Below are 144179 nucleotides of genomic sequence, written 5' to 3' on the forward strand. Positions count from 1 at the left end.
AATTAGTTGGGTATTGCCGATGCCTTATTAACAATCCAGTATATCCCAACCTTTAACCCTCCTAACCCAAAACGAACTGAGTTTATGACCGAGGGAAGAACAAGAGATGGCTTTTCAATTGATGAGACAGAAACTATATCAAACCCCTATGCTAAGTCTCCCAGAAGGGACTGATGAGCATGTAATCTATTGTGATATATCCCGAAGACATTTGGAACGCGTACTAATGCACAGAAACAAGGTTATAGCATATGCTTCCCAACAATCAAAAATATATACTTATTTGTCATCAAATGCAAAATTACATGAGTTACAAAATCCTAAGACCTGCAATTGATCTAACAAATATGGGGTAAGAAAGACGAGTAAAGTCGTGGAACAATTGCAATTGAGAAAACCGATGCCCTAAGATGAAGGGATAAAGTTAAACATTGGAAAGTACGCGTATTTGAAACGATTTGTTTAGACAAACCTTATCAGACATGTTCATATCACTCAAAAGAAAGCCCTAAGAGCATAACATTTAGGTAACAAAATTTTGTACGGGGACGAGAAGAACTTTGAAAAGGAAAACGATGAAATTCTATACCTCGAACAAACTGAGTTTGGATTCCAACTCTTGGTAACTTACAAGACTTGATCATGGACGAAGCGCGTAAATCTAAAGATTCTATTCATCTAGGTACCGATAAGATGCAAAAAGATTCAAATAAATATTATTGGTAATCCGAATGTCTGATTCGTGCTAGAATTAAAGCAGAGTATCAAAAACCCTCAGTAGTGTTATAACAACTGGAAACTCCCAGTAAATGTGGGAAAATATTATAATAAACCTCATAACACACCTTTGTAAATCATTCTGAGAATATACTATGGCCCGGGTACTAATTGGCCGGCTAACTTAAAATGCATACTCTCTCCCGATCAATAACAATTACACAACTGGAAGGCATGCCTACAATTATGTCGACAAAATCATACCTCGACTTGGTATGTCTATTTCGATTATTTTTGACTGAAAGAGTCATTTCGCCTCTTATGTTATGACAAATTTAAGAAACCAAATATGGTTTAACCACGACCTGTCGTTCTCATACAAACGATCGATTTGGACAAACTATTCAGACACTGAAAGAATTACCAAACCTTAGAGAAATTTAAGACCAACATTTCCACTGGTCTAATCCTCGAATACTAATAGTTATCATAATAATATTACGAGTGGCATTGTAACCGATACGATACGAACAAGAACATGAATTGATACTTTATTAGACTGAAAGTTGGCAACACTCAAAATGCGAAATTTGATTTGATTCCAGAAACTACAGATAAAGATCGTAAGATTCAAAAACAAACTGAAAGCCGACTGAAACTGACAAAAGAAATATACTGATGTATGTAGTAACTAGTAGAACTTGGAAGGTATTGCTTGAGATTAGGAAACCGAAAATTTAACTTCAATATACAAGGAACAGTACGATATTGCCTCGAAATTTAATCCCGTAGCATATCGACTAAAACCAGATTTAGTGTTGAGTTTTAGTCCTACAAATAATTTTCTATATACTAAACAAACAAGTGCTTTATTGACGAGGCGGAGATAATACCACTTAAAAACTTACTTATAACTAAACTTGGTAAAGAACCTGTGTGAATAAGGGACGAGAAATTCAAACAGTTACGACTTGTCAAAAATTTCATTGATCAAAGTTCGGTAAAATCCACAATGGGGAACCAACTATATTTGAAAACAAAAACATGTACTCCTGTTTATTCCTAAGAACGTATAATTGGCATATTGAACTTTGGAGACGAAATTTTCTTAATGGGGAGAGAATGTGACATTTGTGACAAAACTGGATACACCTCAGTTTTCACAAATCGAATAATTGTTTAACCGTTTATTGCGTAACGAGCGAACGGATAATCGAACGGGTCTGGACCCAGATATCTAGGGGGCATATATAAGTGATATAGGATTATTATAATCTAATATATTAGTATTATGACCTTAGTTCAATAGCAAACAAGTTAAACGAAGACATGCTCGTTTAACTACCCGCTATGGAATTAAACGCGAAAGATAGTCACAAACCAAGCATTGTATCATCCGTTAAGCCGAAAAAGACTTACCAAACACTTATTTGAAATTTTTTGAGTGATCCATGAAAATACTTTCGATTTTTACAAACGTATAGTATGTTTTTATAAATTTACACAAAAATAGTCGAAAAACACTCGTTTTCGCACTGTTTGACGCACCCGGTATATTTTTCGCGCCAAAAACCGAACCTGATATAAATTTGGACTTGGCATTTCACATCCGGGAACTCAACACAAGTAGTGGGCCAAAAATTGGGCAAAGGGGAGGGGGCAAGTAAACTTGCGGCAGCTGGAGATAAAGATTATGCGAATACTTGTTTTGATATAAATTCTAACTCTAAACAATAAAATGATGCGAATAGCTGGAGATAAAGATTATGGTAAGATAGGAATCATTTCGAAAATAAAAGCAAGTCAATGTTTGGGTAAAGGTTGCTTAGCATTCATGGCTTATGTAACCAAGGTGCCCGAGCCTAAGAAACTAGAAGAGGTCCCAATTGTCACTGAATTCAAGAATGTATTTCTTGACGAGTTGCCTAGAATTCCGCCAGATCGAGAAGTTGAGTTCAGAATCGACTTAGTACCGGGAACAGCTCCAATTGCTAAATCTCCTTATAGATTAGCACCAACTGAGATGAAGGAACTGAAAAAAGCAGTTGGATGAGTTATTGGAGAAAGGATTTATACGACCAAGTTCTTCACCCTGAGGAGCTCCAATATTGTTTGTTAAGAAGAAAGACGGATCAATGAGGATGTGTATTGACTATCGGGAATTGAATAAAGTCACGATCAAGAATTGATATCCGTTGCCAAGGAATGATGATCTTTTCGATTAATTAAAAGGTGCAAGTTGTTTTTCCAAAATTGATCTTAGATCCGGGTATCATCAATTGAAGGTTCAAGAAGAAGATATATCTAAGACTGCATTTAGAACCCAATACGGACATTATGAGTTCACTGTTATGCCTTTTGGACTCACTAATGCTCCAGCAGCTTTTATGGTTATGATGAATCGAATCTGCAAACCTTACTTGGATAAGTTTGTTATTGTCTTTATTGATGTCATTCTTATCTATTCCAAGACGAAAGAAGAACACCAAGCTCATTTGAAAACCATACTCGAAACATTAAGGAAAGAGAAGCTTTATGCCAAATTCTCAAAATGTGAATTCTGGTTATCTGAAGTACAATTTCTTGGGCATATGGTTAATGAGAAGGGTATTCAAGTTGATCCAGCAAAGATTGAAGCCATTACCAAATGGGAGAAACCCAAGACTCCGACTCAAGTAAGAAGTTTTCTGGGGTTAGCTGGCTACTATCGGAGATTTATACAAAATTTCTCACGAATAGCAGTTCCATTGACATCATTGACCCGCAAATCTGTTAAATTTGAATGGGGACCGAAGCAAGAAGAGACATTTGAAACTCTTAAACAGAAACTGACAAACCCACCTATCTTAGCCTTACCTGAGGGGCAAGATAATTTCATTGTATATTGTGATGCTTCGCATACAGGAATGGGATGTGTTTTGATGCAAGAAAAGAAGGTAATTGCTTATGCTTCACGACAATTAAAGGTTCACGAGAAGAATTACACCACTCATGATCTGGAGTTGGGAGCTATAATTTTTGCATTAAAGTTATGGCGACACTATTTATATGGTGTGAAGTTTACAATTTATACTAATCATAAAAGTCTGAAGCACATATTTGATCAGAAAGAATTGAACATGAGACAGAGGCGATGGATGGAAACGTTAAACAATTATCATTGTGAGATAGTTTACCATGAAGGTAAAGCTAATGTGGTAGTTGATGCTTTAAGTAGAAAAGAGCACGAAAAGCCAAAAAGAGCACGAAAAGCCAAAAATTGATTTATTAACTGAAATCAAGGAAGCTCAGAAAGTTGGCATTAGAAGAAAATAACATAAAGGCTGAAAAAGAAAATGGAACAATATATCAATTAATTAAGGGCGATGATGATATACTCAGATGAGGGAAAAGAATCTGGATACCAATGGTAAGGAGCTTGCGGGAGAAAATATTAGAAGAAGCTCACAAATCCAAGTATATGATGCATCCAGGTAGTGATAAGATGTATCATAATCTCAAGGATGATTATTGGTGGATTGGAATGAAGAAAGAAATTGCTCTGTATGTGGCAAAATGTTTGACATGTTCAAAGGTCAAAGCCGAGCATCAAAAGCCATTAGGTTTGTTACCACAACCTGAGATTCCGATTTGGAAATGGGATATGATAACCATGGACTTTATTAAGAAGATACCAAAAACCAATCACCAAAATGATGCAATTTGGGTTATTGTTGATCGATTGACAAAGTCGGCTCATTTCATTCCAATGCAGGAATCTTATAGCATGGATAAACTGGCACGATTATACGTTGAGAATATTATATCTTTACATGGTGTGCCGTTGTCTATCATTTCCGATAGAGATAATAGATTCACTTCAAAATTTTGGAGAAGTTTCCAAAAAGCAATGGGTACGCGGTTAAATTCGAGTACTGCTTATCATCCGCAAACAGATGGTCAAAGTGAACGTACTATCCAAACCTTGGAAGACATGGTTCGCGCTTGTGTTATAGATCTAGGTGGAAGCTGGGATACTCACCTAGCGTTGATGGAATTTTTGTATAATAATAGCTATCACACAAGTATACAAATGGCTCCATACGAAGCACTATACGGACGGAAATGTAGAACACCTGTATGTTGGTCTGAAATTGGTGTTAATCAGTTATCAGGTCCCGAGATTGTTCAAAAAACAACTGACCAAGTAATACAAATCCGAGAAAGATCGAAAGCAGCATGTGATAGATAGAAGAGTTATGCTGATGTAAGACAAAAACCGTTAGAATTTAAATAAGGAGACAAAGTGTTGCTCAAAGTATCACCTTGGAAAGGTGTGGTTCGTTTTGGAAAGAAAGGGAAGTTAAGTCTGCGTTTTGTTGGACCATTTAAAATTGTTGAAAGAATAGGTCCTGTAGCTTATCGACTTGAGTTACCCGAGGAAATGCAAGGTATTCATGATGTATTTAACGTATCGAATCTACGGAAATGTTTAGCTGATGAAACACTTGTTATGCCTCTAAAAGATGTACAAGTAAATGAAAAACTCACGTTTGTAGAGGAGCCGATACATATTGAAGATAATCAAATCAAGTTCTTAAAGCGCAAAAGGTTGAAATTGGTAAAAGTAAGATGGAATTCCCAACGTGGACCTGAATATACTTGGGAACTTGAATCCGAGATGAAACGAAAGTATCCACATCTCTTTACATAAATCTCGAGGACGAGATTTTTCTGAAGGTGGGGAGGATGTAACACCGTGAAAATACCCCATCTAGTTTTGGGCTAAATATGTCAAAATTCTAAGTTAAAGGACTTAAAGTGTAAATTCTGAAAGTTAAAGGACTGAAAATGAAAATTTTGAGTTTTGAGATCCATCGCGCTACGCGATGATCTCCTGATGAACTCCGTCGCGCTACGCGACAGAGAATCACACATTTCAAGAAAAAGGTATGCGTCGCGCTACGCGATGGAGAAACTCACTGGTCTCATATCTCTACGCGATGACCAGGTTAAGTAAGTCGGGACACGTGGCCAACCACGTGTCAACACATGGCAGCCTTTGGTAAATTGCGGCGTCGCGCTACGCGACGGCCTTGGGGAAAAGGCCATCGCGCTACGCGATGGTCTGCAAAACTCACCTATAAAAGGGCAGCTACGGGTTCAAGCCATTTCATCTCATTTTCACCTTAGTTTTTAGATAGTTAACCTTGGTAAGCGTGCAAGGGAGTTCCGAGGTGTTGAGGGCTGTTTTCGTGAAGAACCAGGGTGTCGTTACGCTGTTCAACGAGCTGCTGATCTTGTAACGAAGTACAAGCTGAATTGCTGCTGATTTCTTAGCTCTTACTTTCCATCAAGCCAATTAAGGTAGGATTAAGGTTAAGTTACTTTACTAGTTACTCTAAATACATAAGATATAGCTTAGTTAAGGGTATAATCATTAAACTATAATTATTTTCCAAGTAATGTTTTATAAAGCAAAGACGTTGCTTCCACGTGAAGTAATGTTATCAAAACTATTATTTTGACAGGCATGTAGTAACTGGAAGGAGGTATCATTAGTAGACTCTTCTTGCCTAAGGAAAGCAATTCGTACAAATCCCAATCAACCACGGGACCCGTTTGCTTACCTGGAGAAGTTTGCCAACGTGATATCCTTTATTAGGCCAAAGTGTGCTATTCCAAACGTCATATGTAAATTAAAAGTATTTTCATAAAACGACTATAACTATACTAAGGTTAGGTCAGACTTAATAGTCTGCTGATCAGACCTCGAGTCTGCTGAACTGAATCAGACTTCAAGTCTGCTGATCAGACCTCGAGTCTACTGAACTGAATCAGACTTCAAGTCTGCTGATCAGTGCTTGAGTCTGCTGAACTGAAACAGACTTAAAGTCTGCTGAATAGTATCAACTAGATAGTTATGCATGCCTATTATGATTATAGGTTGTTAAGAATACTGAGAAGAGGAGTTTGATATTATCCACTAATATACGAGGTGAACACGTTAACCTTTTACTGTCTGAACTGATTTTACTCTTGTAATAGACAGGTTGTTATTACAAAGAGTCTGATAAATGTTTGCATGAGATATAATCTCTAAAATCGTTGTAATACAAAATAGATAATAAAAAGCAACTCAGACCGAATACACATGTGTCTGGATCCAAACATAACTGATAATTGGCATTCAAAACCAAATTAGTCATAACCGGTTCTCCAACAGGGTTATATAGCCTAGGGGAAGGTTGTCTCCAAACAGGGGCTATATACTCGGGGAACCTTTGAATTGTGTGTGTAGGGCAGTGGTACAAATCCCGGGAATGGACAGGCATTCCTGCTGAGTTTGTGAAACAGAAAACTATGTTTGTATTTAACGACTGTTATAAATGTTTTATCGAGTCAACGTTTCACCAGCATATAGCTAACGTGTTTTTCCACCCTTGCAGGTAACTAGATGATAATAGATGATATACAAGGATTAGAGTCATAGAAGATCGCTTGAGATGGCTCGTTTTTGAAAATTACAAATCCTTGTATTATTAATATCACGGTTTTGTAAAACTGAAACTCGGTTGTTTAATTTCCGAGTAATTTTGATAATGTAAATTAATATTTTAATATTTAAAGACTTCCACTAAAATAAACCCGCTACTCTGATATATTTACAAAATAGGTACCAAATGATGGTCACACTCCTAGGCCCTGGATTGGGGTGTGACAGTTAAAGGTTGGGCTAAACTGGAAAATGTACAATGAAGTGCCAATAATACTCAGCTAATTCCAATATTTAGCGAATTTCTTTTGTTGACTCTGATGTTTATCAGTTTTGTTCAGGTGTATGTAATTTCCGTGTCAACTAATGTGTTCAAAAATCATATCCTTGTAGCTAAAATTCATACTTGGACAATTCCTCCTGCTTCAACGCCTGCAAGATTGTTCGTATATGTCGTTCGAGTTCCACCTTGGTTTTCAAAAATATTGAGATGTCATTGCTAAACACTACAATGAATTTATTGAGGTGCGGTTAGGGAGGTCCAAGCAGACTGCGGGTGTATTAGTTAGCTCAAGAGGCATAATTGAAAATTCATAGCGACTTTATTGAGTTCGAAACGCCATTTTAGAAATATCTTCCTCTTGGATTTTAACTTGAAGATAGCCGGATCGGAGGTCGATTTTCAAGAAATAATTCATTCCTTGGTTTTCGATGGCTATTTTGTGTATTTCCCGGTAATCAACGCACATCCTAAAGCTTCAATCCTTCTTCTTTACAAGCAACACCGGTGCTCCCCAATAAGGATAGCAAGGTCTTATGAAATCTTTTTCTAACAATTCTAGTAGCTGTGTAATTAGTTCTTACATTTCGGAGAATGCCAGGCGATAAGGAGCCTTGGTAATAGGAGTTGCCCCTACGGTTAGGTCAGTTCAGAGTTTAACTTGTCAGATAGTGGTATTCCAGGTAGTTCATTAGGAAGACATTAAAGTATTCGAATACTACGGGGACATCTCCTATATGTCTCGTTAAGGTTTTTATGGTTACATTTTCCAGAAATGCCATACACTCTTGGTGAAAGCGCAATACTTTAAGATGAGACACGAGAGGTGATATTGCACCAACCTCCTCTCCTTATACCATAATTGATTTATTATCCAAGAGGGGAATTTTATCTATTTAGTCAACACACATGGTTTCCGCCTTGTATTTAGCTAACCAGTCCATACTGACAATTACACCGATGCTTTTCTAACTAGACTGGGAGTAGGTCAATAAAACTGGTTGGCTGGTTAGGATAATAGAACAGCTTTGGAGTATTTGGTTAATAGTTATAGATTTTCTGTTAGCAATTTCTATAATATAGGGGTCTACTAGTTCATTAACCGATACATTTCTCGGGGTAACAAGTTAGTGGAAATAAGACCTCTATCGGTCCCTATATCAAATGAAATTGAAGCATATTAATAAGGAATTACAAATGTCTCTTCCTCACATTTAAGTCTTATCGTGTCTTTATCGCATCAGATCACAAATCGCGGCCTCTAGCGAAGTTAGACGTCGATGTTCGTTCTTGGTATAATTTGGTACATTTCTGTTTGGAGCGTTTCGTACTTCCACACTCGTAACAAGGAGAAGGGTTTGTCATAGGTTTTGAGCGAATTAGTTACGATTGGGTTAACTGTAAGTGGTGAATTTTGAATGGTCGGTTTACAGTGTCATAATAGTTTCACGGCTACAGGCATAGTATCCATTTTTCTAGTGTTTGTAATGTATCTTTATCCAACATTCCTTTATAATGATTACATAACCACACCATGGCGAAGGTTCATTGTATATTTTTCGTTCAGAACTAAAGTTAATCGACATATTGTTTTTGAGTTGTAGGCCACGCATGTTTAAGTTGTTGCAATTATTGTACCCCTGTTTCGTGATTACTTCGTTTTATACGGGATGATTTTCCCGGGTTTTCTCAATACACTATTTCTAACCAAATCAAAAGCTACCACACCAGCTTGTGTCATGGCATTTTTTTTAAAGATTTAATGGTAAACTCAATTAATTAAAGTTTCTACTTCTGGGGCTACTAACTATGGCACTAGTTGAGCCAGATCGTTAAAACGGTTCATGTATCCAATTACTCCGCACCTTTCGTTTTCATTTCCCGGTTTCGTGTTCTAATTTTCTAGATTTGATTTCTTGGACGAAAATGTTTTGATAGAGGGTTTTAAGTTTTGTCCAAGTCATACGGTTGGTTGCCTCTTGTTCCCGAATTTATACAATCGTTATCTATCACATATGTGATGATCATTTTCTTTTATTGATAATAGATTTTATCGATTCGATTCTTTTTTCTTTTTACTAACCCATTTACTCTTTTAGTACCACTAGAATTCATAGGTTTGCACAATGCAATTTGTTTAGACAAGTATTCCCATTGTGAAGGATCACGGTTGTTACGACCAGTATTCATGTTCGGTAAGAGATTTTTGTTACTGAAGGCATTTAATGGGGGAAATTATCGTTATCGGTAGTAGCTTAGTGCTCAGTAGGGGAGTATTATCCGTGACAATGTTCGTATTTATCAAGAAAATAACATTTGTAACTATATTAGTATTGGGCAGTGAAATAATATTCGCGACCGTATTAGTGTTTGGCATTTAATTTGTATTTATTGTCGTATTAATGCCGGCAGCGAATCGCGCTGCGATTATCAGAGTTACCAACTGCAGTTGCCGAACAATCATTTCGGCCGCAACTGCATCAAAGCACGTGTTTGTTTTCTTCGGGGCCATTCTATAATGATAAACAACTAAACTTCACATAACAGTAATTTTCCCTATGACTCATTACGCAGGGAATCACAGTAGCTAACATTTAGATAATTTAAATAGTAGATACGTATTACACACACCGAATCATATATCCATATACCCAGGATAGTACATAGATTTAGCCTGATAAGGCCATTGTTTGCATGTATATATCGAAAATTGTCATCACTAGAAATTTCAACCCGGTAAGGGTCAATGTTTGTACTTATAGATCCAAATCGTCTCCCATATCAGCATAGCACACTACCAAATGCTTACATGGAGTATCGAAACTATACACAACAGTGCCATACTATCCTTGTCTATCTGGACACATAGTATAATAATCACGAGTAGTTCACAACTTGTACAACAATTATGCAGATGTAACCCTACCATTGGGTAACTGTTTTATCCTGGCTATCCCGTAAATAGACATTTGCTCGTTATGAATTTAAACAATGTGTTGTAGTCGGGAGGCATTTGCATATTTTCCTTGACCTTTGGATGTTATTAAATTTAGCTATAGAATATTCTTTCATTAGGTCAGTCAGTACCCACAAGCATGCTGGGTCTACTAAAAATGATAATTTGTTAGTTGGGAGTAAGCATGGGATTTACCAGCCAAGATACATCATTGGTCCACGGGTGTGAGCGTTCTCTTTTATGATAAACTGGTCGGAGTAACAATAATATAGGAGTGGTTAGGGGTACTCATACACAGAGGATTTAATAATTTTATTAGTTAAGAAGGTTTATCAAGGTCGGTGGTACAGGTGAGGTATTGAGGAATTATTATTTTCATAACTGGTGTATGACATATGTAAGTGGTCATGGTTTGTTGTATTATTAAAAATTAATAGGATAGCTATTATAGTTATAGTTTAAATAACCGTACTCTTTCTTAAGTATTTTGTTGGAAGTAGTGTTTATTTTTAAACAATGGAAGTGGAGAGATGGCTAGAAACAGTTCAATTTGCTGTTAGAAACTGATATGTGAGATAAAGATTAGGCCCGAATCAAGAAGTGTCGTGTTCCCTTGAGATGGATGTACGTATATCATACCTTTCACAGTTCCTTTCTAGGCATTGAATTTACACTCGGTCTATGATTCAATCATACAGCAAGGTTTAGTTTGGACTCGCTAGAACGTCCTTGCATTTCCGTTTACAGGCAACATCAGTTCTTCATCCGATATGAGACTAGCGTTTTCAACATCTTTCGTTTTCACAATTTGTCATAAAATTAATATTTTTCAATATTAGGAATCAGAGTAGAGAATATTATTACTTAGGACCAAATAAAATATTTTATTTGTTATAGTCAGGTACAATATTAATTATGATAGAATATAATATTCGTTACACGGAGACTTAGTATTATCGATAGTGCAGTACGTACACGTATTCGTACACCTTGTTCCTGATAAGCACGTATGCATGTTATATATACATATATATATATATATAAATATATATATATGTGTGTGTGTGTGTATACATACTCAGTATTACCTTTTATACACATATCTTGTCATTTTTACCTACCTGTACGTCCTGCGACTTCTCCCCGAATTCCCTCGTACAAGCAAGTCTATTATTATGTTCCGGACCACAACAACTCACACGCTCTACAAGTTCATCCCAGCATCCATCAGTATATAATATTAAATTATTATTTATTTTCCCAGAGTTAATCGAACCTACGGTTATTCTTCTTGGTACTCTAAAGGAGAACCTAATCCTTATAACCAATGGCTCTGATACCAACTTCTGTCACACCCCGTTGAGTGATTTGCGGAAGTGTAAAACAAAAATGTAGTAGACACCTCTGGTATCCACCACATTGTTTATAAAGAACAATACAAACTAATTTACAATATTTTACATCAATCTAACTTTATTACTGTTGGAATTACGTATGCCCGAGACACATACTTATACTAATGTGGCTAACTGTGTTTGATCCAAGTCGGGTCATACCCAATAACAAGCTAGACGACACCAAATGTGTTCTTTTAGTGATTTGATCATTTAAACGAATACCGAACACTACTTGTTTAGAAAATTGGTTTTCTAAACAAACACACTTGAGGATTTAAATAAATTATGTGGATAATTTGTTTATATAAATTAATTATTTAATTGGTTAAATAATTATATAAATGTATGTGCATTTTATGAAATGAGTTTTATAAAATAAATTGGAGATGTTTTAATGGTTAAAACAAAAGCAAAAAAAAAAAAAAAAAAAAATAATAATAATAATATCAAAAAAAAAAACGGCCACCCCATGTGGGTGGAAGTTTTTGTCCTTTTATGCCTTGTCTCCATGTGATGGGAACCTTTTACATCCCCAATAAGATTACATGCATTTTGGTGTCTTGAGTGTGTAGATTATTATTCAAAATTTTGAATCAAGAAACTCCTCTAACTCTCTCTCAAGTTCACGGCCAAACCAAGGAGTTTTGGGAGAGCTTGTGAGCTTGTTTAAGTGTTCATAAATCCTAGCAATCAAGTTGGTGTTGTCACAAATAGCTTGGGGTATCACTATCTTGAGGTCTTCTTCTTTGGAGGCTTGCCATTCATCCACCATCATCTTCAATATCTTACTTATTCTTCTAAAGGTAGAAGAAGGTACATTTACATTTTGTGAGCATATTGTTCTTGTAATTTTGATCCTTGTTCATTGGGTTTTGATTATTAACATAATGGTATGTTCATAACTAGATTTAAAATCTAAGCTTCCGTTGCGTTTTTCTAGTTAAATATGGTTAACTTGACTTTGATAAACTTGTATAAAACCCAACAATGGCATCAAGAGCCGGTTACAAGGACTTATGCTTCTTACATGTTCATAGATTTCGGGTTTTTCATGGGTGAAAAAGGGGTCCGAAATTTTGGTGGATTTAACCCCCATGGTTTTGTAAGATCTTGACATGCATGGAAAGATCTTAGGAAACCATTATTAACATTTGCATGTTGAAAATTGTAAAATTTTGGGGGGGGGGGGGTTTGGGCCGTAGCCTCTTGGGGGGGGGGGGGGGGGGCCGATTCCTTTGATGTTTTTGGGCAATGGTTGCTTAGGTTGCATGCTTAGAACATTTGGTATGTTTGGATGTGTCATAACCGAAACCGAGACCTTGGATGTGTTGATTGTTGTTATGTGTATGTTGGTTATATTTATTATTCAATATGGTTGTAATAATTCATATTTTAGGCTTGTGTAATTTATTTATTCATAAGTTGGTATGTAATAAATAGATTAGTTGCATTTTCTTTGTTTTAGAAAAATATGTATTAGGATACATTTTGTAAAAATTGAAGATGCAAGAATTGGTGGATTTGGGCCTTGGACCAAATTTTGGGCTTGTTGGGCCTCACCGGCCCATCATGGGATTCAAGCCCATTAGGCCCATAAATTTCACTCTTGGGCCCAAGAAGACTTTTGGAAGTTTGGAGCCCATTAACAAGCCCAACAAGAACACAACAACTTGGAAAGGATACTTGAAGCATTTGGATGCAAGGTCAAGTGGGAGTCAACATTCCATCCTTGTGTCATGTTTTGTCCCTTAGGTGTGACTTATGACCTATACTTGTTTCGGCTAACAAGTATGGTCAAACTTAGCGGTTCTCGGTTATGACTATATTTTGCATGTGTTTGCTTGGTTGTTTGTTTTACTTATTGTAATGTGTGGTTGATAGATATTAGGATATCCAAACCGTCACATAGGAACGACAACAAGCATAAAACGGGTTCTAATATATATTTGGTAATATCGCGTCAATTAGTTTAATTAAATGGGTTTATTAAAACTAAGCGATTACTCACATATAATAAAATTGGTTTTATTATAACTTGAACCTTGAAAATTGGTTTTCAAAATCGCCATATTACTAAATGCATGTTAGGATATGGCATAATGCTTTTCAAACTAGAATATTGGAAAACTTAAAAATCCCTTTTTCATAATTACCAAGGAAACAAGTCTAACACCATCCTTTTGTATGACACTTAACGTATTAGGAAACTTTAAATGGGATAAAGGTCACCTAACCATTTTGAGCAAACTAATATACTTAGGGTAATATTAACATATTTGTGGGATAAAGGTCACCTAACCACTTGTATGTTAATCTTACATGTTTATACAAGTAGGACGACTTGAATTGGAAACCATGTGATAAAGGTCACCTAAGCATGGGGATCCAATGGTGTTGATGGGATAAACATGCCAACACGAAATAAGGATTTCGAATGGTCCCATACCTCTAGAAGTTGCAAAGGGTTGCAATTGTCAAGATTGACTACCTTGTTAAATCAAATAACGGGATAAAGGTCACCTAACCGAAATTTGATTTATCGTTGGATTCTAGAATTTAATTATTATTTTAAAAATTTGGAATAAAAGGGTATTAATAATTAAATTGTTTATAATACTAAAATAGAACTTTGTTAAATTTTGTAGATGGCCGCTAACAATGCAAACACCTCTACCCATAACACCCGTAACCTATCCTTAAGAACCATCCTTGAAAAGGATCGTCTAAACCATAATAACTTTATGGATTGGTATCGCAACTTGAGAATAGTTCTCAAGCAAGAAGAGATATCATATGTCTTAGACGATCCCATTCCCGACGAGCCTAACGTGGAAGATGAGGAGGCTTATAACGATTGGGTCAACTACACCAAAGATTCGGTGCAAGCCTCTTGCCTCATGTTAGCGACTATGATTCCCGAAATTCAAAAGGATTTCGAGCATCATGGGGCATACGACATGATAACTCAATTGAAGGAAATGTTCCTTCAACAAGCTAGAGCGGAACGTTTCGAAACGGTTCGAGCGTTTCATGCATGTCGTATGGAGGAAACCCAAAGCGTCTCATCTTATGTCCTAAAGATGAAAAGCTACATCGAAAAGCTTCGTAGGTTGAATTGTCCCGTGTCTAATGAGTTGGCTACGGATTTGATCCTCAACTCATTGACGAAAAGGTTTGAAACCTTTGTCATGAATTATAACATGAATGGATGGGACAAAAGCATTGGTGAGCTTCACGCAATGCTAAGAACGGCCGAAGCGGGAATGGGTAAAAAGGTTTTACCCGTTCTAACAATCGATGAAGGGAAAAGGGGACATAACTCCAAACCCAAAGCAAGTGTTGCTAAGGGCAAGGGCCACGTCCAAGGAAAGGGAAAGAGGAAAGCCATCACGCCCTACAAACCGAAGGAAAAGAAGCAAAAGGTTGCGACGCAAGATCCATGCTTTGAGTGTGGAGAGATAGGTCATTGGAAAAGAAATTGTCCGACCTATCTCAAAGCGTTAAAAGATAAGAGGGATGCGGAGCATACCTCAGGTATTATCTTTACTATATATGTTGAACTAAATGTTATTTCTTCAAATACATGGGTACTTGATACCGGATGTGGAACTCACATTTGCAATTTGTTGCAGGGGTTCAAAAGAAGTAAGCAACTCAACAAAGGGGACATTAGTCTCTTTATGGGCAATGGAGCAAGAGTTGAAGTCCAAGCTCAAGGAGACTACATGTTAAAGCTTCCAAGTGGTTTGGAAGTAATTTTGAAAAATGTTTTGTATGCTCCTAAGTTAAGGAGAAACATTATTTCCGTGTCCCTTTTAAAACAATGTGGCTTTGATTTTAAATTTATGGATTATGATATTCATGTTTTGATGAATGGCATATTTTATTTTAAAGCTATACCCATGAATGGTATATATGAAATAGATCAAAGTGGTATGTCACATAATAGTTCAATGTATAATGTCAACACCAAGAAACTCAAGAAGGACTTGGGTGATTCCTATCTTTGGCATTGTCGCCTTGGACATATAAGCAAGAATCGCATGCAAACTCTTCGCAAGAGTGGTATTCTAGAAACAAATGAGTATGATTCATTTGATGTATGTGAATCTTGTTTACAAGGCAAAATGACAAAGCAACCCTTTAATAAAACTTTTGAAAGGTCAAAAGAATTATTGGGTATCATACATTCGGATGTATGTGGTCCTTTTAGACCAATGACTAGGAATGGTGAAAGATACTTCATTACCTTTATTGACGATTATAGTCGATATGGTTATGTGTACTTAATGAAACACAAAGATGAAGCTTTTGAAATGTTCAAAGACTTCAAAACTGAAGTAGAAAGACAACTCAAGACCACAATCAAAGTACTTCGTAGTGATAGAGGAGGTGAATACCTAAGTGGTGTATTTCAAGATCATCTTAAGAGTTGTGGAATTATTTCACAACTTACTCCACCTGGAACACCACAACATAATGGTGTGTCTGAAAGGAGAAATCGTACCCTATTAGATATGGTTCGATCGATGATGGCTAGAAGCACTTTACCTCTATCATTTTGGGGCTATGCTTTACTTTCCGCTGTTCGCATATTGAATATGGCTCCAACCAAGAAAGTGGAGAAGACACCTTTTGAAGTATGGCATGGAAAGGCTCCATCGCTATCATTCTTAAGAGTTTGGGGTTGTGAAGCTTATGTAAAGCAATACACCCCAAACAAATTAGAAGTCCGATCCACTAAGTGTATCTTTATAGGTTATCCTAAAGATGATTTAGGATATTACTTTTACGATCCTAGTGAGCAAAATGTCATTATTGCTCGAAAGGGTAAGTTCTTGGAAACTAAGTTCCTTGAGGAAGGAACTAATAGTAGAACAGTGAAATTTGATGAGGATCAAGAATCACAAGATGATACACAATTGGTTGATACTAGCACTCAACAAGAGGTTGTTGAAAGTGATCAAGTGGTTGATCAAAACACACAAAACGTTCGCAAATCTGGTAGAGTTAGCAATCCACCCGAAAGATATGGATTTTTTGTAGAAGGTTGCTACGTGGTAGATTCGGATGAACCAACCACATACCGTGATGCAATGTCCAAGAATGATTGTGACAAATGGCTTGAAGCCATGAACGTTGAGATGCAATCCATGTATGACAACCAAGTTTGGGAATTGGTTGAACCACCACTTAACACCAAAGCTGTTGGAAGTAAGTGGGTTTTCAAAAGGAAAACTGATATGCATGGAAACTTGGATACTTATAAAGCAAGACTTGTAGCTAAAGGTTTCACTCAAACTCAAGGGGTTGATTATGATGAAACTTTTTCGCCTGTGGCAATGCTAAAGTCTATTAGGATATTATTTGCCATAGCTGCACATTATGATTATGAAATTTGGCAAATGGATGTCAAGACCGCTTTCCTAAATGGATATCTTGAGGAAGATGTCTATATGGTTCAGCCTGAAGGTTTTGTCGATCCAAAACATCCTAATAAAGTATGCAAGTTAAAGAAATCAATCTATGGATTGAAACAAGCATCTAGAACTTGGAATCATCGTTTTGATGAAGAAATCAAAAGTTTTGGGTTCATCAAAAACGCTGATGAGGCTTGTGTGTATAAAAAGGCTAGTGGGAGTATAATTACATTCTTAGTATTGTATGTCGATGACATTCTACTATTTGGAAATGACATTCCAACCATGGAAAGCGTTAAGGCTTGGCTTGGAAGTAGATTTTCCATCAAGGATCTAGGTGAAGCTGCCTATATTTTGGGAATAAAGATCTATAGGGATAGGTCAAGGCGCTTGATAGGTTTGAACCAAAGTACATACATTGATAAGATCTTGAAAAGGTTCAAGATGGAAAACTCCAAGAAAGGTTTTGTACCTATTCAAAGAGGGACCATATTGAGTTCAGCTCAATGTCCAAGCTCAAAGGGTGAGCAAGAGACGATGAAACAAATCCCATATGCTTCTGCTATAGGATCCATCATGTATGCGATGATATGTACTAGACCGGATGTGTCATGCGCTTTGAGCATGACAAGCAGATATCAACAGAATCCAGGAAACAGTCATTGGATGGCTGTTAAGAGCATATTGAAATACCTTAGGAGAACTAAGGATATGTTTCTGATATATGGATCTGGTGAGGAGGAACTCGCTATAAAAGGTTACACGGATGCGAGCTTCCAAACTGATCGAGATGATTCTCGATCACAGTCTGGGTATGTGTTCACTCTTAATGGAGGAGCTGTCTCTTGGAAGAGCTCAAAACAGGAAGTGGTAGCATTGTCCACTACAGAATCAGAATACATCGCCGCTTCATTGGCAGCTCAGGAAGCTGCATGGTTGAAGAAATTCATAACTGATCTAGGGGTGGTCTCTTCCATTCAAGACCCCCTAGAAATCTTTTGTGACAACGAGGGTGCGATTGCTCAAATCAAGGAACCTCGTTCGCACCAAAAGACAAGGCACATAGAGCGGAGATTCAACTACATAAGGGATGAAGTTGAAAAAGGAAAGATATGTATTCGCAAAGTTGGAACTGATCAAAATCTTGCGGATCCATTCACGAAGCTCCTAGAAAGACCGAAACATGAGCGTCATACGAGTGGCTTAGGACTTCGATATTCTAGTAATTGGATTTGATCTATTTTGTATTAAAGTTTAAAAGACTTTTGTAATTTAACTCTTTTATATGATTATGGAATCTTGAGTTAAATTCTAAATTTTGCATGTTTAATCCATGAATAAGTAATCTTATTCTAAAAGTCCGTAGTCGATCACATTTGTGGGAACAAATATGAAGCAAGACTATTATGAACTAGGATTGGTAGATATTCATAAGGAATGAATATGGAGCATAGGATTGCTGCCAAAGTTCATAGATATTTGTGGGATACAAATATTGGACTGACCCGCTCTCAATATTACTACATGGAGTCGATTGACTTGATCATTAGTAACCTTGAGTAAAGGAGAATTTCATATTATCCTAAGACCTGAGATGTATATTGGGTCTTGATTTTCACCGAGTATTACACTTTGACTCTCCCCTTCGCTATTCGTAAAAGATGGTACATAAGGATGAGCTCGGGTGGGGTATAAAGTGATAGTGAGAGGCGTATACAGTCAAGACGGAATTTGTTCCTCTTATGTGTTGAGAGTTTAGATGTCTAAGGCCTGATAAAGTTGAATTGTAAAGAGAATGATCACCTATGTCTCTTAGATCCAACATGACATCTAGTAACAAAGGGATATAATGATAGATTCACCTAAATCATATCAAGTAAGGGACTTGAAGGGATGATGTTATTGAATGGCACTTCGTCAAACACATTAGGGGTGGTGAACTGTTGTTAGGCGGTATTCACCACTTGCATTAATTTTCTATGTATCTCGTGCAAGTGGGAGATTGTTGGAATTACGTATGCCCGAGACACATACTTATACTAATGTGGCTAACTGTGTTTGATCCAAGTCGGGTCATACCCAATAACAAGCTAGACGACACCAAATGTGTTCTTTTAGTGATTTGATCATTTAAACGAATACCGAACACTACTTGTTTAGAAAATTGGTTTTCTAAACAAACACACTTGAGGATTTAAATAAATTATGTGGATAATTTGTTTATATAAATTAATTATTTAATTGGTTAAATAATTATATAAATGTATGTGCATTTTATGAAATGAGTTTTATAAAATAAATTGGAGATGTTTTAATGGTTAAAACAAAAGCAAAAAAAAAAAAAAAAAAAAAAATAATAATAATATCAAAAAAAAAAACGGCCACCCCATGTGGGTGGAAGTTTTTGTCCTTTTATGCCTTGTCTCCATGTGATGGGAACCTTTTACATCCCCAATAAGATTACATGCATTTTGGTGTCTTGAGTGTGTAGATTATTATTCAAAATTTTGAATCAAGAAACTCCTCTAACTCTCTCTCAAGTTCACGGCCAAACCAAGGAGTTTTGGGAGAGCTTGTGAGCTTGTTTAAGTGTTCATAAATCCTAGCAATCAAGTTGGTGTTGTCACAAATAGCTTGGGGTATCACTATCTTGAGGTCTTCTTCTTTGGAGGCTTGCCATTCATCCACCATCATCTTCAATATCTTACTTATTCTTCTAAAGGTAGAAGAAGGTACATTTACATTTTGTGAGCATATTGTTCTTGTAATTTTGATCCTTGTTCATTGGGTTTTGATTATTAACATAATGGTATGTTCATAACTAGATTTAAAATCTAAGCTTCCGTTGCGTTTTTCTAGTTAAATATGGTTAACTTGACTTTGATAAACTTGTATAAAACCCAACAATTACAACTAGATGATACAAACTAAATCCAGCCCGTTAAGCGGGGTTTACTTCATACTAGCACACTTGCATCAATTCACCCAACATTGATTAAAAGTCAAACACGTAGCACATTGACTTTCTAATCCAATCCAGTACCTGAAAAACATGTTAAAACGGGTCAACTACAAATAGTTGGTGAGTTTCACGGGTTTCAAGAAATCAGTTGCGCGTACAACAATCACAGATTGTAAATACGCAAGTATGTATGTACGTTCACAAGTACGTTTGTTTGTATTTTTATGATGTAATTATGCTAAGATACAGTGAAGCCTCGACTGTCTGTGCTGCGGAAGGCTCCCCTTCCGCCTACAACATGCCCCGGTAGCTATGTCTAACACTACATAGCCTGTTTGTATAAATATGATCATGTGCAAACGGCGCTATGTGACACGGCAACCATGCCGATTCCGTTTGGGTTTGTCAAACCAATAGTAGTATTCACAAGCCACCGGCTCGAAGTTAATCACTGTATTCGTGGGGACTTTCGTGTGTTAGCACTTAGATAATTCCCATCATCAAACAATTCATAGTATATAGATATGTATCAACATGTTTTTCACCCCAAAAGTTCATAAAACAATTTAAAGTGGGGTCATGAAACTCACGGTTTAATAGGGATTCAGTACAGCGTCAGCTTGTAGTTCAATTGACTCGTATCACTAACCCCTATAATCAATATTATAATAATATTAATATTTTAATATTATTATAATCATTATACTAAACTGGGCTATATAACTAATATGGGTATAGCTGGTACGCCCAGAAAGTGTCAATAGGCTTAGATTGTGATGTTGTTCAATGTTTAATACTTAAAACCGAACTTGGCTCAGTTTCCCCGTTATCCCAGCTGGCCCAAGTTGTTCGTTTATGCGTTCAGAAAACAGTTATGGGGAAGTAAGCTTGGGTAAATGTTTTGGTCGATAAAATGATTAAGTTATACCGAAAGATCACACATTGGGGTTCCGGATTCGCTACGGGGCCCGTTTCCATTTATTCAGTATGATTTGAGGAGAAACGCGCACAATCTATCCAGATTGTCCAGGTTTCTCGTAAAAAGGTTCGTTTTTACTTAATTAACCTAAAAATATGATTTTTGATCACTCTTGGTGTTCTGATATTCCCGCAGGTTCGTTAATCACGAACTTGCCGGTTTATATCAGAATTAAATTTGTTTAATTTTCAAATTAGCATAACTAATTAACAGTTAATCATTAAATTATAAAAATTTAGCCACTTATCAAATAAAATATGTATATTTTTATAAAAATATTTTTGGAATTATTTAGTGGTTTATTAATTTATAAAAATTCATTTTACCTACTATATTTAGCTTGAAAATCGTCTGTTTATTCCAAACGATTTCCAAAAATTCCTGGATACTCAAATTATATCAAAACACCATATGTATCAATTCCAGAATGTAACAACCTTGTTCAATATTGTTTTAGGGCAAAATTCGACTATAAAACTCATATAAACGCATATGCACAAAACTCACTTAGACTTTTCCAAATGATTCCAAATTTCATATGTGATCAAAATATACGAGTTCTGAGTTCCCCACAAAATTTCATAATTTTTCAAGCATTTAACTATTTTGTGGGACTCAATGATATTCGCCATCCGAAAATTTCATAATTTTTCAAGCATTTAACTATTTGGTAATTTTTCGACCATCCGAAAATAGTTAAATGCTTGAAAATTATGAAATTTTGTGGGGAACCCAGAACTCGTATATTTTGATCACATATGAAATTTGGAATCATTTGGAAAAGTCTAAGTGAGTTTTGTGCATATGCGTTTATATGTGATCAAAATATACTTGAAATTTGAACTCAAAACTCGTAGTCTCATATCGGATGGTCGAAAATATTCGCCAAATATTTTTGGATGGTCGAAAAATTACCAAATTTGGACAGGGACTCAATGATATCGTCCCTGATGTCCCTGCAAAATATCAAGACCTAACAATATGCACATCACAACCTTAACCTAAACAGCCCGTAAACAAGTGATTTGGCATTACCTTAACGGTTTTGGTTCGTTTTCGCCTTTTTAATCAAGTTTTCAAACTCTTGTGCTTCTATGCAAGCTAGATACAAGTTATATCACAAAACAAGCATTTTTCATCAACATGGCAGCCTCTCAACTTAGGTTTTCGGTTAGGGTTTTAAACCGAACCGTAAAAACATCGTTTAATCCCTATAATCCGTGTTTATGGCTAAAAAAGATATCAATTCAGATTCCTAACCATGTGTAGGATCAAAAATGTTTATGGAATATTTTTAGGAGTTTTACATGGCTAAGAATGATTTTTGGCAATTAAACCATGTTATTAAACATGATTAATTAAGCTAAAAATTGATAGAATTGATCAAGCTTACCTAATTTTTGGTTGCAAACCCTGAAGAACAGCAGAGGGTGAAGTTTTTTCTGAGTTGAGCAAAATATCTAGAATAAAATTATATATATTAAGTAGGTTAATAATAATAATAATAATAATAATATAAAGGATGTTGGGTCCAAGTTGGCGGGCTGGGCTTTTTCGGCTCCCTTTGGGCCCAATTTTGGCTCGTTAGTCTCATTTTACGTGCCCGAACATGAAATGCCGAGTCCAAATTTATTTCTGGTTTGGTTTTTGGCGCCAAAAACATATCAGGTACGTCAGACAGTGTGAAAACGAGTCTTTTTCAGCTAATTTCTTGTAAAATTAGAAAAAGATAATATTTGTTTGTAAAAATCGGAAATATTTTCACGGATCGATTAAAACATCCCCAAAAAGTATTTGGTAAATCTTTTTCGGCTTAACGGATGATACAATGCTTGTTTCGGAACTATCTTTCGCGTTTAAATCTATAGCGGGTAATTAAACGAGCATGTTTTCGTTTAACTTGTTAGCTATCAAACTAAGGCCATAATACTAGCATGCTAGATTATATTAAACGTATATCACTTATAGATGCCCCTCCGAGATATCTGCGTTATAATCAGACCCGTTCGGTTAAGCGTTCGTTCCGTTACGTAATAAGCGTTTATTTGCTTAATCGGTAAATACGTACTGAGGTGTACCTGGTTTTGTCTCAAATGTCACATTATTAGTATCAGGTATTACAACTCTACCCCTCTTAAAAACAAAATTTCGTCCTCAAAATTGGGAAATATAGAGACTAGTAAAATGTTTTTTAATGCAGGAGTCAGAACAAATCTTAAATTCATAAGTTTATACGAATAGTGTATACAAAATTTCGGAGTTTCTGAACTGATAATAAAAAGAAAATGAAACTTAAAATTCAAAATTCATACGAATGAAAATCAAATAAACTAGAAACAAAGTACTAGGATGTAAACAAACTCGGATATTGGGAACGGATTGTGTCTTCCATTTCCCAAGTAACCTCGCATTTAGAATGGTTCTTCCAAAGAACTTTGGCGAAAGGAAGTCTTTTTGCACATGATGCGTTCCTGATGATCAAGAATAGCTTCAGGTTCTTCTTCAAAAGACAAATCCTCACAAAATTTTTGGAGCGGATAGTTAACAACATGTAACGAATGGTAATTGTACCCCCGTAAGAAGAGATACATGAAAGACTTTGAACACATGTGATAACTGGGGAGGTAATGCCAAACGATATGAGACTTCACCAACTCTTTCTAAAATTTCAAAAGGACCAATGAATCTAGGGCTAAGTTTGCCTTTAATTCCAAAACGTTGAATGCCTCTACAAGGGGAAACTCACAAGAATACACGGTCACCAACACTAAACTCCATTGCCCGAAGATATCGGTCTGCATAGCTCTTCTATCGACTATGAGCCTCCTTTAATTTTTCACGAGCAATGGCAACCTTCTCACTAGTGATCTGTACTAACTTAGGTCCTTCAATAATTTTCTCACCAACCTCCTCTCAAAAAATAGGAGCCCTATATTTCCAACCATAGAAAAGCTTAAACGGTGCCATACCAATGTTGGCTTGCAAACTCGTCAAGAGATAGATAGTCATCCCAATTCCTGGTCCACTCTAAGGCACATGCTCAAAGCATATCCTCAAGTGTCTGGATGGTACGTTCAGACTGACTGTCAGTCTAAGGATGAAACATGGTGCTAAATCTCAATCTAGTACCCCATGCGGCTTGTAACCCCTTCTAAAAACATGATGTGAAACGTGGATCTCAATAGGAAACAATAGAGACTAGGGTACCATTGTCACACCCCCAACTAACAAATTGTGGAAGCGTAAGACAGTAATGTAATAGACACCTCCGGTATCAACCAAATTGTTTATAAAGAAGAAGTACAAACTAATTTACAATATTTTACATCGTTCTAACTTCTTTTACAAACTAGGTGATACAAACCAAATTCAGCCGATTAAGCTGCTTTACTCCTAACTCGAATACTTGCATCTATTTACCCGGCATTGATCACAAGTCAAACACGTAGCATAATAGCTTTCTAATCCAGTTTTGGTACACCTGAAAAGCATGTTAAAACGGTTCATCTACAACGATCATAGTTCGTGCGCACGCATGTATGTATGTATGTATGTATGTATGCATGCATGCATGCATGCATGCATGCATGCATGTATGTGTGTGTGTGTGTGTATATACGTTTCATGTACGTTGGTTTTTATGTTTATGATGTAATTATGCTAAGCTACAGGGAAGCCTTGACGGTTCGTTCGTGCTGCGTGCCTCCATTTCCCATGCACAATCGACCGAATACTACATAGTGTGTATGTATCAACAATATATATAATTATTCTAAGTTTTAGTGACGCCTACACTGTTTGTTTGTACCACGTGGCCTCCACTGCCCACGTCAATCTCGTGGCCTCCACTGCTCACGTTATTCTCATGGCCATCACGGCCCACATTTTCCCCATGGCTATTACGGACCACGTTTCCCATGGCTTTCGCATACTCCATTATTCTCTTGACCTTTGCAGGCTACGTTATCCATATGGCCTTTGCAGGCCACATTATTCCCCAATTTGCTATGCCTAACACTACATAGTGTGTTTGTATAAACATGTAGTCACGTGTATTTTCCTAATGTTTCGGCATTCGTACCATCTCAATCTAACTTATCAATCAACAATACTATTCACATTCCATCAGCTCGTAGTCAATCATTGTGTTTGTGGGGACTTCTCGTGCATTAGCGCATAGATAATTCACATCATGAATCATGTTCAGATAGATAGATGTATATAAACATGCTTTTCACCGCAAAAGTTCGTAAAACAGTTTAAAAGAGGGGTCATGAAACTCACTATTTAGTGGTGTATTGAGCACAATATCATTTCGTGGTTCGTTTCACCTTATGTCGCTTGATTCCTATGAACGGTATTATAATATTAATATTTTATTACTATTATAGTCTCCATACTAAACTGGGCTATATATCTAGTCTGGGTATATCTGTCATGCCCAGAACATGTCAGCAGTCTTAGATTGTAACGTTGTTCAATGTCTAATGTTGAAAATAGAACTTGGCTCGGTTGCACCGTTTCAAGTGCTGAGCCAAGTTGATCGTTTACCCATTTTGAAAACAGGTATGATCACATAAGCTCGGAAAAATGTGTCGGTGGACAAAATGATTAAATTTATAAAGAAAAATCATAGTTTAGACGTCTAGAGTCACTACATGGCTCATTTCCGTTTATTCAGTCTGGTTTAGAGAAAAACACGCACAATTCATCCGAATTGCCTGGATTTCTCACAAAAAGTTCGGTTTTATTCAATTAACCCAAAAATATGATATTTAATCACTCTTGATGTTCTAACATTCCAACAGGTTCGTTAATCTCAAAACTGTCGTTTTTTATCACAATCGAATTTGTCTAACTTTCAAATTAGCATAACTAATTATCCATTTATTATTAAATTATGAAAATTTAAACACTTTCTAATTAAAACATGTAAATTTTTATAAAAATATTTTTGGAAATTGTTACTGATTTATTAATTCATGAAAATTCATTTTATATGCTATTTGTAACCTGTAAATCTTCCGTTATACCAAATGACTTCCCAAAAATTCGATAATTTTTTTGGGTAATTTAAATGACTTCGAAAATAGCTTGTAAAATTTTCAGAACTTAACAATTTTATCAACATACCCTTTTTGAGCCAAAAACCACCATAACAACTCGAATAAACGCGAATCCATAAACCATAGCTAGGGTTCTCCAATTGACCCCAAATTTTATATGTTATTATAATATGCAATAACATAATAATAAATTTGTCAAATATTCTCGGATTATTGAAAAATTACCAAATTTGGATGGGGACTCATTCATATGGTCCCTGATTTCCCTGAAATGTTTGACAAGCTAACAACAAGCACGTAGCAATCTATCCTAAACAGGCTCTAAACAAGTGTTTCGGTAAAAGCTTTGCGGTTTTCGATTGTTTCGACCGTTTACTTGCTTATCCGGGTTCTAACTTGGTGTTCAAAGATTAAATCAATATTCATAACCACCACTATGGAATATAAGAAGTCAATGCAGAATAATGTGTTAGCAACCGTTATATCTGCCTATATTTCCATATGTGATTTATTCTCAGTATTTTGGGGAGTTCACGGTTCGGTTTTAAACAGTGAAACCGCCCAAACCGGTCGTCGATTTGGTTTCGCGGTTGGTTTTTGTTTGTTAATTTCGGTCGGTTCGGTTTGAAAATTTTCAAACCGTAATGAACGGCTTGGTTTACAGTTTATACAAAAAACCGTTCGAATAAAACCGGACCGGACCGTAAGATTGGATAATATATTTTAGCTTTTGTTATATATTTTATAATGCATATATTTAGTTATCTATATTTAATATTTGATTCGATTAATTAATATGAATATAGGCTAAATCTATTTTTAGCTTCAAAGTGTAGTAGCATACCACAATCTGTAGTTATAAATATAAGACTTGTGTTTTTAATTTATTTCATGAGATAGTTGTTTTTATACTTTATTTCTTTTATTTGAATGATGAGATTCATATAATTATAAACGGGTAGTATGCTCTTATAACAAGATTGTTATATGCATTTTGGATAATATTTTATTTTATCTTTTGTGGGTTTTTATTATAAAGACATAACAAGTTTAAAACTTTAAACCATGAAACCGAACCGGACCAAACCGTTAGTAACGGTTCAGTTTGGTTCGGTTTGGTTGTTGACGGTTCGGTTTCGGTTTTCAATTTCCAAAAACCGGTACTAACGGTTTGGTCACGGTTTAACCCAAAAACCGTTCAAACCGGACCGTGAACACCCTACTCAGTATGTTATTCTCACTATGTGATTTATTCTCTTTACATTTACATTTTTCATGTGTGCGTGTGTTATGAATACAACTCTTATGGGTTTCTTTATTTTATTTACCTACTAGGTTAGATCCCGTGTTACATATGGATGGAAAGTATATAAAACACACACACACACACACACACACACACATATATATATATATATATAAGCCTTGCTTGCGGTGTGTGCATATAATGCATATATGTGTAGGCCCTTGGGTGGGCAAAAGCGAAATTGCACTAATTTTGATGTTAGTATAGTAATTTCGTGAAAATTGTGTTCAAAATGACGGAAGGTTAATCAGGCATTATGTGGTGGGTTAATAGCCGAAAGACAATGGAACTTGCAACAATCGGTCTGGGTGTCGATGGTTGAATGTTATGTGCCTTATGTCCAAGGCTTGATGCAAAACCACTATCGAGCGGAAGGTCTCACTGGAAGCAGCCTCTCTATTTCTATGGGGTAGAGGTAAGATTGTCTACATCTTATCCTCCTCAGACCCTACCAACACCATAGCTTTGCTATTGGTGGGATTTACTAAGTACGATGATAATATATATATATATATATATATATATATATATAATTATGCGTGTGTGTGTGCGCGCGTGCATACACGTGTTATATACATTTTAATGAATTATAAACATCAGATAATCTAGCATTATTATTACTATCATAAGGTATCACCGTTTTATTTTAATTAAAAGAACCCAACATACAAAGACAAATAGAGAAAAATAACAATTTAAAACAAAATTATAAGTTATGTCACATATTTCTAACTTATACCATAAAACAAAAAAGACATATTTGTTAAAACTTCATCATTTACTGAAGTTATATGTTGTAAACTATGAAGCATAAACATGTGCATGTTGTAACATAAGCTGTGTGTTACAAAAATTATTTTTATTAAAATAATAAAATATTTATGTACACAACATAAAAAGTTCTAAAAATTTGAATATAAAAATGAGATATAATTATAATTTTTATTAAACCGTGTGTTTAATAAAGCGACATTGTAATCCAAAACTCGTGACTTAAACCACTATTTCAATCCAAACATCTATACATCCAGTCCAAACGTTCATAATAATTCCCCAAATCCAAAAAAAAGTAAAATAAAATAACAATGTCTCAAAATTTTAAAAAATAACAATGAAAACAATTAATTGTCTTTATTACTCAATAAATGATAATTGTAAAAATTTATTTTGAAACATTCTTCAACTTAGGAGTTACTGTTTAAATTAATATTCAAATTAACATGTGAAAATTATATAGATAGAAAATTGGTGAGTTGGAATATTATGTGGATATGCTAGCTGAATGTCATGTAAAAACCTTGTATTGCATTACTAAGATAGTAAGATAAGATGTAAAACATTTTAGGCTTAAGAGCTACAAGTTCAGATGAAAAACATATTAGGCTTAAGAGCTCCATCGTCTCAACAAGTAAACCTCCTCGACCTTCTGCTCTAGGTGTTGGGTTGTCATTTTCCAGGCTATAATTTTGTGGTTTATTATTTTAGTCCATTTGTTCGTGTGCTTTCTGTTTTGGTGTGCTGTGACTTTTTTTATTGAGGGGAACGCAGCCATCAAAGTGGTGGTGGCACTTATTTATACACGCAACCAAGAAAAGTAAATAACAGAGATTGAAGATAGGTTTAACGGTTTAAGAATAACATTTAGAGTCAAGCAAGCAACTGAAGGAAATGAATAGTTAAGGCTTCATTAGAGAAGAAGCAAAACGGAAAGAAAATTAGGGCACAAGAAAGCTTGGGTGGGTCAAAGATCGACGAATCAAGCAGGCTAAAGGCACATGAAATTAAAGATCATACATAACTAAGGAACAACGATCATTGGTGGGGATTATTGTGAAACTATGTAATTGTACTTATGTTTGATTGTATGTCAGCTCCTTGCTAAAACAACTTTGTACTTTGTTTTTTATGAATGAATTTGTGTTGCTTAAAAAAAAAAAACTAGTTCGCTAGTAATAGCCTAATAACCTGCACTAGTGCAAATAAAGAGAAACTGACTTCGCATATATGATTAAAGATATATGCATCTTATTTATTAAACAAGATGATTATATATGGGGAAGACTCGATCATGAAGATAAATGATTCCAGAGAGGAGATATATATCAGCAAGATGATTATTAGTTTTGATATGTTCGTCATAACAACGACTTGGTTTAGGTTTAAATTGAGGAGATATGTCATTAATGCTAGGGATGCCAGTAAAATCTGAACCCGATGAGAATATCTGAATCCCGACACAATTGGAACGGGTAAAGCCCGACCCATTAAGGTTGGGTTTTAGTTTTGAAATATTTCGTGGGTTTGGAACAGGTTCAGGATTTCTAATGTACCCAATTATCTGACCCATTTACCCGATAACTTTAACCCATTCGTCCGGTTATATACTCTATATACCCAACATAGTTATATATATATATATTAAAAACTTTTCATTTACCATGATTACATTATCACGACACCAGCAATTGAATAAATAACTGTGCCAAATATGTTTTACATGCATTCAAGTTGTTGTACAGGTATTTTGGAAAACCCATTATTAATTAATGTAATTAAAATATTTGGCACAATAATTTATTGTGACATAAGCGACAAAATCGAGTATGTCTTAGTATTCGTTTATCGAATAAGCCATTAACCTCTTATTTCTTATCAAACAAACGAATAACCGAACGGGTCTGATTATGACCCGGATACCCCGGGGGCCATCTATAAGTGATATACGATTAATATAAGATAATATATTAGTATTATAGCCTTAGTACGATAGCAAACCAGTTAAACGAAAACATGCTCGTTTAACTACCTGCTATGGATGTAAATCCAAAAGATAGTTACAAAACAAGCATTGTATCATCCGTTAAGCCGAAAAAGACTTACAAAACATTTATTTAAAATGTTTTAAGCGATCCGTGAAAATATTTTAGATTTTTACAAACAAATATATTGTTTTTATAAATTTACACAAAAATAGCTGAAAAACACTCGTTTTCGAACTGTTTGTCGTACCCAATATATTTTTCGCGCCAAAAACCGAATCTAAAATAAATTTGCACTCGGCATTTCACCTTTGAACACGTAAATCGAGAAAAGTGGGCCAAATGGGCCCAAAGGGGACCCAACGATCCCAGCACGCCAAAGTTGAAAAAAGAAACCTTTAATGTTATTATTATTAAGTTACTTAGTATATATAAAACTCTAGATATTTTCTTACCTATATTTCTCCATAGTAAACAAGTTATCTGCTTTTCTTGAACAAAGCCCATAAAAACCTAAGGACATGTACTTAACTTATGTAGAAGCACAAGAACCCGGAAATTGGATTAAGAGAGTGAAAACGGGCGAAAACCACAAAGGGAGTAGGTGATAGCAAGGGAAACGAACCCCGAGCTGACCTCGCACTGAGTGCCTACAAAACCGTGAGTTTCATGACCCCTCTTTTCCAACTGTTTACAAACTTTTTGGGGTGAAAAGCATATTTATATACGTTCTCTATCTGAAAACGGTTCAAGATATAAATTATCTAAACGTTTACATACAAAAAGTCCCTACAAACATAGTGATTGATTACGTGCGAATGAATGGTGAATAGTATTCTTGAATGACAAATTAAGTGGATATGGTACAAATACCAAAGCATAATGAAATTACACATAACGATACATTTATATAAACACGTTGTGTACTGTTAAACATGATAAGCTGGGTGAATAACGTGGTCTGTAACCGCCATGGGGAACAACGTGGTCTGTAATGGCCATGGGTGAACAACGTGGTCTGTAAAGGCCATGGGTGAATAACGTGGTCGGTAAAGGTCATTGGTAAATAAAGTGGTCTGTAACGGCCATGGGTGAACACCGTGGTCTGTAACGGCCATTGGGAATAACGTGGTCTGTAACGGCCATGGGGATACCGTGGTCTATAACGGCCATTGGGATAACGTGGGAAATGGAGGCCACGAGGATACTGTGGACAGAAGGGGGGCCACAGTGTTTGTTGATACGTGATAAATGCTATATATGTGCATAAATATATATTTTTATGTCTATATACATGCTATGTGAATAGGCGAAGGATATACTGTAGTGTAGGAAATGCTAATTATGTGTGTATACACTGTGTAATGTTTGATTTTACGTGGAACCGTTGTGGGTCGAAGGGGGGGCAGTGGTTGATATTACGCGGAACCGTTGTGGGTAGAAGGGAAGCCATAGTGATTGATTTTACGTAGAACCGTTGTGGGCGGAAGGGGGGCCAAAGTGGTTGATTAAACATAGAAATTGGAACACGTAGTACGAACAAACAGTCACGATTTAATCGTAAATTCGAATTTATATTATAAACTTACATACGCGCATATGTACACACAAAGATACGGTTGTACATATATACAAAAGTAATTACATATTTTATATACGAGCGTACATGCGAACTATGGCTGTGTGGTATGCAGAACTGATTTCTTTAAAACTTATGAAACTCACCAACTATTCGTAGTTGACCTGCCTTTAAACATGCTTTTCAGTTAATCATAAAAGTGAAGTAGATTGCTTATGTGTTACATGTTTGGATTGTGATTGATGCTGTGAGCATTTTAGTTAGAAGTAAAGTAGTTGAAGAGCTAGTTTTGATTTTATCACCTAGTTTGTAAAAGATATTAGAATGAGGTAATTTATTGTAAATTAGTTAGTAATGTTTCTTTATGAACAATGTATTTGATACCAGTTGTATCTGTTACATTTCCGTTTTACGCTTCCGCATATCGCTTAACGTGGTGTGACATTTATTTAAATTTAATTATGTTTGAAACTTTAGTTAAGTTGTTGTACTGGTCCTTCAGGCACCATTTTTGTAACGTACTCCAATTTTTCAAAACTAAATCTATTTATTAACAGTTTTAAATATTATCACAACTAAATTCTAAACTTGATAAGTACCCAATGGATTTTGGTCAGTTATACTCGATAGATAAACTAACGGGTATACCTGAAACCCAACGCTTTTGACCTATACAAGATGGGTAATTACCTAACAAAAACCCGACGTGTTTAGGACGGGCTTTTCTAACCGGGTATGGGTTTGGGAAAGCAAGCTCGTCCCATACCCGACTCATTAACGCTTACTAGAGATACCCAAGGTTTAGGAAAAACCCGACCTATTATTGGCGGAGAGGCCTATCCGTGACGGATGATGGGGTGTCTCCTAAAAAGTCCTTTTTTTTGTCGTTTTGCTGTCTTTTTTTAGTTTTTTTGTTTTTGTATTTTTGCTATCTTTTCTTATTATATTTCTTTGATTTTTTTTTTGGTTTTGTATTACAAATATTTTTTCAAGGGTGTAAAAAATTTTTTTTTTTTCTTTTTTTGTTTTCTAAAATCGTTATACTTATTTGGCTTGATTTTTACTATGGTAACAAAACAACATAAACAAAACTGATGTTTATATATACATAAAACATTACAACGAGTCCGAAAAAAAACACAAAAAACAAATCTAACTGCAGCACCATCCTCGTTGCCGTCGTCGTGCCGTCTACATGTGGCCGGTCTCTCTGTAACGCCCGGAAAATTCGTTAATCGGCTTGATCGTTTATAGAAGTTTGTTTAAAAGCCAGGGATTCATCTTTCTAATTTAGAGCCTTGTAATACGTTTTGAAAGTCCATTTATCCATCGCTTTGCTCAAAACATCTCCTCTTATAACTTAAAGTGTTAGATTATTAGGTAGCATCCGGCATTTTTGTTTAATCGGCATGAGACACTTGTAAAGTATGTATTACGTTAGAGAGTTGATCCGACATTCTTCGGCGACCACCTTGCCATTCCTGTAAGTTAAATTAACTAACTTCTCATCTAAGTTGTTGCATCTATAAAATTTGAATGGCTATAGTGTAACTTTTATATTATATCAAGAAACCCTAACTTCTTCTCCTCCTGGTCCGATCGCAGAACAGCAACAACTCAAGCTCCATCTTTTTTTCTTTTTCCAGCCAAACTCCAAGGTGTAAAACTCTAATTCAAATTCGGTCCTACCCTAATACAAGTCTTTTTCACCATTAAACCGTTTGTTGAACATGTTAGGGTTGAGTTTTGATTAAAACAGTTGCTGACAGATTCATACTCGTTTATTTAGGGTTGAGTTTTAATTTGGCCTGTAACTCGATGAAATTTAATTTTTTTGATCGATTGATGTTTCCATGATGTTCTACTTTGAGTCTAGTTTTCAGAAAGTTATAATTTATAAATTTTGGACAAGATTTGAATGGTTTTTATGATTTTATAAAAAACGTGTGTCAAAGCTGATGCGGGGTGACAGATTCTGGTCTGTCTTTCCGACATCATAACTCATTTTTGACAAGTACAAATTGGTTGATTCCACTTCTGAAAGTTCACATTTTGAGTTAGGATCCCAATCCAATTGGAATCGTTTAATTTGGTTTGTTATTGATTTTTAAATAAATAAAACACTTTTACTGCAGACTGAAATAGCTGCACGTATCTTTCTGTGTTAGAGAAATTTTTATGATTTTTTTGTGTAGTGGAAAAATATAATATAAATATTTTTAAACACCTAAGACATTTATGAAAATCTGGTAAACATTTTATAATTTATTCCTATGATTTTCCTATGTAATAAAATACATCTTTGCATGCTAAAATCTGCTCCTTATACTCGTTATTGAACAATTCATTCGTTTTAGGCTTAACCGGTGGCTGTCCAATTGAGTACCGTTCAGGGCTATTTTAAGTGAAGTGTTTGCTCCATCATCTTCCTAGGTATGTCATATATGTCATACTTTAGTATGATGAGCGTTGAAGCTCGTTTTATTAGTCAAATATCGTTAGATTGAAAACTAGAATATCGGTTGTCTTGTTTGTTGATTGTTGCGTTTAGCGCGTTGTTTGAGGGGATTAACAACCAATTCAGTTTGTGTAGCCTTGGTATATTATATGGGCTGTGAAAACTTAATTTTTATGTTAACGGGGCTGAATTGGTTGTCGGTTGCTCAAACGGGTCGGTACAACGCAAATTCACATTTAATTGATAGTTTATGCGTTGCACAAGTGAATTGCCGACCCATTCAACTCGTGTAGTGTTGTGTGGACTCTTTGGCTGTAATTATACTAAATTTGTTCCACGCAAGGCTGATTTGGTTGCTAAGTGCACAAAGAACTCGTTAACGCGCGTATTCGATAAAATTAACAACTTTCGGGTGTAGTTTGGAAATCCTTTGTCCCGGAATTAACTAAGGGTGGTTTTGGTAAATACATGGCCTTGGGGGCTGATTTTTTTGAATTTGGTAAGGTCGAGGCTTTAGGTCAATCAAATCATGTTAGAACGCCTCGTAGGATAAACGAGTCGGTTAGGTTTAGTTAGTAATCTTTGTGTGCAATCCGACAGGTTGTGAATTGTGGATTTGATTAGAGATTCTCTAGCTCGTTGTTGATTGTGTTCCTCGTGTCAGGTGAGTTCATGATGCCCCTTTTTTAACTCTTTTTACGTTTTGGGCTGGCATACACATCCTATTATGATTTTACCTGATTTTGCTCGTTTAAACTATTTGGATTATATTGTTATGTTTTACTGGTATCGTTTATTTCTAGAATTATGTATAAATTCTATCATATGTCTTAGGATATTTTTAAACCCGTTTATGATCATATATTCCTGAAAATTATATATATTATTTATAGTCTAGGCTTGATGATGTTATTAGGCCTTGTATTATTTCCTAGACTAGTCATTATTTATAGTTTACACGTGATGATGTTGTTCGGTTGATCGATTGGCTAAGATTTATATTATTGGTAGTCTATGCTTTGGGACATTATTGGACTAGTTTATAATTACATATTTCTGAGAACTATTTATTATTGACAGTCTATATTTGAGGACATTATCAGACTCGTTTAAAATTTCATATTCCTAGAAACCATATATAATATAGCCTATGTTTGAGGATAATAATAGACTCGTCTATAATTAAATGATTCCGATATTATATACTAAGGGCTATGCTTAATGACATTATTTAGTTGATTGATTGTAGTCTTATTTGTATTTGTATATTTATGAGACCATGTGTGAATTATATTCTATGTCTTAGGATATTTTAGACTCGTCTTAAATTCCTTAAGGTTATACATATTGTTTATGGACTAGGTTCATGGATGTTATTTGGTCTGGTACTAATTGAATACGAGTAGACCTAATTATATTAGTTCATATTTTGGACTGACTTATATACACATATTACCTGATGGCCTATGATTGTTGATATTAATTAGTTCATTACGACGAGAATTAGTTGCGTATGCCTATTGCTTACGGGTATACGGTGCATGGTGATATTGGCCGGGCCAAACTATACTACTCAAGTTCTTAAATCCTGTGGCGGGTTCTTAAATCCCGTGAGGGGGGGAGGCTCATGTGGCGTAATCATCATTATAATGGATTCTTTGTGTGCATGGTGATTTTGGTCGGGCCAAACTATACGACTCGGGTTCTTAAATCCCGTGGCGGGTTCTTAAATCCCGTGGGGGGAGGCTCGTGTGGCATTATCATCATCATAGCGGGTTCTTAAAATCCCGTATCATGTGCTTAGGTTGTACCGTGTGCGGGCCAACTAAACGACTCGGGTTCTTAAATCCCGTGGGGGGAGACTCGTACGCGTGTTCGACCGTGATTATATTATTTGGCTCTTATACATATATTTACTTATCATTTATCCATGTGCCTATTATTCCATACACTGTTTTATACTTATAATCTTGGAATGATTTATACCTGTTATTTATTAAAACTTGAACTCACTCAGCTCAAGCTGACTTTATGTATATGTTAGTTTATTTGCAGGGTATGGATTTAGGATTATCGCTTGGACGTGCTAGAGACTACTCGGATGGTTGAAGGCGTTCCAAGTCGAGACCTTATAATAAAAAGAACATTTTACCTTATATTTGGTCATTAGATTTTAATACTTAACTTTTTCCATTGATTATCATTTGGTATTTTTCTCGGTTTTGGGGAATTTTTGATACTTATGAATTTTCCGCTGTTTATTTACTCTGAACTTGTTTTAAGTAAAATAAATTGTTTTTGGTTTTAATTTTTTATGAAATCAAGGAAATGATTGGCAACTGTAGGATTCCTGGGATTCTGGGTCTTATACCCTCCTTAGCATCGTCGCCGTCTCATGGCGGTTCGATGCTCGACGTGCTGGCCTAGTGGCCTGACGTGGTGGACTCATGGTCGAAACGTGGCACCAGTGGTGTGTACACCTCACTACGCTGCTGGGCAGACATAAACCCAACCACCCAGACCATCCGACGTTGGAGCTATAGCATCCCCTGCTCTACTCTCTTTAGCCGGGGGTTTGTGGCCGCATCCAAACGCATAGAGCGATATGTACGTGGAAAATGTTGTTGGTCCTCATGGTGCAATGGCTATTTATCAACACGATAATTAACTTAATAATACGAATATAAATAGTAATTTAAACGATAATAGAAAGTACCTGATCACTGCCATCACAGCCGTCAACGTCCTCACTGGTCTACGACGTCCTGAATATGCACCTCCGGCTCCACGAATGGCGGAGGCTTGACTAGTGGGACCGAGACGTAAGGTCCTGCAGCGTCTCGAGAAGTGACTAGCCGATAATGGTTGTCAATCTTCCGGACGATATTCGTGCTCTGTGTCCGGCGACTGTCCAACTCGCGCGGCTGAATGGGTAGATCATCCCGGCGTGCCTCGTAGCCCAAATTGTACGCAATCCATGCCACCGAGCAACGACCCGCGGGACCGCGTATGCCAGTATAGGGCGAAGTAATCGTCGAACGTGCGAGCCAGGTTGTAGTGCCTGTGCGTTAGTAGGCATCGCAAGAAAAACTGATCGCGCAGGTTGCAGCGATCTCCCCCCCTAATGTCAACCCTGAATGGTCAAAGCGATCATCTTGTGCAGGTACCTGTACAGTACAATACAATACAGTACAGTACAATACATTATAATACAATACAGTACAGTACAGTATAATACAATACAGTACAGTAGAGTACAGTAGAGTACAGTACAATACAACACAATACAATACAATACAATACAATACAATAAATATAATATAATATACCTATGCAATGGGTCTCTAATAGATGAGGCCTTGACCTCGGTGGTGGTGTGCGGGAAATCACCGTCACCAATCGTCATCCACCAATGCTGCAACAAGTCACCCGTTGTCTCAAGGATGCTCTCCGTGAATATCAGCTGGTATACCTCCCACGGAGTGTACAAGCCAAGCGCCACCGCAAACTCCTCCATCGACCGGTAACAATTCTCTCCAAACATGCGGAAAGTAACCTCCCCTTGATCATGATCTGCGTCATTAGTCAACATCGGATGCTACGATCTCCTTCCAGACGTGGCCTAAAAATAGTAACTCATTAAGTAAATCGAGTTTACAAGTTAATTAAGGAGCAAAAAATACTTGAAAGTGAACGTAGATTAAAACTCTAGCTTGAGCGCTTGATACGCAGCCTTAGTGGCAGTATACAATCTGCGCCATAGCGAAGCCTCCCCCATAATCTCTACCAGCCTATCCCCCTCGCCACACTCAGCTATAAAGCTCCAGGAAAAATTCGTGGGAGCCTGTGGCGTCATATGCCAGAGCTTCTCGAAGTGGATACGACGTGTGCTATTCTCCCCAAACTGCAAATGCTCCTAGCCTTGTAGAAACTCATCCCTGGGAACGTATCTGGGGTTCACCATCTATATTTATTATAAATATATTAGTTTATTATAATTATACTATTAATCTATTATAATATATATATATATATAATAGTAATATTAAAACAAATAATAAATAAAACTAATCCGCCGCGAAGAGGTCATTCCATGGTAGAGAGGCTTTCTTCACAAACAAGACGGGTTTTAACCAGCACCCGTTTCACCCCAAATCCAAACTTGTTTCAATCCGGTTACAAAATAGCTATATCAAAGCACTAACCGTACCTCAATCTAACCTTCGAAGCCCTAACCGTAACCGTAAATGAAACCATAAATCAAATTCCATAAAAACTGAGTGGAACTACGAAAATTAAACGTACCTCGATGTGTAAAAACGAGAATCGATTATGTGGCCGGGTCGGATCTCGAATGGATGATGTGAACGGGTTGTTGTTGTTGTTTGTATGTAATTGATCTAGGACGGAGAGGGAATATTTGAGGTGCTCCGCACCACGGAGAGGCCTCTCCATCTCGGGTCCAAATATAATTGTAGATCATATCCGCCTTGGAGAGGTCTTCCCGCGGCAGATAAACCCCACGTTGTTATTAATTTTATTATATAATAATACTAGTTTATATGCCCACGTGACACAAGGGTTGAAAATGTTATTTTTAAAACATAGTAATAAATATAATCTATGAAATTTCAAAATCCAAATAAAAATGTAACCAAGCAACTTAAATATAAACTTTGGTGCCGATCCTGATTCTACAACCCATCAATAAAATTGAATTGGATTCCAATTCTTTATATTTACAAAGGATTTATTATGTTTTGATTCAAACTATATACTAATTGTGGTATGTTAATGATTCTTCATATATCCTAGTATAAAATTACAGATCTTCCATTTATTATAAAAAAATCTATAATAGCAGTAGTATGTCATTGCACATGTTTTTTTTTCAGCTTTATTTTTCAAATCTACGTATGTGTTGGAATCAACAATCTCATCTAATATCCATGTTGAAACTCCAATGCCGCTTTCCTCTATAGCATTACGTAATTTATGCACCAAATCATGGAGAAATAAGTATGAGAACTAAACTGAATAAAGGGTTAAGACATCAAATTAATTAAAAAAACAAACATGTTAACGTCGAATAGGGTGAAACGATATTAACTATTATTTGATAAGCCAATTATCATATGTTGAATTTGCATCTAATTCATAGAAATATCCCTAAATCAGAGATAAATTTAATACACAAATTAAACAATTAACAGCAGTTGGATATATAGATTGATTGAATTAAATAAGAGTTAAAAGTATCTAGGTCATATACTTCACCCCCATATATAAAACGGCTTTCGTCGTTGGTCCAAAATAGATGTACATAGAAATTGATACACAGTAGAAGATGAAGATAAAGAACCGGTAAATGAGACGGAAGAGTCAAGGAGCAGAAGAAAGCAAAATAGTAAATTAGGGTTTCAAAAATCAATCAAAGATATTATGTTGAGAAGAAAGAAAGGATGAAAGAATCATACCTAATTAGATTGATGGAGGAAACCCTATAATGAAATTGATTAGGAAAACAATCTTGAGATATAGGAAAGAGAAGGACTTTAATAACCATAAGACAAGAGCTTGTAGGCGTTTGAAATTTGAAATTGCTTAAACTTTCAGAAGAAGCTTTGTTAACCTCTCAGGGGAAGGGGAGGCGTGGACAGGTCTTCAGTGAACACGTCATCAAATTGAACGTGTTGCTTACACGATAGCAAATCAAAACTGGAGGTGACACATGGAGAACCCGTTCTTCATTTATCATCATCATTAATAGTATTGTGTAATATTATTAAAATTAATTTTAACATCATCATCATCATTAACATCATCATCGTCATCGTCATCATCATCGTCGTCATCATCATCATCATTAACAACAACATCATAATCATCATCATCATTAACATGATAATCATCATCATCATCATCAACATCATAATCATCATCATCATTAATATTCACTACTAGAAAAAAGGCTTTTAATGACATGCACCCAATGACACGCGGTGATTTATGAGGCGCAAATGTGCGTTTCATTAAAAAGGTGATATTTTTCAAAAATTAGAAGATTGATGACATTTATTTTTGTGTGTCATTGAAATAGTGTCATAAATTAAAAAAAATATATACTTGCATGACATATATGCGTGTCATCCTTGAATACCAAATCAAAAATTTAACCCCACCCAATAAATTTCTCTCAAACTAAAGCCTAATCAGTCCATATCCCCTAATTGAACGCTTCCATCGATCTGCTAGGGTTTCATCAATCCCACCACCACGCGTCACCACCACTGCACTAAACGACCATGACGCTAGGGTTTCAGTTGGCTATGGTTCAGTCGGCTATGGTTACACCACCTACATCACCACTTATCCAACCTACTCAAGAAACTTCTACCCTTACACCACCTATTTCACCTTTACATTAACCTATTCAATCTACACCTAGTCCCATCTCCCGACCCAATCAAGATACAACTACATCTTACATTTTGCCCTCGCCTGAATCATCTTCACCTGCACCATTTCTGAACCTGATTTTCAACCCACTCATGAAACACTAACTTCAAGCCCAAATGTCTATACACTCATCTCTGAGAATGCTAATTTGGAATTTGAAAATGTCATGTTAAAAGAGAAGAATGCATTTCTGGAACAGAAGAATATGTCCCTAGAGCATGCTATGTAACAAGCCTTACTCTTGATTCAAACCCTGGAGAAGGCTGAGGTTGAGAAGACCTCAGATGCACAAAAACAGGGGGAGAATATTATTGAAGAAGCAGATGCTCTAAAGCTTATTAATGAATATTATGACGAGGCCAGTGTGGAAGAGGCTGGAGTGGGAACATCAAATGGCCTACAGATGATAAATGAAGAATATGAAGAACAAGTTGGAGCAGGAGATGCAAGTGAAGAGGGGGAGACAGTTGATATAGAAGAGACCCAGAGCGAGAAGAGAAAACAAAGGGTAAAGGGGTTGCTCTTTCTGAAGAAGATTTACAACCAAAGCTGCTTATAGGATAATCTCTGAAGATGATATACTTGAAAGAAATGAGGTCAATGACCCTGATGTAGCTGAGGTTGAACCTGTCCAGACAGTGATAAGAATGAGAAATGAAGACATGTAGAGAATGACTGTTGTTGATGAAGAGGAAGAGATTGATCAGGAAGTGCTAGAGACCCTGATTGAAATGAAGAAGAAAGAAAAAGAGGATCAAGCATACCTGTTTAGTCTTGGCTTTGATCAGAGTCATTTTAATGCCATGACAAGACAGAGTATTGCTAAAGCTGCAGATGGTTGGAGGAGTAGAGAAACAAAAAGAACCTTCCTCTTGCAAGCTGGACATTCTGTTTCATACTTGAATCGCCAATCATTTGATATTTTTGATAAGAAGTACAAAAATTCACTAGTGGATGATACTCCAACTTTATGGTGAAAATGAAAAGGGAAACGGCAGAAAGAGAGAAAAAGGACTATGAAGTGATGAAGCAAAAACAAAAGGATGTGAGCTTCCTGCAACTACATGGCTTTGATTTCAACTCTATCATAGACCTAACTGTGGAGGAGATAAAAAGAAAAGTGAAAATGTTCAAGGACTCCCACAAAGATGCCAAGTCTATTGCAGATTGTATAAGGGAGAGGAAATTGAAGATGCAAATGCAAAAAGAAAGGGAAGAAGCTAAAAAGAGAAAGGCAGAAGTGGTAGAATGGTTTAATGATCCCGGAAGAGTGCAAACATTGAAAGACATTGTAATGGGAAAAGGGATGACTGAAGCAGAGTTTGATAGCATGCCTCATGATCAATTACTTGACGTATATCATAGAGATCAAAGGCTATTTCTGGAACAGAAAGAGAAGTATTAGCGGCGAAATCGTAACGCCCGTTAATTCTGGTTTCAAGAATTAAAGCTTGTAGAGTATGTATAATTCTCGAGGATTTATCCGACGTTTCTCGGAATCCTTTGCGTCATCGTGGTACGTTAAACCATTTAACTTTCCTTCCACTTTGCCTTCAATTTGGAGGGACTTGGATGTAACTATTTTATTTATATCATAAAACATTTAACCAAACCCTAGCCCCTCCCCCCCCCCTGCAGCAGCGATTGGCCGAGAAACCCCCCCCCCCTTGCTCGTTTTTCTTCTTCCCAGCCAAGTTTCGGCCGTGAAAAATTTGAAATCAAGGTCAGTTTTATGATTCCCCATGTCTTTTACACCTTAATTGATCATATTAACGCGCTTATTGGTCATTAAGGTTGAGTTTTGATGATAACAGTTTGCTGACAGATTCGTATACGTTTATTGTAGGGTCTGTAATGCGATGGTAATCCATTGTTTTTTATCGATTATTGATTCCATGATGTTCTACTTTGAGTCTAGTTTCCAGAAAGGTATAATACGTAATTTTTGGACGAGATTTGAATAGTTTTTATGAATTTATAAAATCGAGTGTCAAAGTTGATGCGGGATGACGGATTCTGGTCTGTCTTCCCGACGTCATAACCTTTTTTCGACATGTCCAAATTGGTTGGTTCCACTTTTGGAAGTTAGTATTTTGAGTTAGGAACCAAACCCAATTGGAATCGTTTAATTTGGTTTGGTAATGAATTTTATAAAAATAAAACCATTTTGTTGCGCACTGAAATAGCTGCACGTACCTTGCTGTGTTGGAGGAATATTTTTATAAACCTAAGACATTTATTAAGGTCTGGTAAAAATTTAATAATTTATTTCAAAGGTTATCTTATGTAATTAAATGCATCTTCGGACGCTAAAATCTACACATTTTATAAACCTAAGACATTTATTAATCGATAAGTTCGTTTTAGGCTTAATCGGTGGATTTGGTTAGTTGAAAGATTTTAGGGGCTGAGGTAAAGTAATTGGGTATGGGTTGGGCCTTGGGCCAAGTTGTTGGGCCTTGGGCCAAGTGTTGGGTCTTGGGCCAAGTTGTTGGGCCTTGGGCCAAAGTGTTGGGCCTTGGGCCAACGTGTTGGGCCTTAGGCCAAAGTGTTGGGCTCGAACGGCCCATTAGGCAAGAGTGTTCTTATGGTCTAGTTTAGTAACGCGTTGTGTACTATTTACAGGCCCTTACTTGTGAGTGTGCACTTAGGGATTTCCTAGCTCATTGCAGGTGTTCGATCGATTTCAGGTGAGTTCATGATGCCCTTTTTTACTCTTTTTAAATTTTGGGCTAGCATGCACACCGAAGTGTTTTCTTACTTGATGAAATGTTTTAAACGATTTTATATAGGCTTGCTAGTATATGGTAGGCCTTGGGATGTTAAAATATATATATATATATATATATATATATACATTATTGTTTGGCCTATATTTGGCGATGTTGTAGTCGTTTCGACTACTGATGTTGCGTATGCCTACTTTGTGTTTGCATGCGTTGATGTTACGTGTTTGGGTTGTACGTTTGCTCGACCCTGATGTTATTACTTGGATGATATATATGTAGGTATATAATTATAAGGATGCTTTCATATATAATTATAAGGATGTTTATATTTAATTATAAGGACGATTATATATAATTATAAGGATGTTTATATTTAATTATAAGGATGTTTATATATATATATATATATATATATATATAGGATGATTACTTATTGTTGATGATGGCCTAACTGTTTTATCCCGTTTATTTGGCCTAACTGTTATATCCCTTTTATTTTAAAACTCTTGGAATGACTATTATGATTATTATTATAGATGTTATTTATAAAAACTTGAACTCACTCAGCTGAAGCTAACTTTGTGTGTATGTTAGTGTGAGTTTCAGGTTAGGAGATGGATACATTACCACTTGGACGTGCACAAAGCTACTTGGACGGTGGAGAGCATACTTAGTCGGATGTTTCAATAATAATAAATGTTTTCTTTTTAACATTTATTTAAATTGGTTTTGGGAACTTATTTTATTATTTATGTTTTCCGCTGAATTATACTCTGAAATGGTTATTTTAATGAAGTGAATTGTTTTTAAGTTTAATTATTTTTACGAGTGTTTTGAATGATTACCAACTGTGGGGTACCCGGGGTTCGGGGCCTTACAAAAGTTGAGAAGACAAGAAAAAGAAAGAGCCAAAATGATATAATTCTGCACAAAAGAGGTGCAAACATGCTAAAATTAGTGGTGCAAACTGATGAAACAATTAAAGAATGGTTTGAAGAGTCTGAGAGGGAAAATGCAAAGAAAAATCCTCCTACAAGGTCTGGTGGACTTGTAGTCAGATCAGATATTGGGAGGGATGTTGCTCCACCAAGAAAATTAAATTTGCCCAGACATCTGTATTTTGATAAACAATCAAACTAAGGGTTGTGACTGAAGATGCTGAAGAGACACTCATCATATTTAGAGATGACTTCAGAAGCTTCTCTATGGAGCAATTGGTAAAGATGGCTCAGCTAGATTTACTTGACAATCAACAAAGAGATTCAATGGCAGGCCAACAAAGGAATGAACTTTCAAAATTCATAAAGGAACAATATGAAAAGGGATTTCCATTCCTCAAAAAAAAAACCCAAGAAATTATCATACAGAAGCTGAGAGAGAAAGAAGGAGAAAAAGGAAGAGTGAAGTACATTTAGCATAAATATCTCTCTGGGAAACAAAGAGGAAAGAAACACAAAAGGCAAGCAGTTCCAGCACTAAAAGAAGAACTTTAAAGGAATGCTTGGCTGTGAGAAGGGAAATGAATGAGCAAAACTCACAAGTTCAACAAAATGAAAAAATTGCCAATCTCACCTACAATAGAAAGAATGACTCTGTATCCTTGAGAAACTCATCAGGGGGAACTATTGCCGTGGTGGAGTATGATGGAGACTTACAATACATACACATCAAAGATCTAGAAGACATTATCAATGCAGAGTTTCCTCTTGATTCAGATGATGGCGTGGAGCTTAAAATGTTTAAACAAAGGGCTGCTACAGTCAAGCTGAGAAAGGAAAAAAGGATGAGAGAAGGCATGGAAGAAGATAGCAAAGATGGAAGCTAAAGGACTATTCATTCACATCTTGCTTATCTTTTATATTTGTTTTTACTGATTGTATTTTTGATATTTGACAGGTAATCTAAATTGATGTGTAATGCCCAAGTAGCAGAATTCTCTTATGTAATGTAGTGACTTTTGCTTAAATTGACTATTGGTGAAATTGATTCACTTATAACTATATGCAGGCATGTTTTGGTGTATTTAAGCTTGTTCCAATCTAAAGGGAGATTGTTGAGTCGGATATTTGCAAAGGAAGATTGGAATCTTCTCAACCACCTCTAGAAATCGGCTAAGTATGGACTATGAGCAAGCTTGTGTCATCGAGCATGGTTTACTACCTCGAGCATGGTCTTCCAGAAGCTATTTTAGTAAATTCTTCTAAGTGTTGAAGGATTCGAGCAAGCTACACTTCTCCGAGCAAGAGTGTTCTTCTATCGAGTACGGATTGCCAATCAAGCAAACGACTTGATCATTCAGGTTTTTGCCAAGTGATCAGAGCACAAGTGATCCGAGCACATTGGTGTCGATCATGGATGCAATAAGAAGATGTCATATGTTCTAAGTATAGACTTCAAGCATGGTTTAGTCCCGACAAGCTTTACATCCGAGCATGCTAAAGATTGTTCAATAAGTCATAAGAGAGGATTGAAGACATCAAGAAGAATATGCTTGCTCGATGGACAAATTTGAGCAACGCAAGGATTGGTCAAGAAGAATGAAGCGTGTTAGAGGAGAATATTTTCTATCAGAAAATATTCTAAGTAAAGTGTGCTTGAAGACTCTCATCGAGCATACAGTGCATATCGAGTCTGCTCGAGCAAGATATATAATGATTTTTTCATTTATTATATAATGATTAGGGGATTCTAGAAGGAATGTCAGGACCTATAAATAGGGTCTTAGGTTACCATTTAGGGTAAATGTGGCAAATAAGAGAGCAAAAAACATTCCAAGGAATATTCTCTTTGTCTCCTCGTACCGACGACGCCTTCACGAAACCCTAGACATTCGTTTCACTGTTACATTAAATGATATATTCAATGGAGTGAATCTTTGTCTTTGATATTGTTCTTACCGACTATATTTTACTGTTTCATTGTTATTATCTCATACCTTCGTTCCCATCATTTGGGTTAAATAGATCTGTGTGTTCTTGTCAACCTTTTGAAGGTTTGTGCCAGATTTACGATCCTGACAAAATTGTAAAGGAACACATGGCATATCTTGGATCAGTTTTAGAGTCATATAAGTGTTTCGTTGCTTGTCGTGTTGGCAATTATAACATGACAAAAAAGGACTACGACCAAATTGATCTAGAAGAAATGGAAATGATAGATATACGGTGGTGCATGGCAAGTGTGATTAGAAGGGCACAAAGGTTTAAGGAAATAACTGGAAGAAATGTGCTACATGGTTCGACATCAGAGTTGGGCTTTGATAAATCTAAGGTGAGATGCTTTCGGTGTAAAGAAAAAGGACACTTCAAACGGGAGTGTACTAGCAAGAATGTGGATGATAATGCAGCAAATCCCTTAGGGAGGGATTACTACAAACAAGCAGTATATCATCGTCCCGAGGCAGACTCATCAAAAGGCAAGAAACCAGCAGAGGCACCAACCTCACAACAAAAAGCTGCTACGGCTCAAATGGACGAAGTTTCAATTGGAACACGGTGTTCCAAGCGAATATGGCAAAAAGGGTTGATGAGGGTAAGAAAGAGGTTGTGGTTGAGGATAAGATTGAGGACAATGTGTTTGATAAGTTGGTTGAAACTGAAGTGATTGAAGATCAAGGTATGGACAAGGTTTTAAAAGTTAAGAATAAGCAAGGTGACAAGGATGTTTAAGTGGATGAACAAACTGGTTTAGATGACGAACTTCCACGAACATATGATAAGCTTCACGAGGTTCCTTCTAACTATCTTATTTCATAATTTCCACTTGATATCATAGAAATTTTTGCAGGTTAGTTTAGTGGAGAAGAAGTACCTCATGGAAAAATTGATTTTGGAGAAGAAGATGTGGTGATTCCAGAGGTCAAAAGTTCAAGTTATGAGGAGGAATCTGTTGAGGTTAAATAAGAGTTTGTTGAGGGATTGGTTGAAGATATAACCGATGGAGATTCAGAAAGGTCAAATGAAGAATGCTCTCCACCAGATTAGGCATTCATGACACATCAGGTAACTCTAAACTCGAATATATTTGAAAAGTGTGAACTGCCGTGTAATGAGTGTAATTTTAAAACTCTTGAAATTAAAGAGTTGAAAAAACATTATGATCAAGCTTTATTAGATCTTAAAAGGGTTAATGAAGCTTATATAAAACTGAAAAAATATGAAAAGAATTTGTGGGCAAATATCCAACAGAATCAAAAGACAATTTCAATGTTAAAACAAACTGTTGAGGATAAACAAATTGCAATTAACAGACATATTGATGAGAACGCATCTCTCAAACTTGAGTTGCAAACACTCAAGATTGAAACAAAAAGAGTAAACTTAAAGTTGGTGAGTTATGCTTCTTGGTCTTATGTTCTTGATCACATTATGCCTGGAACAACATCAAAATGTGGATTATGATGTCGTGCCTCTACCCATGTGGAATGCTTATATTCCTATGAAACCTAGGAGTTTCAAAAAGGCACTAAATGTGGAAGTTGAAACTCCACTGCATGATACCACTGAGTCTGGTGATGATGATTGTGTGGAATCTGCAAAAGTTGATAATGGCAGTTCTGGTTGTGACATATCAACCGGAATCAAAGTTGCAGAATTAGTATTAACAGAGGAAAAGGTTAGTAATCATGTTTTAGAAAAGGAAAATCATGCTGACACGAAGAGATTTACTAAGACAAGTTTTTATCATAAGCAATCTCATGTTAAAAAGATCGTTTTCGTTCACGGTGAGACCTCAGAATCTAAAAAAGAAGTCGTTTTTAGAAACCAATCAAACCGAGAGTTTTATCAACAAAAGGCCGAGCGTAAACCACTTGAAATAACATCTCAGGTTAACAAGTTTGTTGACCGGAGATGTTGTTTTAATTGTAATGAAATTGGGCATGTTTTCTATGCATGTCCTAATCGATTTTAGAATGATCAATCTCCGCCTCAAAAGTCGTTCAAAAAGAAACAAGGTTTAGGTTTTGTGAATAAACCAGTATATGTTCCCGAACCTGTAAAAATTCTGAAACGTGATGAATCAGTTAAAAGTGAAATTGTTAAGATAAATGTTTCAAAGACATCTCAAGGCTAATGAGGCTCAAGTTATGTATTTATAGAGATTATGTCAAAGAATTCCTAAGGCTAATGAGGCTCAAGTTGTCGCCCCGCCCCCTAGCAAGAGAGATAGATTTGCAGAATTTACCGGAATAAGAGAACCATGTAGTGCTACAATCAGAAATCCTGTTAGAACAAGAACAAAAGGTTGTGGGAGTCATAATCACTTTAAGTCAGATTGTGAGATAGCAAATAGTCATGCTGGGGACAAACAAAGGGGATTTAGTTTCTACAAAGGTGTTAGTCACAATATACACACTTGCAAGTTATACTTACAAAGCATTAAAGAGAAAGAAGCATCAACCAGTTCAGGAGTTTCTTGTTTTCAAGATTTAGAGTCTCAATAATTTCTATTTAGAGTCTCATAAACGCTTTAAGTCAGATCATGAGATAGCAAATAGTCATGCTGGGGACAAACAAAGGGGATGTAGTTTCTACAAAGGTGTTGGTCACAATATACGCACTAGCAAGTAATACTTACAAAGCATTAAAGAGAAAGAAGCATCAACCAGCTTAGGAGTTTCTTGTTTGCAAGATTTAGAGTCTCAATAATTTCTATTTTAGTAATACTTTATACTTTAGTTTATTGTGCCATAATGGTCATTGTGTCATACAAGAATATTTTGTCTAAATGGAGTGACTTACTTTTTGCTTTATACTTTGGTTTTTATTTGTGTCTAATGCTCATTGTGTCATACTGGAATATTATTTCTAAATGGAGTGTAAGACCCCGAATCCTGGGAATCCAACAATTGGTGATCATACAATAAACTTACAAAATTCTTAAACTCAAGACAGTTCATTCATTTCAAAAACCAATTCAGAGTGTAAATCAGCGGAAAAATCATAATTATTAAAACAAGTCCCCAAAAAACCAGGGAATTACGCCCAAAACCAAATTTAAATGTATTTAGCAAAAATTGAAAAGAACAATGTTCATTAACGAAACTTTCCGACTAGGTATGCCATCAACCGTCCAAGTACCCTCGAGCACGTCCAAGCGGTAAGCATCCTCCTCCTAACCTGAAACTCACACTAACAAACATACAAAGTCAGCTTGAGCTGAGTGAGTTCAAGTTTTAATAATAGACATTTATATAAATCATACCAAGAGTATAAAAATAAAGCGGGATATGAACACTTAGGCCGTCATAAACGATAAGTAGTCATACTTATATATATCTATATAATCACATCTCTACGAATAACATCCAAATATTAACATCAGGGTCGAGCACCACGTAAAACCTAAACACGTAATATTCCATCCAACGTATGCAAAAAGTAGGCATACGTAAACATCCTTAGTAGATAACGACTAAATAACATCGTCAATTGTTGGACATAAAATAATACTTGTATAATCATACATACAAACATACATAAATATCATCCGAAGGCATACTCTATACAAATAAGCCCATGCAAAATAATTTAAACGGTTCATCAAGCAACATCATTTAGGTGTGTATGCTAGACCAAAACTTGAAGACTAAAAAGGGGCATCATAAACTCACCTGACACAAGGCACGAAATCACCAAAAGCTAGAGAACCCCTAAGTATCCCCACCACTCAAACGCCTGTCGGTTTACATACCATCATTACTAACGAAACCGAATGAACTCGTTTATCCTACGAGGCGTTCTAACATGGTTCAAGTTAAATAAAGCCTCGACCTCACCACGTTCGATCAAAACAGCCCCCGGGGCCTTATATTTACCAAAACGTCCCATAGCCACTCCCGAGAACAAAGAATTCCCAATTTACCATCGGAAGCACTAGGTGAGACTAATACGCGCGTTTAAGAGTTGTTTAGGCAATTAACACACAACTCAGCCCCGTGTGGACCCAATATGATAAATTCACAGCCAACAAGTCCACACGACGCTACACGAGTCGAATGGGTCGGTAACTCGCAAGCACAACGCACCAACTATTCAATAAACGCGAATGCGCGTTGTACCGACCCGTTTGAGTAACCGACAACCAATTCAGCCCCAATACTTATAAAAATAATTTTTCAACTGCCCGTAGCCCGAACCAAGGTCACCTGAACTGAATTGGTCATAAATTACTCCAATACTCGCGTTAAACGAAACAATTCGCTATTCTAGACAACCGAATATCAACTTTCAATCTACAACTAGTTGACCAATCAAACGAACACCAATGTACACGATACTAAAGTATGTTACATTGGACATACCTAGGAAGATTATAGAGCAAAAACCTTAACCAAAACAATCCAGGAAATGCTTGAATGGACAGCCACCCGGTAAGCCTACAACACTCGATTTAACGATCAATAAGCGAGTTAATATGACCAATTAAGATGTAAAAGACTTGAGGGGACATGGGACTAACCTTCAATTGAAGTTTTACACCCTAATCTTGGCTACACAAAAGAAAAATGAGGGTGGGGCTTTGCTTGCTGCCAATCGAACACAAGAGAGGGAGGGGTTAGGGTTTGTTTATGATATAAAAATTTTACACTCTAGCCCCTCCAATTTTAAAGAAGTAACATCTTGGTTGAAAAGTTAAATAATTTAACGTACCGGAAGGATGAGAAGGTCATCGAGAAATGCCGGATAACTCCCGAGAATTGTACACACTTTACAAGTTTTAAATCATTAAACCTAAAGTGGCGAGCGTTACAAGTCCACCCCCCTTACAATGGGATTCGTCCCCGAATCCCTATGCAATAAGAACAACTACGGGTAGAGTTTCATCATCTTGTCTTCGGACTCCCAAGTAACCTCGGAACCCCTACGGTGCCTCCACTGCACCTTCACCTGTCTAACCCCCTTATTCCTCAAACGCCTTTCCTGACGGTCAAGTATAGAAATAGGTTCTTCAACGTAGTTCAGTTTACTATCGAGTTCAATATCACCCAGAGGCACATGGGCCTCCTTGTCTGCCAAACATCTCCTCAAATGAGACACATGGAAAGTAGGATGAATCCCCGCGATCTCATCGGGCAAATCCAGTTTATATGCTACCTCACCGACATGGGACAATATACGGAACGGACCAATGAACCTCGGACTAAGCTTCCCCCTCTTACAAAAACAAATGATGCCCTTCCAAGGAGAAACTTTTAACATAAATCGATCACCAGTCTCGAACACAATAGGCCTTCGCCTTTTGTCCGCATAGGACTTTTGACGATCCTGAGCGGCCTTCATAAAAGCCTTAATCTTATCAAGCTTCTAAGTCGTAGCCTCAACCACCTCCAAACTACCCAATTGTTTCTGACCAATTGAGCCCCAACAGACTGGAGTCCTACACCTACGCCCATATAACATCTCGAACAGCGGCATCCCAATAGTGACGTGGTAACTGTTATTATAAGAAAATTCGACCAACGGTAAATGACGATCCCAACTACCACCAAAATCGATAACACAAGCCCGCAAGATATCCTTGAGAGTCTGAATGGTCCTCTTGGATTGACCATCCGTCTGCGGGTGATAACCGGTACTGATGAGGAGTTTGGTACCCATCTCCTCATGAAATTTCTTCCAAAACCTGGAGGTAAAACGCATATCCCTATCCGAAACAATAGTTACCGGTACCCCGTGCCTAGAAACGATCTCACGAATAAATACATCGGCCAACTGCTTGGAATTATAAGTCTCTCGAATCGGCAAGAAGTGAGCGCTCTTAGTCAATCTATCTACGATTACCCAAATGGTGTCATAGCTACCCCTAGGAGTACGAGGCAACTTAGTCACAAAATCCATCGTAAGATGCTCCCCCTTCCACTTTGGTATTTCCAGGGGTAGAAGTTTCCCGAAAGGCTTCTGGTGCTCAAACTTAACTTGTAGACACGTCAAACACTTACTGACGTACTAAGCCACCTCATACTTTATCGCAGGCCACCAATAATTCTTCTTCAGGTCTTGGTACATCTTGGTCGCGCCTGGAAGAATGGAATAGCGTGACTTGTGTGCTTCATCCAATATCTTACTCCTGAATCCCCCATACCAGGGTACCCATAAACGACCGTCCTTATACTTCACCCTGTCACCAACGTCTTCCAAAAACTTTTCCTGACCCCAAATACGTTCTGACATAATCCATTCCACCTGTAAAGCTTCATTCTGAACATTGGCTATTTGTTTCAAGATATCGGGTTTAAGAATAAGCTGGTAAGATTTCACACGAATAGGTTTCGGTCTCTCCTTCCGGCTCAAGGCGTTGGCTACCACGTTAGCCTTACCGGGATGGTACATAATCTCCAAATCATAATCCTTAATCAATTCCAGCCACCGACACCTGACGCATATTCAGTTCCTTTTGTTCGAAGTAATACTTTAAGCTCTTATGATCGGTATAGATAACACAAGGGACACCGTACAAATAATGCCTCCACAACTTAAGCGCAAACACAACCACCGCCAGCTCCAAATCATGAGTAGGATAATTCGCCTCATGAGGCTTTAACTGTCGTGAGGCATAAGCTATGACTCGGCCTCGCTGCATCAGAACACACCCAAGCTCCTAATAAGAGGGGATGCTCGGATCCCTCGAACCATGGATCTGAAACCAACTTGTAAGACCCCAAATCCCGGGAATCCTACAGTTGGTGATCATACAATAAACTTACAAAATTATTAAACTCAAGACCGTTCATTTCATTTCAGAGTGTAAATCAGCGAAAAAATCATAATTATTAAAACAAGTCCCCAAAACCCGGGAATTACGCCCAAAACCAAATTTAAATGTATTTAGCAAAAATTGAAAAGAACAATGTTCATTAACGAAACTTTCCGACTAGGTATGCCATCAACTGTTCAAGTAGCCTCGAGCACGTCCAAGCGGTAAGCATCCTCCTCCTAACCTGAAACTCACACTAACATACACACAAAGTTATCTTGAGTTGAGTGAGTTCAAGTTTTAATAATAGACATTTATATAAATCATACCAAGAGTATAAAAATAAAGCGGGATATGAACAGTTAGGCCATCATAAACGATAAGTAGTCATACTTATATATATCTATATAATCACATCTCTACGAATAACATCCAAGTATTAACATCAGGGTCGAGCACACGTACAACCCAAACACGTAACATTCCATCCAACGTATGTAAACACAAAGTAGGCATACGTAAACATCCTTAGTCAATAACGACTAAATAACATCGCCAATTATTGGCCAGAAAATAATACATGTATAATCATACATACAAACATACATAAATATCATCCCAATGCATACTCTATACAAATAAGCCCATGCAAAATAATTTAACGGTTCATCAAGCAACATCATTTAGGTGTGTATGCTAGCCCAAAACATGAAAAGAGTAAAAAAGGAGCATCATGAACTCACCTGACACAAGGCACGAAATCACCACGAGCTAGAGAACCCCTAAGTATCCCCACAACTCAAACGCTTGTCGATTTACATACAATCATTACTAACGACACCGAATGGACTCGTTTATCCTACGAGGCGTTCTAACATGGTTCAAGTTACCTAAAGCCTCGACCTCACCACGTTCGATCAAAATAGCCCCCAGGGCCTTGTATTTACCAAAACATCCCATAGCCACTCCCGAGAACAAAGTATTCCCAATTTACCCTCGGAAGCTAGGTGAGACTAATACGCGCGTTTAAGAGTTATTTAGGCAATTAACATCCAATTCAGCCCCGTGTGGACCCAATATGATAAATTCACAGCAACAAGCCCACACGACGCTACACGAGTCGAATGGGTCGGTAACTCGCAAGCACAACGCACCAATTATTCAATAAACGCGAATGCACGTTGTACCGACCCGTTTGAGTAACCGACAACCAATTCAGCCCCAATACTTATAAAAATAATTTTTCAACAGCTCGTAACCCGAACCGAGGTCACCCGAACTGAATTGGTTGTTAATTACTCCAATACTTGCGTTTAACGCAACAATTCGCTATTCTAGACAACCAAATATCAACATTCAATCTACAACTAGTTGACCAATCAAACGAACACCAATGTATACGATATTAAAGTACGTTACATTGGACATACCTAGGAAGATTATAGACCAAAAACCTTAACCAAAACTGTCACAGCACGAATAGCACAATGCGGAAGCGTAAAACGGGAATGTAACAGACACCTCTGGTATCAACAACATTGTTTATAAAGAAACATTACAAACTAATTTACATTTTATTACATTGATATATCTTTGTGTTCAAACTAGGTGTTACAACAATATACGTTCGTTAAACTATTCTATTCGTACTAATATCCTTGCATCTATTCATATAGCATCGAGCATGTTCCACAATAGACAGCACGGCATCACTTTATTCCAACTTTGGTAATCCTGAAAAGCAGTTTAAAACGGGTCAACTACTGGAGTTGGTGAGTTTCACGAGTTTCTAGAAAACAGTTATGAATATTCACAAGTTAACACTTGTAATCATGATATAAGTATGTATGTATGTAAATGATGCAATTATGCAAAGCTACAGTAAACCCTTGACTGTATGTGCTGCGTGCATCCATTTCCCACGCTCAATCAACCACTGTGGCTCCCCTTCCGCCCACAACATGCCTCGGTAGCTATGTCTAACACTACATAGCCTGTATATATAAACATGGTCATGTGCAAACGGCGCTATGTGACACGGCAACCATGCCGATTCCGTTTGGGTTTGTCAAACCAATAGTACTATTCACAAGCCACCGGCTCGAAGTTAATCACTGTGATCGTGGGGACTTTCATGTGTTAGCACTTAGATAATTCACCTCATTACAATTTTCAGATATGTATACATAATCAAACATGGTTTTCACCCCAAAAGTTCGTAAAACTGTTTAAAGAGTGGGGTCATGAAACTCACGGTTTATTCAGTTTGCTATCACTAGTTCCTATAATCAATATTATAATAATATTAATAATTTAATATTATTATAATCTCAATACTAAACTGGGCTGTATAACTAATCTGGGTATAGCTGGAACGCCCAGAAAGTGGCAACAGGCTTAGGTTGTGATGTTGTTCAATGTCTAATACTTAAAACCGAATTTGGCTCAGTTTCCCGTTTTCCCAGCTGGGCCAAGTTGTTCGTTTACGCGTTCTGAAAACAGTTATGGAGTAAGAACTTGGGTAAATGTGTTATTTAATAAAATGATTAAGTTATAAAGAAAGATCAAATATTGGGGTCCCGGATTAGCTACGGGGCCCGTTTCCGTTTATTCAGTTTGATTTGAGAAGAAACGTTCACAATCTATCCAGATTGTCCAGGTTTCTCATAAAAAGGTTCGTTTTTACTTAATTAATCAAAAAATATGACTTTTGATCACTTTTGGTGTTTTGATATTCCCGTAGGTTCGTTAATCGTGAACTTGCCAGTTTTTATAAAAACTGAATTTGTTCAATCTTCAAATTAGCGTAATTAATTAACCGTTAATCACTAAATTATGAAAATTTAGCCACCTATCAATTAAAATATGTAGATTTTTATAAAAATATTTCTGGAATTATTTACTGATTTATTAATTTTTAAAAATTCATTTTTACTACTATATTTAGCCTGAAAATCGTCTGTTTATCCCAAACGATTTCCAAAAATTCCACAAAAATTCTTGAATACTCAAATTATGTCCCAAAAGAATTTGTATCAATTCCAGAATGCAATAAGCTTGTTCAATATTCTTTTCGGTCCAAATTCGTCTATAAAAATTCATACGAACACATATGCAACAAAACACCCTTAGACTTCTCCAAATGATCCCAAAATTCATATGTGATCAAAATACATTAAATCTGAGTTCCACAAAAAAATTCGGTAATAAATTCGCCAAATATTCTCGGATGGTCGAAAAATTACCAAATTTGAACTGGGACTCAATGATATGGTCCCTAATGTCCCTGCAAAATTTCAAGACCTAAAAATATGCACATCACAACCTTAACCTAAACAGCCCGTAAACGAGTATTTCGGCATTACCTTAGCGGTTTTGGGTCGTTTCCTCCTTTCTAATCAACTTTTCAAGCTCTTGTGCTCCTATGTAGGCCAGATAAAAGTCCTGTATCACAAACCAAGCAATTTTTCATCAACATAACAGCCCTTGAGTTAGGGTTTCGGCTAGTGCACAAAAACGAACTTTTAAAACCGTAAAAATGTCGTTTCAACCCTTTAATCCGTGTTTATGGCCAAAAAAGATCATGATTCTGATTTGAAACTAGGTTTAGCATCAAAGTATGTTTTTGAATGATTTTTGAGGGTTTTAAATGGTTAACTATGATTTTTAACAATTAAAACATGTTTATATGGTATTAATCAAGGTTAAACAAAGGCAAAAGTTGCTTATTTAAGTTTTTAACCTTAGGGTTTGAAGAGTTTCCTGATGAAGAAAGGTTTTTCCAGAATTTTGCTTGTGGATGAATGTGCAAAAATATCTTTGAACTAGTTTATATGTGAAAGAAATCAAAAGGGGGGGGGTCCCCATGGTTGCAGCCGGGAGAGAGTTTGGGCCCCCTTGGGCCCATTTTGGCCCAACAATCTAAACAAGCCCAAATACGAAAACCCAGGTCCAAATTTACATCGGGTTTGGTTTTTGGCGCGAAAAACTTATCGGGTGTGTTAAACAGTGCGAAAACGAGTGTTTTTCGGCTACTTTTGTGTAAAATTATAAAAACATACTATATGTTTGTAAAAACCGAAAATATTTTCACGGATCGCTTAAAACATTTCAAATAAGTGTTTGGTAAGTCTTTTTCGGCTTAACGGATGATACAATGCTTGATTTGTAACTATCTTTCGTGTTTAAATCTATAGCGGGTAGTTATACGAGCATGTTTTCGTTTAACTTGTTTGCTATCGAACTTAGGCCATATTACTAATATTTTAGCTTATACTAAACGTATATCACTTATAGATGCCCCCCCGAGATATCTGGGTCATAACCCGACCCGTTCGGTTAATCGTTCGTTTGTTACGCAAAAGGCGTTTATTTGCTTAATCGATAAATACGTACTGAGGTGTACCTTGTTTTGGCTCAAATGTCACATTCTTCCCTCGTTAGAAAATTTGATTATTCAACTTTGTCCTTATTTGGAAACAGGTGCGGGTATTTCTTTTTAAATTCGGACTTTCGTTCCCACGTGAATTCGGGTCCCTGTTCTGAATTCCAACGAACTTTGACCAGAGAGATTTTGTTGTGTCTTAATTGTTTTATTTTTCCCTCTAATATTTCCACCGATTCTTTAACGAAATTTAGTTTTTCGTTTATGATTAAGTCTTTTAATGGCACGATTTTGATTTCGTCAGTAAGGCACTTTTTCACGTTTGACATGTGAAAGACATCGTGAATAGAACTCAACTCTAAAGGAAGTTTCAGTCGGTACGCTACAGGACCTATCTTAGAAATTACTTCATATGGTCCAATGTATCGCGGAGCTAGTTTACCGGTTATATCGAATCGAATAACGCCTTTCCACGGGGATACTTTTAGAAAAACTTGGTCGCCTATTTCCAAGGATAACGGCTTTCTTCAAAAATCAGCGTGGCTTTTCTGTCGATCTCGGGCGATTTTTAATTTGCTTGTGATTTTATGGATTTTGTCAGTGGTTTCTTGAATCAAGTCAGATCGAGTAATTTGAGTATCTCCGACTTCAGTCAAACACAGGGGTGATCTACATTTCCGACCGTACAACGCTTCGTATGGTGCCTCTTGAATGCTACTATGATAGCTATTATTATACGAAAATTCGACCAGTGGAAGATGTTGATCCCAATTCCCACTGAAGTCTAGTACACAAGCGCGAAGCAAATCTTCTAAGGTTTGAATGGTTCGCTAGGATTGACCGTCGGTTTGGGGATGGTAGCCGGTGCTTGGGTCAATTCGGGTTCCCAAGGCTTCCTGTACGGCTTGCCAGAAACAGGAAGTGAAATGGCTATCACGATCAGAGATGATTGAAACGGGTACGCTGTGTCGGGATACGATTTCATTTATGTAAATGTGAGCAAGTTTTTTGGTTGTGTAAGTGGTACGAATTGGAAGGAAGTGTGCGGATTTGGTTAGTCGGTCAACTATCACCCATATTGCATCGTTTCCTCGGGAAGTTTTAGGGAGGTGTGTTACAAAATCCATGGTAATATGTTCCCATTTCCATTGTGGTATTTCCGGTTGGTGCAACATTCCCGAAGGTTTTTGATATTCGACCTTAACCCTCGCACAAGTTAAACATTTACTAACATACGTGGCTATATCCTTCTTCATACCGGGCCACCAATAATACTCCTTCAAGTCCTTGTACATCTTATATGTCCCTAGGTGAATGGAGTATTTGGACTTATGGGCTTCGTCCATGATCAAGTCACGCAGATGGCTGAAAGTGGGAATCCAAACTCGGTTTTTGTAGTATAAAATTTCGTCGGTTCTTCCTTCAAAGTTTTGTTCGGTCCCATGTAAGTTTTCATTTTCCAAGTGATCTCCTTTCAGAGCTTCGTTTTGAGCAATACGGATTTGTTCGGTGAGACTGGTTTGGACAATCATTCCAAGTGCTCAGACCCGTAGTGGTTTGATTCTGTCTTTTATACTTAAGGCATCCGCTACTATATCAGCCTTCCCCAGATGGTATCGAATCTCACAGTCATGTTCAATTCTTTCTGGTCAAAAATGTGCTGTATGCTTTTGTGGCCGGTGTATACTGTACATTTGGTGCCATACAAATAGTGCCTCCAGATCTTAAGTGCGAAAATAACCGCACCCAGTTCCAAGTCATGGGTGGTGTCGAGAAGCGTAAGCTATGACTTTGTTTCTTTGCATAAGTACGCATCCTAAACCTTTTCGGGAAGCATCACAATAAACTACCAGATCATCAGTTCCCTCTGGAAGACTCAGTATTGGGGCTTGGCATAGTTTCTGTTTCAGCAATTGAAAAGCCGCTTCTTGTTCTTCTCCCCAAACATAAGCACGATCTTTTTGAGTCAAAAGGGTTAAAGGTTGGGCTATGCTAGAAGAGTTATCAAAAAAGCGCTGATAATACCCAGCTAATCCCAAAAATTGGCGGATTTCTTTCGGTGACTTTGGGGCTTGCCAATTTTTTATGGCTTCAATCTTACTCAGGTCTACATGAATTCCGTGTCAATTAACAACGTACCCTAAAAATTGAACCTCTTGTAGCCAAAATTCACATTTTGATAATTTGGCATACAACTTTTCCTACCTCAACAACTCCAAAATGGTTCGTAAATGCTGCTCGTGTTCCTCCTTGGTTTTTGAATATATCAGAATGTCATCTATAAACACAATAACAAATTTGTCGAGGTACGGCTTACAACTCGGTTCATGAGGTCCATGAAAACTGCGGGTGCATTAGTCAGCCCGAAAGGCATAACTAAGAATTCATAGTGACCATAACGAGTTCAAAATGCCGTTTTAGACACATCTTCCTCTTGGACTTTAACTTGATGGTACCCGGATCAGAGGTCGATTTTCGAGAAATAGTTTGCCCCTTGAAGTTGATCAAATAAGTCGTCTATTCATGGAAGAGGGTATCGGTTTTTGATGGTAACTTTGTTTAATTCCCGGTAATCAATGCACATTCTAAAACTTCCATCTTTCTTCTTTACAAACAAAACCGGTGCTCACCAAGGAGAATAACTAGGATGTATGAAACCCTTATCTAACAACTCCTGTAACTGGTTAGATAATTCTTGCATTTCAGAGGGTGCCAGTCGATACGGTGCCTTAGCAATAGGGGCTGATCCTGGGATTAAGTCAATACGGAATTCAACCTGTCGGTTCGGTGGTAATCTAGGTAGATCATCGGGAAAGACATCGGGGTATTCACGTACAACAGGGATCTCTTCTATGTGTTTCTCATCAGGGTTCTTTATAGTCACGTTCGCCGAAAATGCCATACAACCTTGGCGTAAACATTTCAACACTTTGAGATGAGACACGAGAGGTATTATCGAACCGGACTTCTCTCCTTGTACCACAATCATCTCACCATTCGAAAAGGGAATTTTAACTGTCTTGTCGTTACACACAATCTCTGCCTTATACTTGGTTAACCACTCCATGCCGACAATAACATCAAAACTTCCTAACTCTACCGGGAGTAGGTCAATAAAGAATGGGTGGTCATTTAGAATAATGGAACAGTTTTGGACTATTTGATTGACATTTATAGAGTTAGCGTTATCGAGTTCTATAGTATAGGGATTTGTTAGTTCACTAACTGGCATATTTCCCAAGGACACAAAACTAGTGGAAACAAAGAGTTCTATCGGCACTTTGGCAAGGGTCCCTTATACCTGTCTTGTTTCGTATCTGAACCGGTTATAGCATAATTTCTTATTGTTTGACGTGCACGTTTGCTTGAATGTCCTCCTTGTGCTCTCGTCCCGTAGTCGGTTCGTTTCATACCCACTGATTCTCCAGCCTTTCTCAATACTCCACTCCTTACCAGGTCAAAAGTCACAATGCCGGCTTGAGTCACGGCATTCTCAAACGATGTGAGACCCACGGAGTTTACCAAACTCCTCACTTCCGGGGCTAAATCCCAAATATAACGTTCAACTCGTTTGTCTTCGGGAGTTACTAACCAGGGTACTAAGCGAGTCAGTTCATTGAAGCGGTTTGTATATCCCAAATGATCCACTCCTTTCATTTCTAAGCTCCAAAGTTCATGTTCTAATCTTTGTATTTCGTTCGTTGGGTAAATATGTTCTAGCATCAATGTTTTGAGTTCAGCCCATGTCATGCGATTAACCGTATCTTGCCTTTTATTTGCACCGTAGTATTCCACCACATTAATACGTGATCAGTAAATGTAGAGGCAACATACTTGACAATGCTTTCCGGTGGACAATTGCTGATATTGAGGACAGATTCAGTCTTTTCGATCCATTTGACTAACCCGTTTGGCCCTTCGGTACCTTTAAAGTCAATAGGTTTACAGGCCATAAAGTTTTGATTTAGTATTCTCTCCGAGGGGGATTAGGGTTGTTATTGTTATTGTTGTTGACATTATTTGTATCTGGTGGGGGATTATTTGCATTGGGAGGGGCGTTTGTATTAGGTGGGGGATTATTATTTGTGACTGTTTCAGTGTTGGTTGGGGGAGAATTATTGATTGGTTGTTGGTTTGTTTGTATATTAACATTTACACCGGTAGTTACTTGTGATACAATAAGTGGGATTACTGCCTGCATTTGCCGAGCAATCATCTCGGCTATTTCTGCCTCAGTCATAGGATTTACTTTCTTTGGGGCCATTCTATAATGATAATCAAATATAAGTCAATTAGCACTAATTCCAGTATACGGCACATTGTAACCATAATCACAATAAAGGTTTCATAGTAAATCAAATAACACACTGGTATTTCACAAACTGCCCTGTATATTGATAACAAAAGGTACATAGACATAGCCTGATAAAGGCCAGTGCTTGCCTGTATATATCAAAATCTGTCACTAAGTGAGACTTAACCCTGTAAGGGTCAATGCTTGTAATAATGTACAAAATTGTGCCCCATGTTAACATAACATACTACTATATACATACATGGAGTATCAAAAGATCACGTACACATATCTGTAACATCCTGCATCTATCCATACAAACGATAGACTAGCCACAAACATAAAAACAACAACACCGTAATCATCCAGTAACAGTTCCACATTCGAACTGTCACCCTATCCAAAAACCAAGGATGGTAGGCATCTAACTGCTACAAGTTCAGTACTATCTTCTGTAACGTCAATAAGCACTGGGTCACGTCCCTCCTTTCCTAGTTAATGTTAGCAATGGCTATCGAGTGATCTATCACATGGTCAGTCAGGACAGCCATCCAAGAGTTGTTTCCTACGTTTGAGAGGTCAGGGCGAGGGGTAGGTATACTCAACGAATGGAAAGATGAAGTATCTGCCCTAGGACGTGAAGATCCTTCCCTGTAGTGGTTAAATCTGAATGGAATCGAGGTAGGGTCAATCGAGGTTACCCGAATACGAGCAGTCTGTCGGACTCGTGCAGTAGCTGAGGTCGTCGGCGACAGGTGAATAGGTGGAGTGGGTGATCTGGCTACTCTAGCAGGTGAATGGTATTGACTGTTAACTTCGTTTTGATCTCTGCGTGGTGACCGGGATGGATAACTATCGCATCTGTAGCTGGACAGATCAGACACATTTCTAGGTAGCTCTCTACAAATAACTTCTTCTTCCACCTCTTCCTCATCCTCCTCCGGTTCCTCTTCTGGGTCCTCCTCCTCTGGATCCTCCTCAGGTTCCTCTTCTGGGTCCTCCTCCTCTGGATCCTCCTCTGGTTCCTCCTCTGGATCCTCCTCTGGTTCCTCCTCTGGATCCTCCTCCTCAGCAGAGATTACCGGTTCTTCTTCCGGTACGTAGTCGTTATTCCTTGACATGACTCTTCTCAAAAGTTAGTTATAAGAATAATATTTATTGCTAGCGCTAACTATTGTTGGGGAGATTAATTAATTAAGCCAAATTTAATATTAATTATATTAGAATATAATATTAGTTTTATTAAAATTTTAATTATTATTAGAATTAATACTGAAAATAAGTGAATATAATATTCATAATAAAATTTACTGTCATCAACAGTATCGTACATATACGTATTTATACACCTTGATTCAGATAAGCACGTATGGGTGTTACATATTTATATACTTAATAATTAGCTTTTATACACATATGTTGCCACTTTTACCTAACCACACATTCCGCGACTTTTCCCCGAATTCCCTCGTACAAGCAAGTCTGTTATTATGTTCCGGACCACAATAACTCACTTGCCCTACAAGTTCATCCCGGCATCCATCAGTATATAACATTAAATTATTATTTAAATATTTCCTAGAGTTAATCGAGCCTGCGGTTATATTTTAGGTACCCTAAGGGATAACCTAATCCTTTATAACCAATGGCTCTGATACCAACTTCTGTCACACCCCAACTAGCACAATGCGGAAGCATAAAACGGGAATGTAATAGACACCTCTGGTATCAACAACATTGTTTATAAAGAAACATTACAAACTAATTTACATTATATTACATTGATATATCTTTGTGTTCAAACTAGGTGTTACAACAAAATACGGTTCGTTAAACTATTCTATTCGTACTAATAACCTTGCATCTATTCACATAGCATCGAGCATGTTCCACAATAGACAGCACGACATCACTATATTCCAACTTTGGTAATCCTGAAAAGCAGTTTATGACGGGTCAACTACTAGAGTTGGTGAGTTTCAAAAGTTTCCAGAAAACAGTTATGAATATTCACAAGTTAACACAATCATGATATAAGTATGTATGTATGTAAATGATGTAATTATGCTAAGCTACAGTGAAGCCTTGACTGTATGTGCTGCGTGCATCCATTTCCCACGCTCAATCAACCACTGTGGCTCCCCTTCCGCCCACAACATGCCCCGGTAGCTATGTCTAACACTACATAGCCTGTATATACAAACATGGTCATGTGCAAACGGCGCTATGTGACACGGCAACCAGGCCGATTCCGTTTGGGTTTGTCAAACCAATAGTACTATTCACAAGCCACCGGCTCGAAGGTAATCACTGTGATTGTGGGGACTTTCGTGTGTTAGCACTTAGATAATTCACATCATTACAATTTTCAGATATGTATACATAATCAAACATGTTTTTCACCCCAAAAGTTCGTAAAACTTTTTAAAGAGTGGGGTCATGAAACTCACTGTTTAGTAGATACTCAGCACTGTGTCAGCTCCCGGTTTGTTCGGTTTGCTATCACTAGTTCCTATAATCAATATTATAATAATATTAATATTTTAATATTATTATAATCTCAATACTAAACTGGGTTGTATAACTAATCTGGGTATAGCTGGAACGCCCAGAAAGTGGCAACAATATTCGTTTCGGTCCAAATTCGGCTATAAAAATTCATACGAACACGTATGCACAAAACACCCTTAGACTTCTCCAAATTATAAAAAATTCATATGTGATCAAAATACATCAAATCTGAGTTCCACACAAAAATTCGGTAATAAATTCGCCAAATATTCTCGGATGGTTGAAAAATTACCAAATTTGAACAGGGACTCAATGATATGGCCCCTGATGTCCCTGAAAAATTTCAAGACCTAACAATATGCACATCACAACCTTAACCTAAACAGCCCGTAAACGAGTGTTTCGGCATTACCTTTGCGGTTTTGGTTCGTTTCCACCTTTCTAATCAACTTTTCAAGCTCTTGTTCTCATATGTAGGCTAGATAAAAGTCCTATATCACAAACCAAGCAATTTTTCATCAACATAACAGCCCTTGAGTTAAGGTTTCGGCTAGTGCACAAAAAAGAACTTTTGAACCGTAAAAATGTTGTTTCAACCCTTTAATCCGTGTTTATGGCCAAAAAAGATCATGATTCTTATTTGAAACTAGGTTTAGCATCAAAGTATGTTTTTGAATGATTTTTTAGGGTTTTACATGGTTAACTATGATTTTTAACAATTAAAACATGTTTATTGTAAGACCCTGAAACCCGGGAACCCCACAGTTGGTAATCATATCCAAAAATTCTCAAAAATTTAAAGTCAAACAATTTCATCTTATTAAAATCGTTTCAGAGTAATAAACAGCGGAAAATCACAAGTACTAAAACCAAGTTCCCAAAACCATAATTTAAATGTTTAAAGTAATAAATGTAAAGAAAACAGTTTGCGTATTAATCTCCGACTAGTTATGCCTTCAACCATCCAAGTAGTCTCGGGCACGTCCAAGCGGTAAGCATCCTCCTCTAAACCTGAAACTCACACTAACATACACACAAAGTCAGCTTGAGCTGAGTGAGTTCAAGTTTTAATAATAGACATTTAAATAAATCATTCCAAGGGTTTAAATATAAAAATGGGATTATAAAACATTCCAAGAGTCTAAAATATAATACGGGATATGAACAGTTAGGCCATTATCAACACTAAGTATTCGTACCTAGACATCTATGTAAATCCATATATTTATAACAAAAGTCTTAATAATCATTCCAACGGTTTTAAAACTGTAAACGGAAATACATCAGTTAGGTCATCACATTTAATAAATAATCATCCTTACGTATGAACATCTCTATACGTGCATTCCTATATATATAAATATATATATATATAACATTCAATAATAACATTCAGGGCCGAGCACACGTACAACCCAAACACGTAACATTCCGATGATGATCATGCCACACGAACCTCCCCCCTCACGGGCTTTTCAGGGCCCGCCACAGGATTTAAGAACCTGAGTCGTATAGTTTGTCCCGGCCAAGATCACCATCCATCCGTACAACAATAACATTCAGGGCCGAGAAAACGTACAACCCCAACACGTAACATTCCATTCAACGCATGCAAACACGAAGTAGGCATACGTAACATTCCGTAGTCGATAACGACTACAACATCGCCAAATATAGGCCACACAATAATTTATGTATATATATATACATACTATAACATTCCAAGGCCAACTATATACTAGCAAGCCTATATAAAATAGTTTAAAACGTTTCATCAGGAAAAATCGTTTAATACTAGGAATTAGTCCTAGGCCTAATAGCAACCTCGAGCCTAGACCACAAGTAATATGTATAACCATAAGGAATATAAGACCGTAAAAGAGTCTACAATATCCTAAGGCATAAAATATAGTTCACAAATAGTTTCATAAATGCACAAATATGAATAAGGCTATGTAATACCATCCAAATAGTTGTAACGAGTAAAATCGTGTAAAATTGTATTACGGTGTGCATGCTAGCCCAAAACTTGAAAAGAGTAAAAAGGGGCATCATGAACTCACCTGAGATCAACCGAACACCTGCAACGAGCTAGGAAATCCCTAAGTGCACACTCACAAGTAAGGGCCTGTAAATTGTACACAACGCGTCACTAAACTAGACCGTAAGAACACACTTGCCTAATGGGCCGTTCAAGCCCAACACTTTGGCCCGAGGCCCAACAACTTGGCCCGAGGCCCAACCCATACCCAATTACTTTACCTCAGCCCCTAAAACCCTTCAATTAACCAAATCCACCCTACGATCATGGTCAGGGCTAACCATGATGCACAACTCACCCTTCGGTATACAAATCGAGTCGAATTTGGGCGCACCAATTTTCAAACGAATCAGCCCCTAATGGACCAAATTCCCATCTTAACCTTTTCGTACATCATAATTATGTCACCCGAGTTGATAGGGTCGACGGTTCCTTTTTACAACACTCACTTTAATGTTTAAACGACAATTTGCTCACAACCGACTCGATTAACTAATCACCAACCTAATCAGCCCCGAGTACCAAAAAAATAATTTTCCCACATCCCTTAAACCCCCCTAGGGCCATGAAAATTGATTCGGTTGGTCATTTAATCGATTAACTCATCAAACTCAACAATTGATGATTCTACATCCGATAAACCCTAGTTTTCGAACTAAGGGACTTAAACCCTAAATTAAGTATGTTTAATTCTTTAGGGCACCAACAACAACTCGTGGGTGCATAATAAACTTGTGCATTTAACCTCTTAATCAAAGGTGAGTTTTCAAGGCCCCTTTTTATTTGTTATACTGTTTTACAAACTCGGGGGATGGGGGGGACATACCTCAAACACATTTCATTTTTACCATGATAACACGAAAACAAGCGGCATAACCGGATTTTGTGAATATATGAGACAGTTACATCAGAGCTCACTAAGTCCTTAACATTAATATATAACCATTAACTACGCAATAGCTATGAAAATATGAATCGTACTATTAGGATTAACAACCCCCAGACATGGTTGGTCGCGCTAACCGCTGACTTACCTAGTCAAATGATCGTATATTATCTAAGTATATCATGTAGACCGCCACATGACGAGGTAAAAGGAACTTGTCAGGCTTGGTTATAGACTCATATATTGTAACTTGTTGTTTTAGCTAAACCACGAGAATCACCAACATTATGTTGACCTTTTAAGTATGTTTCTCTGCAGGTACTTAGGCGATGTTGCATGGGTAAACTACTTAGAAAAAACAAGCATGTCATGGATACGCTTTTGAGAGATTTAGCTAGTATAACCCAAGTCATTGGTTCATATTTGAGAAATCTTTGAAACTGTTGTCTTTTAAATTAAATAAATTGCCTGTAAACTTTAAACTTTTAGGTATCCATTGCATGTGTTTGTTTGCGATAATCATATGCTCTTTGAACCATTTTATGTCTCGCCCCGTGATTCCGCCTTGGCAGGGTGTGACAGATTGGTATCAGAGCCATTGGTTATAGCGAACTATGAGTCTTAACATGCCTAGACTATAACTTAAACGACTCGTTAAGCATTTGCCCTTGCAAGCATATACTGTGCATGCCTAAGGAATATATCATTAGGAGACAATTCCATCTAGTGTCGAGGGTGACTGTCTACTATAGCACCCCGGCTTAAGCGGAAACGCCTGAGTGTGACGTACAGATTGCTCAAACACACGTAGCACTATTAAGTGACCATAATATCATTAATTTGTTTAAAAACATCATAAATACACAAATTTCAAGAAGTAATCAAACATGTTGATACAAAAGCAAATAATTGCAACGACTTCATTTATTTCGTTTGTTCTTAAGCTAGCCTCATCCTTTGCAGTTAACCTCTAATCGCAGCACCTGTGGCATGTATATAAAATAACAGTCAACTACAAGTAGTTTGTGAGAATCATCACAGTTTGATATAATACATAAAAATCTTACAATTCTATGAACCATGTAATCAACGCAAGTAAGTCCTTTCCAGTTGGAACAACCAACGTACTCGGGATATTGGACAACGCATGCAAGGTCCTTTCCAGTTGGGGACAACCAACGTACTCGGATAATAGCACAACGAACGCAAGGTGCTTTCCATTTGGGGACAACCAACGTACTCGGATAATAGCACGACGCACATAAGCAAGTAACCACACAAGTCCATAATGCGAATTGTAGTTTGAATAAGCAATAATAGTAATCTCATAAGTAGGATATGCATACTACCCCAAAGTGTAAAAACATTTAAAAAAGTGGTGTGAGAAACTCACATTTGCAATCAAAGCGAAATACTAAGAATAAACGAATGCGTCAAGGAACCCAAAGCAAACAATCCAACCAACTATAACAAGAATAAATATGAACTTCAACGACTAAACTAACGATGTTATTAAGGTTAAATATTACTTAATTTTATTTAAGAAGTAATTGGTATTTTATTGTTATTTTTACTAATTTTAAAGCTTATGGGTTTATAATAATAATATTGCACGTTTTAATGGAAATTTGGTTATTATTATGATATGAATATTTTAATGAAAACGAATATGAAGCTAAGTGTTCGTAAAATTTGGACTAACGATTACGAATTGAATTTGTATTTTAACAGTTTCCACAAATAATTTTTAAAGAGTTAAAGTTTACGTTTTGATTTACGAACGAATTTTAAATACGCTTTACGAAAACTAAAGTTTGGTTTTTAAAACGGAAAAGTGATGAAATATATTTTGTATTTAATTTATAAAACTTTTATTTGGTTTAAAAGTGATTTTATTGTTTTATTATGATATGATTTTTAAAATGATAAAAATAATTAAATAAATGATTAATCAATTAAAAAAATGTATAAAAATATGTTCTGACCCAGGTTTTGAACCCGGGTCTCCACGTTATAGGTTCTAGGTGTTAACCAGCTGATCCAGATAACACATTCATTAAAAGCATATGATTTTAATTTTATATATATATATATATATAAATTCAATAAGTATTATAATAGTCTTTATTTAATAAAAAAAAGTAACATAGTAACCCGGGTTTCGAACCCGGGTCTCGCGTTTAACAAGACAAGGCACAACTAGTTCAGCTATCTAACAATTCAGTTTAGATATGAAAACTGTTAATTATATACTAGTAGATGTGCCCGCGCGTTGCGGTGGGGACATAACACAAATTCGATCGGTATGAGATTGGTTTGTGGTGGAGATGCTACAGAAATTCGATGACATGGCACGGTTCGTGACTGTATCGTAGTTCGCTGTAGGTCAATGTAAGAGATCTTGTGGACGCTAAGTAAAAACAAGGGAAATGAGACAAGGAGAGTGAGAAGTATTTAGGGTATGTTTGGTTGGAGGTAATGGAATGAAGGGAGAATGGAATGCGAGAAGGAATGAATTTGATCATTACCATTCCTTTATCTTGTTTGGTTAACCTATAGGAATGAAATCAATTATTAATTTTTATTGTTTGGTATCCAAAAAAACTAATTGTAGAAATGAAATACAAATAATAAAAACACTCATATCTCAAAATACTTTTAACCCCCCCCCCCTCCCAAAAAAAACCCTACAATGGCGACGGTGGTAGCTTCGGCGACGAAAATGGTGATGGCGGCGGCGGTGGTGTCGGCGGAGTTGGTGGTGGTGCCGATGGTAGTGGTGTTGGTGGTTGTTAGGTGGTGGTGGTGTTGAGAAAGTGGGGTGAATGAGGAATTGAATGAAAAAAAAAAGAAGGGGGTGGGAAGGAATGGTTTTGATGGAATGGGATTTCATGTGTAACGGATGATTCGGAATGGTTTTGACGGAATGGGATTCCATGTGTAATGGATGATTTCATTCCATTGAGCAACCAAACACCACTTTTTTTCATTCTCACGTAATGAATCATTCCATTCCTACTGCCATTCCTACATACCAAACGCTACCTTAAGGTCAACACAAGACAAGTTGCAAGACGGTACTTGGTTTCGTAAAAGAAAGCGGAGAATGAAAACTTAACTGGTTTCATGATGGGATCATTGCGGGCCTGGAACACTGCAAACATTGGTCATAGTTATAGCAGAGGTAACTAATCAAGAACATAACACAAAGGAAGAGTATAGCGTACCTCGTGAAGAGTCTAGTGATGAAGAATTTCGTGTTCCTATTTTTATAGCATAGAAAGTAGCAATTAGAATTATTCGTTTTTCAAATATTACATAGAAACTGACATCAATGAAAGGAGAGAGAATGTGAGTGGATGATTAGGATGGTTGGATTTCAAACCATGCCTAAAGCATTGGAGATGCTCTAACAAAATACTGAAGAATGAGCTTGCATCGTTTTCTTTCAAACAATGATTAATATAAATATATATATAAAATGTTCCTGATTAAAAAGCCATTAAAAAAATTACTTTTGACAACTTCTTTTAGTTGCTAAAAGGCACAACTATCCTAAAGATCCAATAAAAACCAACATCAAGTGAATTATAAAAAAGCCAAAAAAATCTTTACTTTTATACAAATATATAAAGTATCTTCAGCATATATATTTATCATAACTTGAACATCAAGTGACCATCTTTTGATGAAAATGAATAAAAATATACATTAGTCCAAATGTGATCATTGACAACACCTTTCTCGGATTCCTTTATTAAATCTACCACCACCATTATCATCAATGTCGAGTCTTTGACCTTGCACAGATATGTGGCAAAACTGCAAGGTTATTCTGCCAAACAAAACTTCAAACTTGGATATATTAATATGACATTTTACACGCCTCGTGGCTGGAGTTTTGTATTGAAAACCCTGAGTCATCACTAACGCCTCTTGACCATGCTTGCCCTTTGCATTAGTCAAACCAATGTTTGAACAATTTCAGACATGGGAGTCCCGGAATTCTGGTTCAGGCTGTACGTATACGAAACCAAAAACATCATCTTTTTTTTTCTCAATTTTCATGAAAGTATTAATAAATTTAATTAGCAAGCACAAAATTTTAAGAAGTTTACCTGAACACAAATTAAGAGCAATCATCGAGGCAAGATAAAAGACATCCATCAATGGAGGGTCAACCATTTTATCCAAAGAATCAATATCATGGAGTTGAGGGGTGGCCTCGTACAAGTGACTAAATACATATCACGAAATAAATTAATTTCTTAAAGATTACAAAAATTATGATTAAGGTGTCATTACCTATAACCAAATGAGCCAACCAACTATGTTGCCACCTGTACAATTTTTAACAAACTTTCCATCAGATTTCAACATTACTACTCATTAAAAAGACGCTTTTTAGTATCAAATTAAAGTTACCTCTCGCTTTGTTTTTAGTGTGAGGGTTTTTAGTGTGAGGGCAGCTAAACCACAGCATGAAAAATGAGGATTGAGTTCTTCATTAATGAAGAGGTAGGTCCCAGCAGAGCCCAGTTGGACCCGCAAGACTCACCTTGAAGAGGGACGTCTGCGCAAGGACCAACTGCTTCCGCAGGACCCACCATGCTCAGAGATGAAGACCTTACGCGCAGTATGCCAGCTGTTCCCGCAGGGAAAGCCTCCCAATGGTGAAGTACCCCGCCTGTTCCCGCAGCTGCGGATACAAGCCATCAGGGAAGGCTACCCGCACTAATAGCAAGGCTACACGCACAAGGCACTAACTCTTGATACTTCAGTAATGTCACCTGAAGGAATAGCAAGGCGGGAATACTCCCGCCCAAATGAGCCAGTCCGTATGCTTCTGGAAGATCTTTTGTACTATACCTGCCAAGGTATGGACAGAATAGACAAGATCTGACCAAAGCAGCCCATGAACCAATCACAGGGTGACAGCTCACCGACAACAGTACGAGGAGGAGCACCCTCTAGTACTGTTTGTCACTATTAGCCGCTGCCTACTCACCAACCCTCACTGTGGGACGTGCGTAGCCTACAGTTGGTGGAACAGTGCATAGCCGGCAGTAAAAGAACAGTATACAGCCAGCCTAGTCACTATCAGCCGCAGCCTATCCACCAATCAGCATGGCTCGTACGTAGCCCACTGTTGGTAGAACAGGAATACTATTCAGCCGGCTGTACCTTCTTGGAAACCTACCTTCGGCTATAAATACTCCAACACCTTGGAATGGTAAGGACATGAGGAGATATCTCATTATCTTATCTTCTCTAGCAATCTCTTAATATACACTTATATTCAGAGCAATCTAGTCTGATTCTCACACCGGAGGGTGGTCACAAGGAGGAACCCCCCCTTCTCAGTGACGAGCTTACGGTGTCTGTTTTGCAGGTCACTTGAAGAACAACTTTCTTTGCTGGACCTCATCCTCGTGGGAAACATCTATTTAACCCCCAGATTATCCGTAATCTGCCCGGGGTCGATTAGTGTTTCTTCATTGGCGCCATCCGTGCGAAGGGTTGTTCCTCGGCGGATGTTCCATCGTGGAACATACACTTCATTGGAATCCGACACTGTAAAAAACAAAAAGCAGTTAGGAAAAGATGATATATAAAAAATAAAAAAAATAAAAAAAAAAAAACAGCCAAAAGAACCCTACGCACCTGTAGGGTCGACAACAGGCCGATAGCCCCCAAACCCATCACCTGAACCTAAGGGAAATCCATCCAAGAGGTCAGGCAGATGGGAAGGAGGCAGAGGTTGGCGAGAAGCCCCGTATGTACCTGAAGAGCCGGCCGTACTCGCCGGTGCCGGAGGAGGCATAGTGGAGGCCGCCGCGGTGGAAACCAACGGAGGTGAACTCACCGGAGGTGAACTCACAACCGTGGCCGCGGCGGCAGAAGATCCCGCAGAAGGAACCACCGCCGTCTCAGTGAAGGATGCCGTAAAAATGGCACTCACAGCCGGCGGGGATGAAGTTACGAGTGGAACAGTTGCCTCAACAGGGTGAGCAACTGAACAAACACTCGAAGCAGGCGCAGCCGCCTGGGTCATCGCCTCGGGTAGGTTGACCAAACCTACCGTCATGGGTCCAGACGCACTCCTTCCCGCTCCACTCGGGAATGCGGTTGCATCCACGCCTGCACGAAGACAACATATTTAAATATAATGGCAGAAACATGAAGTTAAAATTATTAACTTTACACTTACGAGTCCTTTTGAGCTTGAAGGTGCGAACAGGCGGGGACGAACCCGATGGAGCCGGCCTCTTCACGCCGGTGACCGTCGTCGTCCGGGGCTGCTCGGAGGTGACAGCCGTCTGAACCTCCGGAACAGCGGTCTCACCACCAGGGTTCCCCGCCACCTCCTCACTTTCGGTCTCTGAGTTAGACCGATTCACCGGATCGGCAGTAGAGGCAACTGTCGCCTTGCCCTTCCCGCCGGCAGCCTTCTTCTTCCTCGCCAACAAAGGACCATCTGTGGATTCCTCATCAGAAGATGACAGAATTAGAGGAATTCCCGCAGAGGTTTCAGCATTCACAGGGCGAGGGTTAAAAAGTTCTTTACCTGGCCGCCTGGCGCTTAGGATCTCGTGGCCTGGCGGGTAGACCTCCACGAACCGATCCGCCGTTTGCTCAAGGATGGGCAACTCGTTCTCATCTAGAGCACGAGTACCCATCCGAGCGGGACCATCAGCCTCCCGCGGGTGCAGGAGCGACTACAAGTCATTCCCTTCTGAAATAAAAGAAGAAACAGTTAGAAGAAAAACCTAAATCAACAAAGAAGACAAAGCATACCGTAAGGGACAGAATTCAAACCGTATTCTAGGACGATGGGAATCTGTGACGCCTCCTTCCACACCCGGCTCATCCCGAGCATCACCATCCCGGACTCCGCAAAGCGGTAAACCGGAGACTGGATCCGGGAAACCGTGGAGAACCATTCCGCCTCCTGGTAATTCAAGGAGGGAAGGTTCGGGAGCGCGCTCCCGTTTTTAAACGTCATCGCTATCGGGATGACGCGAGCGGAGATATAAAAAAACTCCCGCTTCCACGACCGAAGACTGCGCTCGGTTGCGCAAATCTTCGGACCCTTGATCCGGTTGACCAGGGTGTACCACCCTTGGATGCACCTCCAGGAGTAGAAGGTCATCAGGCGGTCGACATGGAGCTCCACACCCATAATGAGGCACACCCATTCGAAATGGCGGATCTTTGCGATCGCCATTGGGTGTACCTCCGTCAAGTGTACACCGTGCCTCTCCAGAACACGGTACACAAACTTCATCAATGGGAACCTCAGATTCCCATAGACGAAGAATGCGGCGTACACCCCTATCTTGCCCTTGGGGGCATCGTACACCGTCTGATGAGGCTCCGGAAACTCAGGCTCGAAAGGCTCGAGCATGAACTTCCGGACGATGTACTGGTAGAGATCAGTAGGAAGAGCGCACTGGCACTCACCAGCAGTGCTCTTGTCGTCCTTATCGGACGTCGACGTCGGGTTGTCGACGAGCATCTCAGACTCCTCGGCAGCGGCCTCAAAATCACGGGTACAAGACATGTTTTGGATGTAACAGAATGATTTCAGAAGAATGCTCGACGGAATAGTGAGTATTCGCCGGAAATCGTTTACAAGAAAAAGAGAGAAGTGAAAGTGTAGATTACTGTGAACCCTCACCCCCTTTATATACTCATCGCAATAAATGCGATGAATTTAATGCGGAGGAGAGAGAAAAGAGCGGGTGCAATGAAAGTATGACACGTGGAAAAAGCAACCTGGCAACAGCTGTTGACGGGACGTGTGCCGTAAAAACCGCACCCACGCGCCCGAAAAATCGCACCCACGCGCCTGAAAAAGCGCCTGGAATGACCATATACTGTCACGTCGTCATAACTTCCTGCACGTCCTGAAACTGTCAGAAGAAACCGTCAGACACTAACGTCCCTTCAACAGTCTGGACTGTTCTTATCCTTTCACCAACTCTTCGAATTTCAAAGAAATTCAAAAAGATTCAAATATTCAAAAATAAGAGGGAATATATCCCCTTACCTGGGCAACCAAGTAACTATAAGACAGGTGCGGGTACAGTGTCAAGGTAAAACCCTTCACATACTTAGCACCCGCAGGGAATGGACGCCAAGAATACCTTGGAAGTAAACTAACTATAAGACGAGTGCGGGTACAGTGTCAAGGTGAAACCCTTCACATACTTAGCACTCGCAGGGAATTGAAACCAAGAAGGATCTTCTGGGCCATGCTCGCGGAAAGGGAAATAACATCCCCGCATAGCGGGATCGTTGACAATTTGTTTGAAGCTCCAAGATGGAATTGGTTGTTTAACATAATTGATCACTATGTTAAAACTACCAAAACCTCATGGAGATTCTACACAAGTGAAACTCAACGCTCCTGACTTGCGAGGTTACAAACCTACCCGCATCATACCCAAAGATCAAGCAGAAAAGTCGGGAATTTCTGCGTGACATTAGGAAAACCACGGGAAGAATCCCCACGGAAAACCTTAAAACCAAAAACCCTTTTCAAAACCCCTTGCTAAAGTCCAAAAGTTCACCTCACTTATTAATAATTCATGAGAAGAACATTGGACTGGGGGGACTTGAAGAGGTAGGTCCCAGCAGAGCCCGGTTGGACCCGCAAGACTCACCTTGAAGAGGGACGTCTGCGCAAGGACCAACTGCTTCCGCAGGACCCACCATGCTCAGAGATGAAGACCTTACGCGCAGTATGCCAGCTGTTCCCGTAGAGAAAGCCTCCCAATGGTGAAGTACCCCGCCTGTTCCCGCAGCTGCGGATACAAGCCATCAGGGAAGGCTACCCGCACTAATAGCAAGGCTACACGCACAAGGCACTAACTCTTGATACTTCAGTAATGTCACCTGAAGGAATGAGCAAGGCGGGAATACTCCCGCCCAAATGAGCCAGTCCATATGCTTCTGGAAGATCTTTTGTACTATACCTGCCAAGGTATGGACAGAATAGACAAGATCTGACCAAAGCAGCCCATGAACCAATCACATGGTGACAGCTCACCGACAACAGTACGAGGAGGAGCACCCTCTAGTACTGTTTGTCACTATTAGCCGCTGCCTACTCACCAACCCTCACTGTGGGACGTGCGTAGCCTACAGTTGGTGGAACAGTGCATAGCCGGCAGTAAAGGAACAGTATACAGCGGGCCTTGTCACTATCAGCCGCAGCCTATCCACCAATCAGCATGGCTCGTACGTAGCCCACTGTTGGTAGAACAGGAATACTATTCAGCCGGCTGTACCTTCTTGGAAACCTACCTTCGGCTATAAATACTCCAACACCTTGGAATGGTAAGGACATGAGGAGATATCTCATTATCTTATCTTCTCTAGCAATCTCTTAATATACACTTATATTCAGAGCAATCTAGTCTGATTCTCACACCGGAGGGTGGTCACAAGGAGGAACCCCCCCTTCTCAGTGACGAGCTTACGGTGTCTGTTTTGCAGGTCACTTGAAGAACAACTTTCTTTGCTGGACCTCATCCTCGTGGGAAACATCTATTTAACCCACAGATTATCCGTAATCTGCCCGGGGTCGATTAATGTTTCTTCAATTAAGTAAAATATTTGTTGTCATTAACTTTCTATGCAGGGGCGTGACTTTAAAGAGGGTAGAGGTGTCGAGAGGTAACATACAGTTTTTGATTTGAAGAAGCAGCAGCTTTTTGAAACCATCATTTTTTCGGGTTAAACAGGTTGTGCTCATGTCAACCCACAAAGACATGTTTTGTGTTTGGAGTCATCTGGGTGACACTTGGGGTTCATGTAATATTTTCGGGCCTGTACCGGGTTTGGCCTGCAAACACGACCGTTAACAGCCCTACCCACCGATACGCTGGCAATCAAGAAAGTTCGATGCATCTTAATTTAAACCTAATCTAAAATTATCAAACTACATTGAATCCATCACGAGCTAGTTTTAGTGAAATCAACCCAAACAAATTTAGCAAATTAAGCAAACAACGTTATCATGAAATTGAACACCTATCATATAAATACCACAAAAGCATATGGAAACAAACGATAATACGAATAGGAATCAAACTATTAACATTGAACCTCTTGAATACCCAAATTGACCCTATCCAAAAATTGTTATCGCAATAAACATGTTTAGTGAATGTATTATGTTTAAATTATTAAATTAACTTTCTATAATTAATAAGTCAAATATGTATATTTACTTTTCAATGTTTGTTAAATATTTTATTATTGACAAGTTATGTAGATTATATATGTTGTAAATAAACATATGTAAATGTTTTCAAGGACAACAACAAAAAATGACAGTTGGGTCGAACTAAATCAGAGAAAAAAATTGGGTGGAAACTTAGATTAAAACAAAACAAATAAGATGGGCTGAAACTAAGATTTAAACATGATGATAATAGAGATTGCAAAAGAAACATATATAACTTAATATATATGTTTCTGCAAACAATCAATAGTGACCCAACGAATTTAAAACCAAACCAGTTCTTGAAGGAGTAAAATTTAAGCATTGTTTCTTTCCAAATTCAGGTCATTTCTGGTTACCTAATGCAAATCTGATCTGGAAAAGTGCAACTTTGAGTTCGCCATCAACAAAATAAAAGATAGCATCTTCAAAAACGAATGAGATAAGTATAAAACAAGAAGCAAGAAATCGATACATATCTAAAGAAAGGTGACACTTTTGTTAGGCCAGACAAATACATGTAAGCCCGCACTTCGCGGCAGGTATGCGTCAATGTAAAAAGCGTATAACAAATGAATAAAACGTTAAAATCCTACCAAATAATATATTTCTATAAATGTTAAACACATATGATTCATATAAATAAAGCCAACTCTTCGTGAATGGGTTCAAAAATTTGAGAATCAAAGCATACATACTAATGGGCTTTTCAATAGCAAAATGCGAACAAAAAACATATGAGTGCTTCAGTTTGTAGCCTTAAATTGAACATAAAAGCCCTAACCACATTAAGAATAGGTAGAAGAATCGAACCAAGCAGCACCGAGAACAGAAACGTCGAGCTTCAATCGTCCTCCGGTGCATGAATTTGCAAATTACATAAATAATTAAACACATAAACAAAGTATCTTATTGAAATTACAAATGCATATGCACCTTGAGAATTTAGATGATCGGAGGAGAAATCGACACTATGAATGTGCAACGCCTACGACTGATGAGAATGAGGAGGAGGTGGTGGTAAGAGGAGGAGCTCCAAAAGTTTGATGGAAAGGGATGGTCTGGATCTAGGTTTTAATAGAGACGAGTTTGATGATTGAATGGAAGGTAAAACGGGTTATACAATGAATTGAAATTTATTGTCATTCAATCGAGATTGGCTGTTGACATTCTCAATCGTTGCCGGACGCAAGAGAGAACTGGCCGGAAAAGTGGATAAGCTCTGATGGTCATAAATGTAAGATGAAAAGTTGTAATATAGATAAACATTAAGTTCGTATTCTTTATTGAAACCCTAGGGTTTCATTAATGAAAACTATTCCAGGTTCAAAATTTAAGGGTTTATGATAAGCGAATGAAAACAATTAAAAACATATAATAAATACCTCTAAGGGTGTCAGAAAAAGGGAGAACGACGCGGTGACCGGAATTTATTTTGGTTGCTCAAATAAAGTGTATATTGATGTTTGTGGTAGTTTTAGATTGATGTTAGGGTCCTATCTATACTTGTTATTGGAGCCGAGGACGTTTAATTGCCTTAATATAGATTTGGCCGTTTTCCGGCGAGAGTTATGGAATTACGGGATTAAGTGTCGTGATTTCAAGCCGTTAAAACATAATTAACATATTGGTTAAAGTTTATTATAACGGTCTAATGTTGTTACACAATTAAAACGAGTCATACGGCGAGTTTAATGGACGAATAATGGTGGCCGGAAAAGCATAGCCGCCGCCGCCGGCTGTTGGCCGGGAAAATGAATGGGAGGGACCAGGGGGAGTAGGTTTAATAGTATTATATTATAATATAATTTGAATAAGTTACATTTTCAGTCCCTAAAGTTTCAAGTTTGCTTTAACTCATATTTAAACTATATTTACCATTAGAACCTTGGGCTTTGAATATTTTAAGACTAGGAATTAAAAGGTAATTTACGAATTGAATCCCAAACTTTGATAATGATCGTATTACACTTCAATGGTTTACAAATTTGATTAAATGTAATAAAGCTTTAAATAAAACCTTAATCCTAGAATTGAACCAAATGAATAGAAAACAAACAAACGATAATCGCAACTAATTATGAAAATTATATTAATGATGGACGATGAACATAAATACATTGAAACGATAAAACGGGTTGGTTTAACGAACGTAAATGCAAATTCCAATAAACATTAACGAATGTTACATGAAATGAAACTTGAGAATATTATGATATATATACATATACATATATATATAAACAAAACCGAAAATTTCGAAACGAGTCGGATTTTCGAGTTTGAAAAGTAACGAATGTTACAGGATTCACACCTTTTAGAAATTTCGTCCCGAAATTAGAATAAAATAAAATTTTAAAAGAAAACAACTAATGCAATGAGTTGTTTAAAAGGTTATAAGCATTTTATAAATACATAGTAAAATAAAAACAACAACGTCGATCTTTGAATGGCCTGAAAGACGCCACAAACGGGAAATATGACAAGGACACTTATATATAGGATGTACCAGCGGTGTATCCACCATGCCCCTATCATACTGCATTTGTCCTGTCTTTCAAAATCATTTCAGGTTTCGAGTTATTGCACACAACGTACTTATTATGTCTTCCATGAGAAGACTTGGATAATTACGTGTCAACCCATAATTATCTTTCTCGTCGGATGGTCCACATAATCCGTCTCATTGTGTGGTTTAAGATAAATAAATTCTTACATGAAAGCTTTTGAAACTATAAAGATTGAAAAATAACCAAAAATCTATAAACAAGTTCTTGAGGTCAAGGATAGGTGAAAACATTGGTTCCAAATAAATGAAATCGTTAAAGTTTAAACGAAATAACAATGCTATTGAAGTTCTAATGAAATAAGCAAGAGTAACCTAGAATAATAATGTATGGGAACGTTAAAGTCATGAACATCAACTTAATTAAATGAAACATTGAATTAGAGAATAACAAAGTAAATAAATGTGGCATTGAGCCAACCAAATATAAACATTCAAGTCAGTAAAGCATTGGGTTCGAGAATAGTGGGCGAAACTTTAATATTAAAATATTAGAATAAATAAGTTCAATAATGACTCGTTAAACAATTGCAAATTTTAAATAAACTATCAATGTGTATAAGGGAAATATTGATGTTAAGAATAATAAAATACATAACTGAAGCTTCGAAATCAGAGTGAAACATTTGTCACAAACTGATAAAACATTGAAATCAGGAATTATTGAATCTTATCTAAATAAAGCATTGGTCAAATTGATGAGACATTGAAATTAAGAATAACAAAATAATTCGAATAAAGCATTGAGCGAAACTAGAACTTAACAAAATTACCAAAATAATTCATGTAAAAACATGTACACGATTTCAATTTCCACTAAACGATACGTTTATGGGAAATCGGTTGTAAACCGCGAGATTGAAATAACAAAGTAAAACGATTTAAAATGAAACTTTGAATGAAAAATAGTTCACTAATTAACAAATAACCAAAATTAATATTAACATCGTAAACCACCTACAAAAGAAATTGATACATAAAATTATTTCGAAATTATCCAAACAGCATAATATATATAACAGCATATCTGAAGAAAAAAGGAATGAAAGCGAGGATAGCTTGCGATGCTTGTCTCCTCGAATGTGGGTTTGTGGTATGAAAGTTATTATGGGGCGGTATCATGATTTCTTAATCGAAAGTCGTTGGCGTTGACAAAGATAGGAAAATAAATTATATGTGATATTTGTTTTAGTTTGTGAAAAACGATTGTAAAAAATCGTGATGTTTTTATAACTCAAGGAAAATTATAATAATAACTTGCATGAAAAAAAAATATCCTTAGCTAGCTCTCAACCTTAGAAAACTTTGTAAAAACTTTTAGTGTAAAAGATTTTCTGTTGGGCAACGCCCTATGAAAACGTTATGGGAAATCGTCAAGTAAAATGACTCGTGAAGACAAAACTTTTATAGTGATAGTCTCACGGGCTTAGTAAAAGATTTTACTTTATTGAAGTTTTCATTTAACCTTGGAAAAAAACTTAGTATAATAATGGTAGTTGTTGTTGTAATAATAATAATAATAATAATAATAATAATAATAATAATAAAGATGGTATTGATAGGAGTAATAATAATAGAGGTAACAATAGCAGTAGCATAGCAGTAGCAGTAGTAGTAAGTAGCAATAGAAGTAGTAGTAGCAGCAGCAGCAGCAGTAGCAGTAGTAGTAAACCATTTGAATTGTCGTAAAGTTTTTTTTTTTTTTTGAAAAAAATCAACTTGAATATACTTCGTATGACAAAATATTTTGTGAATATATGAATATATATCTATTAAGTTACTATTTTAAAATAATCAAAATTCGAAATTTCAAGTAAAAGGTACTTAAAAGAAATAAACGCGGAAAGACATACATGAAAATTTTATTTATTTAAAATTTATGCATAGTTGATGAGTATGAAGAGATTAGGTATTGAGGTCGAAAAACAATAACTTTAAGTAGATAAGGAATGTGGGGGTAAGGTATTGCATGGCGGAAATGATTTAGGTTTTTCAGAGTCTTGCGGGTGTGCTCGAGTTTCTACGATATTAGCAGGCTCAAAGTACGAGCATAAGGTAAAGCAGAAGGTTGGGATGAATGGTTGGGTAACGTGTCGTAGAAATAAATGGGGTGTTGAGTATGTATACATTCTCGGCAAGGGTGACGAGGTGGCCAAAATTTGGAGCATTCGACATCGCGGTAGCGAAGTGGTGGAATCGCACGTGTTACACAAAGGATGGGTTTTCGTGTAAGTATTTTCATTGGGTTAGGTTTGGGTGTCCAAGAATTGTGTTAGGTTTGGATTGACTTAAGCATAGCTTTGAGGTTTGAATGTACCGTTGTGGGTGGTGATGAATATTGGGTTATCACGGTCGGGGTCACGATGGTCAATTGCCTGATGATCTGGGTTGTTGTTGTAAGACCCCGAATCTCGGGAATCCTACAGTTGCTATTCATACAAAATACTTACAAAAATACTTAAACTCAAAAATAGTTCATTCCATTAAAATAACCAATTCAGAGTATAATTCAGCGGAAAATCATAATTAATAAAACAAGTTCCCAAAACTCGGGAATTATGCCCAAAACCAAATTAAAATGTATTTAATAAAACGTTAAAAGAAAAATGTTTATTATAATTAAAACTTCCGACTAAGCATGCCCTCCACCGTCCAAGTAGCTTCGTGCACGTCCAAGCGGTAATGCATCCACCTCCTAACCTGAAACTCACACTAACATGCACACAAAGTCAGCTTAAGCTGAGTGAGTTCAAGTTTTATTAATTAACATCTATAATAATAATCATAATAGTCATTCCAAGAGTTTTAAAATAAACGGGATATAACAGTTAGGCCATCATCAACAATAACTAATCATCCATATATATATATATATAAACATCCTTATAATTATATCCCTACATATATATATCATCCAAGTAATAACATCAGGGTCGACCACACGTACAACCCAAACACGTAACATCTCATCCAACGTATGCAAACACAAAGTAGGCATACGTAAACATCCTTAGTCGATAACGACTAATAAACATTGCCAATTATTGGCCATACAATAATACATCCAAACATACCATAATATCATCCCAAGGCCTACCTTATACAAGTAAGCATATACAAAATAGTTTAAACGGTTCATCAAGCAAAATCGCTTAGGTGTGCATGCTAGCCCAAAAACTTAAAAAGAGTAAAAAGGGGCATCATGAACTCACCTGACACAAGGCACGAATTCACCATGAGCTAGAGAACCCTAAGTATCCCCAAAATTCAAACGCCTGCCGGTAAACATACAATCATCACAAATGACATCGAAAGGACTCGTTTATCCTACGAGACGTTCTATCATGGTTCGAGTTACCTAAAGCCAAAACCTCAGCAAACTCATTCATAACAGCCCCCGGGTCCTTACATCCACCAACACGACCCTTAGATACTCCCGGGAATAAAGAATTCCCAAATTACCCCCGGAAGCACCAGTGATACTAACACACTCGTTTAAGAGTCGTTTAGGCAATTAACCTCCAAATCAGCCCCGTGTGGACCCAATATGATAAATTCACAGCCAACAAGTCCACACGACGCTACACGAGTCAAATGGGTCTGTAACTCGCAAGTACAACGCACCAACTATTCAATAAACCCAAATGCGCGTTGTACCAACCCGTTTGAGTAACCGACAACCAATTCAGCCCCAATACTTATAAAAATCATTTTTCAACAGCCCGTATATTAAACCGAAGCTATCCGAACTGAATTGGTCATCACTTACTCCATCCCTCGCGTTAAACGCAACAATCTATCATTCTAGTCAACCGAAAACTATCTTTCAAACTACAACTAGTTGACCAATCAAACTAACACCAATGTGCGTAATCTTAAAGTATGTTATACTAGACATACCTAGGAAGATGTTGGTGCAAAAACTTCCACCAAAACAGTCCCGGAAAGGTGAGAATTGAAAGCCACCCGGTAAGCCTACAACACGCAATTTAACGATCAATACGCGTGATATAATGATCAATTAAGGTGTAAAAGACTTGGGGAAACACACAACTAACCTTCAATTAAAGTTTTTGACCTTAACTTGGCAGAAAAAAAGGAAAATCGCATGTGGGGGGGGGCTGCTCAATGCCGATCGGACAAAGGGAGGGGCTAGGGTTTTGTTTTATGTTATAAAATAACAAATTACACTCTAGTCCCTCAAGAATGAAGTGTGAAGCAACTTGGGTGGAAAGTTAAATGAATTTAACGTACCAAAAAGATGGTAAGGTCATCGAGGAATGCCGTATAGCTCCTGAGAAATATACATACTTTACAAGCTTTAAAATCTTTAAACCGAAAATTAACGGGTGTTACAAGTCCACCCCTCTTACAATGGGATTCGTCCCCGAATCCAGATGCGACAGGAACAACTGCGGATAGAGTTTCATCATCTCATCTTCGGACTCCCAAGTAGCCTCGGAGCCCCTAAGGTGCCTCCACTGCACCTTCACCTGCCTAACCACTTTATTTATCAAACGCCTTTCCTGACGGTCAAGAATAGCGATAGGTTCTTTAATGTAGTTCAATTTACTATCAAGCTCAATGTCATCAAGAGGCACATAGGCCTCCTCATCTACTAAGCATTTCCTCAAATGGGACACGTCGAAAGTAGGATGAATACCCGCGAGCTCCTCGGGTAATTCCAATCTATACGCTACCTCACCAACACGGGACAATATACGGAACGGACCAATGAACCTTCGACTAAGCTTCCCCCTCTTACGAAAAAGAATAATACCCTTCCAAGGAGAAACTTTCAACATAACCCGATCCCCAGCCTCAAACACAATAGGCCTTCGCCTTTTATCCGCATAGGACTTTTGACGATCCTGAGCGGCCTTCATAAAAGCCTTAATCTTATCGAGCTTCTCAGTCGTAGCCTCAACCACCTCCAAACTACCTAACTGTTTCTGACCAATGGAAACCCAACAGACTGGAGTCCTACACCTCCTACCATACAACATCTCAAACGGTGGCATCCCAATAGTGGCATGATAACTGTTATTATAAGAGAACTCGACTAACGGTAAGTGACGATCCCAACTACCACCAAAATCGATAACACAAGCCCGCAACATATCCTCAAGAGTCTGAATGGTCCTCTCGGATTGACCATCCGTCTGCGGGTGATAAGCGGTACTAATAAGAAGTTTGGTACCCATCTCCTCATGAAACTTCTTCCAAAACCTTGAGGTAAAACGCGTATCCCTATCCGAAACAATAGATACCGGCACCCCGTGCCTAGAAACGATCTCACGAATAAACACATCGGCCAGCTACTCAGAATTAAAAGTCTCTCGAATCGGCAAGAAATGAGCGCTCTTGGTCAGTCTATCAACGATTACCCAAATGGTGTCATAACTACCCCTAGGAGTACGAGGCAGTTTAGTCACAAAATCCATCGTAAGATGCTCCCACTTCCACTCAGGTATTTCCAAGGGTTGAAGTTTCCCGAAAGGCTTCTGGTGCTCCGCCTTAACTTGCAGACACGTCAAACACTTACTCACATACTGAGCCACCTCATACTTCATCGCAGGCCACCAATAATTTTTCTTCAGGTCTTGGTACATCTTGGTCGCTCCCGGATGAATGGAATAGCGCGACTTGTGTGCCTCATCCAATATTTTACCCGTGAATCCCCCATACCTGGGTACCCATAAACGCCCATCCTTATACTTCACCCCGTCACCGACGTCTTCCAACAATTTTTATTGACCCCAAATACGCTCTGACATAATCCATTCCACCTGTAAAGCTTCATTCTGAACATTGGCTATCTGCTTCAAAATATCGGGTTTAAGAATAAGCTGATAAGATTTTACATGAATAGGTTTCGGTCTCTCCTTCCGGCTCAACGCGTCGGCTACCACGTTAGCCTTACCGGGGTGGTACATAATCTCCATATCATAATACTTAATCAACTCCAACCATCGACGCTGCCGCATGTTCAGATCCTTTTGTTCGAAGAAATACTTTAAGCTCTTGTGATCGGTATAGATAACACAAGGGACACCGTACAAATAATGCCTCCACAACTTAAGCGCAAACACAACCGCCCCCAGCCCCAAATTGTGGGTAGGATAATTCACCTCATGAGGCTTTAACTGTCGTGAGGCATAAGCGATGACTCGGCCTCACTGCATTAGAACACACCCAAGCCCCTGGTAAGAGGCATCAGAATACACAACCAGATCATCAGTGCCATCAGGTAATGCTAAAATCGGAGCATGCGTCAACCTGTTCTTTAATTCAAGAAAAGCCTCCTCCTGCTCGGCACCCCAAACAAACTTAACACTCTTCTTGGTCAACTTGGTCAATGATGAAGGAATTTTCAAAAAGTTGGGAATGAAGCGGCGGTAATACCCCGCCAAGCCCAGAAAGATACGGATTTCGGACGGAGACTTAGGGGATTCCCATTCGTTTACGGCTTCCACTTTTGCAGGGTCAACCAAAAAACCACTCGAGTTAATAACATGACCCAAGAATTGAACCTCGCGTAACCAAAAGGAACACTTAGAAAATTTCGCGTATAACTTGTTCTTTCGCAGAGCTTACAAAACTTCCGTGAGATGACCGGCGTGATCGGATTCACTTTTGGAATACACAAGAATGTTGTCGATGAACACAATAATCGAACGATCGAGCATCGGCCTACACACCCGGTTTATAAGATCCGTGAACGCAGTCGGTGCGTTGGTCAAACCGAAATACATCATGAGGAATTCATAATGCCCATAACGAGTGCGGAAGGCAGTCTTAGGGATATCTTCTTCACGAATTTTCAACTGATGAAACCCGGACCTAAGGTCGATCTTCGAAAACCAACTAGCTCCTTGGAGCTGATCAAATAAGTCGTCGATCCTTGGTAGAGGGTACCAGTTTTTCACAGTGGGTTTATTCAATTCACGGTAGTCAATGCACATCCGCATGCTACCGTCCTTCTTCTTAACGAACAGGACTGGGGCACCCCAAGGTGAGATGCTCGGTCGAATGAAGCCCTGTTCAATCTTATCCAACTCATGTGGAGGACAAAACTGATCAAGAACTAATTTCTTCAACTCATCCCACGTCATCCTCCTAATCGAACGATCACCCATGGCCTGCGCCAGATTATGCCACCAACATAGTGCGTCGGAACGAAACGAGGCAGTAGCATAAGTCACCATATCATCCCCCTTGCATTTACTAACTCTTAGAATGGCCTCCATCTCCCTCACCCACTGATGTGCTGCCAACGCATCCTTGGTACCATCGAAAAAAGGAGGATCACATTTCTTAAAGTCACCATACAAACAACCCTGGGTAGATACACTAATAGCCCTTACATCGTCTTCATCCCCACTCGGCACATACACCTCTTACTCCTCCTCGACCTGCATCTCCTTACCCTTCCTTTCCTTATCTGAACTCTTACCGACCAAAGATTCTTCCATGGCTCTAACGGCCTCAGCAACGATCTCGGGAATGGTGCTATGGAGAACCTGATAAACCTCGTCCGCGATTGCAGCGCGCATAACAAGATCTAAGGCGGGGTTATCCCCCTCCTCATGAATCGGGGTTTCTTCCTGCTGGGGAGTAGGGATCTCACTCTCGGCTTCGGCACGTGGCTTACGACCACGACCACGAACACTCAGACGGCCTCTCTTAGCTGCACGAGTATTAACCATGACTTATCCCAATAAAGACAGAATTTTAACACGGTCAAGTACAAGTGGCATTTAGAACAAGGTAAGGGTAAACTGCTAATGACATTGATCAGGTGTAATTAGTCGTTTACTTTACCCGCCCGTCCTAATCACCCCATGCCCCTAACCACATTAGCATTCTATTTAACACTTAGACAATTAATCACATACTGAAACTTTAAAATTCAAAGGAATGACAAACATTTAAAGTTACCTCTTGGCGTGCAGCTACTCGCGGTGGGCATACCAGTCTCTTCCCTTACAGTTCGAGTCCAAGCATTTGGGGATGCTCGGATCCCTCGAACCATGGCTCTAATACCAACTTGTAAGACCCCGAATCCCGAGAATCCTACAGTTGGTATTCATATAAAATACTTACAAAAATACTTAAACTTAAAAACAGCTCATTCCATTAAAATAACCAATTCAGAGTATAATTCAGCGGAAAATCATAATTAATAAAGCAAGTTCCGAAAACCCGGGAATTATGCCCAAAACCAAATTAAAATGTATTTAATAAAACGTTAAAAGAAAAATGTTTATTATTATTAAAACTTCCAACTAAGCATGCCCTCCACTGTCCAAGTAGCTTCGTGCACGTCCAAGCGGTAATGCATCCACCTCCTAACCTGAAACTCACACTAACATGCACACAAAGTCAGCTTGAGCTGAGTGAGTTCAAGTTTTATTAATTAACATCTATAATAATAATCATAATAGTCATTCCAAGAGTTTTAAAATAAACGGGATATAACAGTTAGGCCATCATCAACAATAAGCAATCATCCATATAAATATATATATAAACATCCTTATAATTATATACCTGCATATATATATATCATCCAAGTAATAACATCAGGGTCGAGCACACTTACAACCCAAACACGTAACATCTCATCCAACGTATGTAAACACAAATGTAAGGCCCCGAACCCCGAGAACCTCACAGTTGGTATTCATTCAAAACACTCGTAAAAATATTTAAACTTAAAAACAATTCATTTCACTAAAATAACCATCTTAGAGTATATTTCAGCGGAAAACATAAAAAATAAAATAAGTTCCCGAAATTCCGAGATTATTGCCCAAAACCAATTCAATTATATTTATAAAACTTTTTAAATTAAAATGTTCAAAAATAAAATATTCCATCCACGTATGCCCTTCACTGTCCAAGTAGCTTCGTGCACGTCCAAGCGATAAGGCATCCTCTTCCTAACCTGAAACTCACACTAACATGCACACAAAGTCAGCTTGAGCTGAGTGAGTTCAAGTTTTGAATAAATAACATCAGTAAATAATAATCATGATAGTCATTCCAAAAGTTTTAAAGTAAAAAGAATACATTAGTTAAACCATCATCATAAATAATCATTTTCATACATACATATATATATATAAACATCCTTATAAGTACATCCCTATATATATATATAAATATATATATAACATCCAAGTAATAACATCAGGGTCGAGCAAACGTACAACCCAAACACGTAACATCAGGGTCTAGCAAACGTACAACCCAAACACGTAACATCAGGGTCGAGCAAACGTACAACCCAAACATGTAACATCTCATCAACGCATGCAAACACAAAGTAGGCATACGTAACATCAGTAGTCGATACGAATACAACATCGCCAAATATAGGCCATACAATAAATATATATATATATATATATACATACTATAACATTCCAAGGCCAACTATATACTAGCAAGCCTATATAAAATAGTTTAAACGTTTCATCAGGAAAAATCGTTTAGGTGTGCATGCTTGCCCAAAACTTAAAAGAGTAAAAAGGGGGCATCATGAACTCACCTAACACAAGACACGGATTCACCACGAGCTAGAGAATCCCTAAGTAATCCCAAAACTCAAACACCTGTCGGTTTACATTCAGTCAATACTAATGACATCAAGATGACTCGTTTATCCTACGAGACGTTCTAACATGGTTCGAGTTACCTAAACCCTCGACCTCATCAAACTTAATCACAACAGCCCCCAAGGTCTCACATTCACCAAAACGACCCTTAGGTACTCCCGGGAATAAAGAATTCCCAAATTACCCCCGGAAGCACTAGGTGATACCAATACGTGCGTTTAAGAGTCGTTTAGGCCGTTAACATCTAACTCAGTCCCGTGTGGACCCATTATGATAAAATCAAAGCCAACAAGTCCACACGACGCTACATGAGTCAAATGGGTCAGTAACTCGCAAGTACAACGCACCAACTACTCAATAACCGCAATTGCACGTTGTACCGACCCGTTTGAGTAACGGACAACCAATTCAGCCCCATAACTTATAAAAATGATTTTGCAACAGACCGTACATCAAACCAAGTGTCCCCGAGCTGAATTGGTCGTTAATCACTTCAACACTCGTGTTAAACGCATCAAACTACAATTCTAGTCAACCGAACACTAACAATCTAACTACAACTAGTTGACCAATCTAACGAACACCAATGAACATGATTTTTAGGAATGATATACGGGACATACCTAGGAAGATTGTGGTGCAAAAACTCACTTCAAACAGCCTCGACAAGAACACAATTGAACATCCACCGGTTAAGCCTAAAACGAACCTATCGATCAATAACAAGTAGAACGTCTAGATTTTAGCATGCGAAGATGCATTTAATTACATAGGATAACCTTTGAAATAAATTATTAAATTATTACCAGACTTTAATAAATGTCTTAGGTTTATAAAAATATTTTTACTATATTTTTCTAGTGGACACAAAAATCATAAAAATTCTTCCAACACAGCAAGATACGTGCAGCTATTTTAGTGCACAACAAAATGGTTTTATTTTTATAAAATTCATTACCAAACCAAATTAAACGATTCCAATTGGGTTTGATTCTTAACTCAAAATATTAAGTTCCAGAAGTGGAACCAACTAATTTGGACTTGTTGAAAAAGAGTTATGATGTCGGGAAGACAGACCAGAGTCCGTCATCCCGCATCAGCTTTGACACTCGATTTTATAAATTCATAAAAACCATTCAAATATCGTCCAAAAATTACATATTATACCTTTCTGGAAACTAGACTCAAAGTAGAACATCATGGAATCAAGAATCGATCAAAAGAAATGGATTATCATCACGTTACAGACCCTACAATAAACGTATACGAATCTGTCAGCAAACTGTTATCATCAAAACTCAACCCTAACGTGTTCGATAACAGGTTTAATGGTGAAAAAGACTTGCATGGACGATAGACTAACCTTTAATTGAAGTTTTACGCTCACGACTTGGCCGGAAACAAAGAAAAATCGCAGCGGGGGTTCTCTAGGCCGATCGGCTGCGCCTAATGGTGCTAGGGTTAGGATTTTTATTTTTTTTATGATATTACAAAATGTTACACACCATCCCTCAAAGTTTAAGGGATATGGCAACTTGGAAGAAAAGGTTGGATAACTTAATGTACCGGGAAGATGGTCAGGTCAACGAAAGATGCCAGATAACTCCCAAGAAATATACATACTCTACATGCAGGAAATCTTTAAACCAAAAAAACATTAGCGAGCGTTACAACAAAGTAGGCATAGGTAAACATCCTTAGTCGATAACGACTAATAAACATCGCCAATTATTGGCCATACAATAATACATACAAACATATCATAATATCATCCCAAGGCCTACCCTATACAAGTGTAACACCCGTTAATTTTTCGGTTCAAAGGGTTTAAGCTTGTAGAGTATGTATATTCCTCGAGATTTAACCGACATTTCTCGGAAACCTTTTCGTCATACCGGTACGTTAAGTTATTTAAACTTTCCTTTCATGTTTCCATATCTCTCAGCTAGAGTGTAACTTGTTGTTTTATATCATAAAACTAAAAACCCTAGCCCCCTCCCTTCCCTATTCCCAATCGGACAAGAGAGCAGCCAAGGAGCTGCGATTTTTCTTTTTTTGCAGCCAAGGTGTGACCATAAAACTTCAATTGAAGGTTCGTACTATGTCCCTACAAGTCTTTTACACCTTAATTGATCATATTAACGCGCTTATTGGTCGTTAGGGTTGAGTTTTGGTTATAACGATTTCTGACATATTCGTACTCGATTATTGTTCGGTCTGTAACTCGATGAAAATATATTGTTTTTGATCGATTCTTATTTCTATGATGTTCTACTTTGAGTCTAGTTTCCAGAAAGGTATAATATGTAATTTTTTAACGAGATTTGAATGCTTTTTATGATTTTATAAGATCGAGTGTCAAAGCTTATGCGGGATGACAGATTCTGGTCTGTCTTCCCAACATCATAACCCTTTTTCGACATGTCCAAATTGGTTGGTTCCACTTCTGGAAGTTAGTATTTTGAGTTAGGAACCAAACCCAATTGGAATAATTTAATTTTTCTAGGTAATGATTTTTATAAAAATAAAACCATTTTGTTGCGCACTGAAATAGCTGCACATACCTTTCTGTGTTGGAGGAATTTTTATGATTTTTGTGTCCACTAGAAAAATATAATAAAAATATTTTTATAAACCTAAGATATTTATTAAAGTCTGGTAAAAATTTAATAATTTATTTCAAAGGTTATCCTATGTAATTAAATGCATCTTCGCATGCTAAAATCTGCACGTTTTACTTGTTATTGATCGATAAGTTCGTTTTAGGCTTAACCGGTGGATATTCTATTGTGTTCTTGTCGGGGCTGTTTGAAGTGAGTTTTTGCACCGAAATCTTCCTAGGTATGTCCCATATATCATACTTTAAAATCATATTCATTGGTGTTCGTTAGATTGGTCAACTAGTTGTAGTTTGATTGTTAGTGTTCCGTTGACTAGAATTGTAGTTTTATGCGTTTAAGGCGAGGGTCGAAGAGATTAATGACCAATTCAGCTCGAGGGAACTTGGTTTGATGTACAGGCTGTTGGAAAATCATTTTTATAAGTTATGGGGCTGAATTGGTTGTCGGTTGCTCAAACAGGTCGGTACAACGCGCAATTGCGTTTATTGAATAGTTGGTGTGTTGTACTTGCGAGTTACTGACCCATTTGACTAGTGTAGCTTCGTGTGGACTTGATGGTTGTGATTTTATCATGTTGGGTCCACACGGGGCTGATTGGATGTTAATGGCCTAAACGACTCTTAGACGCGCGCGTTAGTGTCACCTAGTGCTTCCGGGGGTAAATTGGGAATTCTTTATTCCCGGGAGTATCTAAGGGTCATGTTGGTGAATGTAAGGCCCCAGGGGCTGTTATGATTGAGTTTGATGAGGTCGAGGTTTTAGGTAACTCGAACCATGTTAGAACATCTAGTAGGATAAACGAGTCCGTTCGATGTCGTTTGTAATGTTTATATGTAAACCAACAGGTGTTTAAGTTTTGGGATTACTTAGCGATTATCTAGCTCGTGGTGAATACGTGTCTTGTGTCAGGTGAGTTCATGATGCCCCCTTTTTACTCTTTTAAGATTTTGGGCTAGCATGCACACCTAAGCGATTTTGCTTGATGAATTGTTTAAAATTATTTTAGATGGGCTTACTTGTATAGGGTAGGCCTTGAGATGATATTATCGTATGTATGTATGTATTATTGTATGGCCAACGACTACGGATGTTACGTATGCCTACTTTGTGTTTGCATACGTTGGATGAGATGTTACGTGTTTGGGTTGTACGTGTGCTCGACCCTAATGTTATTACTTGGATGAAGTATATGTAGGTATATAATTATAAGGATGTTTATATATAATTATAAGTAGGTTCATATATACTTACAAGGATGTTTATATATAATTATAAGGATGTTCATATATGATTATAAGGATGTTTATATACATATACAAGGATGATTACTTATTATTGATGATGGCCTAACTGTTGTAACCCATTTTATTTTTAAAACTCTTGGAATGATTATGACTATTATTATTTTAGATGTCAATTATTAAAACTTGAACTCACTCAGCTCAAGCTGACTTTGTGTGCATGTTAGTGTGAGTTTCAGGTTAGGAGGAGTATGCGTTTCCGCTTGGACGTGCACGAGGCTACTTGGACGGTGGAGGGCAACTTAGTCAGAAGTTTTAATGATGAACACTTTTCTTTTAAAGTTTTATTAAATACATTGAAGTTTGGTTTTGGGCATAATTCCCGGGTTTTGGGAACTTGTTTTAAAAATTATGATTTTTCGCTTAATTATACTCTGAAATGGTTTTCGAAATGAAATGAATTGTTTTGGGTTTAAGAATTTTGTAAGTTTCGTGTATGATCACCAACTGTAGGATTCCCGGGATTCGGAGTCTTACAACAAGTAAGCCTATACAAAATAGTTTAAACGGTTCTTCAAGCAAAATCGCTTAGGTGTGCATGCTAGCCCAAAAACTTAAAAAGAGTAAAAAGGGGCATCATGAACTCACCTGACACAAGGCACGAATTCACCACGAGCTAGAGAACCCTAAGTATCCCCAAAACTCAAACGCCTGCCGGTAAACATACAATCATCACAAATGACATCGAAAGGACTCGTTTATCCTACGAGACGTTCTATCATGGTTCGAGTTACCTAAAGCCTCAACCTCAACAAACTCATTCATAACAGCCCCCGGGTCCTTACATCCACCAACACGACCCTTAGATACTCCAGGGAATAAAGAATTCCCAAATTACCCACGGAAGCACCAGTGATATTAACACGCTCGTTTAAGAGTCGTTTAGGCAATTAACATCCAAATCAGCCCCGTGTGGACCCAATATGTTAAATTCACAGCCAACAAGTCCACACGACGCTACACGAGTCAAATGGGTCGGTAACTCGCAAGTACAACGCACCAACTATTCAATAAACGCAAATGCGCGTTGTACCGACCCGTTTAAGTAACCGACAACCAATTTAGCCCCAATACTTATTAAAATCATTTTTCAACAGCCCGTATATTAAACCGAAGCTATCCGAACTGAATTGGTCATCACTTACTCCATCCCTCGCGTTAAACGCAACAATCTATCATTCTAGTCAACCGAAAACTATCTTTCAAACTACAACTAGTTGACCAATCAAACTAACACCAATGTGCGTAATCTTAAAGTATGTTATACTAGACATACCTAGGAAGATGTTGGTGCAAAAACTTCCACCAAAATAGTCCCGGAAAGGTGAGAATTGAAAGCCACCCGGTAAGCCTACAACACGCAATTTAACGATCAATGCGCGTGATATAATGATCAATTAAGGTGTAAAAGACTTGGGGAAACACAGAACTAACCTTCAATTGAAGTTTTTGACCTTAACTTGGCAGCAAAAAAGGAAAATCGCAGGTGGGGGGGGGGGGCTGCGTAATACCAATCAGACCAAGGGAGGGTGTAACATCCCGAAAATTCCAAAATAATATTAATTATATTACTTAATAATAGAGGGAAAGTTACTCGGGTTATCAGGAAATAAATAAAAGAATAGAGGTTGGTATGGGTCGGGCTAGTGTCGGGTAATGGACGTGGGTCTTGGACGTGGATTAATTGAGATGGGTTAAATGAGAATGGGATTTCAGGGATATAAATACCCCCAAAATCCCAAAATATCTTCATTTTCACCAAACTCCCTAACACCCCAAAAACACACACACACCACACACCTACCGCCGCCGGCCGGCCGAGCCAAGGGAAGAGTCGGGCAGGTCCGAGAGAGAGAGATTAGTGTACTAGCAAGTAAACGAGATCCAAACAAGCCCAAAAAGGTATGATTCTTGACCTTTAAGGTTTAAAGATCCAAGATTTTTAGTGTATAAGCGACCGAAGATGGTCGGGAAGCGTAGTGGGTGATATTGAACCATAGCAAGGGCGTTAAAAACGCTCAAAATGCTGGAAAGAAACCGAACAGCGGCTGTCTGGGTAACTTCGCCTGCATCTGGGCAACTTCGCCTTCAAAGCGATGAACTTCGCCTGCAAGCTAAGTTCGCCTGATGAACTTCGCCTGCAAGCTAAGTTCGCCCGATGACAACTTCGCCTGAGGCCAAGTTCGCCTAATTGATAACTTCGCTTACGGCCAAGTTCGCCTGATGACAACTTCGCCTAAAGCTAAGTTCGCCTAAGGTTTAACTTCGCCTAAAGCTAAGTTCGCCTAAGGTTTAACTTCGCCTAAAGCCAAGTCGATTAGGAAGTAAACTAAAAATCTAATGAAAAATGTGTTAAGACAGTTAATGGAAATAAAATTTTTCCAAGCTGACCTGGCAGCTCGACCCCAGCCAGGGGCTCTGCCCCTTGGACCCTGCTAGGGGCTGCCGCCCTAGACCCCGCTGCCAGGGGCGCTGCCCCCGGACCCCCGTTCGTTGTGGGTCGTATAAAGATAGAAATACATTATGAGAGGTGATAGTTAATTGATACGTATACTTGTTATACAGTCAGCCGTGCACAACTGAAGAAAGGAATTACGATTAACGGTGAACGTAACCGTGTTCAGGTGAGTTTCTAGCCCCATTTATGTGTTACGTTTTCGGGGCTGTGTGCATACTCAATATGTTTGTTAATACACTTATCCTAAGAGATAAGTGTATGCCTTATATGGATAATGTGAAATATATGAATGATTGCTTGATGGTACGTGAACGATCTTCGGATATTGCACGTACTGTCAGGTTGTAGCGCTAAGAATAAGGTAAGTATGTTATGTATGTTTATGTGTATGAACATGATAGAGATAATAGAAGAAAGAAATGATAACGTATGGTTGTATGGTTACGAAGAGGGTATCGAGCCCTAGTAATACTCGAGGAATGTAGGGCGTAATGCTTTTTATAACGTAAGATATGAAAGTAAGATAATACAAAATAAAGTAAGAAAGTATGAACGAAAGGATATAATTTTATGTGTATGCCGTGTATGGTATATGTGATCGATACGATTGATTGATTGACGGTACGTGAACGATCTTCGGATATTGCACGTATCGTCAAGGGAAGTGACTAGCTCCTTACATGGATATTAAATAATAAAGTATAGTGTTCCTTTTATGGAAGGTATAGTGTTCCTTTTATGGAAGGTATAGTGTTCCTTTTATGGATAGTATAGTGTTCCTCCTATGGAAATTATATATGGTAGGGTAATGGTAATGGTTCTTTTAATAAATATTACGTGATGATCCTCCTATGGATATTTATACAAGGTTAAGGTAGTAATATGTGTCTTCGGATACGGGAAGTAATATATGGGAATAAATTGTATGATACCTGATTAACTAGAACTCACTCAGCGTAGCTGACTTTTAGTATGCACGTAGGTGAGCCGATTACAGAGCTAGCAAGAGGATGACGCATGGCATGGATTGAACGGCTGGCATCTGAAGAAAGAAGTAAAGATGTTTTAAATATGAAGTTTTGTGTTATGGTATCACAGAAAAGATTTAATGTTTTGTAACAAATGATTGATGTTTTATATTCCGCGAAAAGTTTTAATAAACTCTGATTTGAAGGACTATGTTTATGAGTAAATCCGACGCTAAAGTAGGGCTACCGGGTTCGGGGCCTTACAGAGGGGCTAGGGTTTTGTTTTATGTTATAAAATAACAAGTTACACTCTAGTCCCTCAAGAATGAAGTGTGAAGCAACTTGGGTGGAAAGTTAAATGAATTTAACGTACCGAAAAGATGGTAAGGTCATCGAGGAATGCCGGATAGCTCCCGAGAAATATACATACTTTACAAGCTTTAAAATCTTTAAACCGAAAATTAACGGGTGTTACAGTTGTTTTCGTGGGTTGAGTTTCGAGGGCAACGTCGAGGAACATGAGAAAACATGCTATGAAGTGTGAAGAATTCACGTGACACGGAACGTAAATATGAAATTCGCATTAAAGATCAACTGACACGGAACGTAAATAGAATTGGCATGCACAGTATGTTTACACCGGCTTTTAAGCCAAATTAAGTTTAGCCGACACATGGTGCAAATATTATTTACCGAAAATCATATAATATTAGCTAGTAATGTTATTTCATAATTAATATGCCTAACTGAAATTATTTTATAAACATGACACGCGATAATACCCGGTATTTAACTAGCTCTTTCCAAAGAAAAAATATATCATTATTAATAAAAGCCGGGGACCCCACTACCCACTTTTTTACCAAACCACTACCCAAAACCATTACCCACATCCACTCTTCACCAATTAAATCCCACATTTCTTTTTCTAAATAAACCCATCAACCTTCACCATTTCCTCCATCCCTTTCATTCTTCACCAACTCACACTCTCTCTCTTTCCACCAATTAAATCCCACCTCTCTTACTATCCCTCTCTAAGATAAAAACCCTGTGACATTCCGGCTAAGTTTCCGACTAAGCTTCCGGCCAAGTTTTTCGGCGACGTTTCCGACGAAGTTTCCGGCCAAGTTTTCCAGCGATGTTTCCGATGAAGTTTTCCGGTGACATTCTTCGGTGACGTTTTCCGGCATCCGATAAATGTTTCCTTAAAGTTCATTATTTTTGCATCTTAATCAAGATTTCTTGTAACACCCCGGCTAAACCGGAAACGCCTGAGTGTGACGTACAAATTGCTCAAACACACGTGACACTATTAGGTGACCACAACAACATTATTTCATTTAAATCATCATGTAACACAAATGTATCAAATAATACAAGTTGAAACAATAAATGAATAAATGATAAGTTGTTCTTTGAATATCCTGTAGGCATGCTATGTGTCTTCTAATTTTCATCCTCGTATCTTTACACATGTAACATATGTATAAAATAAATTCAGCTATGAGCATAGCTGGTGAGTTCCAACAGTTTTCTATACATATATATAAATCATACAATCCATGGACAAGTGATAAACGAGCAAGTAATGTCCTTTACAGTTGGTATCAACCAACGTACTCGGGTAATCGTGCAAGTAAGGCCCTTTCCAGTTGGTAGCAACCAACGTACTCAGATAATGAGGCCCTTTTCCACTAGATACAGATGGACCTGAGTGCAAAGGGGAGCGTATGATTATACTTATTAAGGCTACAACGTGCAAGTAAATTCGAGCAAGTAATCAAGTAACACACAAGTCCATATAGTGAATTGTAGTTTGTAAGCAAAATCGTAAATACTTGAAGTTTGTAATAGATACATATGCTACCCCAAAATATGAAAACGTTTTAAAAGGGTTTATGAGAAACTCACCTCGAAATCGAAGATAACTTGAAATATAAACCGAAAGCGCGTTCAAGAACTCGAAACGATGGAACTTCATGAACTATAATCGAAACAAAAAAAAAGAACAAAAGTCTAACTACCAGGATTTGCAAAGGTCAATTAATTTAGTTAAAGGAATTTCACATTCTTTTAATACATTCACGTTTTAAGGCATTTGGTATTATAATATTAATTTTAAGCCTTACTATATTTAAACGATTTTATACGAGAATAATACTTATTGAAATGCGAATTTTTTAATTTATCTCAAAGAATATTTATGTTAACGACTTAAAGTTAGAAAATTTAAACACTAACGAATTATAAAACTATATTTAACAATTCAAATTATTTTAATATTGCTTAATTTACAATCTAATATTAATACAACGCACGAATTTTAAATTGGTAATTTTTATCTTGAACGAATAACAAAGTTATTGAATTAAAGGTAACGAATGAATTAAAATCTAACGAATCTAAAGTTTAGGAGCTAAGGTTTAACGAGATATAAGTTAACGAAAATTCGGTTTAACGAAAGAAAATCTAATGAAACAAAAGTTTAATGATTTTAAGGTTAATGAACTAAATTTAGTGCAACGGAAATTATAAACTCACTTTTAACAATTTAACGAATTTTAAAGTTAATAAAGTAACGAAAATAAATGAGTTGCAATGGTTTAACGAATGTGAAGGTTGGGTCTTAAGTCGAAAAAGATAATTATATTTTATAAAAGTTTTATTTGATTTAAAAAGCATTTTTGTTTATTTATTATGATTTTTAAATAATTTATTTGATTAATATAGTTTATTAAATCTGTTTTAAAAATATATACAAAAATCAAGCCTGACTCGGGTTTCGAACCCGGGTCCTTATGTCCACACAAAGATATATTAACTGCTGAACTAGAAGCATTTGTTAGTGGCTTAACAGAACAAAAATATATAAACAATAACCAAACCATCCAAAACCCAAGATTTCAATTCAGTAATTTCGTTCAATGTTTATCAAAATTATGTTAAGGGTTTTGTTAATCGCATCTAAACTAATAATGACCAAAAAATAATTACCCAGAATGGTTTTGTTTTGATGGAGAACGAGAGCTCGCCGGAGTTCGGAACTTGGACGATCAATCGGAGATTAAAGAGTGTTTGTTAGCGTAATTAGGTGGTTGTAGTAGGTTTAGATCTATGTTAGCATTGTATTTATACTGTTAATTGAACGAAAACTAGTTAATTACCATTAATTGTGATTAGCCGAAATTCCGGCGGTTATCCGAAGGTCACGAGGTCAAATTACATCGTGATTGCTCGTTGATTGTTGATAATTAGCGCCGATATAAATGTCTAAACGCGTTACGAGTAATTAATTGATTTACAACGCTCATTTTAATGGTTCCCGGAGCTCGCCGGAAACGTGCTTGTCGTCGAAAAATTGTGATCGGAAAATCAGGGGTCACGTGGGTAGGGATGAGGCTGGATAGCTTTTTATTATAAAATATTATAATTTAAATAAGTTACACAATTCACCCCTCGACTTTCAAGTATCCTTAAAACATAATTTAAATTATAATTACATTATAAACCTTATACTTTTGAAATGTTTTAAGATCGAAAATATTAATATAATTTACACATTGGATCCCGAACTTCGAGACGCGATAGAAGGCGGAATAAAAGTTTTAATACTTGGACGATTTTATTTTATACTCGTGTTTGGTATATTGTTTATCTTTAACAAACACTTTAAATCCCGGAGTTTTGTGAATTTAAGTAAACAAATAGAATAAAAGATAAACTTAAATAATCGAGAATGTATATAAAAGATGAACAACGAACAAGAATACCTTGAATCGACGAAATTAGTCAGTCTAACGAATATAAACACAAGAACAAGAAACAAAACTTGATATATATATATATATATATATATATAACCGAAAATTCAAAATGGGTCAGGTTTTCGGGTTTGAAAAGTAAAGAATGTTGCATTTCTTCATCATAATCTCTAAATAAGCTAACAACATGCTAACATAATCAAAGGATTATGATGGCATGGATGGAAATACCTTCGCATTCTATGAATCTGCACTAAGTTAATCATGGATCTCGCTTGCATGGATGGAAATACCTTCGCATTCTGTGAATCCGCGTTAACTTAAACATGGATCCCGTTTGCTAGGATGGAAATACCTCCGCATTCTGTGAATCCGCACTAAGTTAATCATGGATCCCGTTTGCATGGATGGAAATACCTCCACATTCCGTGAATCCACACTAAAACATGGTTACATACCTACAACTAACTTTTCATAACACAAAATCGCTTAAAATGTAGCTAAGGTGCATATAAGTGCAACCCTAATCTTAATAGCTTTCTGACCCGATTTTGTTTCATCCAGAATTAATCCAAATGTGTTAAATCTTGATTCTATAACAAAGTTCGTCAAAATACGAATCCAGCGATATACAAAACATAGATAAACTCCTTCTTTTGGACCTCCAAACAGTCCTCTTTATAACAGTACGCAGATTTGTACGCTTTTGAAAGATGGGCATTTTTCTTATACTTTGGGGATCCAAATCAGAAACATTTCTAAAAGAATTGCTTACAACACAATAAACTGGAAATATTTATAAAATTTTATCAATATTCAACATTTTTAACAAATCCAAACATTCGGTTCAGAATCTGTCCAAATCAGAAATAAACGTTATCAACATCTCTTACATCATAACTTTCACCTATTAACTTTTTATAAGGCCTAAAATTCTCGTAACACAACCCCATTCTAAATGAAGTATGTTTAATTCTTTAGGACACCAACAACAACTCGTGGGTACATAACAAACTTGTGCATTTAACCTCTAATTTAAAGGTTAGTTTTCACGGCCCCCTTTTACTTGTTTTACTGTTTTACAAACTCGGGGGAGAAACATACCTCAAACATCATTTCATTATTACCATGATAAAACAAAAACAAGCGGCATAACCGGATTTTGTGAATATATGAGATAGTTACATCATAGCTCATTAAGTCCTCAACATTAATATATAACCATTAACTACGCATTAGCTATGAAAATATGAATGGTACTATTGGGATTAACAACGCCCGGTCATGGTTGGGCGCGCTAATCGCTGACTTACCTAGTCAAATGATCGTATATTATCTAAGTATATCATGTAGACCGCCACATGACGAGGTAAAAGGAACTTATCAGGCTTGGTTATAGACTCATATATAGCAACTTGTTGTTTTAACTAAACCAGGAGAATCCCACTAACTTGTTTTGGTTATCGTAACATATATTGTGATTTATTATCATCAATGGTTTTTTCTTGTTTCTCATATATATGAACATGTGAGTTCACCAACATTATGCTGACTTTTTAAGTATGTTTCTCAGGTACTTAGGCGATGCTGCGTGGGTAAACTACTTAGGAAAAACAAGCATGTCATGGATACGCTTTTGAGAGATTTAGCTAGTATAACCCAAGTCATTAGGTCGCACTTGAGAAATCTTTGAATCTGTTGTCTTTTAAATTAAATAAATTGGTTTGTATGTTTATGATTTAATTATGCTAAGCTACAGTGAAGCATTTACTGTCTGTTCGTGATGCATGCATCCATTTCCCACGCTCAATCAACCACTGTGGCCCCCTTTCCGCCCACAACATGCCCCGAGTAGCTTTGTCTAACACTACAAAGCGTATTTGTATAATTATGGTCATGTGCAAACGGTTTTATGTCTCGGCAAACCGTGCCGGTTCCGTTTGGGTTTGTCAAACCAGTAGTACTATTCACAAGCCACCGGCTCGAAGTTAATCACTTTGTTCGTAGGGACTTTTGCATGTTAGCACTTAGATAATTCCCATCATCAAACAATTCAGAGTATATAGACTATAGATATGTATCAACATGTTTTTCACCCCAAAAGTTCGTAAAAACAGTTTAAAAGTGGGGCCATGAAACTCACTGTTTAGTTAGTATTCAGTAGCGCAACAGTTCAGGTTTTGCTTGACTCGTAATCACTGGTCCCTATAATTAATATTATAACAATATTAATATTTTAATATTATTATAATCTCAATACTAAACTGGGCTGTGTAGCTAATCTGGGTATAGCTGGTACGTCCAGAAAGTGTCGATAGGCTTAGATTGTGATGTTGTTCAATGTCTAATACTTAAAACCGAACTTGGCTCAGTTTTCCCGTTTTTCCAGCTGTGTCAAGTTGTTCGTTTATGCGTTCAGAAAACAGTTATGGGGATGTAAGCTTGGGTAAATGTGTTGGTCGATAAAATGATTAAGTTATAAAGAAAGATCACATATTGGGGTTCTGGATTCACTACGGAGCTCGTTTCCGTTTATTTAGTTTGATTTGAGAAGGACGCGCACAATCTATCCAAATTGTCCGGTTTTCTCATAAAAAGTTTGTTTTTACTTAATTAATCCAAAATATGATTTTTGATCACTCTTGGTGTTCTGATATTCCAACAGATTCGTTAATCACGAACTTGTTGGTATTTATCAGAATTTAATTTGTTTAATCTTTAAATTAGCATAATTAATAATCCATTTATCATTAAATTATGAAAATTTTGTCACTTATCAATTAAAATATGTATATTTTTATAAAAATATTTCTGGAATTATGTACTGATTTATTAATTTATAAAAATTCATTTTATCTACTATATTTTGCCCGAAAATTGTCCGTTTATACCAAACGATCTCCAAAAATTCCACCAAAATTTTTGAGTGACCAGGACACATCCCAAAATAACATGGAAAACTTTGAAAATCTAAAAACCTTGCCAATTTTCCTTTTCGAGCCAAAAACGAGTACGAAAATTCAAATAAATGCAAATGCACAAAACATACTTAGGTTTTTCCAAATGACCCCAAATTTCATATGTGATCATAATATACCAATTCTGAGTTTCCCACAAAATTTTATAATTTTTAAAGCATTTGAACTATTTTTCCCAAATAAACGCCCCAATTCGATAATAAATTCTCCAAATATTCTCGGATGGTCGAAAAATTACCAAATTTGAACAGGGACTCAATTATATGGTCCCTGATGCCCCTGAAAAATTTCATGACCTAAAAATATGCACATCACAATCGAATCCTAAACAGCCCGTAATCAAGTGATTTGGTATTACCTTAGCGGTTTTGGTTCGTTTTCGCCTTTCTAATCAAGTTTTTGGGTTCTCGTGCTTCTATGCAAGCTATATACAGGTCCTATGTCACAAAACAAGCAAGTTTCATCAACATGGCAGCCTCTTAACTTAGGGTTTCGGCAAGGGTATTAAACCGAACTTTTGAACCGTAAAAAAGCCGTTTAAACCCTCTAATCCGTGTTTATGGCCAAAAAAGAGTATGATTCTGATTCCTGACCATATGTATGATCAAAAAATGTTTCTGAATTATTTTTATGATTTTTGCATGGTTAGGAATGATTTTTGGTAATCATACTATGTTTATATGAATTTAAACAAGTTTAATTCATGAATTAATGATCAAAAATTGAAAAATACCTTATGTTTTCTTGAATATTTGATGAAGAACATGAGTTATTTTCCAGATTTTGGAATAACATGGCTCAAGTATCTAACATTAGTTTATGTAAAAAAAAGAAAGAAAACTTCATTGGGGGGTTGGTTTCCTCACTTGCACCCGGGAATTCTTTTAAGGCCTTCTTGGGCCTTATTTTGGCCAAACATTTGATTTTACAGGCCCGCACATGAAAGTCCAAGTCCAAATTTATTTCGGCTTCGGTTTTTGGTGCGAAAAATATATCGGGTGCGTCAAACAGTGCGAAAACGAGTGTTTTTCGGCTATTTTTGTGTAAATTTATAAAAACATATTATACGTTTGTAAAATTCGAAAATATTTTCCCGGATTGCTTAAAAAATTTCAAATACGTGTTTGGTAAGTCTTTTTCGGCTTAACATATGATACAATGCTTGGTTTGTAACTATCTTTCGCGTTTAAATCTATAGCGGGTAGTTAAATGAGCATGTTTTCGTTTAACTTGTTTGCTATCGAACTAAAGCCATAATACTAATATGTTGGCATTTGGTTCATTCCTCTTGGCTATTACACGTCAGCTGTAATAAACGAAGGGTTGCGCCTATTGCCGCACTTTTATCTTCAGTTTTACATGATTCAGTGTTTTGTGATGTGAACATGCACGAGTTTGACAACACTCCAGGACCTTTAAAATGGGTATGTAAACTGTAATAAGTAATAACATAGATACATAAAATGTATACATGTATGACATAAAATTACTTCAATTTAACATGTTTCTGCAGTTTGTTGAGAAACTTCTAGAAGAAGGAACGAAAAGTCCTCGCACTATACGTCTTGCAGCATTGCATTTAACAGGGCTATGGCTTTCACACCCGAGTGCAATAAAGTACTACATGAAAGAGTTAAAACTGTTAACTCTCTATGGTTCCGGTACATTCATTTTTTAAAAGGGGAGACTCCATATAGACCCCTAGAAACTTGGAAAATATTATATATACCTATGCAAAACTAAAAATATTATATCTGTTCTTACAAAGTAGTTAAAATGTCAAATATACCCAGTTCAATAAAGGAAATTTAAAATAACCATTTTACCCTTATTTCAACTTTAAAATTCCACATATGCTCCCTTCTTTTACTTCAAATTTTTTAATTTACCTATTTTTAGCTTAGAATTTTTTTTACCCATCTTTTCTAATTTTTAAAATTGCATATATACCCATCTTGCTGGGCTTATCGTCGATGTCGATCAAATCCAAATAAAAATTAACAAATAAACAAGTATAATAGAAATGGGTAGAATGGTCATTAAGTGAAAATTCATTAAAGTCGGGTATACATGATTTTATCGTTTTGGTTGGGCATATATGAAAGGTTTCAAGTTTGTAAGGGTATATATGAAATTAATCCTTTTCTAAAAACTCGTTTTCTTCATAAAATACTATTTTCTCAATTAAGATGGTAATTAATTTTTATATTTTTTTTCTCCAGTTGCTTTTGATGAGGATTTTGAAGCTGAAGTGACTGAAAACCATGACGCAAGAACTGAAGTATCAATCTTGTCAGCAAGTTCTGATCCAGAGTTAACTGAGGTGGAGTTTGAAAGATCATTTCTTATACTTTGTAAATGGCTGAATTGTTTTAATGTTTCTTTAATAATTAGGTATTCATCAACACTGAGCTTTATGCAAGGGTATCGGTTGCAGTTATGTTCAACAAGCTAGCAGACTCGAATAATGAAGTTGAAAACTGTCATGCTTCTTTACAATCCGGAAAACAGTTTCTGCTTGAGCTTTTACATTCTGTGGTAATGCTGATTAAAGTAATAATAGTAATAATAATAACAATATTTGATTATAGTTTTTGTATTTGTGATTTATATTGTTTTTATTACTGTAGTTATCTTAGTCTGATGATTTGAAATGCAGGTGAGTCATACTGATCTTGCAAAGGAGTTATATAAAAAGTACAGTGCGGTTAGTTTATACTCTCTTTTTTGAATGCTATCATTGACATACGATGATTTCTTATTTTCTTTGAGAAAATTAATGGTTGAGTCCCTGTGGTTTTAAGGCCGAGGCACAATGAGTCCCTAAAAATTTTTTTGAACTGGTTGAGTCCCCGTGGTTTCATAAACGAACCATTTGAGTCCCTGCCATTACTTAACTTTCAGGGTAAAACTTTCATTTTACTGAAACCACGGGGACTCAAATTGTCCGTTTCTGAAACCATAGGGACTCAAATTGTTTGTTTCTGAAACCACGGGGACTCAACCAGTTCAAAAAATTTTCGAGGACTCATTGTGTCTCCGCCCTAAAACCACAGGGACGCAAACAATAATTTTCTCTTTTTCTTTTCTTGATATTATATCTGACAGACTCATAGGCGGAAGGTTCGTGCATGTCAAATGATTTGCATATTATCTCGATTTGTTGATGAAGAAATAATACCCCAAGTTATGGATCACTTGCATACAGCCCTTTATGTAAGTAGATAATGATATAATATTTGAATTATATTAATATTTAGATGTTTTGAAATGAGTATGTATGCTAACAAGTTGTACTTTCATGCGTCTTTATGTAGAGAAACAATATGCCCAGTGTTAGACAGTACATGGAGACATTTGCAATTTATGTATATCTAAAGTTTCCCTCCCTGGAAAAAAATTTTTTTAATTGATATATATATGTGTGTGTGTGCGCGCGCGTGTGTGTATGTATGCATATGCATGTGTATGTGCAAAACAGTTATGCTTTATGCAAAAAACAAACTTCTTGCAGGTTGGCGAACAGTTAGTTCCAATGGTTCGAAAATACGATATGAGTACTCAGGCAAGTTACAAGTATTGCAATTCGTTGGTTGCAGGCGCTCTCATCGTATGTGTTTATAGCAGCAAATGTTATTTTACATGCATCTAAAGACACTCAATCAAGACATTTGAATGAATTGCTTCCACCTATCATCCCTCTACTGACATCACATCACCATAGTTTACGCGGTTTTACCCAGGTTTTAATGATTATAATTATTAAATGGAAATAATTAGTTAATTACATATAAATATCTTACAGTACATCAACTTTTGTTATGCAGTTATTAGTATACCAAGTACTTTCCAAATTGTTTCCTACTATTAGTTCTGATGCCTATGAAACACTTTCCTTGGAGAAAAGGTGTTTTATGGAATTGAAATCATTTTTAGAAGTCAACTCTGACTGTGCACGGTATAATACATATCTCTATTTAAAAAAAATATTACTAATATAATTTGAAAAATGTTATTTACTTCTCGTGCTTTAATGATGTTGTTTGATTTATGTTACAGGTTGCGTTTATCAATGGAAGTTCATCTTGATGCTTTTGATCCAAACAAATCCATAGCACCAGCTGGAATTTTCAGTAACCGAGTTGATGTAGTATTATACAAAATTCTCGATTTTCATATATTTATAAACTTTAATATATGTATTAATTTTGATTTACAGGACAATGAATTTGAATGTGCTCACGTATCACTCTTAGAACGAGTGATCGACTTTCTATATGTAAGTTTTGGATTTTATATTTTAAGGATTACATTTTCTTTTCTTTTTTTATTAATCAATTGGCTTGCAGGGTGTGAGAAAAGACCTCAGATTTTCAATGGCTAAAGATGCAACACAACTTAAAAGCGAGCAGATTCATATGCAAAATCCTGAGTCAAATGGTCAACTCAAAGAGGAAACGACTGCAAATATACAAAATGATTTGTCTTTGGATTTCCAGAAAAAAGTTATTGTTTCCAATCATGAGAAACAAGATTCGCATTCCAGCTCCTTAAACTTCAATGATGCGTATAATACTCTGTTGGGTATGTTTTAAAACTAGTTCTTTATTGGTAAACTTTAAATAATTAAGTTAATTCATTATCGAGTTTAGATGTTGAGAAAGAGGATGGGCTTCTTAATCAGTCACTGAGAACGAGAAATATTGCAATGAGAAAACTTAAAGCGGGCCGACAACAAATCATTCTGGTAGCTTCATTAGTTGATCGTGTGCCTAACCTTGCCGGATTGGCGCGCACATGTGAGGTATATTTGTACATACATTGATACATAGATACGTACATACACACATACATACATGTTGGCTCAGATTCAATAAAACACGCACACAATACCGGATATTATGACCAAACATCGATCATGACACTTTCTTTATTATGAATACACTTGCACAAACTTGTTTGACTCCATAAACTTACAGTCACACAAGTTACAACCCATTTAAATAGAACAAAAACTTAACCCATACACTTAGATCAAGGATTGCTTGGTTTATCGCAGAAGATTAAATTATTGCGAGAACAAACCTAAATTGTTTAATTTTTTCTCTCACTGGTTCATATTTTTTACACAACTTTTACTTCTTAAGTACAAACGCGTATGTTATATTCATAAAAAAAACCATTAAACTAATCTGTAAATATATTTTCTTTCACTTTTAAACGTTTACCACATGTATGTGTAGTAAATACACCTACATATAATCTGTTCATGTGCCTAAATTTTTACAATGCTAAAAGAGACAATAACATTAAATTTTAACCATTTTCTTGAATTAAGGTTTTTTTAAACTTGAAAAATGAATAATGTATTTTATTCTTGCAAAACACTATCTACTGTGGACAACCCTCCCCTTTATATATATGTGTCTATGCATATATATATATATATATAATTGTATAGTTATTTATCATTTCTTGCTGTAAAAATATATTTTTGCTAATTTTGTTTAATAATTTTTTAAATAATTAAACACTACCAAAAACATGAGGGTTTAAGTGCCATTTAGTACTTGTGGTTTGCCCAATTACGCAATTTTAGTATCGTATTTGAATTTATTGCAAATGGCTACCTCACTTTTCTAAAACTTGCAATTTTAGTACTCTTTTCTAACCCTGTCTATTTTTTCCGTTAAGTCAGGGCTAAATTAGTAATTTTGATTATTTTATTTATTTTCTCTTTTGAGCTAATTGTCATTTTCATACCCGTGGTTTGTTCAATTATACAACTTTAGTACCTTTTTTGAATTTCTTGCAACTTGATACTTTGATTAGTTTTGGATAGATAGACAAATCAAAAGAGACATTACATATTACAATTAAAAGGTAACTAAATACATGATAGAAGATGAAAAGCAACCTTGAAATATATAATATATTTTTTAGCCTTTTGTTCTTGATTGCCAATTTACTTCTAGTAGCTCAAGCTTCGAGTTCATCTTAGCCATTTTTCTTGCATTATGTGCATTGATTTTTTTTTTCAAAAGTTCGGGTATGATAACACTAGCTCTTTAACACATTGAAGGATCAAGCCAAATAAGTGAATAACAATCACACAACTTTGCACCTCTTAGTATAACATCAATTGAACTTGTAGATGAATGATGGTTGATGAATCACATGAACAAAACAATATATCGTAATTCATTGAACTTGAAGATTAACAATGGTTAGGGTTTGAAGGATCAATGAGCGTGGGAAGGGGGGTTGATATGTTCATTTAGGGTTAGAGATGATCCTTTAATTGTAATATGTAATGCCTCTCTTGGTTTGCCTGTCTAATCCAAAACTAATCAAAGTATCCAGTTGCAATAAATTCAAAAAAAGGTACTAATGTTGCGTAATTAAACAAACCACATGTATGAAAATGCACTTAGCTAAAAGAGAAAATAAATAAAATAATCGAAATTACTAATTTGCCCTTGATTTAACGGACAAAATAGACGGGGTTAGAAAAAAAGTACTAAAATTGCAAGTTTTAGAAAAGTGAGGTAGCCATTTGCAATAAATTCAAAACCGGTACTAAAGTTGCGTAATTGGATAAACCACATGTACTAAAATGACATTTAACTCTGAGGGTTTTATAACAATTGATATTTTGACTGATTATTATCACTTGATCATTTCCAAAACATACTTCCAAACATCTTAAGCACCGACATACACACAATAATAGATTTAACCAGTTCTGAGAATTTGATTAATAGTTGTATGCTACTTGTAGGTTTTTAAAGCAGCAAGTTTAGCGGTTGACAACGTGAACATTTTACAAGATAAGCAATTTCAACTTATCAGGTTTGTTTGTGAATCAAGTAATTTAAAACTTTATTTCATTTAGTAGTTGATGCTTAAATAATAAGTGCTACTTTCTGTCAGTGTGACTGCAGAGAAGTGGGTCCCCATAATAGAGGTACCACAGTAAGCAATGATAAAGGTTTCTTGGAAATGAAGAAACATGAGGGGTATTCTATCCTAGGTTTGGAGCAAACAGCCAACAGTGTTGCTCTAGACCAATATGTTTTCCCAAAAAAGACGGTAACCACCCTTATTTTATATTATTATATTTTTTTTTTCAAATTCCTACTATGTTGGAGGGTGATTTTAGGCGTGTCAATCATATCGGGTTGGCCGGTTAACGGGTGCGGGTTGAAATGTGCAACCAGAACCCGACTCGTATTATTATTATTCGTGTCAAAATATTTCTTTTGAAAATTATTAAAAATCTTGAAAATGAATTGAAAATTACAAGTGTATCTTAAGAAAAATGGAAAACGGAAAAAACACAAATAAATACAAATAAAATTATAAAAGCTTTTTAAATAACTAAACGGGTTAACCCGTTTTTATACAGGTCAACCAAACCCGACCCGTTTTTTAAATGGGGTGTGTTAGTCGACCCGAACCCGACCTGTTTCAAACGGTTTGTGTTAGTCGACACAACCTGTTTTTATTTTTTATTTTTTTATTATTTTCATGTCGGGTTCTCAACAATTGCCGTCCAGAAGTGATTTAGGTTCTTTGTTGGATTCTTGAACAGGTTTTGGTGGTTGGTAGAGAAAAAGAGGGGATTCCAGTGGGGTTGATTCATATATTGGATGGTTGCATTGAGATCCCTCAGTTAGGAGTTGTAAGATCACTCAATGTTCATGTTAGTGGTGCCATTGCTCTATGGGAGTATACGCGACAGCAAAGATCATGATCCAAACGTGTCACGTGGAAATGAGTATGTTATATTTTACATCTAATTATTTATAATGTTGTAGGAAGGATTAAAAGAATGAGAAGGATAACTAGTGCCGTGGAAGATTTTTGGATGAAATGTACATTGTACACAAACAAAAATATAAGCTATTTTAAATCCCTTTTGAGAATGGAACACCTTCACATTGCCATAATGCACATGTTATAGACAACTGCTTAATACTTAAAAAAAAACATTTAATAAACCACTTAGGATAATCAGATTGCATTTGTTTTTCTTCAAGGGTGGCTGATGTTTAAATTTTGGAACTTCTAATAAAAAGTATATATGGGAAGAAAAAGAGGGAATTATGCACAAGCTAGCATAGATATTAGGCAGGTATATCTTGGACCCAACACAGAGACATCTGTCGACATCCGTCCCACAAAGGAGCTAAAAACATGTTCAGTCATTTACCATATCAAATTTTAAGAACTGGTTAGCACCATATAGACACCTGTTAACAAAGACATTGACTATTTATGATCAACGACGGTTAGCTGTGAAATTTTCAGAACCACCAATACCCAAGGCTACTAATTACCAGAATTAGGTCTGTACAATTAGATAAGTTATAGACCTCAACAAGGGCTCTTTAAATAGGCATTCATGATTGTTCAGTGAAGAGGGTTAAATGGGTAAACCGGGAAAGAAGAGAGTTAAAAGATTAAAAGTTGGTAATCAAGAAAGATATGTAGATATCTTTATTAGAGTTAGAGATAAAGTTTATTTTAGTTATATATGGTCTCCTAGTTATAAGTCTTGCCGAGTAAGTTAGAGTTTTAGTATAAATAAATGGTTTAAGGTTATTGTTTTGTTTAAGGTTTTTATCTTAATAAAGCATAAAAGAGTAGTAGTGTTTTAAGTTGGGTCACAAAACCCGGTTGCTATTATGTATGATCGATCCCGTTAGTTCTAACATTACACACTATTTTGTCTATATATAAACAATACCATAAGATATTTTCACATGAAAACCCACGGTTAAGGGCGAATGTTCACCACTAGCTCACTATTTTGTCTATACATAAATGGGTCACCTACATTTTATTACAAAAATGGAGTCACTTTGAAGAGAATAATGAATAAAGTTTCCTTACCTTTTCATTTTCTTGTGTTCTATAATGTTTCCACCGTCCTAGCATTAACAAATATGGGAATGTATGAATCATCAACTCATTTGTGGAATGGAATGCTTGCTCACTTAGCTTTAGGAATAATAAACTATATAAAGTATGCACTACTACAAAAACATCAATTAACATCGGTAAAAAAAAAGTTTTGCAATGATGAGAAGTTCAACAGTAGAATATAATTTAACCAATCGTTCTAAAATAAATAATCTTTCAAATCCGTTGTAATTAAGAAAGAAATGTTTATTACACAATTTTTAACACCGGTTTTAGCCATTATTTTAAAATGGTTAACATCTTCACGTTTGATTCGATTACAAATATTCATTTTTTGTAACGGTTCTACAAAGAGCTGTTCTAAAACTTAAAACGATTCGCTAATTAACACCGGTTATAATACTAAATCGTTGAATATACCAAACCTTTTCATTTCATATATAATAAAAATATATACAAAGATATATAAATAACTAAAAAACAAAATTCCCAAAAAACGAACAAACTTATCTGAAGAGGTAGGTCCCAGCAGAGCCCAGTTGGACCCGCAAGACTCACCTTGAAGAGGGACGTTTGCGCAAGGACCAACTGGTTCCGCAGGACCCACCATGCTCAGAGATGAAGACCTTACGCGCAGTACGCCAACTGTTCCCGCAGGGAAAGCCTCCCAATGGTGAAGTATCCCGCCTGTCCCCGCAGCTGCGGATACAAGCCATCAGGGAAAGCTACCCGCACTAATAGCAAGGCTACACGCACAAGGCACTAAATAATTAAGTGTCACCTGAAAGAATGAGCAAGGCGGGAATACTCCCGCCCAAATGAGCCAGTCTGTATGCTTCTGGAAGATCTTTTGTACTATACCTGCCAAGGTATGGACAAAATAGACAAGATCTGACCAAAGCAGCCCATGAACCAATCACAGGGGTACAGCTCACCGACAAACAGTACGAGGAGCATGCTCTAGTACTGTTTGTCACTATTAGCCGCTGCCTACTCACCAACCCTTGTCGTGGCACGCATAGCCTGCAGTTGGTGGAAAAGGAATAGTACACAGCCGGCCTGGTCACTATCAGCCGCTGCCTACCCACCAACCAGCATGGCACGTGCGTAGCCCATAGTTGGTAGAACAGGAATATTCTACAGCTGGCTGTACCTGCTTGGAAACCTACCTTCGGCTATAAATACTCCAACACCTTGGAACGGTATCATCATCTGGTATTTTACCTTCACTAGCTATTTCTCTCAATATACACTTATATTCAGAGTAATCTAGTCTGATTCTCATGCCGGAGGGTGGTCACAAGGAGGAACCCCCCCCCCCTTCTCAGTGACGAGCTCACGGTGTCTGTTTTGCAGGTCATCTGAAGAACATCCTTCTTTGCCGGACCTAACCCTCGTGGGAAACATTACTTAACCCCCAGATTATTCGTAATCTGCCCGGGGTCGATTAGTGTTTCTTCATTGGCGCCATCCGTGCATAAAAGCTAGAACTAATTCTCAGTTTTTTCAAAATTTCTGAAGAAATGGTTAACGTTACTCCGGTCCCAAGGCCAGTAAGTGACCAAAAAACCCCGGTAACCACAACCCCTGCTACTGGAGGGAACACCGGCGGTTATACAAATTTTACGAACACTACCCCGGTTACCCAAGCCGGGGCAAGTGCAGTAAACAATATTTCACTGGGGTTCACTGATGCCCAGTTGGAGAAACAGGCGAGGCTCCCTCGCCAAACACTCGATCAAGTTAAGGCGTGGGCCGAAGCACGTCAGAAAGAGTTCCAAGCTGAGTTGGATGAACGTTTGCGTTCACTCCAACAGGCTGACGAATTCGGAAGTACTCAACAACAGCTCAACATGAACAGTGAGTGCGAGTACTCGGACGATGATCGGGAGGAATCCGACACCGACGCAAACCCTCGCCACAAGGCGAAAGGGAAGCGTAAGGAAACGGACTTCCAACCAAGAAGGAATTTTGGAAAAACCTTCAAACCAAGGAACGCGGGAGGAAACCCACGTGACTTCTCCAAAACCTTTAGACCAACTGCCGCAAATGCGGGAAAGTCCAAGTTTGCAAGGGACATTGCGGAAGCAATCGCCCCGAGAAGTGCCAAACAGATGTCCAACATCGGCACTTATGATGGTATGTCCGACCCAGATGATCACTTGAACAGATTCATAGCGGGGGCAACCGTCAGCAGCTGGACGGAACCCACATGGTGTTATATGTTCCAGATGACACTGGTTGGAGCGGCCAGGGCGTGGTTCGATCGTTTACCCGGTCCACCACATCTATGATTGGGCGGACTTTCAGCACAAGTTCAGCCAACACTTCAGTCAACAGAGGAAATATACTGAAGAACAGTGGACGATCCTCAACTGCGTCAGAGAGGAGGATGAATCTTTACTAGACTTCATCACTCGCTTCAACTCCAAAAAGCTGAGTCTGGGCGACATAAGTGAAGATCTTGTTCGAGCCGCTTTCATCCAGGGTGCCGAATACCCAGAGCTTATCCGCACGTTGACGGGTAAGGACGGCATGCCATCAACATGGGATGCCATCATGACGGCGGCCAAGCGCTTTGCCGAGACGGAGAAGCAACTGGGTAGGGACCTTCCCCAGAGTACACATCTCTACACGCAGAGGACCAGAGAAAACAATGTTCGGATCGCCCGGCAGAACAAAAAGAGGAAGCTAGGTATTTGGCAGTCAAGGGTAAACTTTGACACCTCATCCAGCTCTCGCCCTCTTGTTGGCGGAAGGGATAACACGCACCCTTCAAGCCGAAAACACCGGTGGACGCCACTCACCAAAAGCGTCACGGAGATATTTGCCACCGAAAAACTCCCATGGCCAAAAGCTCCAATGATCCGGCAACGACCTAATGCGGATCAGAGCAAATTTTGTGACTTCCACGGGACAAAGGGTCACAGTACAGAGGAGTGTACATCCTTGAAGGATATAGTTGAAACATTCGTCAAGGATGGAAGACTTGCACACCTTGTGGCATCAATCAAGAATGGAGGGAGGAATGAGAAACGGTACAAAGGCAATGGACGAAAGCCCGTTGACATCAGCATCCACATGGTTCATACTAACATCACAGGAAGAAAAAGACGAACGACAGAACCATGCGCGTGGAAGGAAGCTGAGGTGCGCTTCCCGCGAGTGCCAGGAGGACCCAGCAAAGAAGGCCCTATCGTCATCAAAAGCCAGCTGGGGCACTACATCACTTCACGCACTCTTGCTGACAACGGCGCCTCGTCAACGGTGATGTACAGGCAGTTCTTCGACAAGCTAGATGACGAAGACAAGGAACGCCTGGAAACGGTCTGCGCCTCGATGGAAGGGTTCGACGGCAGCACAAACACCCCCCTGGGTATCCTCTCTTTCCCCGTCACTCTCTCGGACGGGAAACACTCCCGCACAGAAGATGTGGACTTTGTCGTAATGAGGAAGCCACACCACACATACAACATTCTCTTTGGGAGAGACGGGATGGCAAGATTCAACGCCGTGGTATCTTCAGTCCACGGCGTGATGGGATGGCCAACAGCTGTGGGTGTAGCGATGATCACCGGCATTCCCCAGGTATGCATCGCATCTGTCTCATCTAAACCCAAACCAAAGATGGCTAAACCAACCATCACCGAACCGGAAGAATGGGCCTTCAATGGCAAATACCCTGACCAGGCCGTTACCATTGGCCCAACAGTCATTGATCCCACGCGCACCTTACTCAAACGCTTACTACTGAAAAACGCTGACATCTTCGCATGGACACCAGCTGACATGACTGGTGTACCTCGAAGTAAGGTAGAGCATAAGCTGAAGTGTGACCCGGCTTTTACGCCAGTCATACAAAAGCGCAGATTAATGGGGGCTGAACAAGCTAACGCGTGTAGAACCCAAGTCAAGGAACTCCTTGACGCGGGTATCGTGCGCGTTAGCAGATATCAAACATGGGTTGCAAATCCCGTTATGGTACCGAAGAATAACAAACAATGGCGCATGTGCATTGAAGGCCCATTGAAGAATGGGCCTTCAATGGCAAATACCCTGACTAGGCCGTTACCATTGGCCCAACAGTCATTGATCCCACGCGCACCTTACTCAAACGCTTACTACTGAAAAACGCTGACATCTTCGCATGGACACCAGCTGACATGACTAGTGTACCTCGAAGTAAGGCAGAGCATAAGCTGAAGTGTGACCCGGCTTTTACGCCAGTCATACAAAAGCGCAGAGTAATGGGGGCTGAACAAGCTAACGCGTGTAGAACCCAAGTCAAGGAACTCCTTGACGCGGGCATCGTGCGCGTTAGCAGATATCAAACATGGGTTGCAAATCCCGTTATGGTACCGAAGAATAACAAACAATGGCGCATGTGCATAGATTTCAAAGACTTAAACAAAGCATGCCCCAAAGATTGTTATCCGATACCCGAAATTGATCTTAAGGTAGATTCGTTAGCACCGTTTCGCCTTAAATGCTTCCTGGATGCGTATAAGGGGTATCATCAAATCCACATGGCCGTTGATGATCAGGACAAAACCGCTTTTCGGACGCCCGATGGCACATTTTGTTATCAAATGATGCCATTCGGACTTAAGAATGCCGGGTCCACATATCAACGCCTGATGGACAAAGAGTTCATTGCCCAAATTGGGAGGAACTTGGAAGTCTACATGGATGACTTGGTCATCAAAAGCCCTGACGCAGAAGCGATGTTGAAAGACATCGAAGAAACTTTCAACACGCTCAGGAAGATAAACATGAAGCTCAACCCGAGCAAGTGTTCCTTTGGGATGGAAGAAGGGAAGTTCTTAGGGGTCATCGTCACTAAAGATGGCTTCAGAGCGAACTCTGAAAAGGTCGAAGCCATTATCAAAATGGAATCACCTACTACCATCAAGCAAGCTCAAACACCGAATGGACGACTAGTTGCACTTAACCGCTTTTTGGCAAACCATGCGGATAAGTCGTTTCCTTTCGTGTCAACATTGAGGAACTGTTTAAAGAAAACGCACTTCCGCTGGACACCAGAAGCGGAAGCAGCTTTTCAGGAGATTCGGTCACGCTTGATTGAACTCCCAATGCTCACAGCACCAGAAGCGGGGGAGGAATTAATCCTATACCTTTCCGCCACAGATAGAACAACCGGAGCAGTCCTGCTAGCAGAGCGGAAAGGCATCCAGATGCCAATCTACTATGTTAGCCGTGTCCTAACAGACGTAGAAACCCGGTACTCCACCCTGGAAAAATTAGTCTTAGCACTTGTACAAGCTTCACGCAGACTGAGACGATATTTCCAGGGTCACCCAATCACCATTCTCACAAACTTCAAACTCGCAAACGTTCTAGGCAAACCCGAATTATCGGGACGTCTAGCCAAATGGGCAATTGAGTTGGGGGAATATGCGATAAAGTACAAGCCAAGACCAGCTATGAAAGGCCAGGTCCTGGCCGACTTTATTGCAGAAGTCCCCGCTTCGCGGGAGAAAGAGTGCCAGGAGGAGGCTCAACCCTCCCCAGCACAGGACATCAATGATGTCTGGCGACTCTACACTGATGGAGCAGCCAGCAACGAGGGTTCAGGCGCAGGGTTGAAATTAACCAACCCAGCAGGCCAAGAATACACTTACGCTATTCGACTGGACTTTCCAAGTACGAATAACGAAGCCGAGTACGAAGCATTCTTGGCAGGGCTGAGAATTGCGTGTAAAATGGGAGTGAAAAACTTGGAAGCCCACGTCGATTCCATGTTAGTAGCCAATCAGATAAACGGAACGTACACGGCCGTGAACGACACAATGGCCCTGTACCTCGCACAAGCAAAAACCCTTATGCGCGATTTTAATGATTGTAAAGTCATACACATCAAGCGTAGCGAAAACAAATCTGCGGATGCGTTAAGCAAGCTTGCATCATTAGCCTTCACCCATTTGGGAAAGGACATCCGCATTGAACTCCTTGAAGCACCATCAGTCCCGCACAAGGAAATTTGTGTCATCCAAACCGGTACAGAAACATGGATGACACCAATAATAAATTACCTTGCAGCGGGTATACTACCAGAGTCAAAAACACAGGCAAGAAAAATACGTTGTAAAGCATTAAACTATCAACTCATTGATGACATCCTTTACAGACGTAACTTTCTTGGCCCACTCTTAAGATGCGTGGACAACCAAGATGCTGACTACCTCCTAAGGGAAGTACACGAAGGCATCTGTGGAGTACACGCAGGTCCACGCGCTGTTGTAGCTAAACTAAACAACGCGGGATACTTTTGGCCAGAGATGCATATGGATGCGCTGGCATACATCAGAAAGTGTAGGTCTTGCCAGCTCTACGCACCCAACACGCATCGCCCGAAGAATGAACTTGTTCCAGTCACCTCTTCATGGCCATTTCAGAAGTGGGCCATCGATGTGACAGGCCCATTTCCTACAGCAGCAGGAAACGTTCAGTTCCTAGTGGTAGCCATCGACTACTTCACCAAGTGGATAGAAGCAAAACCCTTAGCCCAAACAACCGCAAAACATATTAAAAAATTTATTTGGGAATTTATTATTTGTCGTTTTGGACTTCCACAGACTTTGGTGAGTGATAACGGCACCAACTTTGCTGACAAGAAGCTACAAAAGTGGTTAGAAGAACTTCAAATCACCCACACCTTTACCTCAGTGGCACACCCGCAAGGTAACAGTGAGGTGGAAAGAGCAAATAAAAGCATCGTCGAAGGCATAAAGAAAAGACTCCTGGAACACAGATCCGGCTGGGTAGACGAAGTTCCACACGTCCTTTGGGCAAACAGAACGCTGAAAAAGGCCAGTACGGGAGAAACCCCGTTCAGCCTCACTTATGGCACTGAAGCCATGGTCCCAGTCGAAATTGGTTTACCCTCACCAAGGGTCTTGATTCAGCCAGAAGACAATGATGCGGAAAGACGGTTAGACCTTATGCTAACCGAGGAACGCAGAGACTTAGCCGCAGCTCGTGAAGAAAACTACAAGCGACAAATGCAAAAGTACTACAACACGCGGGTAAAACTCTGCAACTTCAATGCAGGAGACTACATATTGCGTAACAACGAGGCTTCAAACCAAGAGCGCCCAGGTAAACTGGCACCGGTCTGGGAAGGACCATACATTATCAAAGAAGTTTTGGGAAAAGGCGCATACCGGCTCGAAAGGCTCGATGGCACTCCTATCCCAAGAACATGGAACGGAGCTCAACTACGCAAATGTTACATGTAGATCAATTCCAAACTTGTAAAGAAAAGGCCTAGAGCCACTTCTAATGGAAATGATTCTCCTTTCACATTGTGTTGATAGTCTTACCTTTATACTTATGAACTTCCCACGCTGATATGCCGGTATTCACCGCATAAATATGGGAAGAAGTAAGTCGTTGCGTGTGGAAGGCGGCAAAATCCGCATAAACACATAAAACAGTAAAAATTTCTAAGGAAAACCTTCACGCAGGTCAGCTATAGGTGAAGTTTAGTCATCCCAATAAATGAAAGTGACGGTCCTACCCGCACAATCATGATAAAGGAAACTGAACTTTAACCTATTGGCAACCGCGCGTCGAAAGGTTAACTTATTTAAAACACTTAGAAGATTTCAAAGGAAAAGATGAGGAAAACTTCCACGCAGGTCAGATATAGGTAAAGTTTAGCCATCCTACTAAGTGCAAGTGACGGTCTTATCCGCACAATCACGAAAGAGGAAGCGAAACTTTAACTTATTATCTGCCACGTTGAAAAGTTAACTTATCTAAGTACTAAAGAAATTGCTAAGTTAAATCAAAATATGCGCGAAATAAACAAGGCAAGGCATTAGCAAATAATCTTTATTCCATCGAAATTCAAATATTACAAAGATTGCTGGGTACATACCCGCATACAAAAGAAGCTATACAAAAATAAAAATCTACTCTAATGGTGGAAAGGGATCTAAAGGATCAAGCTTCAGGACCACTTCCACTTGGACCCGCACCATCAGTAGAGTGTGGCGGTTCAAGGAAAGCTTTAAGGATAGCTAGCCCATCATCAGCAGCAGCAATCTCGTTCACCTTCTCCACCACCGGATGCGGGAAGGCAGCATACTGATTCACTGCTTGGTCATATGCAGCTTCAGTATCCACATTGTAAAGAGGGAAGTTGGAAGGCGGGATGCCTTGTTCAACAAACCCTAGACCAAGCAGGAAGCCAGCCTTTTCCCCATCCTCATGAGAAGCGTTGAGGGCTGCGCTCATCACATCGTCATATGATGTATTCGTGAACACTCGATGCACAACCTACAAAACAGAAATATATCAAACTCTTCTAAAGAAAAGCGTAAAGATATTTAAAGTTACGCATACCTGAGACAACGCTTCTCGAAGAAGCCATTCCTTGGTAACCAGAGCCTCCTGCAGGGCAGCTTGAGCTTCATCACGGGCGCGTTCGGCTTCGTTCTTGGTAAGGTTGGCAAGCAACACATCTTTAGCGGCAGCCTCTTCGACGCCCTTCAGCTTACGCTCAGTGTGGTCAAGCATGCCCCTCTGGTCCAAGATCTCTTGGAGCTTCTTGGCGTCTTCCATGGCCAAGGCATCATGAGCCTGTTGGAGCCCCTCTAATTTGGCCTTAAGCTCCTCATTCTCGATGCGTAGAGGCTCAGCAACAGCTTCAGCCTTGGTGGCCCTCTCGGTTGCGTTCCGCGCTGTTTCCTTAGCCAACCTAAGCTGTTCATTAACAGCTTGAGCAGCCTTGGAACGGGCCTCGAGCCGGGCCTGCACTTCAACCTCGAGGGCCTTGAAGGCCTTTTCCTTCTCCGCAGCAACGGCGGAGAGTCTCCTGTTCTCCTCCCGGATAGCCCGCGCCTGAGCCACCTCTTGGATACGCGCAACCTTTAACTTGTTGTTTTCACGACAAAGCAGCTCGACGCGCGGCTGCATCCGGGCCAGGAGAATCCGAAGCTCATTGGTTAGCCTACCCTCGTGGTAGCTAGCCATTGCTTCCCCCAACGCACCACTGGGAGCTGCGTGACGAGCCCACTCCACGCACTCCACAGGCGTGCGAAGGGTTGTTCCTCGGCGGATGTTCCATCGTGGAACATACACTTCATTGGAATCCGACACTGCAAAAACAAAATGCAGTTAGGAAAAGATGATATAAAAAAAAAGGCCAAAAGAACCCTACGCACCTGTAGGGTCGACAACAGGCCGATAGCCGCCAAACCCATCACCTGAACCCAAGGGAAATCCATCCAAGAAGTCAGGCAGATGGGAAGGAGGCAGAGGTTGGCGAGAAGCCCCAAACATACCTGAAGGATCGGCCGTAGTTGCCGACGACGGAGGAGGCATGGTGGAGGCCGCCGCGGTAGAAACCAACGGAGGTGAACTCACCGTAGGTGAACTCACAACCGTGGTCGCCGCTGCGGAGGAGCCCGCAGAAATAGTCACCGCCGGCTCAGTGAAAGATTCAGTAAATATGGCACTGACAGCCGGCGGGGATGACGATACAGTTGGAACAGTTGCCTCAAAAGGATGGGCAACTGAACCAATACTGCATACAGACGCAGCCACCTGGGTCATCGCCTCGGGTAGGTTGACCAAACCTAGTTTCATGGGTCCAGAGCTGCTCCCTCCCGCTCCACTTTGGAATGTCGTAGCATCCACGCCTGCACGAAGACGATATATAAGTATAATAGTGGAAAGATAAGAAGTTAAAGTTATGAACACTTACAGGTCTTTTTGAGCCTGAAGGTGCGAACAGGCGGGGACGAACCCCGATGGAGCCGACCTCTTCGTACCGGTTACCGTCGTCGTCCTGGGCTACTCGGAGGTGACAGCCGTTTCAACCTCCGGAGCAGTGGTCTCAACACCACCTGGGTTCCCCGCCGCCTCTTCACTCTCGGTCTCTGACTCGGACCGATTCACCGGATCGGCAGTGAAGGCAACCTTCGCCTTGCCCTTCCCGCCGGCAGCCTTCTTCTTCCTCGCCAAGAAAGGACCATCTGCGGATTCCTCATCAGAAGATGACAAAATTAGAGGAATTCCCGCAGAGGTTTCAGCATTGACAGGGCGAGGGTTAAAAAGTTCTTTACCTGGCTGCCTGGCGCTCAGGATCTCGTGGCCTGGCGGGTAGACCTCCACGAACCGATCCGCCGTTTGCTCAAGGATGGGCAACTCGTTCTCGTCAAGAGCGCGAGTACCCATCCGAGCGGGACCACCAGCCTCCCGCGGCTGCAGGAGAGACTGCAAGTCGTTTCCCTCTGAAAATAAAGAGATGGTTAGAACAAAAACCCTAACCTAGCAAATAAAATAAAGCATACCGTAAGGGACAGAGTTCAAACCGTATTCGAGGACGATCGGCACTTGTGGAGTCTCAGAGCCGGCATCCTTCCATACCCGGCTCATCCCGAGCATCACCATCCCGGACTCCGCAAACCGGTAAACCGGAGTCTGGATCCGGGAAATCTTGGAGAACCATTCCGCCTCTTGGTAGTTGGAGGCGTGAAGGTTGGGGAGTGCTCTCCCGTTCTTGAATGTCATCGCAATAGGGACGACACGGGCAGAGATGTAGAAGAACTCCCGCTTCCAAGACCGAAGACTGCGCTCGGTGGCGCAAATCTTCAGACCCTTGATCCGGTTGACCAGGGTGTACCACCCTTGGATGCACCTCCAGGAGTAGAAGGTCATCAGGCGGTCGACATGGGGCTCTACACCCATAATGAGGCACACCCACTCGAAATGGCGGATCTTCGCGATCGCCATTGGGTGTACCTCCGTCAAGTGTACACTGTGTCTCTCCAGAACACGGTACACAAACTTCGTCAATGGGAACCTCAGATTCCCATAGACGAAGAATGCAGCGTACACCCCTATCTTACCCTTGGGGGCATCGTACACCGTCTGATGAGGCTCCGGAAACTCAGGCTCGAAAGGCTCGAGCATGAACTTCCGGACGATGTACTGGTAGAGGTCAATAGGAAGAGCGCACGGGCACTCGCCAGCAGTGCTCTTGTCGTCCTTTTCGGACGTCGACGTCGGATTCTCGACGAACAACTCAGACTCCACGGCAGTGGCCTCAAAATCACGGGTAGAAGACATGTTTTGGATGTACAGAACAACGATTTCAGAAGAATGCTCGAAGGAATAGTGAGTATTCGCCGGAAATCGTTTAGAAGATGAAGAGAGAAGTGAAAGTGTGGACTAAGGTGCACCCTCTCGCCCTTTATATACTCATCACAATTAATGCGATGAATTTAATGCGGAAGAGAGAGAAATCGCAGGTGCAATGAAACTATGACACGTGGCAAAGAGCAACCTGGCAACAGCTGTTGAAAGGACGCGTGCCATTAATTTCGCCCCCACGCGCCTGAAAAAGCGCCTGGAATGACCATATACTGTCACGTCGCCATAACTTCCTGCACGTCCTGACACTGTCAGAAGAAACCGTCGGACGACGTTTCAACAGTTTGGACTGTTCTTATCCTTTCACCAACTCTTCGAATTTCAAAAAGATTCAAAAGTAAGCGGGAAAATACCCCTTACCTTGGCAACCAAGTAACTATAAGACAGGTGCGAGTACAGTGTCAAGGCAAAACCCTTCACATACTTAGCACCCGCAGGGAATTGAAGCCAGGAACACCTTGGAAGTAAAGTAACTATAAGACGAGTGCGGGTACAGTGTCAAGGCGAAACCCTTCACATACCTAGCACTCCGCAGGGAATTGAAACCAAGAAGGATCTTCTGAGCCATGCTTGCGGAAACGGGAATAACATCCCCGCATAGTGGGATCGTCGAGAACTAGATTGTTTGAAGCTCCAAGATGGAATTGGTTGTTTTAACATAATTGATCACTATGTTCAAAACTACCAAAACCTCATGGAGAATCTACACAAGTGGAACTCAACGCTCCTGACTTGCGAGGAGGTTACACACCTACCCGCATCATACCCAAAGATCAAGCAGAAAAATCGGGAATTTCTGCGTGACATTAGGGAAACCGCGGGAAGAATCCCCACGGACAACCTTAAAACCAAATACTTTTCAAAACCCCTTGATTAAGTCCAAAGTTCACCTCACTTATTAACAATTCATGAGAAGAACATTGGACTGGGGGGACTTGAAGAGGTAGGTCCCAGCAGAGCCCAGTTGGACCCGCAAGACTCACCTTGAAGAGGGACGTTTGCGCAAGGACCAACTGGTTCCGCAGGACCCACCATGCTCAGAGATGAAGACCTTACGCGCAGTACGCCAGCTGTTCCCGCAGGGAAAGCCTCCCAATGGTGAAGTATCCCGCCTGTCCCCGCAGCTGCGGATACAAGCCATCAGGGAAAGCTACCGCACTAATAGCAAGGCTACACGCACAAGGCACTAAATAATTCAGTGTCACCTGAAAGAATGAGCAAGGCGGGAATACTCCAGCCCAAATGAGCCAGTCTGTATGCTTCTGGAAGATCTTTTGTACTATACCTGCCAAGGTATGGACAAAATAGACAAGATCTGACCAAAGCAGCCCATGAACCAATCACAGGGTGACAGCTCACCGACAAACAGTACGAGGAGCATGCTCTAGTACTGTTTGTCACTATTAGCCGCTGCCTACTCACCAACAGTTGTCGTGGCACGCACATAGCCTGCAGTTGGTGGAAAAGGAATAGTACACAGCCGGCCTGGTCACTATCAGCCGCTGCCTACCCACCAACCAGCATGGCACGTGCGTAGCCCATAGTTGGTAGAACAGGAATATTCTACAGCTGGCTGTACCTGCTTGGAAACCTACCTTCGGCTATAAATACTCCAACACCTTGGAACGGTATCATCATCTGGTATTTTACCTTCACTAGCTATTTCTCTCAATATACACTTATATTCAGAGTAATCTAGTCTGATTCTAACTCCGGAGGGTGGTCACAAGGAGGAACCCCCCCCCCCTTCTCAGTGACGAGCTCACGGTGTCTGTTTTGCAGGTCATCTGAAGAACATCCTTCTTTGCCGGACCTAACCCTCGTGGGAAACATTACTTAACCCCCAGATTATCCGTAATCTGCCCGGGGTCGATTAGTGTTTCTTCATTATCCAAAACGCCGATCTTCATGGCTTTGGCTTCTAGGACAGCCTTGTTAACTTTATTCATAACCTTGTTAATCTTCTCATCTTGTTCGATTTGGGATTTTTGTTGGGAGGTCAACAGTGTTGTTAAGTTGCACACTTGACTTACCAAGTTGTTTCTTGTATGCCTGAAGGCCGGATGGGTTCTCTACACCGCAAACTCAAAAAAGAGTTCGCATTGCTATGACGGTCTTCTGATCATCACGAACAACTTTGATAAGGTAATCCCTCACGTTCTTAATTTTTTCTTTTTTTTATTAGAACCTTGATAAGCCATTTTTGGTAATATTATTATCATACGTGTAGATGAGATTATAATAGACAACTTAATTAATCCATTCTAGGCAATCGATAGCCTTAACAACTATAAATGCTAGCAGAGGAGATTGGCGGTTAACTATTTCGTGGGAAATTTTGGTTACACTAGGTTTTTATAAACCGTTGTTTTTTTTTTTACTAAATAATTAAAAAAAAAATACTCTTTTTACACCAGTTTTATGTAAACTGTTTTACACGTCTAACACACTTACATTAGTTTTGATAAACCATTAGTTTTGTGTAAGGCCCCAGATCCGGGCGCCCTACATTAGCATTGGATTTACTCATTGATGTACTAAAAGTAGTTTAATAATTTATTAACTAAATAAACGCTAATCTAGACACTAAGTAATAATTCTAGACTCTTAACTTAACTAAAACTACTAACTGGCAAGTGAACCGGTCGACTCTAGTACATCTAAGTAAGTCCGGATATCGAACCCACGAGACTCTTTTAATTACGTAAACTAGCTAAATTAGACTCAACTACATACATGACTATTTATTTATATTATTTGGGGGGTTTTACTAAAAATAATGTTAAATTAATCACTAAGACTTAAAGACGACTTAAACCTAGACTTAATTCAAATGATGACAAGCAACCACCTATGCTAGAATCCCCTAAGTTTCAGTTATCAACTAACCGGGAAAATATTTAGTTATGGAACTGGGATCGTAAAATAAACGCTTAAGAGAAAAACCCGAACAAGACCTCTGACCCTTCTCAAGAAGACACCTATGGGTTTCTAATAAGTTTTAATACTCACCAGTATTAAAAATCAAGTTTCCTTACGGTCACCTAATTAATTATGACTTAGTTCCTTTATACGAAATCCTACCTTACAGCGCGGAAATCAAAGGCAATTTAATATATTCAATTGATTCAATAGACAATAATAAATAATCAAACCTAGACGGTCTCCTTACGAAGAACTAAATCTAGCAAGATTAAATAATAAAGATCTATCAATAACATAGCATTTTACAGATTTAGGTTTGCATCACACTTAGGTTTATTTAATTAATAATTATTATTCATATGATCTTAATGCATATCAATCATAAAATAGTCAAAAACACAAAGTAGATGACCTAATAGCAACCTATCATAATGACAAACAATAATGAAGGCCACTATGGAATAATAACAATCAATCAAAAAATCCTAAGTATCCATATGCATCAATTTAATATGATTAAACCTTTTACTAAATCATAAAACCATAACGATAAATAAATCCCAAATCACAACATAACGTCAAAATAGGTTCATCATAAGCCTAGGCAGTCTACAATATTTAGCCTAGCATCTTAAAGTAAAACAAAACAATGATAAAGAAAATCATGGCGAAAATAAATAAGAACGGAAGATTAAAGATGATAAAACCCGTGGTCTTCGTCCTTGAATGATAAGCACATCATCGGCTGATCCTCGTCTTCAAACCCTCAAAAATATCACCTCTTGAGCTCCCAAATTCATCCCAACTGTCTAGGGTATTCAGGTTATGTTTAAGGTTAAGTTTGAAGGTGTTTAAATAGGTTTTCTAAGCCCAAAACAGGTAAAAATCGAAGTTTCTAGACTCTGATCCCCGTCGCGCCGCGCGACGGAGAAGCTTTTGTTGGCCACGCAACGCTCCAGCAAAGTGGGAGGGGCCGGTCTGAAAGGTCCGATTCAATTCTGATGCGATGAAACCACCAACTTTTTTTTTATTATTATTCTAATACCTTTTCAAAATATATCAGAGTAGGTCCCAGATTACATCCAAAATATGTCACTCGTGGTGACGTATTATTTTATGAAAATATATTATACAAGAAAACATATATGTTTAACAACAAACTTTATTATACAAACTATTAAACACAAGAGTGTGGTTTTCTTGTCAGTCTAGTCACGTCCATAAAGCTTCAACCATCTAGGTATGCTTTTCCTGAAAACATTTTAAAAATATATTTTTTGTTAGCTTTCGCTAAGTAAGTACACCTTTTTATTTCAAAAATATATTATTCTTATTTGGATTTTAACATCCAAATTCCTTGGGATTTCAACACCCGAAATCCTTGGGATTTCAACACCTGAAATCCTTATATTTACTCCTTATTATTCTTTGGGAATTCAACACCTGAATTCCTTATGAGCTCATTTTTAACCCAAGAGGATTATTAACTCCCCCTTTTATTTGGAGTTTAACTCCCGAACTCCTTGAGATTTCAACTCCCGAAATCTTTTTATATATAATATCAAAATTTTGGAGTTTTAATTAATAAAACTCTCGGGACTCGTAACCCATATATATTTATTGGGGGCTTACCACCATATTTATTTCAAAACTATAACCCTCTTTTTAAGCCACAAATTCATATACTTGGAACCATAATCTCATAAATCATTTTCCAAATAATCACATATTTGAGTACTAAATAAACACGTATAGCATGCTATAAAATAACATAATTATGGTTCCGTATACTTACCTTTGGGTGTTAATAACTCGAGTGTAGACGATAACTTATTATTAAATCGCCTCCAAAATATACTAAAGCTTATCCTTACTTGCTCCAAATATCTATTCGTTTAATTGTTGTTGGTTTATAAAGCTTCTGTACACATGAAGCTTATATATATACTCAAGAATTTTCTTGTTGGCCAAGAGTCTTCTTGATTAAGTTTGGTTATTTTATTATTATTATTTTCAATCTTAACGATATATATATATATATATATATATATTTATTTATTTATTTACCTTTACTTACTCGTTAAGATTGAGAACTTATTTTCCTATCATCAAATTTTATTATTACTATTATTACTCCATAAGTCACACCAGCAGTATCATGTTTCTTTTTATTTTATTAAAAAAATAACATATTTTTAATAATATTAATTTTAGTTAATATACATTTTATATCTTTTAAACGATGTTAGATGGTACCAAACACTCATTTAAACACCTCATATCTCAGTGACTCGCCTTATTCACTACTTACTTGTTTACTAATATTTGAATATACTAATTCAAATATTTTATTTTTATTCACAAAAAGGGATGTTACATGCGATCCGGTTCAATTTTGATGCGGTCCGGTTCAATTCTAATGCTCCGGTTCGCCGGTTTAGCTCATTTTAACTATTTTTTCGCCCTTTTTAACCACGAACAAGTCTCGGGACCTACATTATTCAAATAAATTAGTAATATACAAATTCTAATAAAAACCGAATGAAAATTAATAAAATATTATATTAAATATACAAGGGAATTATATATATTTAGCAGTATATCACTCATAAACTCAGTTTAATATAGTGGAAGCACATACAATTTGCAGCGAAAATTAAAACTTTTACTTTAACACTTCTTTTTCTAACTAAATCTTCAATATGGATGGCCTCGTACATAGTTAAAGCTCTCCGTGTTATCCGCAATGCCTGCATGTAAGGTCCCAGACCCGGCAGCCCTACTCATCGTTGGATTTACTCATAAACACAGGTCTAAAATAAAACCTTCACGGAATATGTTTATATTTACTTAATATTTTCTTTCTAAAACAACTCTTTGGATGCCAATACCGTGTGGATAGCCTTGCATACACTCGAAGCTCCTTTTCTTTCTTTAATCAATCACCTGCGTGCATACTAAAAGTTAGCTATGCCGAGTGAGTCCTAGTTTACGATTTCAATGTATACACCATGACTCATTTTTCACTATTATCATACTCATATACCTAATAATATAACTTACTCATCTTACAATAAACATCAACTTGAAATTTTACTTGCACCGTAAGTGCGTAAAGGTTTGCCCTTTATTATACTTACGTCCTAATAGATGAAAGCATGCAGAGGCTTGCCCTCACTAGCACTTACGTTGCACAACTTATACATGAAATCACATAGAGGCTTGCCCTCACTAGAAATTACGCCACACAACTTATACACGAAAGCATGTAGAGGCTTTCCCTCACTAGCTCCGGTGCACAACTTATACACGAAAGCTCGTGAGGCTTGCCCTCACTAGTACTTACGCCACACTACTTAAACACGAAAGCACGTAGAGGCTTGTCCTCACTAGTACTTACGCCTCACAGCTTATAAACGAAAGCACATAGAGGCTTTCCCTCACTAGTACTTACGTCACACAACCTATACACGAAAGCATGCAGAGGCTTGCCCTCACTAGTACTTACGCTACACAACTTAAAATGAAAGCACCTAAAGGCTTCCCTCACTAGTACTTACGCTACACAACTTATAAATGAAAGCACGCAGTGGCTTGCCCTCACTAGCGCTTACGTCAAACCACTCATCCACACAAACATATGGAGGCTTAATCCTCACTAATGTTCACGCCACACTTTGTCTACGTCCTATGTGAAGTTAGTGGAATTTGCCATCCTAACTTACAAAGTAGCTAGAGGGATTTGCCATCCTAACTACACATAGACCATACTTCCTTCTCCTTTGCACCCTTACACCTATAAAGGCATTTATACACTTGCACATTTCTTACACACACATATATAGAATAAAAACCCACATGACTTGAGAAAACCCTTGCAAACCCAATACTTGGTTCTTATGTTGCCACATATCCCTTTTCTTCTTTTTGATATAAAATCAATAAAGGATATTATTGTCTTTTCTTCTTACTTCTTACACATCTTTCTAAGTTAAGAAATACCGTTTTGTACTTTGACAATGTACTTGCAGATGCAATTTCTAAGAAAAAAAGACTTAAAACCTTTATAACATTTATATTTAGTTATCTATTTTGTTATTCAATTATTTTATGTGTACATATATAATATTTTATTGTAAAGTTACCATCTTTATTATTTTTTTTTCATATCTTTCACAAATATACATATAAATTTATATTATTATTTAAATTTATATTATTATTTATTCATTCATACCCTTTTTTTCTTTATGCAATTTTATTACAAATTTGATTATTATTTTTTAATTTATTGTTCATTAAGATCCTTTATTTAATGGTACTAGTGACTATTAATTTTTCTAGTTTATAAATAGTAAGCCATTACAATTTTTGATAATTAACATTACATTTTTTAAGCATTACACTTATTTATAATTAATATTACAAATTTTTACATGTAACGTTACAATTTTTTATATGTAATATTTTTTTTATGTAACATAAAAATTTTGCACTAAAATAACGTAATAACAAAACGTAACATGTTATGCACTTAAATGATGTAATAACTAAAGGTTATAACATGTTTTACACTAAAAATGATGTAAGTGACATAAAGTTATATGTTATGCATTTAAATTAATGTAATAACAAAAAGGTATAGCATGTTATGTACTTAAAATGATGTAACAACTATAGGTTATAATTGTTATAAAACATGTAAATAACTAGGGCTTGCATAATTCATATTTGTCTCTCCTAATTTTAATTGATATTTCTTTAAAATATTAGCATTTAAAAAAAATTATAACCTACGAATAATAATATATATAATCTAGCTGAGAAATGCTATGAATACATAAAACAAATAATTGAAAGTTTCATTGAATATGGATGAATTAGGAAATAACACGAATACATTTTCTTAAAAACTTTAATTTTGAAAGGTAAACTCCTTGTTTTTTTCTTTTTAATGAAACTGAATATAGATATTAAAGTAAATCATGAAATAGTATCTCTTAGGAAATAAGTAAATAAAGAAATGATTATTATGAAAGAATATGCATTTGCTTGGAATCATGTGTCAGTATGGGGGGAGAGAGAGAGTAAACTTTGATGTCTAAATTACCCTTAGTTGTCCTTTTTCAAGTTATTTTATTTCATCTTTAATCAATATCTTCTTTTTAAATCTTGGCCTTTGAAGAAATAAGATCAAGGATTATAAGTGGGGTTTCTAGAGTTTTTTCATTTGGGAAGAGTTTTCATTCTAACCCTTCCATAAATATATATATATATATATAGGGTAAGAATCCTAAGAGAACCATTGGTAAATTGAGAACCATTTTGGACCACTATAAAAACCCTCTAAAAATATTAAAAATATTATAAAACAAACAAAACCGAAAATTTTAAAAAAGTAAAAAAACCAAAATTCTTATATTTCATTCCGGTTTCATTAAAAAAAAAAAGAAAAACCGAATTTTTTTTTCTTTTTAATTCGTATTTATACCTATACACATATGTATACTTTCATTTAATCTCTAGTTACGTAATATACACATATGTACATTATCATTTACCTTAAATTATACATATGTGTATAGGAAAAAACATGTGTGTACATATTATACATATATGTATAATAAAAAAAACCGATTTTTTTTCTTTTTAATTCATATTATACCTATACACATGTATATACTTTCATTTAATCTCTAGTTATGTGATATACACATATGTATATTATCATTTACCTTAAATTATACATATGCATATAGGAAAAAAACATGTGTGTACATATTATATATATATGTATATGTATAATTTAGCTAAACCGAGAATTTTTTTTTACGTTTTTTTTTAGAAACCGAGATGATAAATAAGAACTTTGGTTTTTTTACTTTTTTTATTTTTGTGTTTTTTTTGTTTTATGATTTTTTTTATTTTTGGGTTTTTTTTGTCCAAAATAGTTCTCATAGTTCTCAATTTCCAAAAAGTTCTCACGTGATCCTGATCCTATATATAACCATTCCAATCACACTTTACATAGTACACATTTATATAAATAAATGCAATCGTACACGCTTTTTACACACGCTTGCTTACAATTTCATAACATACACATTATAAACATTCACCTTTCTTCTTATAATGTTACTATATGTAAACAATAATAGGGCTGCTATAACGTTACACTTTTGTAAGTTACGTAAATAAACAATTCTTTACATAGTAATATTCTATCACCACATTACACGCTTGCATTCATAAATAAAATAATTATTTAAATGTAATATTCCGACATCATGCTTTAAAATTAACTTAGTTAAACCGACTCGACACACAGTATGCACACAGCTCCGAAAAAATAAAAGAGATTAGGGCTAGAAACTCACATGAAATTGCTTTTCTTCCTGAATTGGACTGAGTGATAATCCTTTCTCCACTTGATCTTGGCTACTGTATAACATGGAAATCTTATCCACCATTCTAATTGGTCTAAATGTTGTTACTAAGTTAACCAACTTATCCAACTAACTCAAGCGTGCTAACGGAGGTAAGTAGATTATTTTAGTTAACGGACTTAACTAACTTTTAATATAGTTTATTACATAAAAGGTTGGGCTAGCTTTATAACTTGCAAACAGGCCCTTAGCCCCTTAGCAAAACAAAATGAGTCTCCAACTCATTCGCAACTCTTCCTGGTCGCATCCGCAAAAGGCTTGGGTTCTGAGTCCATCCGTGACTCACAAGTCATGGTACTCACAGGTGAGCTGAAGCCCGTTAGCATTCGCGACCTTGGACTTAACCCCGCTCGCGCTCGCAAACCAGGGGTACTCATCAGGCCATTCGCAAGGCCCACCGTCAAAGCCCACTTGCAATTTACTTTCATCTAATTTTGTCCCGATGCGAGTACTAATGGTGTACGGATGCGAATACCAAATTCAACTTTTACTTTTCCCACTAACCATATTAATATCCCTACATGCTCTGCCATGTTTCTATAATTCTTTAATCGATGCTCCTTATAAATAGAAAATATATTGGCATGTTCGGTGTTCCATATTCAATTGTCACCTTATTTGTTTGTATCTGAACTCAAAGATCCGGATGCTGGCGAAGTTTCAAGAGGGAAATTAAATCCAAATACTTTTGCGTTCAAAGCTTGGAACTTTCAAAATCCATTCTACTCGATCTAGCATTACACGACTTTTCATGGAAAACAAACAAGATTTGATCAACCTTTAAACTACACATATCTTAGAAATGAAACCGGTTTGAACTTGATCTTGAATTGAGCTCAACACTTGATGATTCTTGTTGCTTATTGTTCATAGAACGAGCTCCAAGTGTTGCCTTGAACCCGAAGCAAAAGGAATATGTTGGTGGAGTGTGTGGTTGTTGAGGTGTTGGTAGGGTTTTAGGGTATTTATATATCTCCATGGACCCTTAAGCCTAAATTCCATTCTCTTAAGCCCACCTAATCCATTAAGTCCACGTGTCTTTCTAAAACATAACCAAAATGACCAATCTATAGACATAATCAAAATAATAAATTCATTTTATTATTTATTAGATTTTCGGATGCTACACTGCATGCATACTAAAAGTCAGATACATGCTGAGTAAGTTCTAACGTTTCTTTCTTTTCATAAATGATCATTTTCAATAATTGACACATGACTTTTTCGTATATGAAGATTCATTTAGCATAACCTTTATTTCTTACACATTCATTTACGTTCTTACCCTTGTCTTTATCATGCATACAAGAGTGTGCACGCCATTCATATACGTTATCTATTCCACTAGTATCTATAGCTGGACTATGCAATCACACACACACACACACAAGCTTAAGTCTGCGTGTCACACGGATTACTTTTAGTTTTGTTTAATATTATTGTGAATATATATTTTTCTTGTATGATGTGTTTAGGTATTAGCTTGTTTGTTTTATTTACATTTGTATGGACTTGTTAGGGTTGGTAGCAGTGACGTATCCAGGATATTTTGTTACAGGGGTCGGATATTTTAAATGTTGGTTTCCTATCACAAAATATTACGTTTTTTCAGGTTGGTTCAGGTAGGTCGAATCGAGCTACAAAATAAAATGATAAAACTAAATTAATTGCATATACATAATGAAATTACATTTTGTCATTATTAACTCAAAGTTTTCATTTTGAAACCCGTGCGAACATTGGATGAAAACACGGGCCAGACTAAATACGTAAAAAATAATTTCATAAACTAGGGGGGTGCTCTAAACTTTTTGACTAAACTGGATAAATTTACCCTAAGTATAAAATGATCAGAAAAAGACTAAGCTAAAAATCAGCGTGACCCCTAGTCCTTCATGGCCCATGTTTGAAACTAAGTTATTATATCATCTTGATAACACATTACTAAACTCTTTTTCAATATAAGAAGTGCAATCATCACTCATATTCTCATTACTAATTTCTTTACGTACATTTATACTCTCATTATCAATTACTTTACAAAAATCAAGCCACGCGTACTTCTTTGTTGCAAAAAAAACCTTCTAAGCACTTGTAGTTGCGACATGTAAAACAAGAGCTCACTTATATATTTATCAGGGGCGGCCCGTGGGCCATTTAAAACAAGGTAGGGCTTTGGGCCCTCAACTTGTTAAGGCCCCAACCAAAACATGTTTAATATAATATGGGTTTTTATAATTGGAATTTGGGCTTGTACTTAGTTTGTTGGAGCTTTTGGGCCACCAAGAAAAGAAAAAAGCCCATTAATCCCCCATTCTTCCGTCCATTTTGATATATGTGGTATTTAACATAAAAAAAAAAATTAGATTATGCTTTTATCAGTTACCGATGTTCTTTCTAGGGCAAGGGAGGGAGGCGGCGCTGAGCAAGAACCGAAGGGTCGATGGATTCATCATCGCAGATTCCAAGTATGCATGTTACAATGGCTCTTTTTGGTCTCTTTTGATGTATTAAAGATGAGGATTTCAATTGATTTCATCCACCCCCAAATCGATTGTAAGATTTAATTTCATGAAAATATTGATAATGAAACTTTGGAAAAACTCCTATTGAGTGTTTTAGAACGGATTACTTCTTGTGCATAGTGGATCAAGCTATTTCATCTCTTAAAAATAGATTTGATCAATTTAAAGAGTATGAAAATATTTTTGGCTTTATGTTTAGTATAAAAAAGTTAAAATCCTTAAATGAAGAAAGTTTAAAAACTAAGTGTATGTTTCTTGAAAATTTGTTGAAGCATGATGAAAAATCAGATATTGATGGTTTAGATTTATTTCAAGAACTAAAAATGTTAAGAGATATTATACATTTAGAATTAGACACACCTATTAATATACTAAGTTATATTAAAACATTTAATTCTTTTTCAAATGCATATATTGCCTATAGAATTATGTTAACTATTCACGTAACTGTAGCTTCTGTAGAACGTAGCTTTTCAAAATTAAAACTAATTTAGAATTACTTAAGATCTACAATGTCGCAAGAAAGATTAAATGGTTTAGCTATGTTGTCGATTGAAAAAGATATTTATGAAGAACTTGATTATGAATATTTAATTAAACAGTTTGCATCAATGAAAGCAAGAAGAGTAAATTTCATTTAAATATGTCAACACAAAAAAAAAAAATTTAACTCCGCCAATAAACTATTAGTTTATTATTGCCGGTCCCAAGCCCGGGTAAAGAAGGAGGGTTTATATTTGGTCTTTTGGAAAGACCTCAACATTTTTGTTTGCTTTAGGCCTCCAAAAATGTAGAGACGACCCTGATATTTATATAGATAGATAGAAAATATTTTCGAAAGGATAAACAGATAGAAAATATTATGATCATATTTATATTACTTAATAGTCTAAATCAAATAAGAGGGTAAATAAGTTTATGTAATCTATACTAACTTAATTAAATAATTCACCTGCTTAAAGAAAAAGACAACACATGAAAGAAATAATAAAATAATAGTTACATAGTACTTTATGCATAAAACAAATAAAATGCTCAATAGTGCTTGTCTTTCTCCCTCTTCTCTCCATGCTCCACGCATAAATTACAATACCACTAGTCCACCGTCGGCTGTTTACCGGACGGAAATTGCAGCACCACCGTCAACAACTGTACTCTTTTCTTGTGGTTAAGTGTCATAATTTAACAGGGTCGGTGTCAGAATTTCACATGGGTCAATTGGAATTTTAGCATATATATATAACTAAAACGAAAAATTTCACCGGGGTCGGCCGGCACCACTGTGGTGGCTGTAGCTCCGCCCCTGGTTGGTAGGTGATCCCGAACGTATATGTTCTTTAATGGATCACCTCAAATGAGCTCTCATGGATCTATCAATTAATGTGGTCCAACATTTTGTTTTTTGAGATTTCAATTTTGGGCTTCATAGTGCGTTGGGTTTTGATTAAATTGATGAGTTTGAATTTCTCAACCCTAAGTTCACTTTCAAATCTATCTTAAATGAATAAGTCGAATATTTTGTTTTCTTATTGTTGTGTTTTCATTTAATTTTGTGGAGAGATTATATTTTTTTTTACTTTTATTAATTTTTTTTATACATGGCTTTTGTTGACAAGGTAAGTTCACATTCACATCTATCTTAAATGGATAAGTCGAATATTTTGTTTTCTTATTGTTGTGTTTTCTTTTAATTTTGTGGAGAGTTTTTATATTTTTTTTACTCTTATGAAGTTTAGTCTATGGTTTTTTGTATGTATACATGGCTTTCGTTGACAAGTGTCAGGACCAGACCTGATGCAAACCTAGTAGGTTGACAAAAACACACCAGATCTAATAAACCCAAAGGCCTCTTGAATATCCCGACGGAATCAGTATATTCAGAGAATGAGAGTGAAGGTATGAAATAGAAAAGATAATCAGTAAGAACAACACTCAAAGACAAAGATTCACTATATCAAATACATAATTAATGGAACAGTGAAATGAATGTCTAGGGTTTCGTGAAGGCGGCGGCGGTACGAGGATACACAAAAGGAATATTCGCTCAGGTGTTTTGTAATCTCGTATTTTGTGCCTTATCCATGCTTACAATAAATGGAAACCTAGGACACTATTTATAGGCCCTGACATTCCTTCTAGAATACTCTAATCATTACATAATGAATGACAAATAATACAAGTGTAAACATGTAAGACCCCGAGTCCCGGGAATCCTACAGTTGGTAATCGCGTCCACAAATTCACAAAAATTTAAAACCAAACGATTCGTTTTATTTAAAACAAGTTCAGAGTAAATAACAGCAGAAAAAGTGTAAGTATTTAAAAAATCCCAAATACGGGTACAAGTGTCCAAAAATCAAATATAAATAAAATATCTGTTTTATTTGAAATCCTCGACCAGAAATGCCTTCAACCTCCCGAGTAGCATCCAGCACGTCCAAGCGGTAGCATCCACTTCTTAACCTGAAAGTTAATCTAACATACACACAAAGTCAGCTTGAGCTGAGTGAGTTCAAGTTTTTATAAACGACATTCATTAAAAATTTAAATTCCATGAGTATGGAATGTAGGGGAAAATCATGAGTCCATAAAATCATAAATAGCTTTTCTTAACCAAATCATAAGTAAATATATTAAACATCTTTTCATGCAGCACGGGCCTCCTCACCCCGGGTCTTCCCCGAGTAATATATTTGACCCAGCCGCGGTTTAACAAAACTGTTAAAATCATGCAACACGAGACTCCTCACCCCGGGTCATCCCCAAGTAATATATTTGACTCGGTCACAGTTTAATAAAACAAAATCACGCAACACGAGCCTCCTCAGCTCGGGTCATCCCCAAGTAATATATTTGACTCGGTCGCGGTTTAACATACCAAACACGTGATACGGGCCTCCTCACCCCGGGTCTTCCCCAAGTAATATATTTGACCCGACCACGGTTTATAGAACGACGGGCCTCCTCACCCCGGGTCTTCTCCAAGTAATATATTTGACCCGCCGGGTCTTAAACATGCAACACGGGCCTCCTCACCCTGGGTCCTCCCCGAGTAATATATTTGAACCGGTCACAGTTTACCATCATATACACATTCACATACACATTCACATACACACATACAAACATCTAATTCAAACATCCAACCAACAATATCACCACATACAATCCATAAATAATGGATAATCTAGGCATTCAATACTAAGCCTAATAGCAACCTCGAGGCTTAGAGCCCAAGTAAATTGTATAACCTTAAGGGATATATGACCTTAAACGAGTCTAAAATATCCTAAGGCATAAAATATAATTTTCACATGTCTTCATAAAGGCACAACCACAAACAAGATCATACAATACCAAACCAATAGTTTAAACGAATTAAAATCGGTTAAAATCATAATAAGGTGTGTATGCTAGCCCAAAACGTAAAAAGATTAAAAAGGGCATCATGAACTCACCTGAAACGAGCCACACAAACACCAAAGAGTTTGAGAACTTCAAAGCCAATCCACAGTTTACAAGCCTATCGGATTGCACACAAAGATTACTAACTAAACGTACCGACTCGTTTATCCTACGAGACGTTCTAACATGATTTGATTGACCTAAACCCTTGACATTAACAATTTCAATTACATCAGCCCCCGAGGCCATGTATTTACCAAAACCACCCTTAGTTAATCCCGGGGACAAAGGGTTCCCAATTTACCCCCGAAAGTTGTTGACTTTATTGAATACGCGCGTTAACGGGTTGTTTATGCACTTAGATACTGACTCAGCCCCATGTGGACCAAATTTAGTAAAATCACAGCCAAAAAGTCCACACGACGCTACACGAGTTGGATGGGTCGGTAATTATGATATTTGAGCCAAAACAAGGTACACCTCAGTACGTATTTACCGATTAAGCAAATAAAAGCTTTTTATGTAACAAACGAACGATTAACCGAACGGGTCGGGTTATGACCCAGATATTCCAAGGGGCCGTCTATAAGTGATATACGTTTAATACAAGCTAAAATATTAGTAATATGGCCTTAGTTCAATAGCAAACAAATTAAACGAAAACATGCTCGTTTAACTACCCGCTATAGATTTAAACGCGAAAGATAGTTACAAACCAAGCATTGTATCATCCGTTAAGCCGAAAAAGACTTACCAAACACTTATTTGAAATGTTTTAAGCGATCCGTGAAAATATTTTTGATTTTTACAAACATATAGTATGTTTTTATAATTTTACTCAAAACTAGCCGAAAAACACTCGTTTTCGCACTATTTAACACACCCGATAAGTTTTTCGCGCCAAAAACCGAACCTGAACTAAATTTGGATTGGTCTTTCACACTTGGGCCTGTAAATAAGCCCAAGGGGGGGGGGGGGGGGGGCTATGGGCTTTCGGTCGCAAAAGGGGAAACCCCCCCCCCCAAGGGTTTTCTTTTTTCTTTTTATATGGTTTTGTGAGATATTTTGGCATCAAAAATTGTGTTACAACTTCTGGACTTCTTATTCTCCAGCCAAAAACTCAAGAAACCCTATGGTAAACAACTTAAATAAGCTACTTTTACACTTGTTTAACATTGATTAATACCAAATAAACATAGTTTGATTGCCAAAAATCATTCCTAACCGTGTAAAAATCCTAAAAATGGTCCATAAACATGGTTTGATCATACACATGGTAAGGAACCTGTTTTGATAGTTATTTTTTGCCATAAACACGGATTAAAGGGTTGAAACGGCATTTTTACGGTTCAAAAGTTCGTTTTTATATCCTAGCTGAAACCCTAAGTTAAAGAGCTGTTCTATTGATGAAACTTTCTTGGTTTGTGATATAGGACTTGTATCTAGCCTACTTAGGAGCACAAGAGCTTGAAAAGTTGATTAGAAAGGAGGAAACGAACCAAAACCGCTAAGGTAATGCCGAAACACTCACTTACGGGCTGTTTAGGTTAAGGTTGTGATGTGAATATTATTAGGCTTTGAAATTTTGCAGGGACATCAGGGACCATGTCATTGAGTCCCTGTTCAAATTTGGTAATTTTTCGACCTTCCGAGAATATTTGGCGAATTTATTACCGAATTGGGACGTTTAATGGGGAAAAATAAGTTAAAATGCTTCAAAAATTATGAAATTTTTCTGGAAAACCATATTTAATGTATTTTGGTCACATATGAATTTTGGGATCATTTGGAGAAGTCAAAAGGTGTTTTGTGCATATGCGTTCGTGTGAATTTTTATAGCCGAATTTGGGCCGAAAAGAATATTGCACAAGCTTTTTACATTCTGGAATTGATACATGTTGTTTTGAGACATAATTTGAGTATTCAGGAATTTTTTTGAAATTTTTTGGGATAAACGGATGATTTTTAGGCGAAATATAGCTGATAAAATGAATTTTTATAAATTAATAAATCAGTAAATAATTCCAGAAATATTTTTATTAAAATCTACATATTTTAATTGATAAGTGGCTAATTTTTCATAATTTAATGATTAACGGTTAATTAATCATGCTAATTTGAAGATTAAACAAATTCAGTTTTTATAAAAAACGGCAAGTTCGCGACTAACGAACCTGCGGGAATATCAAAACACCAAGAGTGATCAAAAATCATATTTTTGGATTAATTAAGTAAAAATGAACTTTTCTATGAGAAACCTGGACAATCCGGTTAGATTGTGCGCGTTTCTTCTTAAATCAATCTGAATAAACGGAAACGGGCCTCGTGACTAATCCGGTACCCCAGCATGTGATCCTTCTTTATAACTTAATCATTTTATTAACCAATACATTTACCCAAGCTTATTTCCCCATAACTGTTTTCTGAACGCGTAAACGAACAACTTGGCCCAGCTAGGAAAACGGGAATCTGAGCCAAGTTCGGTTTTAAGTACTTGACATAGAACAACATCACAACCTAAGCCTATAGCCACTTTCTGGGCGTTCTAGCTATACCCAAATTAGTTATACAGCCCAGTTTAGTATTGAGATTATAATAATATTAAAATATTAATATTATTATAATATTGATTATAGGAAACCGTGATTTCAAGTTACACAAACCTCAAACCGACGTGCTACTGATTATCTACTAAACAGTGAGTTTCATGACCCCACTTCTAAACTGTTTTACGAACTTTTGGGGTGAAAAGCATGTTTGATTACATATACATACCTGAAACATGTATTGATGTGAATTATCTAAGTGCTAACACACGAAAGTCCCCACGATCACAGTGATTAACTTCGAGCCGGTGGCTTGTGAATAGTACTATTGGTTTGACAAACCCAAACGGAATCTGCCTGGTTGCCGTGTCACATAGCGCCGTTTGCACATGACCATATTTATACAAACAGGCTATGTAGTGTTAGACATAGCTACCGGGGCATGTTGTGGGCGGAAGGGGAGCCACAGTAGTTGATTGAGCGTGGGAAATGGATGCACGCAGCACATACAGTCAAGGCTTCACTGTAGCTTAGCATAATTACATCATTTATATACATACATACTTATATCATGATTACAAGTGTTAACTTGTGAATACTCGTAATTGTTTTCTTGAAACTCGTGAAACTCACCAACTCTAGTAGTTGACCCGTTTTAAACTGCTTTTCAGGTGTACCTAAATCGGAATGATTTGGTGATCTGTTACTTGCCCAAGGTATGTGGTTGATGCTATGTGAATAGAAGCAAGGGTGTTAGTAGTAAGAACGTATAGTTAACAAACTAGTTTTGTTTGTATCACCTAGACTGTAAAACAATGATAGAACAATGAAATGTAATATATTGTAAATTAGTTTGTAATGTTTCTTTATAAGCAATGTTGTTGATACCAGAGGTGTCTGTTATATTCCCGTTTTACGCTTCCGCATTGTGCTAGTCGGGGTGTGACTGAAGTTGCTATCAGAGCCATTGGTTATAAAGGATTAGGTTATCCCTTAGGGCACCTAAAATATAACCGTAGGCTCGATTAACTCTGTGAAAATATTTAAATAATAAATTAATATTATATTCTGATGGATGCCGGGATGAACTTGTAGGGCAAGTGAGTTATTGTGGTCCGGAACATAATAACATACTTGCTTGTACGAGGGAATTTGGGGAGAAGTCGCGGAACGTGTGGTTAGGTAAAAGTGGCAACATATGTGTATAAAAGGTAATGGGTAAGTATATATATATGTAATACCCATACGTGCTTATCTGAATCAAGGTGTATAAATACGTATACGTACGATACTGTTGATGACGGTAAATCTTATTATGAATATTATATTCGTATATATTTAGTATTAATTTTAATAATAATTAAAATTAAAATTTTAATAAAACTAATATTATATTCTAATATAATTAATATTAAATTTGGCTTAATTAATCAATCTCCCCGACAATAGTTAGCGCTAGCAATAGATATTATTTTTATAACTAACTTTTGTGCAGAGTCATGTCAAGGAATAATGACTAAGTACCGAAAGAAGAACCGGTAATCTCTGCTGAGGAGGAGGATCCAGAGGAGGAACCAGAGGAGGAGGATCTAGAGGAGGAATCAGAGGAGGATCTAGAGGAGGAGGACCCTGAAGAGGAACCGGAGGAGGATGAGGAAGAGGTGGAAGAAGTTATTTGTAGAGAGCTACCCAGGAATGTGCCTGATCTGTCTGGCTACAGATGCGATAGCTATCCACCTAGGTCACCACGCAGAGATCAAAACGAAGTTAACAGTCAGTACCATTCACCTGCTAGAGTAGCCAGATCACCCACTCCACCTATTCACCTGTCGCCGACGACTTCAGCTACTGAACGAGTCCGACAGACTGCTCGTATTCGGGTAACCCCGATTGACCCTACCTCGATTCCATTCAGATCTACCCACTACCGGGGAGGACCGGACCTTCACGTCCTAGGACAGATACTTCATCTTCCTGTTCGTTGAGTATACCTACCCCTCGCCCTTATCTCCCAAACATAGGAAACAACTCTTGGATGGCTGTCTTGACTAACCGTGTGATAGACCACTCGATAGCCATAACTAACATTAACCAGGAAAGGAGGGACGTGACCAAGTGCTTATCCACGTTACAGCAGATAGTACTGAACTTGCAGCAGTCAGATGCCTACCACCGTTGGTGTTTGGATAGGTTGACCGTTCGACTATGGAACTGTTACTAGATGATTATGGTGTTGTTGTTTTTATGTTTGTGGTTAGTCTATCGTTTGTACTGATAGATGCAGGATGTTACAAATATGTGTACATAATCTTTTGACACTCTATGTATGTATATAGTAGTATGTTATGTTAAC

The 144179-nt window shown here is 37.7% G+C and overlaps 1 protein-coding gene across 1 annotated transcript; it reads left to right on the forward strand.

Moving 5' to 3' along the window:
* The first annotated feature begins 47958 nt into the window (after positions 1 to 47958).
* Positions 47959 to 111678, forward strand: LOC143590969 (uncharacterized). The gene is given in 21 exon segments (XM_077071303.1): positions 47959 to 48369; positions 48454 to 48537; positions 48641 to 48875; positions 105119 to 105291; positions 105381 to 105528; positions 106090 to 106190; positions 106262 to 106405; positions 106527 to 106574; positions 106976 to 107083; positions 107185 to 107258; positions 107381 to 107432; positions 107467 to 107610; positions 107695 to 107825; positions 107927 to 108014; positions 108087 to 108146; positions 108217 to 108446; positions 108515 to 108671; positions 110649 to 110719; positions 110801 to 110840; positions 110843 to 110959; positions 111462 to 111678. Coding segments are annotated over 21 exon segments (2778 nt in total). The 3' UTR covers positions 111624 to 111678.
* The last annotated feature ends 32501 nt before the right edge of the window (positions 111679 to 144179 follow it).

Source organism: Bidens hawaiensis, unplaced genomic scaffold (genome assembly GCF_021521415.1).
Source record: "Bidens hawaiensis isolate Kalapana, Puna unplaced genomic scaffold, B.hawaiensis_p1.1 tig00039108_1, whole genome shotgun sequence".
NCBI lineage: Eukaryota > Viridiplantae > Streptophyta > Magnoliopsida > Asterales > Asteraceae > Bidens > Bidens hawaiensis.